Source organism: Schistocerca piceifrons, chromosome 1, assembly GCF_021461385.2.
Source record: "Schistocerca piceifrons isolate TAMUIC-IGC-003096 chromosome 1, iqSchPice1.1, whole genome shotgun sequence".
Classification (NCBI taxonomy): domain Eukaryota; kingdom Metazoa; phylum Arthropoda; class Insecta; order Orthoptera; family Acrididae; genus Schistocerca; species Schistocerca piceifrons.
In genome coordinates, this window is record NC_060138.1 from 127,532,988 (window position 1) to 127,677,166 (window position 144,179).

General features: G+C 41.9%; 1 protein-coding gene across 1 annotated transcript; it reads right to left on the reverse strand.

Moving 5' to 3' along the window:
* Positions 1-37,802: 37,802 nt before the first annotated feature.
* LOC124786574 (transmembrane protein 120 homolog) lies at positions 37,803-120,613 on the reverse strand. The gene is made up of 8 exons (XM_047254275.1): positions 120,429-120,613; positions 119,818-119,936; positions 95,757-95,933; positions 94,203-94,295; positions 86,102-86,319; positions 64,068-64,291; positions 63,814-63,948; positions 37,803-38,303 (listed from the first exon to the last, which is right to left on the reverse strand). Exons 1-8 carry the CDS (start codon positions 120,498-120,500, stop codon positions 38,178-38,180), a joined length of 1,164 nt encoding a protein of 387 aa, XP_047110231.1. The 5' UTR covers positions 120,501-120,613; the 3' UTR covers positions 37,803-38,177.
* Positions 120,614-144,179: the final 23,566 nt, after the last annotated feature.

Consider the following 144,179-nt stretch of genomic DNA (forward strand, 5'->3'; position numbering starts at 1 on the left):
TTACATGAAATGTGCTCAACAACAGACACAAGACTCTAATATTTGGCAGTGGTGTTGATTTTTTATAGGCCTCTGCTGGAGACTTTTTCATATTTTCATCCATTTGTTGCCAAATGGTCATAGGTTGCATTCCAAAAATGAACAGCACAGAGACAGAAGTGATGACACTTTCTGCAGGACCTGACCATCATTTTGCAGGACAATGCTCAAGCACATACAGTGCAAGCTGTTACTGATTTGTTTGACCAATGGGGCTGCTAAGTGCTATACCACTTACTGCACCACCCTGACTTAAGCCCTTGTGAGTTCAACTCAGTTTCTAAACTGAAGGAAACACTTCACAGCATTCGCTTCAGAACTGCTACAAATTCGTCGGTCAATAGACTGCACCACTCAAACTGTCAACACAACTGGCACTGCTAAGAGTATCCTATGACTTCCACATCACTTGCAACAGGTTATACACAATGCTTGTGACTTCTCTGAAGGTCAGTAAAACTTAGAAACACTTATCTATTTTGTACGAGATGTAAATAAATAGTTGCCATTATTAATGTTCCAACCCTCATATATGCAGAAATTTACATTGACATCCAACCGTTTCTTCTGGGTACTTCATAATTTTTTTTGTTACTTAGTGTAGTTACATTGCTAGCAGTTTCAGAGTAAAGGGGTGGCAGCTCGCGAGTAATCCATATTTGTTTGGCTTACCAGTGTACTTGAATTTTGGAATTGTTATTAAGCAGTACATTTGTTTTAAATTGTGTATCACGTATTGAGCGTAACATTAACATTTCAGTTTGAGCATCTTTAACCTCAAACTGAAAAGTAAAATGAAAAATAAAGATACAGGTTGAAACATTTCCAATGGCCATGCTGATGGGAGTGAAAGAGAAGGTGCAAACACACCACTCAGTATTACATACATTTCTTATCTTTCAAGGACTCTGATGGGAGCAGGACAACTGGCACAAGATGTATTGAGATTCATTTGTCTAGTTTTTCAGTGATGCTAGAAGAGGTAAAATGAACACTTAATTGGGACCCCTGGAAAGGAGCTGATATGAATGTGAGCTTAATAAAACATCTGATGAGCTAGAACAATATCTAAGACAAAATAACCTAAGATTGTCTGGAGAACCAGAACAGTGGTGAGAACAACAATGATGGATGTGGATATGAAGGGGCATGTGGTCAGCACACTGCTCTTCCAGGCATTGGCAGTTTTTGTGACCGGAGCCGCCAGTTTCTAGTCAAGTAGATCCTCAATTGGCTACACAATGGCTTACCAACAGCGCTTGGCAGATCCAAATGATCACCCATTCACGTGCTAGCCATGTCCGACAATGCTTAACTTTGGTGATCTGATGGGAATGGTGTTACCGCTGGGGTTAGGTCATTGGCCTAAGTGCATAGGTGACAGAGAATGCAATGTCAGAAAATAGATTGCAACATAGGACCCTTACGATCAATGACACTGAAACTTACGTAATGTTGCCATGTGTCTGAAGGTTGGTTTGAACACCTTAGTACATTTCTAGACATTGTACTATTGAAAGTGGTAGGCCCTTGCTCTCCTCTGGCCTTTGAAGTGACCTATGCATTTAGTTATTAATGGACTTACAATTCAACATGGACTCTGGACCACAATATAACTCAGCACTTTCATTTTTAACAAACATATCCAGAGGTAAAAGCAATGATAAGTAACAGATAAAAATTCTAGGACTGAAACCTGGACATTTGGATCCTTAGTCTGTCACCACTGAGCTGTTTACCACTGTAAAATTTGCATTGTATCAGATAATGTCTTAAATCTTCAGAGTAAAATGGAAATTTACAAAACTTGGTCTGAAAGAACACGAGGACCTCAAGTTTTAAACTTACTAATATCCAAATTTGGACTTCACAATGTGTGGACAGGAGATCAGGAAAATGGCGAACACAGACCATGGAGAAAAATTGGAAAACTGTACAGTTAAACTCTAGAACCTATACTGTAAGAATTTAAGTGATGTTAACTAGTGTAGCTCCTAGATTTTCTGCTCATCTAGTTGAGGTTTGTTACTATAAACTGGGTATACTTTGCCTGCCGCAATTACTTTGACCACTCATACACCAAAAGTTTTACAGCTCTCTGTGGGTTCTCAGTTGATTGTTTAATACTCATTTTCAGAAAAAACAGAACACCTTGAATGACTAGACATAGGGCATTCAAACTCACGGGACATGTACATTAGTATGTTCTGCAGAAATAATTAGCATTTGAACCATGTTGTCCTGCAGGTTCAAGATCAACATCTTTATCACAGGGCAACACTACCTACTGGTAAAATGTGCTTGGGGCTCTAGTTGTCACTATAAACTGAAGATAATGGATCAGTGTGACTTACGTAGACGTGCAGGATGCCTCACAGACATGTGCATGAACTGTACCTTCAAATCAGTAAGTTTGAAAGAGGGTGTGTTATTGGTGTGAAAGAATATGATGCATCCATCCAGAAACTGCTGCTTGCGTAGGATGAAGTGTTTCAACAGTGCAATGGATGTGTGCAGTATGGTTCACAGGAGGCTGTAGAATGCTGGACCACCCAGACCTCCCCCACCCCCCGTCCTCCCGAGAAGATTGACACACTGTCCAAATGGCATTGAAGGACAGATCTGCATCCTCCTCAACTCTGGCACAACAGTGGAATGGTGGAACACATAGTACACTGCCGTTTATTATGGCATGGGTTACAAGCCACCTCTGTGGCTTCTTTTGAAATGTGCAGAAATATGCTAGATGGCAATGGTGTATGGATTGACATCATTGGGGAACGGAATGGTGCCAGATAGTGTTTTTGGACAAAACATGTTCTGTTTGTTTGAAAATGATGGCTGTGTTTTGGTTCCACAGACAATGGGAGTGGCATCACGGTGACTGCATTTGCACAAGACATACAGCACCAACTCAAGGCCTTGTGATGTGGAGTGATACTGGGTACACCCACAAATCACACTTGGTGCCTCCCCAGAGCACTGTGACCAGTGTGACCTACATGAATGAAATCCTGCGACCCATAGACATACCCGTTCTGCACAACATCCAGATGCCATTTTTCAGCAAGACAATGCATGACCATCTGTTGCTGTCTGAACATGTGTCTGCTTGCTGTCAGAGGGTGTCAGCATTTCACCCTGGCTCATCAAATCACTACACTTCTCACAAACCAAAAATGTATGGGCTATGGTGAAACTATGGGTGCAGCTCTGTGACCCAATGCAAACCACCACAGATGAACTTTGGAACCAGGTGAATGTATGATGGGTATATCACAAGACACCATTCACGCCTTATTTGTGTCAATGCCATCATGCACGGAACAAGTTACCAGGCCCATGGCAGACCCTGTGCCTATTAGGCAACAGGACATAATGACAGAGTTGACTGAAATGGTAATCATTTCTGCAGAACATACTAATGTTCATGTCCTGTGAATATGAACATACTATCTCTAGTCATTCAAGGTGTTCTGTTGTTTTCTGAACATGATTGTACATAATGTTTGCTGGTAAAGTTCCAGCAATATACACTAAATGATGCCATGTGGTGACAATTTTCTTGTGCAGCTGTTGGCAACCTTGTTGTGACTTGTAATTGTATACAGAAAACATATTAAAATTAGGTTGTGTAAAATCCACCAATATCATTCAATTGCAAAGCAGTCAGTTTTTTTAACTGCTTCATGAATGTTGCTCGATTAATCCTCAAAACAACCCACTGATTAGTTTTTTGTTCACATGTATGTTGTTGTTGTTGTTGTCTTCAGTCTAGAGACTGGTTAGATGCAGCTCTCCATGCTACTCTATCCTGTGCAAGCTTTTTCATCTCCCAGTACCTACTGCAACCTACATCCTTCTGAATCTGTTTAGTGTATTCACCTCTTGGTCTCTCTCTACAATTTTTACCCTCCACACTGCTTTCCAATACTAAATTGGTGATCCCTTGATGACTCAGAATATGCCCTACCAACCGATCCCTTATTCTAGTCAAGTTGTGCCACAAACTTCTCTTCTCCCCAATTCTATTCAATACCTCCTCATTAGTTATGTGATCTACCCATCTAATCTTCAGCATTCTTCTGTAGCACCACATTTCAAAAGCTTCTATTCTCTTCTTGTCTAAACTATTTATCGTACATGTTTCACTTCCATACATGGCTACTCTCCATACAAATACTTTCAGAAATGACTTCCTGACACTTAAATCTATACTTGATGTTAACAAATTTCTCTTCTTCAGAAACGCTTTCCTTGCCATTGACAGTCTACATTTTATATCTTCTCTACTTCGACCATCATCAGTTATTTTGCTCCCCAAATAGCAAAACTGATTTACTACTTTAAGCGTCTCATTTCCTAATCTAATTCCCGCAGCATCACCCGATTTAATTCAACTGCATTCTCTTCCAGTTCCTTTGCTGTCTCTGACAGAATTACAATGTCACTGGTGAACCTCAAAGTTTTTATTTCTTCTCCATGGATTTTAATTCCAACTCCAAATTTTTCTTTTGTTTCCTTTACTGCTTGCTCAATATACAGATTCAATAACTTCAGGGAGAGGCTACAACCCTGTCTCACTCTCTCCCAACTACTGCTTCTCTTTCATGTCCCTTGACTCATATAACTGCCATCTGGTTCCTGTACAAATTGTAAATAGCCTTTCGCTCCCTGTATTTTACCCCTGCCACCTTCAGAATTTGAAAGAGAGTATACCAGTCAACATTGTCAAAAGCTTTCTTTAAGTCTACAAATGCTAGAAACCTAGGTTTGCCTTTCCTTAATCTCTCTTCCAAGATAAGTCATAGGGTCAGTATTGTCTCACGTGTTCCAACATTTCTACGGAACCCAAACTCATCTTCCACGAAGTCGGCTTCTACCAGTTTTTCCATTCGTCTGTAAAGAATTCGTGTTAGTATTTTGCAGCCGTGGCTTATTAAACCGATAGTTCAGTAATTTTCACATCTGTCAACACCTCCTTTCTTTGGGATTGGAATTGTTATATTCTTCTTGAAGTCTGAGGGTATTTCGCCTGTCTCATACATCTTGCTCACCAGATGGTAGAGTTTTGTTAGGCTTGGCTCTCCCACACTGTCAGTAGTTCTAATGGAATGTTGTCTACTCCCGGGGCCTTGTTTCAACTTAGGTCTTTCAGTGCTCTGTCATACTCTTCATGCAGTATCATATCTCCTATTGCATCTTTATCTACATTCTCTTCCATTTCTATAATATTGTCCACAAGAACATCGCCCTTGTCTAGACCCTCTATATACTCCTTCCACCTTTCTGCTTTCCCTTCTTTGCTTAGAACTGGGTTTCCATCTGAGCTCTTGATATTCATGCAAGTGGTTCTCTTTTCTCCAAAGGTCTCTTTAATTTTCCTGTAGGCAGTAGCTATCTTACCCATAGTGATATGTGCCTCTACGTCCTTACATTTGTCCTCTAGCCATCCCTGCTTAGCCATTTTGCACTTCCTGTCGATATCATTCTTGAGACTTTTTATTCCTTTTTGCGTGCTTCATTTACTGCATTTTTATATTTTCTCCTTCCATCAATTAAATTCAATATTCTTCTGTTACCCAAGGATTTCTATTAGCCCTCGTCTTTTTACCTACTTGATCCTCTGGTACCTTCACTATTTCGTCTCTCAAAGCTACCCATTCTTCTTCTACTGTATTTCTTTCCCCCATTCTTGTCAATCATTCCCTAATGCTCTCCCTCAAGCTCTCTACAACCTCTGGTTCTTTCAGTTTATCCAGGTCCCATCTCTTCATATTCTCACCTTTTTTCAGTTTCTTCAGTTTTAATATGCAGTTCATAACCAATAGGTTGTGGTCAGAGTCCACATCTGCCCCTGGAAATGTCTTACAATTTAAAACCTGGTTCCTGAATCTCTGTCTTACTATTATATAATCTATCTGATACCTTCTAGTACATCCAGGCTTCTTCCATGTATACAACCTTCTTTCATGATTCTTGAACCAAGTGTTAGCTATGATTAAGTCATGCTCTGTGCAAAATTCTACCAGGTGGCTTCCTCTTTCATTTCTTCCCCCCAATCCATATTCACCTGCTACGTTTCCTTCTCTCCCTTTTCATACTATTGAATTCCAGTCACCCATGACTATTAAATTTTCATCTCCCTTCACTATCTAAATAATTTCTTTTATCTCATCATACATTTCATCAATCTCTTTGTCATCTGCGGAGGTAGTTGGCATATAAACTTGTACTACTGCGGTAGGTATGGACTTTGTATCTATCTTGGTCACAATAATGCGTTCACATGTATGTATCTACAAGTATATTATGATTTCTGGGGTCATGTGCACGAGTTCTCTGTCGCAGGGTTACTTTGACCACTGGTCATTGTTACCCCAAGATTAAAGATACACATTTTATTAGGGCTGATGACAATGACAGTGTGAATGTAAGGAGTACATACATTAACCATCGGTATATAGTCTGAAGGCTCATTTGTAATTGTCAATTTGCCTAAAACTAAGAAAAAAATGTCAGTCATATATTGCTCAAATTCAAGCTGTTGTGGTTCAGACAGTGATTTAGGTGCAAAATTTAATATCAAATATCTCCAGAAGCAAGGAATGAAGTTTGTTTGGCCACAAGTGCCTTATGTTGTCTCAATAAACAAAGAACATATAACCTTAATTCTAACTGCAATGGATGTTCTGAAATGAGGATTTATGTCTAAGATGGATGAAACCGCAGGCATTATGCTCTGCTAAATTTTTAGCTCTGTGTGTAGTACTCCATCTGAATACCTTTCAAAATTGTAGAAAGCATTCTTGACTGGAGCACAGTGATTGATATAAAAATGTTAAAAATCAATAAAAACAGTTTTTATCACATTTTCAGATTTTTTATTTGTTGGCAACTGGTTTCGGCCATTTCCTCAGACCATCTTCAGGCTTACACCACTATTATGGGTCAGTGACGACCATACTTCTACAAATCTCGCTCTGTCTGCCGCCATCAACAGCCATAATGGTGGTGTAAGCCTGAAGATAGTCTGAGGAAAGGGCTGAAATAGGCTACCAACAAATAAAATATCTGAAAAGGTGATCGAACTTCTTATTGATCTTTAATACGTTTCATTATGTTTATACTTTTGATGATGGATCACACTGTTTGATTTACGTACCATACTAGGTTTTTTCCCTTTATGAGGCTTAACAAAGTACTTCAAAAAACTATAGATCAATGTGGTCAAAGTTTCATTCTGTTTTTGGGCTATTGACCACAAATGGAATTGTATCTGACAGTTGTGGTGGAAATAGAGACTGGTGAATGTTTCCCCAAATCCATGCTAACTTTGACCACCTACTTTTTTTCCATTACTTCCTGTGCATTTTAGAAAATGTATTGTACTAATTAGTATGTAATCTTTTGAGACAAACCACTGTGTTCACTAACTTAAATATCACAGTAGTTTAAAAAAGCAATTACGATAATCATGTTTACATATGAAAATTGGTCAAAGTAAACCCAGTCTACAGTGCCATAGAATACAGGTGGTTCTAGCTTATTAACACAGTGTTGCTCGATTTTCACTTGTCACTTACAAAAAATTTTTGTCGTAACCACTTCGAGGGATAGTCTTATAATTTTGCCTATCACCTCAATAAGAAAAAATAGGTAATTAATTTTTTATTTGGTAGCAAGTACATGTCTGCACTCCTGGTTCATGCTGAAATCCCCACACAGCAGTTCCACAGCATGATGTTTGAGTAACCATAACAAAATGGTGCAGCCCATTGGTAAAGCTGAGATGAGCTGTGCCTTTCTTGTTTGTTTCATCTAGCACCATGCTTTAGAACTGTGGAGTGGGGATTTCATTGTATACCAGGAGTGCAGACATATACTTGCAAACAAATAAAAAATTAATTATGTAACTTAATTTTTTTGAGGTAATAATTAAATTTTTGTGACTGTTCATACCCCTCATATCAACATAGCCTTACATTCAGATATTATTATTCCATGTCTGCCTCCATAGCTGAGTGGTCAGCATGGCAGAATGCCATACGAGAGGCATGAGTGTGATTCCCAGCTGGTTCGGAAATTTTCTCCACTTGGGGGCTCGGTGTTGGGTTGTCGTTATTGTCGTATCATCCTCATCAACATGCAAGCCACTGAAGTGGCGTCAACTAAAAAGATTTGCATGAGGTGACCAGCCTACCCAACGGGAAGCCCTCACTACATGGCATTTCATTATTATTCCATTACTATTATTTATTATTCGTCTCCCAAATAAGCTGATATACAAAACATTAGAATAAAAGTAACTTTTTCGTGTTGTATAACTACCAAGCAAAATAGTCCAATAAAACTTGGACCATATGTAGAAGGAACTGCAACAGTGTGGAGGTAAATAAAAGAAATAAGCAACACGCAAAATACAAATTATTCAAATACAATAATTACATGAAGTCAGCGCAATGTATGGTGGCCCCCTGGTCATTACAAAAGGCAGGACATGGTTCCTAATAGGGTGTGTGAGCACCATGGAGAGTAATGTATGCTCTGAAACATGGTCTCATGTTGGTTACAAGTTTGGGAAGGGTTTCTTGTGGTAGGGTGGGTGATCCATTCCTCCACCAGTGCAGCTGACAGCTGCTGGATGGTTGTTGGTGCATGTGAACATGCTGCAATACTACTTCTGAATGAACCCGACATCCGCTCAGTGGGATGTAAGTTTGTGGAATGGGCAGGCCAGTCCATTCACCGAATATCTTCTCACTCTGGAACTCTTCCACATGCGCTGTTCAATAAGGTCGTGCATTGTTATCCTCAAAAATGAAGTAAAGGATGAATGCACCTGTAAAAAGATACACATGGGAAAGAAGTGCAGTATCAAAATAACACAGGCCAGTCAGTGTACTATGTTCAAAGATTTGGAGGTCAGCATATCCATGCATTATTATGCCTCCGCACACCATTATAACTGGACCACAAAAAAATCAAGGTCGACACTGTTCTTGGGTGCATTACATCTTTACACCACTCGCCATATGAGGGTACATCCAGAATCACTACTCAAACTGAATCTGCTCTCACCCAGGAAGAACACAGGACTCCATTCCTTACTTGTCCAGACCCCACTTCTTACTGGTCCTGTCCCTATGGTCTTGACACCATCACAAAAGAGTTCTGTTGATGTGCGGGCCCCATGGAATGTAATGTATTGGTTTTTGGGCAAAGAGACCACCCTCATGCAGTCACAGATGCTGTGCCATTGCCTTGCAGTCCTGTTAAATGTTGTTGCAATTTCTCCCACTGTTTGAGTTGGTCACTTCTTGCCTGTTGCACAATACAGTAGTCATCTGCTGCTGTAGTTGACCATGGTCAACCATCTCCTCTCCTTTGGGCAACAGTACCTGCAGTTTGGAATGCTTCCCATGCATGTGAAACAAAATACTGTGAGGAACACAAAACTTCTAGCCTGCACTCATTAAACTTCACTCTTCTCCCAGTTCCCTAATGATTATTCCCCATGCAATGTCATCCAAATGTTGTCTCTGTGCCATGTTATAATGAAGAATGCCATCACAGTATACTGTAACTGCTCGCTGATTGGTGCACTGATTTTCCCATTCCTTCAACTGCCATGTGTTGTGGGGCCAGCCCCATTTGCCGCTATAGTTCCATTGACTTCACACCATATGACGCCAGCTTTCACCACACGACTGGGAGACCTGTGATAACATTCTCCTGCACTTTTCTTTATTTCAACCAAGTAGCTAATGCATTATATTACTTTATGTAGCATGTCCTTAATTCTTTCAGAATGGATGCTTGGCTAATGTCAATCATTCCATCCAGTTTTGTAAATATAGATTGATAAGTCTTTCCAAGACATAGTAGGTGTGACAGATGACTATCTATATTACAGACACATGTACTTGTTACCTACCACATTATATCTAACAGAAATGAGGACAGATATATTGAATGTATGTTTACTGATACCTGGTAACAGAAACTGCTTCATTTTTGTCCTCCAGAAACGTATTACAGCAGGTGGGATGACCTGTTTTGCACTTCTGCTTTGGGTCTCTAATCAGCATACATACATATAATACTTCCAGTGCCACCAGTGTAAATTTTCTGCTCAGCAGTGCCTATGAGAACTACTTTAGATCTGATGCTACTTTATCTTGCATATACCTAACCCACTCTAAGCAGTCACAGCCACATAGATGCAAAACAGAGAAATTCAAACGAATCAGATATTTGCTCATAACATAATTTTCATAGCATACTTGCTAGAATGACAAAGAAATAAACCACATGTGATCACGTGTCAAATGCTCTCCTCTAAAGCTGGAAAAATAGCGCAAAAATCCACTTATTGGCTTATGGATGAGCTACAATGGTTCATGAATCTGACAAAGACAGAGAACATACAAATGATGACAACCTATCCTGGAAACGCATATCGTTAACCAGCAGATGCGAAACTGAAACAGACTGTCTGTGAGGGATGAGAAACTCACTCTCCAACAATCAAAGGGTTGTCATAAAGTTTCAGTTACCATTAAAAAAAAATAAATAAATAAATAAATTTGGCCAGATGTGAGAAGTACTCGTGCACTGAGGGTTCCGTACAAACTTAATCATGTATATAGGCATTTTATCCATTATGGGAGTTGAAGATATTGACGATTTTTACCTGTTATTGACACTGATACTGGCAAGATATTGGTCTGTGGGATTCCAAGACTCAAGAATGTTTCAATTTCAAGTCTGAAGTTGGATAGCAAATGAGAAAAGAAATATAAATGAGTAAGTTTTCATGTATCAAAAATCTGTGACATAAATGGCTGTAGGTTTTGATTACACACAAGTTTAAAATTTTTACACCCCCAATGGACCATAGATCTTAATATATGACATAAATTTGAACTTGCTACGACTACTCATTCTTGAGAAAAATAGTTCTTAACAGTCAGGTGGACGGACAACAAAGCGATCCTATAAGGGTCCAAATTTTACAGATAGAGGCGTGTAACCCTAAAAATACAGTTGATTATTTACTGGAAAATTCAGGATGGAATGTAACAATATAATGAAAAGGATAGTTACTACTCACCATATAACAGAGATTCTGAGTGGCAGAAAGGCACAACAAAAAGACTGTTGGAAAGTTAGATTTCCGCCAACAAGGCCTTTGTAAAAAAAAAAAAAAAAACCACACACACACACACACACACACACACACACACACACACACGTGCAAATGCTACTCGCATGCACATGACCACAGTCTCAGGCAGCTGTGTCATGATACTGGAGCATGCTGCCAGAGGACTCAAAGCAAAATGGTGTAAGCCCCCATGAATTGAAACTGGGTTGCATCACATTTTTCCCCCTGTCAGCATGCTATGGAACTGCAGTTTGGGGATTTCAATGTGTACTATGACTGCAGACATATGCCTGCAAACAAACAAAAAAGTAATGGTGTGATTTTATTTTTTGAGGTGATAACACTTTTTGACTTCCCCTTGTAAAAGTTGCAAATGAACCCATTGCCCTTACCGAGGAACTTCAGTGGTATTGAACTTGACCACTGACCATCATTGAGACTCAAAGAAAAATAATGCTCACTGACTAGTTTGTGGGGACAATCAACAATTGCTGCAACAAATTATTTTTAACGTGTTATTATCAGAACCATAAAAAATTTGGCACCTGTGCTGGATCAGTAGCTACTGGGCTTAATAGCATTACTGTGCAAATAAGTGCATTTTATTATGGACCCTAACAGATTATCTTTGAGCACTTGATGATTTTTCCCAACAGCCTAGAAACAGGGTCTTGTCAAACAACTGAACAAGAATCTTTCTGCCATAGAATCCTCTGACTCAAGTCCAACTGCGGCATGTAGGTATGTACTGAGCCAAGCACCAAACGTCTGATCCAGAAATAATCAACAAAATGTGTGTAGCAGCTATACAAAAGTAGTATAAAAGTTGGGGATTGCAATACAAATGCAAAAACAATACAGGTGTCTCATCATATACCTGTTTTTATTCTGTGGTAGTAGGTTTAAGTACAAAATGATACAGAATTTGAAGGAAATGAAACTTGTATGCAATGACTTTAACATAAAGAATGACACACTTGCCATTGTGCCCATTTTCACTCATTTCACACGGTTCTCATAAAAGCACTTATTATTCTCTTTCACAAATGGAATCATTTTAGCCAAATCCCTTCTCTTTTCATCAGATAACCTAGGTTCACAGTGTAGCATTTCCAGCTGCGTCTGTTTAAAATTAGAAGGCTTCACATTCCTCTTCCAGATGTAATGTTCTTTGAACTCTTCAACTACATTGAGAGTTGATTGAACTTGCAGTACTCCTAGCCATTCACAGTCAGTCTGATGTACTGTGCTTTTGAAATATGCACGTGGGTGAAATACACATATTTTCCAGCAGCTGACTTATATTCATATAAATCTGTTTCTTGCATAACAGCCACTGTGAACGGTGTTGTATGGGCGGTTTGAGCAATGAGGCAAACTAAATCTTTCAGAACCTCACACATAGTTACCCTCTCTTGTTTCTCAATGTGGGCAAAGTCATGATTGCAAGACATAAAAAAAGAGTGTCCTTTCACCAAAAACTTATGTTGTGTTTCTGTAAAGTAACCCTTTGCAGTTAGGTAAATTCATAGAAACATAATCTTATTTTTGTTCCGCCCATGATAGTTGTCACTCCACATTATCAGTTTCTTTTTGCAAGTAAGCTTTGATGTAAAAACCTTTGTGCACACAGGAAGCAATTTCATTCCTATTCCTGTCACTTACTGTCACACATCAGAGAAACATGCAGCTGGGTTATAACAAAATGAATGCAGAAGTTGTGATCTCAGAGATAGTACATTTCACTGCACCTTGATGAAGGACGAGAAATCACTTCTTTAAATCCATTGCTGCTGTATGCACTGCTGGATTAGGCTGTTGTCTCTCGATTTGTGTCAAGTTTCATGAAAACCATAGGATTTTTTGCTTTTCAGTGATAGAGTATATTCCCTTTATTATTTGGATCGCATCTAACTTTGGCTTTAAGGAGATCACTTGTAGAACACGTATCACTTGACAAACAACGAAATTTTAGTTTGGGGACTTTGTCTTTAAAAACTTCACAATAGAAGTAGTATGTGATTTTAGTGTCTTCATGTGGCTTTTGAAATTCCTTGAATAAACAAAAAACAGTGAGGTCTTAAGTATTCTTTGTCAGCTGATTTTTCCCATGAATAGTGGCTTTCTTGTTTTGGTATGGTGTGAATGTGACCAACAACCAGCTTTCAATCTTATTCTGTATATTTCCAGTGTTTTGTCTTATTTCCTCACTTTTCTTCATGGAAAACCTCACTCTTCTTTTTGTCAAACACAGAATGTCACAAAATGTTCCTTTACATACTCTCTTATTACATCTCCCTCACCAGCAGGCAATGTATAGTACATAATTACTACTTTCTTCTTTGGTCTCATTGGCTGTTCAGCACATAGCTCAGTAGAAAGATGAAGTTTTGTTACTTTTGATCTCCACCTCTCACTTTGCAAACATGTATGTGAGACATTGCATAGGTATTTTGCTTCATTGTATCTTTTAGTGAGTAGATGGCTGCCACTTCCCCAAATGTGCCTTCTAAGATCTCCACGAAGAACAAGGGCTTTGTGGCCAAGAAGTAATCACTATCAGACCATTGTACAAACCAAGTATTGCAGGAAGTATTGCTCTGCTTGCTGCTTAGCCCTACATTCCTCCCACGGTATAGCAAGGGAAGGCAACATTTTGTGGTTGTATCTCTCTGCATTGAAATGGGACTGTCCTTTCATAGTGACTGTTGTGGCCATATGGCCACCAGGAGGGGGTAACTTCATCTGCTTCATTTGCGGCTGATTTGCCAGAATGTCACTCACTCTTAATCGGGGCTCTCCCCACGGGCGCCACCCAACCTCAGCAACAGCTACCTGGCCAGTAATCCATTGCTCTGGGTCCCCATGCCCCAGTCACAATGAGCACATACTCCTTGGCATACATACTCCTTTCAGCTAAGGCACCAACAGTGCGGTCCATGCATGGTCAGGGGCCTACCACCACGTAGGTACTTGAAGACGATCCCCCCCCCCCCCCCCCCTCCACCCACAATGAGATGGCTACCATGGAAGGCTGCACAGATGGAAAGCACAAAGGTGGAGCACACACCACATTGAGCGACCTCCCCTGCGTGATCTGCACTTCCGGGGAATTTTGAAAATTGGTGGCAGGTCAAGCTTTTGGGAACCATGTTTTTATTTAATAAAGAGTTGTAAAATGCACTGGAAGTGGAAACTCAAGGCCGAATCACATACCAGGTCTAAGCAGGGTCAGCACCAAGAAAACCATCCGATGTAGAAGCAGGGGGGAAAGGGATGGGGGTAGTATAAGCATGCAGCACAGAAAGTTAGTAATGCTACAAAGGCTGGGGCATTGTGGTAGCCAGGCACATACTTGCAAAAAAGTTGAAGGCTCCCTGGGCGAGATAAAATTACTGATTGCACAAAAACAAGCAGTATGAATAATATGTGGTGTTTACCCCCATTTGTCATGTAGATGCCTCTTCAAGGAGCTAGGCATTTTAACTGCAGTGTCACAATACATATATTCACTAATGAAATTTGTCATGATAATTCATCACAATTTGCAAAGAACAGTGGCATCCTGAAGTCCACACATACGACACTAGAGGGAAAATGACCTTTATTACTCATTATTAAAGGCATCAGAGGCTCAAAGAGGAGTTCAATATGAGGAAACAAAAATTTTTGATCATTTGACCAATAACATAAAATTTCTGACCGGTAGTAAAGCAGTCTTTAAATCTAACTTAAAAATCATTTCTCTGTGGCAACTCCTATTCCACTTATGAATTTCTACTTAAAACTTGGTAGCCACCAACTTTTGAAGGAGGGGGAGGGGGGGGGGGGGGGGGGGGGGGAGGAGAGGAGAGAGAAGAAGCAAGCAAGTTTGTTTTCAAGTGCAGTTGCATGAGTCAGACTAAAAAAATAAGGTGTTCATTAATGTTAACACTAACCATGTATGCATATCCCATAAACTGACTCATTCCACATCATTTTGATAAAACAAAATAATCTACGGAACATGTAATTAACCTACAATGATGGACTGTACAACCACCCTTCTATATTAAGTGGAAACAGGATACCACATTATCTGCAGTGCATGACAACACTTGGTCATTTCACAATATATTAGAACCTACCAGCAAAAGTTACAGACTTCTTCTTTACACTATTCAGCTGAATCTCGGAGACTTCAGTTTCTATGTTCATGGTGGTATGGGGCTACTGGAATGTCCTCCTTCTTGGGGGATTTTTCTTGTCTTTCTTCTCCTTAGAGGATTTTGATGACTGTGAGGGCTTCTCTGAATTGGCTTCAGTAAAGGAGATGACTACAAAGCCCTGTAACCAGCAGCCTGTTAATCTGTTTTGAAACTTGGGAGACAGTTATCTTACAGATGTCCTCACTAGCTACGTAGCAATGACTCTGGAGGAAATTGTGAACCACCTTGTCTCGATTCTCCTTAGAAAATAGTCACTTCCAGTATAGATCCAGGAAATTACACACCATCACCAATGAACTTCCTCATCAACTTTAGAGGAGGATAGATCTTATTGACGCTAATAATCAAATTTGTTTTTGCTACACCCAAATAGTGCACAAATCCATCATAAAATAATTAGTAGTTACTGAACACTGTCAGACCTTGGGTTCTTTAGTATTTACAATATGTGTTGCTATAACCCTGTACGTCAACACCTTGATACACACTGTGGCACCAGGCTGCTGGCATGCTACACTTCAAATAGTCTGCCAACAGCAACTGTGTAGACCAGCCACCAGAGGCCACCTGCAGTAAGCCACAAGACAGGTGCACACGGCATGACATCCAGCTCGCCACCTACTGGAGCCCTTGTGTATAGAAAGACAACAACAACCTACACCCCTCAGATCATGTTGTACTTCTTATTGTGGTCAGCACTTATGTTCATGGAATTAGTGCTCTCTCATCTCCTCAAGCAGCAGCAGGCTCTTACAGTTGTTATCACAAATTTGTTGGCCACATTGAGGCAGGCTTCTATGCTGTCGGCATACCCACCACTTTTCCCCCCTTACTATGATGTCGCCAAAGTCTGGGAGGCTTATGAGAAGCAGTTTCAACAACACTTTCTCACTTTTGGTGTCACAAATACAAACATGTGTAAGGCTTTGCTCCTTTTTTCGATTTCTCCTCAGAACTACCACTTGTTGGGCCAGTTAGCCCCGCTTCAGGTGCCTGTGTTTCTTGCAGGTTGTGGTCCAATTACCACCAAATATGCATGAATGTCATTGCACCATGTGTAAAGTTCTGTCATTGTCGTAAGCAGCCGCACCAGTCCTATCGGGCTTTGGCAGCTGAACTCCATGGCCTGTCACAAATGTCAGTTTGTTAGTGATGCTCATCATGATTCATACACTGATTCTATAGTCTGTGATGCCATAATTTGGTTGGCTCCTGATAAAGAGGTGTGTCAACATGCATTACAATGCAAGAATCCACCTTTGGGTGAAGTGCTAAATACTGCTCAATCTTTCGAGGTATCTCAAGCTCCTGGTGATCAAATTGAGGCTTAGTGTCACACTGCCGGTGTGGCACCTGTTCATGATCATTGAGCATCAGTTAGTTCCTGGGGAGAGAGGGGGGGCATTGAGCATCAGTAAGTTCCCAGGGGGACGGTGACGGGGTGGGGGTGGGGGTTGGGTGGGAGAGGGGGAGGTGGATGACATGGCAGCTGTGCAAATGCAGCCTCCATGCCACAGTGGACAGTGACATGCCAAACAACAACCACAGCAGCAACATCAGCAGCAGCACTCCCATTTTGCCTGTAGTTTCATTCAACACGACAGAGCTGCATGCCCTAAGCATCGGGCAACCTGCAACCATTGTAGGAGAAGAGAACATATAGTGTCTGTGTGTTGTTTGCAGCCCTTTCCTGCAGATATTGAAATGAATGTTAATTGTGTGTCTCCAGTGCTTACAAATAATAACAAACTGTTTATTGATGTGCGAGCGATGGACAAAGTGCTCCGCCTACAAGTGGTCACATGTGCAGCTATGACGACTGCCATTTGGGAGCCACAGCATCACTGAGGTGCATCCTCACAATGGAGGAGGTAACCATGTCTGAGCCACGTATGGTCATTGCGGAGCCGACAAAGGACAACTGATTCCCTGCAAGAAGCCTGTAGGGAAGACTTCCACACATTCGCAGTCTCCTTAATGATACACAGTTTGTTGTGCATACTGTTATGCCACTCCGCCTCCCAAAGGTGAAAAACCTTGCGGCATAAGACAGAATGCAGGTCAGTTTCAGAGATGCCCATCTCCAGGAGTGGTTTCTGCATAGCCTGTTTGGCCCGCTTGTCAGCAAGACCGTTGCCTGGGATTCCAACATGTCCTGGGGTCCACAAAAACACCACTGAATGACTGGACCATTCCAGGGCAGAATTGGAATCCTGGATGTTAGCTACCAAAGGATGGCGAGGGTAGTACTGGCCGATAGCCTGTAACCCGCTCAGGGAGTCAGAACAGAGAAGACCATTGAGATGCTACCAGCACTCCCACTTAAGCTGACAAAGATGAGGTAGCCAAGGCAATCGGGCATCGAAAACCAGTCCTAAGAATTGATACATCCCCACTACAGTGAGTGAATCGTCATTAAGATAAAATTCAGGTTCCAGATGAACGGTACGATGCCAACAGAAGTGCATGACACACGACTTTGCAGCTGAAAACGAAGCCGTGGGCTAGAGCCCACAAATGCGCCTTATGAATGGCTCCCTATAGGTGCTGCTGAGCAACACCAGTATTGGGAGGAGCAATACGAAAAGCCATCCGCATACAAAGAAGGGGAGGTCGAGGGCCCTATAGCTGCTGCTAGGTCATTAATGGCCACTAAAAATAGAGAGACACTCAATACGGAGCCCTGTGGAATGCCATTCTCCTGAATACATGGGGAACTATGGGAGGCACCAACTTGGACATGGAAAGTACGGAGCGACAGGAAGTTTACAATAAAAATCTGGAGTGGGTCCCGGAGACCCCACTCATACAATGTGGCAAGGGTACGATGTCACCAGGTCATATACAGGGCTATTACAAATTATTGAAGCGATTTCATAAATTCACTGTAGCTCCATTCATTGACATATGGTCACGACACACTACAGATACGTAGAAAAACTCATGAAGTTTTGTTCGGCTGAAGCTGCACTTCAGGTTTCTGCCGCCAGAGCGCTCGAGAGCGCAGTGAGACAAAATGGCGACAGGAGCCGAGAAAGCTTATGTCGTGCTTGATATGCACTCACATCACTCAGTCATAACAGTGCAACGACACTTCAGGACGAAGTTCAACAAAGATCCACCAACTGCTGACTCCATTCGGCGATGGTATGCGCAGTTTAAAGGTTCTGGATGCCTCTGTAAGGGGAAATCAACGGGTCGGCCTGCAGTGAGCGCAGAAACGGTTGAACGCGTGCGGGCAAGTTTCACGCGTAGCCCGCGGAAGTCGACGAATATAGCAAGCAGGGAGCTAAACGTACCACAGCCAACGGTTTGGAAAATCTTACGGAAAAGGCTAAAGCAGAAGCCTTACCGTTTACTATTGCTACAAGCCCTGAAACCCGATGACAAAGTCAAACGCTTTGAATTTTCGGCGCGGTTGCAACAGCTCATGGTAGAGGATGCGTTCAGTGCGAAACTTGTTTTCAGTGATGAAGCAACATTTTTTCTTAATGGTGAAGTGAACAGACACTATGTGCGAATCTGGGCGGTAGAGAACCCTCACGCATTCGTGCAGCAAATTCGCAATTCACCAAAAGTTAACGTGTTTTGTGCAATCTCACGGTTTAAAGTTTACGGCCCCTTTTTCTTCTGCGAAAAAAACGTTACAGGACACGTGTATCTGGACATGCTGGAAAATTGGGTCATGCCTCAACTGGAGACCAACAGCGCCGACTTCATCTTTCAACAGGATGGTGCTCCACCGCACTTCCATCATGATGTTCGGCATTTCTTAAACACGAGATTGGAAAACCGATGGATCGGTCGTGGTGGAGATCATGATCAGCAATTCATGGCATGGCCTCCACGCTCTCCCGACTTAACCCCATGCGATTTCTTTCTGTGGGGTTATGTGAAAGATTCAGTGTTTAAACCTCCTCTACCAAGAAACGTGCCAGAACTGCGAGCTCGCATCAATGATTCTTTTGAACTCATTGATGGGGACATGCTGCGCCGAGTGTGGGAGGAACTTGATTATCGGTTTGATGTCTGCCGAATCACTAAAGGGGTACATATCGAACATTTGTGAATGCCTAAAAAACTTTGAGTTTTTGTATCTGTGTGCAAAGAATCGTGAAAATATCTCAAATAATAAAGTTATCGTAGAGCTGTGAAATCACTTCAATCATTTGTAATAACCCTGTAGTATGCTTTATGTAAGTAAAAAAAGACGGCAAGCAGGTGTTGGCATCTGGAAAAGGCTGTTTGGATGGCAGACTCAAGGGACAAGATTATCAGTGATAGAGCGACACTGGCAGAAGCCGTCCTGACATGGAGCCAGTAGGCCACGTGACTCCAGGACCCAACCCAACTGCCGACACACAATATGTTTCCAGCAGCTTGCAGAGAATGTTGGTGAGGCTGATGGGCCAATAGCTATCCACATCAAGCAGATTTTTACTGGGTTTTAGCACCGGAATGATGGTGCTCTCCCGCCATTGTGACGGAAAGATCCCATCACACAAGATCCGCTTGAAGGTGACAACGAGATGTCGCTTGTAATCAGATGAGAGATGTTTAATCATCTGACTGTGGATCCAATCTGACCCAGGGGCAGTGTCGGGGCAATGTGCAAGGATGCTATGGAGCTCCCACTCTGTAAATGGGGCGTTGTAGGGTTCACTGTGGCATGTAGTGAACGAGAGGACTTTTCTTTCCATCCACCACTTGAGGGTGCGAAAGGCTGGGGGGTAGATCACCGACGCAGAGGCTCAAGCATAGTGCTCAGCAATTGCGTTTGCATCAGTAGAGAGCACACCATTGATGTTAATGCCAGGGACACCTTTTGGGGTCTGGTAGCCAAAAGACGCCTGATCTTTGTCCAGATTTGGCAAGGTGATGTATGGTACCCTCTGGTTAACACATACCTCGCCAACACTCCTGTATCCGTCGTTTTATAAGCAGGCGAACATGGGCACGGAACTACTTAAAGGCTATTAGGTGCTCTAGGGAAGGGTGTCACTTATATCAATGTAGAGCTCGCCGACGCTCTTTAATTGCCTCAGCAACTTCCAGCGACCACCAAGGGACTGTCTTTCACCAGTGGCACCCTAGAGAACGAGGGCTCGCATTTTCCGCCACAGAAATTATAGTTGTAGTGACCTGCTCAATCACAGCATGGGTGGCACCACTCGGGGAAGACGCAATGGTGGCAGCAGAGGTGAAGGCTACCCAGTCTGCCTTGTTTAAAGCCCATCTGGATAGGCGTCCGTGGGCATGATGCCGGGGGAGTGACAGGAAGATGGGGAAGTGGTCACTACCACAAAGGTCGTCATGTGCTCTCCAGTGGATAGATGGGAGAAGTCCTGGGCTACAAACTGATGAATCAATGGCCAAGTAACTGCCGTGAGCCACACTGAAACGTGTGGCGGCCCCAGTAATTAATAGGCAGAGGTCAAGTTGGGACAGTAAATTTTCGAAGTCTCTGCCGCGGCCAGTAAGCATGGTGCTACCCCACAAGGGGTTACGGGTGTTAAAGTCTCCCAAAAGTAGGAAAGGTTAAGGGAGTTGATCAATCACTGCAGCCAATACATTCAGGGGTTCCACACCATCTGGAGGGTTATTCCCTGCGTCATACGTATCCTGACAGCCACAGCTACAAGAGGAGTTTGAAGGGACACAGGTTCATTACATACAGAGTTCAGGACATAAACGCAAACTCCACCTGACACGCTATTATATTCACTGCAGTTCTTGTAACATCCCCTGTAGCCGTTTAGGGCAGGAGTCTGCATTGCTGGGAACCAGGTTTCCTGGAGGGCAATGGAGGGCAATGCGGAAAGCGGGTGTAAAGCTTAACAGTTGCTGTAGCTCAGCCAGGTGGTGGAAAAAACTGCGGCAATTCCACTGGAGGATGACATGATCATGAGACTTGGGAAGGCATGGAACATTCAATGAGGCAATCTACACCTCAGGGTCACCTGCTGCCACCGACTTATTTCCTGAACAGGCTATATCCATTGTGTCTGAGGGTCTGATGCAAAACTTGTAGGCAGTGGTGGTTTGGGTACCACCGCAATTCCCTTGGTCTCGGGGGGGGGAAGGGGGGGGGGGGTCTTCTTCTGGATTTCTCTCGCTGATCCTTGGATTTCTTTGGCTGGGAGGGCTTCACTGATTCAATCTCCGGGACTGAGGATGATCATGAAGCCCTACGACCAGCTGCTTTTGGGCACTTCAGCCACTAGCAGAAACCTGGGCAGGGAGTGACCCAAAGGACCCCTTCCTAGTGAGAGGAGTCAAAGAAGACTTGTGCTTCTCTGGCTGAGAAGTGGGGACTGGTGTCCCCGATGGTTGGGGGGACAGTGCTCCCGAAGTAGGTGGTGCGGGAGCAACAGGGAGGGAAGTGCCCCCCCCCCCCCCCCACCCCCCACCATCAAGGGGGCAGATGTAGTCTTCCACCTCTGAGAGCCGACTGGAACTCATGGAACTGATGGGACTACAACTGTTCTCGTAGCAGTGGCATAAGAGGAGATCATGGCCACAGGATGTAGGCGCTCAAATTCTCTCTTGGCCTCCATGTAAGTCAGTCGGTCCAGAGTCTTGTATTTCATGATTTTCCTTTCTCGCTGTAAAATCCTGCAGTCTGGTGAGCAAGAGGAATGACGCTCTCCGCAGCTGACACAGATGGGAGGCAGTGCACATGGAGTATTGGGATAGGACGGACGTCCACAATCACGACATGTGTTGCTGGAAGTACAGTGGGAAGACATATGGCTGAACTTCCAGCACTTAAAGCACCGCATTGGGGGAGGGATATATGGCTTGAAATCACAGTGGTAGACCATCACCTTGACCTTCTCGGGTAATGTGTCAGCCTCGAAGGCCAAGATGAAGGCACCATTGGCAACCTGATTATCCTTCAGACCCCGATGGACACGCCGGATGAAATGAACTCCTCTTCACTCTAAGTTGGCATGCAGCTTGTCGTCAGACTGCAAAAGAAGGTCCCTGTGGAATATAATATCCTGGACCATATTTAAGCTCTGAGGCATGCTGGTAACGGAAACATCCCCCAGTTTGTCACAAGCGAGTAATGCCCGTGACTGGCCAGAGGATGCCGTTTTCATCAAGACTGACCCTGACCGCATTTTGCACAAGCCCTTCACCTCCCCAAACGTGTCCTCTAAATGCTCTACAAAAAACTGAGGCTTCATCGAGACAAAGGAGTCCCCATCAGCTCTCGTACATATGAGGTACCAGGGCAAATACAGTTTGCTACCATCCTTAGCCTGGCATTCCTCCCATGGTGTGGCCAGGGAGGGAAACAATTTAGGATCATACTTTCTTGCATTGTACTGAGACTTGGAACGCTTAGAGACTGCTGGCATTTGATTACCAGCAGGTGATTACGTGGTACATTTCATCGCGCGTCATCTGGCCTGATGCCACCCATTCCAACCAGGGGCCCTCCCCACGGGCGCCACCCAGACCCTGCACAGGCGACCTGGCAAGATGGCCATTTCCAGGAGTCCCGATGCCCCAGGGTGACAGGCATCTACTCCCTGGCATATGTGGGGGAGTTAACGGTGCAGGAACCAGCAGAATGATCCCTGTGTAGTGAGGGGGCTACAACCAACAGGGTACATGGCAGTCCCACCACAACGGACAGGCTACTGTGCTGGATGTGAGGTGCAAAGAATTCCATGGTCATCGTCGGCGCAGAGTGGTTGGAGGAAAATGCTCCCAGGAAGGTGTCCTCACTCAAGAGATGGAGGATGAGCAAGACTGCATGCCACAACGAGAAAGTGGGCTAAACATCTCAATGCACAATGGATATGATGCACCATGTTAAGGCACCCTTCTGCAATTGGCTTGCTCTTCATGAAAATTTTGAGATATAGAGGTCTAACCCTACAGGGGACCATCACATAAAGGCCAAAAGGTGAGAGACTCCTGTTAGTCGCCTCTTACGAAAGGCAGGAATATCTCAGGCCTATTTTAACCTCCAGGGGGGAGTGGTTTTGGTTTTTCGATTGTGGATGCAATGCACCTTGTTCCTGACCAGATCCATTACTAGCCGTTAGATTCTGTGTGTTCTGAGTTCTCCTTTTTTTTTTGGATGGGTTAGATTGTGCAACTAATTCCGTGACCAACATAGTCCTGCAGCCCGGCCGCACTTTTTCCGTGCACGCCCTGTTCCAGTGGCTTTGCACGATCAGGTGAAATCACAATTGGACAGACTACAACAAGTGAGTGATCTACCCCCTCCTACCTCCATTCCACTTCTGACTGTTAAAAAGCTGAATGGTCAGTTTAATCTCTATGGCTCAATCTGTCATTGACATCAACCCTCTGTTCCATCAGGACAAGTTCTTGGCCAAAATGGCTGGGGGTCAAGTTTTTCTCTAAAATTGATTTATCTGATGCCTGTTTACAGGTTCTGTTGTATGAGAATTCGAAAAGATTTCTTGTGACTAACATTCCCTCTGGGTGGCGCCAATATCAGCAGTTCCCTTTTGGTGTGGCTAGTGCCCCTACGATTTTTCAGCATTTTTTGGAACAATTGACAATGTCCATTCTGGGATGCATCAACTGTCTCAGTGACATTGTTGTAACAGGTGCATCCACAGAAGAGCATTCATGCAACTTATGCTCCTTGTTCATGATCTTACATACAACTTATGCTCCTTGTTCATGATCTTACATACTGCAAGGTTGAAATGCAACTCGTCATGTCACCACTGTCATAGCTTTGCCTTGCTCTTTCAGTGTCAAAGAACTTCAAGTATTTTTTAGGGAAAAGTGCTTACTACCACAAATTCATTCTGGGTGCAACCATGTTGGCCCATCTAATCCACAAATTGCTCCAAAATGACATTCCTTTTTGGGGGACACCGGTTTGTGAGTACACTTTTGAAATCTAAACTGCATTCTGCTCCTTGTCTGGCTACCTTCCATCCTGGCCACCACCTTGTCTTGGCTACAGATGCCTCTCAGTATGGCCTCGAGGTCATTCTTGCACAACAATGTGAGAATCATTCTGAATGTCAAAAAACAGCCAACTCTGCTTAGCAGCAAGTTGAAAAGAAAGGGCTTGCTATTGCCAACGCACTCACATTTCATGTAGTCATGTATGGATCTACATTCCACCTCATCATGGACAACAAGCCTGTGATTTTGTTGTCCAATAAAGCAGCCGACTGCCTCCAGTGTTGGGCCTTGTTTCTGTCTCACTACGACTACGAAACACATTTTCAACCTATTACACAGCATGCCAACATAATGCCTTTCACTACTTCCAATGGGAATAGATCCTATTTTTGATCAGGATGAGCTTTGTTTTCACTTAGATGTTGAGGTACAACATACTGTGGCACAGTTTCCTATTACAGGCTTCCAGATCACTGCTGCTGTTGCTGATGACCCAATTTTGCACCAAATTGTTCACCTCTTTCTTTCAGCATAGTTGGCTGTACAGGCCTTGGAGTAGGGCTTGTGATCCGTTACATAACTATTTTGACCACTATCACTGCCTTTCGGTGTTCGATGGTCGTGTCCTCTTAGCTACAGATGGGCTGTTGCCCAGTGTTGTGATCCCAGCCACCCTACGGCGGGATGTGCTTCAGTTCCTATTTTTGAGGCATTGGGGGATCTCTGGCCTGTCAACATGTGTTTCAGATAGACATTGATGGTGACATTGTGTGTTTTGTAACAACCTGCTCAGTGTGCTATGCAACAGATGCTGTGTGTGGCCTGCACAGCAGTGTCTGTGGGAATGTGCCCACGTTTATTTTGCGGGACTGTTCATCAATTCTTTCTCTAAATTTCAATATGTTATCCACAGTCCTTCCACATTAGCCACAGCTACGGTTCAGGCTCTCTCAAAATTTTTTTCTACTTAAGGATCGCCTTATATGCTTGTGACAGATATCTGTCCACAGTTTGCGTCTCAGACCTTCCACAATTTCTGTGCACGTCAAGGTATTCAGCGTGTGACAGTTCCTCCTTTTTCACCCCCCATTTAACAGTGAGGTCTACCGCATGGTCTACGTTAAAATGAAGAAGTACACTGCGGAGTATTTCATGGACTACACCTTGACGCACTTCTCAAGTTCCTACAGTTCTATTCTCGTGGGGGATCAGAGTCAGGCTGAGACACTACATGGTCACTAGCCACATATCATCCTGCACCTGCTCAAGAACCCCACCAACTTCAGTCAGTGTGGCCCTCGCACTCTTTGCTCCTGGCTCCATGGACTGGGCTTGAGGGTTTGGCCACTGAAGATGTGGATTTAGGCCACGGTCCACAGCTGCTGCGACCGCCACCTCTGTATGGTGCACACCAGTGAGCGGCTGGTTGTGTGCCATCACAATCAGCTGCAGCCTAGTGCCACAGTGAGGGCTGCACGCCAACTGCCACATTCACCTTATCCCTCAGCGCCTGTCCCACCCCGCTGCAGGAAAAGATCCACCCTGTCACTATTTCCTGCCTCTCCTCATGGGTAAAGTGCCCTGATGCTTGCTGCTGCCCCTTCACTTGATGCTTCGCTACCACCTGCGATTCTGTCAATGGGGAAATCAGCCCTCAGGTCCTTCACAACTGGTATCCCCACCCGAGTGGCTGGCACCTTCACTGTCAGTGCAGTACCACCACACTGAGGACCCAGAAGTCAAGATGCTGCCAGTATCCTTATTTTCAGTCCTCCCTTACAGTACTCTGCGGGAGGGGGAGTCTCCGCCACTGTAAGTGCCTGCGGACGCGCCATTTCTGCCTCTACTAACCACTTTTATCCCAGAATATTCTTTTGCTGCTGCCATCACCACTGGCGCCCACTGCAAAGGCTATGGATGTGCCACTGGTTGCCCCAACACCAGCATAAGAGGAGCGCCCTTTCCCACGACGAGAGGGGTGCTATAAATGTGTACCTGGATACCTGCTGTAGCACCAGGCCGCCAATGCATTACACTTCAAATAGTCCCCCAACAGTAGTTGCAGGGGTGGCCATTGGTGGTAGGTCGTAAGGCTAGTGCGCATGGCACATCTGCCACACCACCTACCAGAATTGTCTCCTACAAAAGACAGGGCAGCTGGTGCTCCCTTTCACAAAGTCCTCTACAGTGTACTGTAGTGTTCCTATGTTTGCCGTTTACTTGAATATGGATCAATGAACTCTTGTTCTTAGAGGCTGTTCTATTGGTTGTATCTAACATTACGACATATATCTGATCTTGTAGCTGGCAACTACCAATTTGTCTTCACCTGTGAAAACATTTTGGTAGACAATGATCTGATGACAGATCAGTGTTATTCAAGCAGCAAGCAACTGATTGTGACCCTATAATACAGAGCCTAATGTCCAGGAATACCTGATGACATAGACATTGTAATGATACATTTATTATCATTATCAATCAATCAGAATCAGTTTTAAATTCATGAGCAGGCAATGGATGTATTCAGTGTGGATGACTGAGGTCAACAGCAAAGTTACAGTGAGTTATGTGTGAGCGTATGCCACCTAGCAGCAATAGTATGAAACGAGGTAGAGTGACACTGCAGGCCAAAAGCTTTACTGTAGGGTGCTGTCATGTCAAAAACATGAAGTAATATAATGTGACTGCGAATGACAATCGTGTACAAAAGGAGCTGTAATGAGAGAGAGAATCAGATGCGCCAGCAGTCGCAGCATGTTGACGTTACCTGAAAAGGCGCTTTTAGTGAAGCTGTATTATCAGAATAGGGAATGTGCTAGTTCAGCATTACGATCATATCGCCATAGGAAGGGGATTCGAACGGGTAAAGGTCCGTTGACAAATGCAGCTGTGGCGAGAATGATTTCGAAGTTCGAAGCCACGGGTTGTTTAGAACAACAGACCCCGTAGTGGCCGACCGAGCACATGGCGTAATGCTGCTGACACAGTTCAGGAAGAAATGGAGACTGTAGCGGGTTCGTCTATGCACGGGGAAGTCAGAGCTCGTGCAGTCACACGTCGCACCAGCATTCCACACAATACTGTTTGGTTGGCACTTAGGCGTACCCTACGATGCTATCCGTACAAAATCCATCAGCATCATGAACTGTTACCTGGCAATTTGGTGAAGCGGAGGGCATTTGCGGTGTGGGCGTTTCAAAAGACGGCGGAAGATGACGATTGGTTGAGTAACATGTTGTGGACCAACAAAGCTCATTTCACGCTCCGAGGGTCTGTCAACGCCTACAACTGCAGAATTTGAGCTACCGGATATCCTAGAACTGTCGTGGAAACTCCATTGCACAATGAGAAAGTCACGGTATGGGTTGGATTTACCACATGTACCGTTATCAAGTCTTTTTTCTTCGAGGAAATGCGTGATTCTGGTTTTGTAACTGCTACCGTGATGGGTGAGAGGTACACCGATATGTTACAGAATCACATCATCCCCAGCCTGGCTGATGAACACCTGCTGGAACATACAATGATTATGCAGGATGGCATTCCACCCCATATTGCTCTACGCATGAAAGATCTCTTGCACGCGTCGTTTGGTGATGATGGTGTGCTCAGCCACCACTTTCGTCATGCTTGGCCTCCCAGGTCCACAGACCTCAGTCCGTGCAATTATTGGCTTTGGGGTCACCTGAAGTCGCAAGTGTATCGTGATCGACTGACATCTCTAGGGATGCTGAAAGACAACATCCAACGCCAATGCCTCACCATAACTCCGCACATGCTTCACAGTGCTGTTCACAACATTATTCCTCGACTACAGCTATTGTTGAGGAATGATGGTGGCAGTCGCAGAGGGTGGGCTTACTGGTAGTTGGGAGCTCCAACGTCAGGCGCGTAATGGGGCCCCTTAGGGATATGGCAGCAAGAGAGGGGAAGAAAACCAATGTGCACTCTGTGTGCATACCGGGGGGTGTCATTCCAGATGTGGAAAGGGTCCTTCCGGATGCCATGAAGGGTACAGGGTGCACCCATCTGCAGGTGGTCGCTCATGTCGGCACCAATGATGTGTGTCGCTATGGATTGGGGGAAATCCTCTCTGGCTATCTGATTTGGTGAAGACTGCCAGTCTCACTGGCGGGATGAAAGCAGAGCTCACCATCGGATGAAAGCAGAGCTCACCATCTGCAGCATCGTCGACAGGACTGACTGTGGACCTTTGGAACAGAGCCGAGTGGAGGGTCTGAATCAGAGGCTGAGACGGTTCTGCGACCGTGTGGGCTGCAGATTCCTCGACTTGCGCCATAGGGTGGTGGGGTTTCGGGTTCCGCTGGATAGGTCAGGAGTCCACTACACGCAACAAGCGACTACACGGGTAGCAGGGGTTGTGTGGCATGGGCTGGGGTTTTTTTTAGGTTAGATGGCCTTGGGCAAGTACAGAAAGGGCAACAGCCTCAACGGGTGCGGGGCAAAGTCAGGACATGCGGGGACCAAGCAGCAATCGGTATTGTAATTGTAAACTGTCGAAGCTGCGTTGGTAAAGTACCGGAACTTCAAGCGCTGATAGAAAGCACCGAAGCCGAAATCATTATAGGTACAGAAAGCTGGTTGAAGCCAGAGATAAATTCTGCCGAAATTTTTACAAAGGTACAGACGGTGTTTAGAAAGGATAGATTGCATGCAACAAGTGGTGGAGTGTTCGTCGCTGTTAGTAGTAGTTTATCTTGTAGTGAAATAGAAGTGGATAGTTCCTGCGAATTATTATGGGTGGAGGTTACACTCAACAACCGAGCTAAGTTAATAATTGGCTCCTTTTACCGACCTCCCGACTCAGCGGCATTAGTGGCAGAACAACTGAGAGAAAATTTGGAATACATTTCACATAAATTTTCTCAGCATGTATAGTCTTAGGTGGAGATTTCAATTTACCAGATATAGACTGGGAGACTCAGATGTTTAGGACGGCTGGTAGGGAAAGAGCATCAAGTGACATTATACTGAGTGCACTATCCAAAAATTACCTCGAGCAATTAAACAGAGAACCGACTCGTGGAGATAACATCTTGGACCTACTGATAACAAACAGACCCGAACTTTTCGACTGTAAGCGCAGAACAGGGAATCAGTGATCATAAGGCCGTTGCAGCATCCCTGAATATGGAAGTAAATAGGAATATAAAAAAAGGGAGGAAGGTTTATCTGTTTAGCAAGAGTAATAGAAGGCAGATTTCAAACTACCTAACAGATCAAAACGAAAATTTCTGTTCCGACACTGACAATGTTGAGTGTTTATGGAAAAAGTTCAAGGTAATCGTAAAATGCATTTTAGACAGGTACGAACCGAGTAAAACTGTGAAGGACGGGAAAAACCCACCATGGTTCAACAACAAAGTTAGGAAACTACTGCGAAAGCAAAGAGAGCTTCACTGCAAGTTTAAACGCAGCCAAAACCTCTCAGACAAACAGAAGCTAAATGATGTCAAAATTAGTGTAAGGAGGGCTATGCATGAAGCTTTCAGTGAATTCTAAAGTAAAATTCTATGTACCGACTTGGCAGAAAATCCTAGGAAGTTCTGGTCTTACGTTAAATCAGTAAGTGGCTCAAAACAGCATATCCATACACTCCGGGATGACGACGGCATTGAAACAGAGGATAACACACGTAAAGCTGAAATACTAAACACCTGTTTCCAAAGCTGTTTCACAGAGGAAGACCGCACTGCAGTTCCTTCTCTAAATCCTCGCACAAACGAAAAAATGGCTGACATCGAAATAAGTGTCCAAGGAATAGAAAAGCAACTGAAATCACTCAACAGAGGAAAGTCCACTGGATCTGACGGGATACCAATTCGATTCTACCCAGAGTACGTGAAAGAACTTGCCCCCCCCTTCTAAAAGCCGTGTACCGCAAGTCTCTAGAGGAACGGAAGGTTCCAAATGATTGGAAAAGAGCACAGGTAGTCCCAGTCTTCAAGAAGGGTCATCGAGCATATGTTCAAAACTATAGACCTATATCTCTGACGTCGATCTGTTGTAGAATTTTAAACCACGTTTTTTGCTCGCTTATCATGTCGTTTCTGGAAACCCAGAATCTACTCTGTAGGAATCAACATGGATTCTGAAAACAGCGATCGTGTGAGACCCAACTCGGTTTATTTGTTCATGAGGCCCAGAAAATAGATACAGGCTCCCAGGTAGATGTCATTTTCCTTAACTTCCGGAAGGCGTTCTGCACTGTCGCCTGATAAACAAAGTAAGAGCCTACGGAATATCAGACCAGGTGTGTGGCTGGATTGAAGAGTTTTTAGAAAACAGAACACATCATGTTGTTCTCAATGGAGAGACGTCTACAGACAAAGTAACCTCTGGCGTGCCACAGGGGAGTGTTATGGGACCATTGCTTTTCACAATATACATAAATAACCTAGTAGATAGTGTCTGAAGTTCCATGTGGCTTTTCACGGATGATGCTGTAGTATACAGAGAAGTTTAAGCACTAGAAAACTGCAGAGAAATGCAGGAAGATCTGCAGCGGATAGGCACTTGGTGCAGGGAGTGGCAACTGACCCTTAACATAGACAAATGTAATGTATTGCGAATACATAGAAAGAAGGATCCTTTATTGTATGATTATATGATAGCGGAACAAACACTGGTAGCAGTTACTTCTGTAAAATATCTGGGAGTGTGCGTGCGGAACGATTTGAAGTGGAATGATCATATAAAATTAATTGTTGGTAAGGCGGGTACCAGGTTGAGATTCATTGGGAGAGTCCTTAGAAAATGTAGTCCATCAACAAAGGAGGTGGCTTACAAAACACTCGTTTGACCTATACTTAAGTATTGCTCATCAGTGTGGGATCCGTACCAGCTCGGGTTGACGCAGGAGATGGAGAAGATCCAAAGAAGAGTGGCGTGTTTCGTCACAGGGTTATTTGGTAAGCGTGATAGCGTTAAGGAGATGTTTAGCAAACTCAAGCGGCAGACTCTGCAAGAGAGGCGCTCTGCATTGTGGTGTAGCTCGCTGTCCAGGTTTCAAGAGGGTGCATTTCTGGATGAAGTATCAAATATATTGCTTCCCCCTACTTATACCTCCTGAGGAGATCACGAATGTAAAATTAGAGAGATTCGAGGGCGCACAGAGGCTTTCCGGCAGTCGTTCTTCCCGCGAACCATACGTGACGAACAGGAAAGGGAGGGATTGACAGTGGCACGTAAAGTGCCCTCCACCACACACCGTTGGGTGGCTTGCAGAGTATAAATGTAGATGTAGCTGTAGATGTAGACATATTGAGCATTTCCTGTAAAGATCATCATCTTTGCTTTGTCTTACTTTGTTATGCTAATTATTGCTATTCTGATCAGATGAAGCACCATTGGACATTTTTTGAACTTTTGTATTTTTTTGGTTCTAATAAAACCCCATGTCATTCCAAGCATGTGTGTCAATTTGTACCTTTCTATCTACATTATTCCGCGATTTATTCAGTTTTAAAATTTATACTCACTTTTTGATCACCCGGTATTAACAATTATACTTGTGAAGATGTCTATATAAAAGCTGTACACTGACTGAGTGGATTAATTTTGGCTCAGTTTCTGGATGTATTGAGAAGCCAGTGTTACAATGATGATATGGAAATTGCAAGGCCTCAAATGGAGGCTGGCAGCAGCCTGTATGTGTTGCAAGCAACTTTCAACAGCCACATATTTAACTGAAACAGCTTTGTGAATTTATGTAGCTTTTTTTGATGGAGGCAAAAGTAAAGCTCACTACTGAAACTGAACATTTAAGTATTTATATTCTGAGTTTTGGAATTTGTGAACAATTGGAAAGCAGCCATTACTTAAAGTTAAGTTGTGAAACAGTCTCTCTCTAGAGCGATATTTGAATTATTACTTCATTATTAGCAGAATAGCGTGTCACGTGTTTTTATTCACAAAGCATGACCTATTTTAAATTTATGTTTCCATTCATAAAAATAGTTTCCACGTTCAACAGTTACTAGAGCAAATTATTGCCATAAAAGCAATTTCCAACATCAAAAGATATTAAGAAATCATGTTTATAAGTTTCTAGCTTTCAATATCTAATATATCATCTAGCTTGCACTACACCAGGAAGTTGACATCAAAAGGTAGGATGCCAAATGCTCTATTAAAACAGCTTAGGCACTTTGGTGATTAAAAATAGAGAACCAGTACATCCTTTACAAGTGATGAAATTCCAGTGTTCTTAAAATACAGATGCAGGTTGTTAAAATTATGTTCAGTAAGTTAACTGTTTTCATATCATTATGAATAATGACTTATAAATAAATGTGTTGCAAGTTTCTGATTAAAACTCCAGTCACCACAGTGCATACTGAGCCCTCAGACCAATGCAGGTTAACTATAGAATTACTTTCTGAATATTAATTACTTATGCTAAGTGTGCATTTTTAAGTTTTTGTTGTTATGGTTTATGTTCTTCAGTGCAGACAGATTCAATTGTTCTGTGGTTAAATTGATATATAGGTTATGCTATGGTCCCTCCAACAGTCAGCTCAAAGTGAAGAAACAGTAGACAGATCAGATACCATTTCTTCATCTACGCACCTACAATTATAATTCATTATAATTATCTGTGTGGTAGCTTGCGTGCACAGTCAATTAACAAAATGCACTTTGGTAAAAGCATAACTGAGCAGCTGCTGCACGCAATCATTGTCGTTTTAGAGTTTGATGCCTCATGGTCAAATGCAGGTCATTCCTAGTTAAGAAAGGATTAATTAAAAGAAAAGGAATGGTAGCTTTACAACATCTATCATGAAAAGCAAAGCATATATATACACACACACACCTGTATCTACCAAACACACCTTAGTCAAGTCATTTTGCAAAGTAGAATTGATTTAGGTAAGCATAATTAGTCTTTTCTTTGTTTGACTTACCAATGACTAAACATGCAAGCCTATTTTGATGTGACTGAACATACATTTTGTTTATTCACAGGATTGAATTTCTACTCCATGTAAAGGCTGTTAGTGGCACTAAAGTTAGTGTTCAGTCCCTGGTGAATGAGATAGGAACTGAAACTAAGGATAGCAAATCAAAAGCTGAAATGCTTAACTCCATTTTCAAATGTTCCTTTACAAAGGAAAACCTAGAAGAATTGCTCCAATTTAATCCTCATGCCACTGAAAAGACGAATGAAATAACTATTAGTGTCAGTAGTGTTGAAGAAACAGCTGAAATTATTAAAACTGAACAAAGCTCCAGGCCCTGATGGAATCCCTTTCAGATTCTATAATGAATTTGTGGCTGAGTTAGCCCCTCTTGTAACTATAATCTCTCATAGACCCATAAAAAATATAAATAAAAAAAAAATTGTGCCCAGTTCTTGGAAAAAGGCACAGGTCACATCCATCTACAAATACAATAGTAGAAGAGATCCACAAAAACTACTGTCCAATATCCTTGACATCAATTTGTTGTAGAATCTTAGAACATATTCTGAGCTCACACATAAAGAAGTATCTTTAATAGAATGACCTTCCCTATGCCAACCAGCATTGACAAAAAAAAAAAAAAAAAAAAAAAAAAAAAAAAAAAAAAAAAAAAAAAAAAAAAAAAAAAAAAAATTATATATATATATATATATATATATATATATATATATATATATATATATATATATATATTTCACATGAAACACAAAACACACTTTTCTCTCATGACATACTGAAAACTTTGGATCCAGGCAACCAGGTAGAGGCAATATTTCTTTACTTCCAAAAAGGATTTGACTCGGTACCATATCTATTCTTATTGTCAAAAGTGTGATCATATGGGGTATCAAGTGAAATTTGTGACTGGATTGAGCACTTTTTGGTAGGGACACAGCATGTTATCTTGGATGCAGAGCCATTGTCAGGTGAAGTAACTTCGGATGTGCCCAGGGAAGTGTGTTGGTACCCTTGCTGTTCATATTTTATAATTACCCTGCAGACAATATTAATAGTAAAATCAGGTTTTGCAGATGATGCAGTTACTCATACTGAAATACTATCTGAAACAAGCTGCATAAATATTTAGTCAGACTCTGATAACATTTCAACATGGTGCAGAGATTGGCATCTTGCTCTACATGTTCAGAAATGTAAAATTTTGCACTTCACAAAAAACCTGTAGTATCCTATGACTATAATATCAATGAGTCACTGTTGGAATTGGCCAACTCATACAAACGCCTGAGTATGACACTTTGTAGGGATAAGAGACAGAATGATCACATAGGTTCAGTCATGGGTAAAGCAGGTGGTAGACTTTATTTTAATGGTAGAATACAGGGCAAGTGCAATCAGTCTACAAAGTAGATTGCTTACAAATCACTCATACAACTGGTTCTAGAAGACTGCTCAAGTATGTGGGACATGTACCAGATAGAACTAACAGGTGATAATGAATGTATACAGAGAAGGGCACCATGAATGGTCACAGGTTTGTTTCATCTGTGGGACAGTATCACAAAGATAATGAAGGAACTGAACTGGCAGACTCTTAAAGACAGATTTAAACCATCCCAAAAAAGCCTATTAACAAAGTTTTAGGAACTGGCTTTAAATGATTGCTCTTGGAATATACTACAACCCCCTACATATCGCTCACATAGAATTGTGAGGATAAGATTAGAATAATTACTGCAAGCACAGAGGCAGTCAAACAATCATTGATCCCATGTTCCATAGTGAATGGAATAGAAAGAAACTCTAGTAACTAATACAATGGGACGTACCCTCAGCCATGCACCTCACGGTGGTTTGCAGAGTATAGATGTAGATGTAGATGCAGAACTGCGTAACACTAACACTACTATCGTTATGCAATACCACACAGCAATCTGTATTGTGCCTGTTATATAACCATTAAATTTGTAAGCAAAATGCGTTCCTTCAGTGGTTGAATGATAAGTCAGAAGAAACAAGATCAATATACAAGGAAAAGAAGAATGAAGTGATGAAAAAAATAAGGATGGCAAAAAATGAAGAATGGGAAAGAACATGTGCCAAGGTGAATAGCAAATTAGGATTTGGGAGAGCAAAAGAAGCATGGTCAGTATTGAAAGGGCTTCGACAGGATACAAAAAGCAAAACTAATCCCCAACTGATAACACAAAAGGAATGGGAAGAGCATTTCCAAAAATTATTAAATGAGGACAGAGAAGAATATCTAGAAGAAGGAACAGGGGAAGATAAAGGACATGAAGATGAGATCCAGATTTTAGAAAGTGAAGTACTTCAGGTGTTGAGAACAGGAAAGAATGGTAAATCACAGGGACCAGGCAATATCAATCTGGAATGCCTGAAATATGGTGGTGACAAAATTGTGAAACTGATAACACAGCTCATAGTATGAAGGCTTTCACGACCGGATGACATATTTTCTGGTAAACCTTCCGGGATGTAAGGTCGTGGTCCATGAAACTCTTCAGCTCCTAACGTTTCGTCCAGAGCTACGCTGGACACTTCAGAGGGGTGTCGGCAAGACTCACCGGAGGAGAAACACCCCTCTGAAGATGTCCAGCGTAGCTCTGGACGAAACGTTAGGAGCTGAAGAGTTTCATGGACCACGACCTTACATCCCGGAAGGTTTACCAGAAAATATGATAACACAGCTCTTCAACAAAATGATACATGGAGATTCAGTACCCAACGAGATGAAGCTAGGTTACATTAATACAATATTTAAGAAAGGGGATCGTAAAATTTGTTCAAATTATCGAGAAATTTGTGTTACACACACATTAATGAGAATTTTTGCGAAAGTAATTAAAAAGAAACTGGAAAAAAATTTTAGAACCCAAGAAGAACAATGTGGATTCACGGCTGGGAGATCATGTGTAGACCATATTTTCACATTACGACAGATTTTGGAGAAACAAAGGGAAAAATCAAAAAATATAGGATTAATTTTCATAGATCTAGAAAAAGCATACGATACTGTTCCAAGAAAATTACTTTGGAGAGCACTACATATGGCAAACATAAACCCTTCCTTGATTAAAATAATACAACAGATGTATAAAGATAACATTTGCCAAGTGAAAGTTGGTAATAAACTTTCACAGAAATTTAGAACAAGCAAAGGCCTTTTACAGGGCTGTCCCATGTCACCATCATTATTTAAAATCTATATAGATATTAGCCTTAGAACATGGTCTCGTAAATGTAATAGTACGGGATTAGAAATAAGAGATGGAGTCTACCTACATCATTTATTATTTGCTGATGATCAAGTAGTCATAGCACAAGATGGGGAGGATGCTAACTATATGTGCAATCAACTAGCAGTAGCATACAAAACTTGGGGTTTGAAGATTAATTACCAAAAACGAGAATACTTGACTAATGATTCAGATGAGCTGTACATTGAAGGAAAGAAAATCAAAAAGATAAACACTTTGTTATTTGGGATCCATTTTAGAAATCGAGGGAAAATCAAGAGTCAGAAATCAATAAAAGAATTAGTAGCAGACGGAGGGTCATTGGGATGCTTAACTCAGTCTTATGGAGCAGGAATGTAATGAGCAGAACTAAAAAATTAATATACAAATCCATATTAGAGAGTGTGGTTCTGTATGGAACGGAGACCTGGACAATTAACATGAAGCACATTAAGAAATTACAAGCTATAGAGATGGACTTTTGGAGAAGATCGGCAAGAATCTCCAGGAAAGAAAAGATAAGGAACACCGAAGTAATAAGGAGAATGGAAATAAAAGAAAGAATATATGACGTAATGGATAGGAAGAAATTACAGTGGTACGGACATGTACGACGAATGGAGAAAACCAGAATACCAAAATTGATACTGGAGTGGGAACCGGAGGGGAGCAGAAGAAGAGGACGACCTATAACCACCTGGCTCCAAAATGTACAGCACATAATGAGGAGAATGGGCACAGAGGAAGAAGACACAAGATCGAAACACCTGGAGAAATATTTTGAGATTCTAGTTTAAGAACGTTTATTGTTTGTATTGTAATTTCCAAGTAAATTATGATGTTGGAGATAAGCCTCTGTAATGAGTTAAAGCTCAAAATAATAATAAAAAAAATTTGTAAGCGAGACTCCAGAAAAGAAATGACAATGACTGGAAATTTTACCACACTAGCAATGAAATTGATTATGTGCTGCAATTACTGTCAGCATTCTCAGGACACAGTCCCTTAACAATACACTGTTTACATTGTAACTGCAACTGCCTATTTACTGAATAGCAGCATAAATTAAGATGCCTATTCACACTAATCTTAAAATTTCTCTTTACAAAATTTAGTCCTGTACATGGTTAAAGAATCCAGCTTCTAGTTAAAAAAAGGTACATGAATAATACAAACTTAATATGGAGTGAGCGTTACTGTCAACAGTAAACAGGAAGACAAAAATGTTCAGCACCAAGTGTTGGCATTGACACTAAAATAATAAATCTACAAATTGAAAACAATAATATTTATTAACACTTTGCGAGTTCTTTTGTACCTATTCACAGTACATTTTACAACTCAAATCTCAGTGATATATGCACACCACGAATAACCAGTACATTGTACTTCATGATTAACTCTTACACATGCTTTTTCACTAACATGCATTTTTACAGAATTATTGTGAAGGTAAAATGTTACCACACATCTACGGACTGCATCTTTTACAAATTTAACAATCAATTTCATACATAGACTCTTAAATCAACAACATTTCTATACAATCGTCATGTATCCAGCAGAGCCACAGAGAGTAATACAACATATCCCCAGGTCCACAAATAGGCTGACAACTAACACACTGACCTAAATTTACAAAGTTTAATCATTCATCCTTTTTGGTATCATCCGATTTAACTGATTTTTGTGCTCCTGTAGCCATTGTCTCTTCTATCACAGCATTCACTTTATTATGCAGTTTTTCATTTTGAGCAGACATATCATTGGGCATCTGAAACAAAAATCAATGCATTTATGATACGTTAAGACAACATGATTATTCTAGAGACTCATGTTTCTTTTGGACCATTTCAAGTATCAAACAAGGAAAGTCCAGGATGAAATAACTACAATATTAATAGGATCGATTGCTAAATGACATACACAGGTAGTGCCGAGTCACAGACAGGCACAATGACAGACTGTCTGAAAGCTTCCAACATTTTTGCAAAGCCACTGTCTACAGAGCCGGACTTGCAACTGCAACCTGGTGGGATGGGTAGTGGGTATAAGGAGGCAGCATGATCTGGCGAGGGGGGGAGGGGGAGAGAGATGCTAGTGCTGCCTGCAAAGCATGCAGGGAATTTGTGGGGACAGATCTGCTAGGTCCAGTGTCTAGAGCCTGTGCTGGGGGAAGGGAGAAGTGGGAAGGAGGATTGGTGTGATAGAAGACGTGTATAGTGCATGCCTCTTGCTGCCTCTTATCCCACCACTCATCTTAGCAAACTTCTGCTCAGACAGTCACAGTTAGGCAAAGTGCCCTGAGACAGAGGCTGTGTGTGTGTGTGTGTGTGTGTGTGTGTGTGTGTGTGTGTGTCAGTCGCAGTCAGGCATAAAGCCCTGACACAGTGCCCATTTCGTGTGTGTGTTTTCTACTGCAGAAGGATTTTGTCTGAAAGCTTTAATATTTTGTGTAAAACAAGATATGCACAGATTTTAATGTCGTTGTTGAATGTGAAAGATATCACGTTAATCTGACAATTTCATCTGTGGTCAGCAACAAATCTAAGACATTTTCCTTTGCAATAGAAAGAACAGACAGTCTTATCAGAGCACACACCCATTCATATGTGCCAAAACGTAATACTGATGCAATCAAGAGGCAGTGCAATATTTATTTGCAGTCTACATTGGTGTCAATCACATTTTTTGTTTTAATAGGAATCATCACACAATGAGTGGCTACCTTTTGACTAAAAAGAAAGATGGGGAAGGAAGGGAGGGGGGGGGGGGGGGGGTAGGAATTCTCTTATCTGTACACATAACTATAATCTGGATGGGAGAAATTTTTATTTATCAGTGACATGCAGGGTTTGCATGTCCCACATCTTATCATTGAGGCATTTGGAGACTTTAGAGCTTCGAGATTCCTTATCTTAAAATACCCCTCGAGTGGAAACTTTCCTTAAGGAACAGTCTCCTAAACAAATTTGTCGAAGTGAACAATCAGTTCCATAACATAAGAACCATTCAGCCAAAACATATTGTAAAATGCTGGCTGTTAACTGTGGATGCCAGTTGTGAAATTACGATGTTACTTATGGAAATAACACTCTTGGGTAAATTTTCTACCTGTCCAATAAGACAGCTATGAAGTGTTGTTTGCACAGTAAAGACACTTACAGCAGCCTCCAACTGAACTGGCTTACATTAACCCAGTCTGGAAACAGTTTACCATTAGTTTTTACGAAACACACTAAAACCATTGCTGCAGTAGGGTGGCTTGCGTGCCATAACAATACAGTCATACACCAGGTGCAACCCCAGCAGAGGTGTACCAGGGAAGAGGCCAAACTACGAAATAATTCCCAAAGCGGGGCACAGCAGCCTTTTCGGTAGTTGCAGAGACAACAAACTGGGATATTAAGTGACATGGTACTGTGAATGGTTGAAAGCAAGAGGAAGCTACAGACATAGTCCTGAGGACACAGGACTCAACTGTATGGTTTGAGGACGATAGCATCCACTTGGGTAAAATATTTTGTAGGTAAAATAGTCTTGTTTTTATACATCTAGGTGGAGACCACTCAGGAGGATGCGGTCATAAAAAAAATAAAGAAACAATGAAGTTTGATGTGCCTTAGGTTGGTGTGTGGATGTAAGATCCCTAATCAGGTAGCAAGGTTAGGGAAACTTAGAAGGGAAATGAGCAGGTCGAGGTTAAAAACAAACAATGGAAATTCCAGGATGGGATAACAACAATATGAGAAGGATATATTGCTATTCACCACATAGAGGAGGCACCGAGTTGCAGACAGGCACAATGAAAAAGAACCTGGAGATATTTCAGCTTTCAGACAGAGTGCTTCTTCAGAAGTTGGGGGCAGGGGAAGGGGGGGGGGGGGGGGGGACACCATGCACATGCGTGCACGCACACACATACATTAAAAAAATTACTGATTTGTAAATCTATACAGCAGTTCCAGAGACTCTGTGAACATAACAATAGTGTCTATGTAGCCTCATTGCAATCATCTCTGTAATTAGATTATTACATATATAATAAACCACTGATTTTGCTCTGTCTTCTCCTTGAACTCATAGGTGAAGGATTTAAGTTATCAGTGTACACACCAGCCTTATTGTATTAGTCATTGTATGATTAATTAAATGCTGAATAATAATTAGTTTCCTTTTTTCCATCTGCAGTATTTCAAAGGAACACAAATTCTGGGAGTCTACTAATCAACTACTCAGTGATTTACATGATGGTGAAACAACTGAGCTCCAGATGCTCTATCATTAATCATCTTGTTATTAGAGATGAACATGCATCATTTGGTAACATTATCTGGTTTACAGTTAACAGCTGTACATGTAGTTGCTTGCACACTGAAATTACTCACATCAGAGAGGTGTCACATCAACACGGTCAGTATAAAAGCAAATAACTGCACTGGTTACAGTTAACATGAGCAATAATTAAATATACCAAAATTTATCTAAGCAGAGGTTAACCAGATGATAGAGCCACACTGCAATTAATTAAAATTTCTAATGTCTGTCTTCCTCAGTTATTCATAACACAATGAAAATTAAACAAACTATGTGATAATGAGAGAGTTCAACACCACAGATTTACAAAAGTGTGACAATGTAAAAGAAATTATGATGAGACGAAATAAATTATTCACATAGTTAATGTAGGTGAAAATTTAACTGACAGGGAACTGGTATCAATAGTAGGAAAAGTAAGAAAATGGAAAATAACAAGAGAACTGACTGGGAAATAAGAATGAAAGGAGAAGGCACCTGGTAGTACTTTGCCAACAGTTTATTTAAAATCATGAAAGAAGGCTGTATATGTGGAAGAAATATGGACAAAATGCAAGGTTTCAGATAGGTTATATAATGGTACCAGAGTCTGAAACCAGATTTTATACAGCATAGCATTTCCAAGGGCAGATATGGACTGACCATTATTTGTTGTTTATGAAAAGCCTGAGGAATTTCAGAAAGATAGGAAACTGACGAGATAGGACTAGGATAAATTGAAAGAAATAAATATTGTTGAGAGTTTCAGAGGGAGCATTGGGCAACAACTGATAAAGAGGGGATAGGAATACAATAGATGGCAAATGGATGCCTTTGAGAGATGAAAGAGTGAAGGCTGCAAAGAAACAATAGAGGCATAAAGACAAGTCTCTGCAGAATTCACAAGATATAGAATTTTTGACAACATAATGTAACTGGATAGATAAAAAAATCTACTCACCAAGCAGCAGCAGGAGAACACACATATATATTTAAAAAAAAGATTTTACGTATGCAAGCTTTCGGAGCCAGTGGCTCCTTCTCCCAGCAAAAGGGTTGCAGGGGAAGGGAAGAGAACTGGACAGATGTAGGAATAGGGGTAGAGTTTGTAAAATGTCACCCAGAACTCTGGGTCAGGGGAGACTTGCCAGACAGGATGAGAAGGAAAGACTTATTGTTGGGGACAGCGCTGGAAGAGATTTGAAAACCTGGTGGCTTAAACATGGAAGACAGGGTGATATGTAAGACAGAGAGTATTGCTGAAACAGTGTGAACAAGTTAATAAGAGTGAAAAAACACTGTATGTAAGAGAGACGGGAGGGAGGTGGCAAAAAATAGACAGGTCAGAAAATTAAAGATGTAGAAAATTTAAATGGAGTGAAGAAAGGAGTAGTTACTGCGAAGAAATGCTGAGACAGGAGAAATTAAATTAAGGCCAGGCAGGCGGCTAGAACCAAGGATATGTTATAGCACTAGTTCCCACCTGCGGAGTTCTGAGAAAGTGGTGTCTGGGGGAAGAATCCAGACGGCACCTGTTGTGAAACAGGCATCGAGGTCACAACTCTCAAGTTTTAGAGCACAGGATATTGTGTGTTGCCTGTATACACCCTCTGGCTATGCCCATTCATCCTAACTGACAGCTTAGTGGTAGTCATGCCAATGTAAAATGTCAAACAGTGTTTATGTAACAGCTGGTATATGATGTGTCAATTCACAGATGGCTCTCCCCTTGATAGTATGTTTTGACAGTTACAGGGCTGGTATAGGTGGCAGTAGGTGGGTGTACAGGGCAAGTCCCGCAGTGGGCGGTCACAGAGGTGGGAGCCATAGGGTAGGGAGATGGGTGCAGAAAGAGCACAGGGTCTGATAAGGATATTGCGGAGATTGAGAGGGCAACGAAAAGCTGTTCTACACGTGGTGGGCAAAAACTCAGGCAGAATGGATCTCATTTCAGGGCATGATTTTAGGAAGTCGTGGCCTTGTCGAAGTAGCCGGTTAATACATTCAAGACCAGGATAATACTGTGTGACAAGTGGTATGCTCCGAAGTTGTTTTTGGAGGGATCAGCAATACCAGGATTGGATGTGATGGTTTGAGAAATCTGTTTTTGAACTAGGCTGGTGGCGATTAGATCCAGAGAAGGCTGAGGCAAGAATGGTAGTTTATTGCTGTAAAGAGTCTGCATCCAAACAAATACATTTGCCTAAAATCCAAAGGCTCTATGGGAGGGAACATTTAACTTGGAAAGGGTGGCAACAGCCAAAATGTACTGTTGTTTGTTAGTAGGCGTAACACGGAAAGAAGTGTGTAGCTGGCCTTTGATGAAGATGAGATCAACATCAAGGAAAGTGGCATGGGATTCAAAATAGGACCACGTGAAATTTAAATGGGAGAAGGTATTTAGAGATTCAATTAATTTTAACAGGTCAGCCTCACCACGAATCCATATGGCAAAGATGTCATCAATGTGTCAACCCAAACCAAGGGCTGAAGGCTTATGGATCCCAGGAAAGCCCCCTCCAAGCAACCCATGAAAATGTTGGCATGTGAAGGAGCAGTGGAACACAATGGACAGTGTCTTGAAAGCAAAACAAGGATCATGGAATGTTGTCAAATTAAATCAGGTGATGCCGAGGGAATTAGATTAAGAAATGAGACACTTAAAGTAGTATGAGTATTTTTGCTATTTGGGGAGCAAAATAACTGATGATGGTCAAAGTACAGAGGGGTCAAAGTACAGAGGATATAAAATGTAGACTGGCAATGGCAAGGAAAGCATTTCTGAAGAAATTTGTTAACATCAAGTATGGATTTAAGTGTGAGAAAGTCTTTTCTGAAAGTATTTGTATGGAGTGTAGCCATGTAGGGAAGTGAAACATGGACAATAAATAGTTTAGACAAGAAGAGAATAGAAGCTTTTGAAATGTGGTGTTACAGAAGAGTGCTGAAGATCAGATGGGTATATCACGTAACTAATGAGGAGGTAATGAACAGAATTGGGGAGAAGAGGAATTTATGGCACAACTTGACTAGAAGAGGAGATCTGTTGATAGGACACGTTCTAAGGCATCAAGGTATCACCAATTTAGTATTAGAGTGAAGTGTCGAGGGTAAAAATCATAGAGGGAGACCAAGAGATGAATACACTAAGCAGATTCATAAGGATGTAGGTTGCAGTAGGTACTGGGAAATGAAGAAGCTTGCACAGTCAAACCAGTCTCTGGACTGAAGAGCACAACAACACAACTCGAAGGAGTCATCCTGGTTCCAATGGCCATACCCCTGATCTGTCTGTATGTCTGCCCCTCAAAGGAGAAGTACAGTCGTAGTTGGTAAGTATGAAGTTGATTAAGATGAGCAGGAAGATGTCATAGGTTTGGAATCAGATGGATGCTGACTGAGGAAATGTTCAGCAGCGGACAGCCCATGTACTTGGAGGATATTGGAATAGATGGAGGTGGCATCAATTATGGCAAGCAAGATTTGTGGTGGAAGTGGGACGAGCAAGGATTTCAGACAATCTAGGAAATGGCTGGTGTCTTTAATATAGGAGGGAAGTCTTCGTATTATGGGATGCAGATGCTGACTAAGGCAGATACGAGTTTGATGGGTTCTTTGAAGCCCAAAACTATTGGACAGCCAGGATTATTGAGTTTGTGGATCTTAGGAAGAAGGTTTGGGTGGCGTATGAAGTTCTATGGATTGGAGTGTTAGTTCTTGTAAGGGCCTGAGGTTTTAAGGAGGGACTGTGGGTCAGTTTTAATCACAGAGATGGGGTCTTGATGGCATATGCTGTATGTAGAAGTGTCAGACAACTGGTTTAGACCTTCACTAAAATACTCCTGTCAGTCAAGTACCACAGTCTTAATCCTTTGTCTCCTGGGAGGATAATGATGAAGTCATCAGCTTTTTGGGACCAAAGGCCCGGAGGTCTGCAGGGGACAGGTTAGGCTCACATTGTAGGGACCTAAGGAAAGGTTGTGAAGCAACACTGTATGTGAGGAGCTCTTGAAAGGATTGTAAGGGATGATTTTGAGGTAGTGGATGAAGTTGGGATTGTGGTCAAAACTGCTTAAGGCAGGGTTGAATGACAGGTTTGAAAGTGGTATTTCCTGCTGACATTATGGGTGAAAGAAAGTAGGTCCTTCACACAAGCAACATGATTAAAGGCAGGTTTACGGCTGATAGAGATACCCTTGGATAATACAGTTAATTAAGGAGGGGAGAGTGCTTCACACAAGAGGCTGAGAAGACTGTATTGTTGTGACTGGTTTTTGTGATTATGAGTTGTTATTGGTCTGGGAGGCAGTGATAAAGGCGGTGGGATGTTAAGGAGGTTGGGCAAGCTCAGTTCATAGGAAAGGAATGGTGGTTGATGGAGTGGCTGTTCAGGGAGCTGAAGAGGGACACTACAGGAAACACCACTGTTGAGGTAGTTTAGGAGAAGGCAGGATAGTTTTCAGAGGTGCAGTCTGGCATGCTGTTGTGTCTGAAATTGGCTTGGTGGATAATAGTTCCAAGGAAACATGAGAGGCAGATAACTGCAGGATTTTGTAAGAGGAGAGACGTCTGGTCGAGTGGAAACTGGCAGATGAGGCATATAGGTCACAGGTAAGCAGAGTAAGCGCAAGAGGTTTCTGTATTTGAAACTGTAAAAGACCATGGTGGAGTAGGACTTTCAATGTTAGGCCTTTGGGAGTAGCTCAAGGGTGAAGCAGTTTTCAAGAAACAGCATATGGGACCATACTTCTGATAGTGCAAATGCATATTTCCAAAAAGAATGAATATAATATGTGACAGGACAGTTTAGAGTGTTAGAAATGGTAGAAGCGGCAAAAAGGAGAAGCAGAGGGTGGAAAAAGATAGAAAAATGGAAGAAAAACAAGGAAAAAATTCTGAAAACTAAGAAAAATTTGTACAAAAATTGTGAGAACAGACAACGGTTAACGAGAGGTATTGAGTGGGTGAGAATTTTTCACAAGAAAAGTAGTCCATTTGATATAAAAAATGATTGGAAGAGACAAAAATTTATAGGGAAAGTCATGAAGAGAGAGAAAATTTTAAAGACTGGCCAAAGCGAAAAAGAAAGTCGTACCAGAAAACATACACTACAACATAATTGTTTGGATGCAGATTCTTTACAGCAATACACTACCATTCTCACTTCAGAATTCACTGGATGTAATTACCCCATCAGCCTAGATCCAAAGCAGATTTCCCAGGCCATCACATCCAATCCTGGTACTGCTGATTGCTCCAAAAAACGACTTCGGAGCACATCACCTATCACTCAGTATTATCCTGGTCTTGAATGTACCAGGTGTACCGGTATGAAGTGAGCGTAAAGATACAAATGTGTCGATAGCGAACATTTGTTGTGAGTGGGCCTATTTTTTTTTTTTGGTATGACGTCTGTCAAAGATATTTAGTATACACCAAGTCATAGAACAAACAACATCATATGTTTTCATCGTGTTTAAAATGTCGAATTTTGTACCAGAAAGTGATGATTTACGGAAAGCATTAATTTTTTGTTTTCATTAGAATAAAATTGCTGCAGAGTCGCATCAAATACTTGTCGAGGCATATGGTGATCATGCTCTATCAGAAGCAACATGCAAAAGATGGTTTCAATGGTTCAGAAATAATGATTTTGATGTAAGAAATGAAGGACGTGGAAGACCACAAAAAGTTCCAAGACGCTGAATTGCAAGCAATATTGGATGAAGATGATACTTTAGTCAGAAGCAAATCGCAGCAATGCTAAATGTTGCACAACAAACAATTTCTGACGATTTGAAAGCTATAGGAAAGATCCAAAAGTGTGGAAAATGGGTGCTACATGAATTGAATGAAAGACAGATGGAAAACCGAAAAACCATTTGTCAAATTTTGCTTCAAAGACATGAAAGAAAATCAATTTTGTATCAAATTGTTACTGGCGATGAAAAATGGATTTATTTTAAGAATCCTAAACAGGAAAGTCATGGGTTAATCCGGGACAACATCAACATCGACTGCAAAACCAGATCGATTCGGCAAGAAGACAATGCTCTGTGTTTGGTGGGATCAGAAAGGTGTGGTGTATCATGAGCTTCTAAAACCCGGTGAAACTGAATACTAATCGCATTGATGGAAAAAAAAAAAAAAAAAGACCAGAATGGGCCAGAAGACATGGCAAAGTAATTTTTTTACACGACAATGCACTTGCACACAAAGCAAAACTGGATCAGGATACAATCAAAACACTTGGCTGGGAACTGCCACCCCACCCACCGTATTCACCAGACTTGGCCCCTTCCAACTTCCATTTGTTTTCATCAATGGGACACACATTGGCTGAGGAACACTGATTCCTACGAAGAAGTCGAAAATTGGGTGTCTGATTGGTTTGCTTCAAAAGACGAACATTTCTATTGGCGTGGTGTCCACAAATTGCCAGAAAGGTGGTCAAAATGTATACAAAACAATGGTCAGTACTTTGAATAAAATGTTTTTACTTTTCAATTCAAAATTAGTGTTTCACTTTCACAAAAAAACGCCCATTTCAATACGGTACACCTGGTATTAACCAGCTACTTTGACAATGTCATGACTTCCTAAAATCATGCCCTGAAATGAGATCCATTCTGCTTGAGTTTTTGCCCACCATGCATAGAATAGCATTTCGTCACCATTCCATTCCCCACAATATCTGTGTCAGACCCTATGCTCCTTCTGCACCCATCTCCCTACCCTATGGATTCCACCCTTGTGACCACCCACTGCATGACTTGCCCTATACACCCTCCCACTGCGACCTATACCAGCTATTTAACTGTCAGAACATACTATCAAAGGGAGAGCCACCTGCGAATCGACACGTCATACACCAGCTATTATGTAAACACTGATCAGCCTTTTACATGGGCATAGGCAGAAGGCATACACTGGCAACACACAATATCCTGCTGCAGAGCAGTCGTGACCCTGGTACCTGTTTCACCACATGCACCATTTAAATTCTTCCCCCAGATACCACTTTCCCAGAACTCTGCAGGTGGGAACTAGCACTACAACACGCCCTCGGTTATTGCCACCCACCTGGCCTTCTTCTGTCTCAGCATTTCTTCACAGTAACTACTCCTTTCTCCATTTTAGTTTTCTACATCTTTCTGACCTATGTATTTTTCGCCACCCCCTCCCACCTCTATTACATATGTACTTTTTTGTTTACTCTTAGTAAGTTGTACACAATGTTTTAGCAGTACTCTCCGTCCTGCATATTATCCAGTCTTCGAACTATAAGCTCTCAGGTGTTCAAATCTCGTCTGGTGCAGTCCCCAATCAGTCAGTCTTTCCTTTTCATCCTATCCAGTAAGTCTCCAGGCCCAGGGTTTTGGGTGACTTTTCCAAACTCCACCCCTTTTCCTAAAGCTCTCCAGTTCCTTTCCCTTCACCCTTCTTCGTTCCCCTTCAACCCTCCTGCCGGTAGGAGGAGTCACTGACTCCTAAAGCTTGCATAACAAACCTTTTTTACATTCGTGTTCTCCTGACGCCGTTTGGTGATTAGATTTTTTTATCTACCCAAGATGTACAGTTTGTATCAGAGGGAAAGATCTCCTAAGAAAATGATAAAATTATGAGGCGGAATTGCTGATCAATACCTATCTTCAGCATAAACGCTAGTACTGTCGATGGACACCCATTAAAGTACATACACTAACCTAACTTTCTGAATTAATAGTTCCTTCCATCTCTCCCCCTAGATTAAGGAACTATTAGTTCCTAAAGCTAGGCTAGTGCACATACTTTAATGGATGTCTATTGGCAGTACCAAAATTTCTCCTGGAGACTGGTACTGGCCAGCAATTAGTTTCATAATTCTGCTAGATACAGAATTTAACTGATGAAAGACAACATACAAAAATGCAACAAATAAATCGGGAAAAATAGAATACAGACATCTAAAAATGAAACTGACAGGAAATACAAATTGGCAAATCAAGAATTGCTAGAGGAGAAATACAAAGCTGTAGACGCATGTATGACTGTAGGAATGGTAGATGCTGCCTGTAGCAAAATTAGAAAAATAAACAAATGGAGAAAACAGCAGCAGGTGTACACATCATGAGCTCAGATGAGAAGTCTGTAATAAGGGCCATATTGCATTATCAAACATTTTTGAAAAAAGCTAGGACACCACTCAACTTTCACAAAAGATCTGTAAAAAGTACTCTAGTACACTATCCAAGATTTTATAAAATTTCTTTTAATAAAAAATGTGACAAAATTCTTTTAGTATAATATAGGCATAAGCAGAGAAGGGAAGGCTGAAAAGTGAAATGAATACACAGAAGCGCTATACAAGGGAAATGAACTTTAAGTCAATCAAATAGAATGGGAAGAGGAAGCAGAGGTGGGAGATACAACACTGCGAGAAGAATTTGGAAGGAGCCCTGATAGACTTAACTCAAACAAGGCACATTGAGTAGATGAAATCCCTCAGAATTATTGAGATCTTTGGGGGATCCAACAATTGCAGAAGTATTCCACCTAGTCTGCATGATGTGATACTAGTGAAGTACCATAAGACTTAAAGAAGAATGTAATAATTGCCATTCTAAAGAAGGCAGATGTGAATATTACACAACCTTTAGTTCAATAAATAGCAGAGTTTGGTTGCAAAATACTAACACAAATTATTTAGAGAGGAACAGAAAGACCAGTAGAGGCTGACTTTAAAGAAGACCATTCTGGGACCTAAAGAAATGTACAAATTTACAAGGCAGTGCTGGTCCCACTTATCTTAGAAGACATAATGGTGTAAAAACATACCTACATTTTAGTATATGTAGACTTAGGTTTTAGAGAATGCTTTTGAAAATGTTGACTAGGACTTCTGAAGAAAGGAAGGAAAAATTCAGAGTGTAAGAGGTTATTTGCGACTTGTACAGAAGCTGGACTGCAGTTATCGTTTTACAGTTGGGCATGCAAAGAAGACAGAGTTGTGGCCTATCCCAATGTTATTCCATCTGTGCATTGAATGGTGTGTGACGGAAAGCAAGAAGAAATTTGGAAAGGAAATTAAAGTTGAAGTAGAAGAAATAGAAACTCTGAGGTTTGCCAATGACATTGTAATCTTGTCAGAGATGGCAGAGGATGAGCAAGATCAGTTGTATGGAATAGTGTCCTGAAAAGAGGTTATACAATGAACAATAAAAATTAAACAAAGATAATTGAATGGAGTCTAATTACAACAGGTGATGCTCAGGGAATTAGATTAGGAAATGAGGCACCGACAGTAGTGGCTGCATTTTGATATTTGGAGAATAAAATAACTGTCAACACCAGAAGAAAAGTGGATGTCAATTGTAGACTTGCAATAGCACGGAAAACTGTTTGGAAAAAGAGCAATGTTTTTAATATAGTTGCAAGTGTTAGTATTTCCTCAAATTGTATGTCTAGAGAGTAGCCTTACATAGAAGTGAAGCACGGATGATAAGAGAACAGAAGTTTTGAAATGTAGTGATACAGAACAATGCTTAGATCAAACAATTAATGAAGAGGAACTGAATTGAAATTGTTAGAAAAGGAATCTATGGTACAAGTCAACTAAAAGAAGGTATCAATGAATAGAATGCATTATGAGGCATAAAGGAACAGTTAATTTGGTAATGGAGGGAAGTGTAGGGGGCTAAAATTTGCAGAGGGAGACCAAAGCTTTACTACATAAGTAGGTTCAAATGGTTTTCAGGTGCTTTATCCAAATATGTTTCTTTTTTGAGGGCGGGGGGGTGGGGTGGGGAAAGAGGCCTAAATGACTAAACAGTGACAACATCTGTCCTTCGTTCAAGGGATAGTCTACTTGGAGAGCCAGAAATTTGTTTGAAATGAGATTATATATAGGAATGGTAAAAACCAAGACCTTGAAACCAATATTGATGCCAGTGATGATAAAAACTTAAAGAGAAGGAAAGATATCATGCAATGTTTCAGACAGGCACAATTCCAAGACACTTACACATAAGATTTTGAAAAAGAGAAAGACACACACGCACACACGACACAACTGCAACTATCACATGGGATGGAAGTAGCAATCTGGAGAGGCAGGGAAGGGGAAGAGATAGCAGTGTACGGGTGGAGGAAGAAAGGAGTGGTGTCTGGTAAAGTGTGTAGGGACTAGAATCCAATCAGGCACAGAGTCAGTAGGTTGTGGTGCACAGAGATGGGGAAACAGGAGCAAATAAGGAGAGGAGTTGGGAAAGATTAGCAGGTGCGTTGGCAGAGGGTGGCAAATACGGAAGGTGGGAGACAAGAATGGGGAGGAGGTGATAGGACAGAGCAGGTGTAAACTGTTGGGTGGAGGGTGGTGGGGACAGTATGTTACAGTTGGTGGAGGCTGGGTTGATTACAGAAGCAGAGAATGTGTTTTAAGGATAAGTCCCATCTGTGCAGTTCCGAAAAGCAGTGGTGGAGGGGAAGATCCAGATGGTTTGAATAGTGAAGTAGCCATTGAAATCAAACATGTTATGTTTAGCTGCATGTCGCGCCACGAACTGGTCTACTTCACTCTTGGCCACAGTTTGGCAGTGGCCGTTCATCCTGGTGGACAGCTGGTTGGTAGTCATATCAATATAAAAAAGCTCCACAAAGATTGCATCATAGCTGGTAAATGACACTGGTACTTTCACAAGTGGCCCTGTCCCTTATAGGCTAAGATAAACCTGTGACAGGACTGGAATAGGAAATAATGGGTGGGTGGATTGGGCAGGTCTTGCACCTGGGTCTTCCACAGGGATATGATCCTTGTGGCAAGGGGTTGGGATTGGGAGTGGCATAGGGATAGATTAGGATATTATGGAGGTTGGTAGGGTGACAGAACACCACTTCATGAGGGATGGGAAGTATCTTGGGTAGGATGTCCCTCATTTCAGGGCCCTGGTGAAGGATGCAGTTCAGTTGTTACAGTCTAAGGTGGGACTGGGTGATAAAGAGGGGACTTCTGTGTGGCTGGTTTCCAGGATTTTTGGGGGTGGGGGATTTAGTGTGCAAGGGGAATTGGCACGGGAGGTCTGTTTGTGGACTAGGTCTTGGTGGGATAGGGCCTGTCTGTGAAAGCCTTGGTGAGGCCCTCAGCATACTGGGCAAGAGAGTTCTAGTAACTGCAGATACGCTGACCCCAGGTGGCCAGGCTGTATGGGGGGGGGGGGAGGGGGGGGGGGGGGAGAGATGGATTTTTTGGTGTCAAAGGAATGACAACTGTCAAAATGCAGGTACTGCTGGTGGTTGGCAGGTTTAATGTGGACAGAGGTGCGGTTGGAGCCTTCAGAGAGGAGGAGGTCAACGTCTAGGAAGGTGGCACGCCGTGTTGAGGAGGACGAGGTGAGGTGGATGGGAGAAGAGATGTTGAGGTTTTGAAGGAATGACGATAAAGAGTGTTTTTGTGCTGAGTCCAGATCATGATGATATCAATGAACCTGAACGAGGCTAGGCATTTGGCTAGGAAGGTCTTCTCTAGATAGCCCATAAACAGGTTGGCATAGAAGGGTGCCACGTGGGTTCCCACTGCTGTGCCGCAAATTTCACAGCACATCCTCCACTCCCATCATCATCCCGGCCTCAACCTACGGTAACATATTGCCCTACACATTCCACCCTCTCTGCCCAATAACCACCTCTTCATTCTTGCCTCCCACCTTCTTCGTTTGCCACCCTCTGCCAATGCACCTGCCCATTTGTCCCTGCTCCTCTCCTTTTTCACTCCATTTTCCTTGCCTCCCTGCCCCACAACCTTCTGAAGCTGTGCCTGTTGGCATTCTAGTCGCTGCATACACCACCAGACAGGGCTCCTTTCTTCCTACACCCGTACACTGGTGTCACTTCCAATTCCAATTCCAATTCCTCTTCCCCTTCCCCTCCCCTCCAAATCGGTGCTTCCATCGCATGTGATAATTAGATTCTGGCCCGATCTTTTTTTCTTGTGGTTTTAGGGCGCACAACTTCAATGGTCATTAGCGCCCTGACTACGTTAAGAATGCACCGCGAGGCACAAGTTTAAAACAACAACTAAAAGGGAAAACACGATAAAAGACAGACTGACAGGCATAGGATTAAAAAAACAGCATCATCAAATGTCCTTAGAGAGGTTTGTCAAATTGATAAAATGAAGAACACGAGCAGCTGCTCGTGGGTCATCTGCTAAAATGGCATCTAAAGTACATGGCAGGTGAAGATCCAGACGCAGTGTGTTAAAATCCGGACAAGATATTAAAATGTGGCGGACCGTCAGCAATTGCCCACATGGGCAGAACGGCGCCGGCGCAGCCGTCAGCAGATGGCGATGGCTGAACCGGCAGTGTCCAATGTGTAACCGGGCCAAAACGACCTCCTCCCGCCGAGAAGGGCGGGAGGAGGACGTCCAAGCCGCGGGAAGAGGTTTCAAGGCCCGAAGCTTGTTGTCTGTAAGTGCAGCCCAATCGGCATGCCACAGCGATAAAATGCGCCGACAAATGACCCTACTACAATCTGATGAAGGGACACAACAAGAAGCTGTCCGAGGCTGGAGAACCGCAGCCTTGGCCACGGCATCTGCAGCTTTGTTCCCAGGGATACTGACATGGCCAGGGACCCACATAAAGCTAACCGGAGAACCGACGTCCACCAGCTGCTGAAGAGAGCGTTGGATTCGGTGCACGAAAGGGTGAACCGGATACGGATCACTGAGGCTCTGGATGGCGCTCAGGGAATCGGAGCAGATGACATAAGCAGAATGTCTGTGGCGGCAGATGTAAAGAACAGCCTGGTAGAGGGCAAAGAGCTCAGCTGTGAAGACCGAACAATGGCCATGGAGCCGGTATTTGAAACTTTGTGCCCCGACAATAAAAGAACACCCGACCCCGTCATTGGTCTTTGAGCCATCTGTATAAATGAAGGTCATATTGATGAACTTTGAACGAAGTTCAACAAAACGGGAGTGGTAGACCGAACCGGGAGTAACCTCTTTTGGGAGCGAGCTGAGGTCAAGATGAACGCGGACCTGAGCCTTGAGCTAAGGTGGCGTGTGGCTCTCGCCCACTCTAAAGGTTGCAGGGAGTGAAAAATTAAGGTGTTGAAGGAGGCGACGAAAGCGAACTCCAGGGGGTAGCAGGGCAGAGACATACAACCCGTATTGACGGTCGAGAGAGTCGTCAAAAAAGGAACGATTAGACGGGTGGTCGGGCATTGACGGTAGCCGACAGGCATACCGACAAGGCAGTATATCGCGCCGGTAGGTGAGTGGCAATTCGCCAGCGTCAGCATGAAGACTCTCTACGGGACTAGTATAAAACGCTCCGATCGCAAGTCGTAAACCCCGATGATGTATGAGTTGAGGCGGCGTAAGATAGATGGCCGTGCAGAGGAGTATACGAAGCTCCCATAATCCAGCTTGGAGCGGACGATCAACCGATATAGACGAAGTAGGACGGTTCGATCCGCTCCCCACGACAGACCACTGAGAACACGGAGGACATTTAAAGAACAGGTACGACGGGCGGCCAAATATGACACATGTGGAGACCAGCTAAGTTTCCTGTCAAATGTAAGACCTAAAAATTTTGTTGTCTCCACGATTGGGAGAGCAACGGGACCGAGTCTTAAGGACGGAGGGAGAAACTCTTTGTAGCGCCAGAAGTTAATACAGACCGTCTTCTCAACAGAAAAACGGAAGCCATTGGCGACACTCCAGGAGTAAAGACGGTCAAGAGAACACTGAAGACAGCGCTCCAGGACACGTGTACACTGCGTGCTGCAATAGATGGTAAAATCGTCCACGAAAAGGGAGCCTGATACATCATGTGGGAGGCAATCCATTATTGGATTGATCGCGATGGCGAAGAGAGCGACGCTCAAAACTGAGCCCTGTGGCACCCCATTCTCCTGGCGAAAGGTGTGACAGGACAGAACCCACACGTACCCTGAACTGGCGATCCATTAAAAAAGAACGAATAAAAAGAGGGAGGCGACCGCGAAGGCCCCATGTATGCATGGTGCGGAGAATGCCCGCCCTCCAACAGGTGTCATAAGCCTTCTCCAAATCAAAGAACACAGTCGCGATCGGGTGCTTCCGCAAGAAGTTATTCATAATGAAGGTCGACAAGGTAACCAGATGGTCAACAGCAGAGCGGCGCCTACGAAATCCACATTGTACATTGGTAAGTAGGCGTCGAGACTCGAGCAGCCAAACCAATCGAGAGTTAACCATTAGCTCCATCACTTTACAGACACAGCTGGTAAGCGAGATGGGTCGATAACTGGAAGGCAAGTGCTTGTCCTTCCCCGGCTTAGGAATCGGGACAACAATAGACTCGCGCCAGCATGCGGGAACATGTCCCTCAATCCAGATGCGATTGTAAGTACGAAGAAGAAAACCTTTACCCGCAGGAGAAAGGTTCTTCAGCATCTGAATATGAATAGAATCAGGCCCTGGAGCGGAGGACCGTGATGGCCAAGTGCGTTTTCGAGTTCCCGCATGGTGAATGGGGCATTATAACTTTCACGATTCGAGGAGCGGAAGTTAGGTGGCCTAGCTTCCTCTGCCTGTTTGCGGGGGAGGAAGGCAGGGTGGTGATGAGCGGAGCTCGAAACCTCAGCGAAAAAGCGGCCGAAGGCATTGGAGACATCCTCAGGGGCCACAAGGACGTCATTCGCGACCGTCAAGCCAGAAACTGGTGAGTGGACCTTCGTGCCAGATAGCCGGCGCAGGCTACCCCAGACAACAGAAGAAGGAGTAAAACTGTTGAAGGTGCTTGTGAAAGCAGCCCAGCTGGCTTTCTTGCTTTCTTTAATAATACGACGACACTGAGCACGTAATCATTTATAATTGATACAATTCGCCACTGTAGGGTGGCATTTAAAGGTGCGTAAAGCACGTCGACGAGCACGTAAAGCGTCTCTACATGCTGCAGTCCACCAGGGGACCGGTACGCGACGTGAAGAAGAAGTAGGGTGAGGGATGGAATATTCAGCAGCAGCGAGAATGACTTCCGTGAGGTGTGCGACCTGACGATCGCAGCTTGTGAAGGTTTGATCCTGAAAGGTCGCCCTGGAAGACAAGAGCCCCCAGTCTGCTTTGGAGATGGTCCAACTAGATGAGCACGGAGAGGGGGTATGCTGCAGGAGATGGATAACACACGGGAAGTGGTCGCTCGAATATGTATCAGAAAGTGCATACCACTCAAACCGGCGTGCAAGTTGGGGAGTACATACAGAGAGGTCTAAATGGGAGTAGGTGTGAGATGTGTCCGAAAGAAAAGTAGGGGCGCCAGTATTGAGGCAGACAAGATTGAGCTGGTTGAAAAGGTCTGCTAACAGGGAGCCCCTCGGGCAGGATGTGAGAGCCCCAAAGGGGATGGTGGGCATTGAAGTCTCCAGTTAACAAAAATGGTGCAGGTAGCTGAGCAATAAGTTGCATCATGTCTGCCCTGGTAACGGCAGATGACGATGGAGTGTAAACGGTACAAATGGAAAATGTAAAAGTGGGGAGAGTAATGCGGATGGCAACTGCCTGCAGGCCGGTGTGCAACGTGATGGGATTGTAGTAAATATCATCCCGGACCAGCAACATAACCCCTCCATGAGCCGGGATACCTACAACAGGGGGTAGGTCAAAACGCACAGAGGTGTAGTGTGCGAAGGCAATTTGATCGCATGGGCGTAGCTTCGTTTCCTGGAGGGCTACGACGAGCGGACGGTGCAAGGGGAGCAGCAACTTCAAGTCCTCTCGGTTGGAGCGAATGCTGCGAATATTCCAGTGAATAAGTGCCATCGTAAGAAGAAAAGGAAGATGAAAGAAGAGGTCACCTCGAAGGCCGCTGAGGGCCTGGCTTCGAGCGAGCACTGCCGCCGCTATCAGTAGGCGGACAGTCATCGTCCATTGGGTCTATAGGTTCATCGGCCATCTTGGGAAGATGGCCGGGAGGGGGAGTTTCCTCCACCGGTGAACGGCCAGATGTTCGGCTACCAGCGGTGCGGCCAGGCGAAACGGATGACGGCCTGGGGCGGCAACCGCTCGGTGGCGCAGGAGAAGAAATGCGCCGTGGCGGAGAAGGAGAACTGTGTTTCCTATGAGCCTTCTTGGAAGGACGTTTGGTGGAAGTACCGGTCGAAGGCTGGGAGGTCGAGGTACGTAGGAAGTCTGCACGGGACGGTTCCTTCTTGAAGGCCTGTGCATCTGACTTCGAGGTCTTCGTCTTGGCAGGAGCTGATGAAGGTGCTTGTGTCTGAGGGGTGACGGGAGGAAGAGGAGACGTCGACCGGGTGATCTTAGCACTGGCCGAACGGACGACCGTGGTGCTGAAAGTCAGATCGCATGTCTGGGTTGCCACCTCCCTGGTAGTCCGAGGAGAGGCGAGGACAGTACTGTATTTCCCCGCTGGGAGCAGCGTGGGCTTCCTACTAGCCAATAGCTTGCGAGCAGCCAAGGTGGACACTTTCTCTTTGACCCAAATTTCTTGGATACAGCGTTCTTCCTTATAGACAGGACAGTCGCGAGAGGATGCGGCATGGTCACCCTGACAGTTCACACAACGAGGAGACGGAGGTGGACAGTCACCCTCATGGGCAACCCTGCCACAAGTGACACATTTAGCCGCATTGGAACAAGACTGTCGAGTGTGATTGAAACGCTGACACTGGTAGCAGCGCGTAGGTGTCGGGACATAGGGGCGAACAGAAATAACCTCGTAGCCCGCCTTGATGCGCGATGGCAGCTTAACACTATCGAAGGTCAATAAAAGTGTCCGGGTCGGTACAAGGTCATTGTTGACCTTTTTCATGACCCTATGGACAGCCGTCACGCCCTGCTCAGCGAGGAATGATTGAATCTCCTCGTCAGTCAATCCGTCGAGGGAGCTAGTATAAACCACACCACGAGACGAATTCAAAGTTCGGTGAGCCTCCACCCGCACAGGGAACGTGTACAGGAGTGTGGCCCGAAGCAGTTTTTGTGCCTGAAAGGCGCTCTCAGTTTCTAGTAATAAGGTACCGTTACGCAACCTGGTACAAGATTTGACAGATCCGGCTATGGCATCTACACCCTTCTGGATAACGAAAGGGTTGACAGAGGAAAAATCCTTTCCGTCCTCAGATCGAGAAACGACGAGGAACTGTGGGGCAGGCGGTAGTACTTTTGTCACTGGTGGCTGGTCACGTTTCCGTTTTTGGGCAGAAGTCGAGACAGATGGAGTGAAATCCATTGCGGAGGAATCCCCCTGGATTGCCAGCGTCTCCGATGGCGCGCTCCTTCCTTGTGGGGACCCTCTCAGAGGGCACTCCCGCCTTAGGTGAATGTTTACACCTCAGGTCACACCTCCCGAGAAACAGACGGAGGGACCAATTGGCATGGTCAGAAGGTATCAGCTCAGGCAATCACCCCTCCCTGGGCCTGGCCTTTACCAGGGACTACGTGCGTGCCTTACATGTCTACCCAGGGCGGGGAATTACGCGTTACCCCGTCACCAGCTACGCGTGCGAACGCGTGGGTCGGCCTTCAGGCACGCACAGGGAGGAAGGAAGAAGAGGAAAAAGAAGAGAGAGAGAGAGAGAGAGAGAGAGAGAGAGAGAGAGAGAGAGAGAGAGAGAGAGAGAGAGGAGAGACTGTCTCAAACGCCGAGGCGGAGACCAGAGAAGGCAAGGAGAAGAAGGTAATGAGAAGGCAAGGAGAAGAAGGCAATGAGAAGAAGGCAATGAGAAGGCAAGGAGAAGAAGACAAGGAAAAGAGTAAGGAAGACAGTGAGGTGGAAAAGAGCAAAGAATGGGACCAACCAAAGGAAGGAAGAAACGAGAAGTGAAAAAGCAAAATGACCGCAAATAGAGGTCGTGGAACCGTCCGTCTCCGGACGCAGGCGCTAACGACCCCCTTGAGGGGGTGGGACTCCTTTTAGTCGCCTCTTACGACAGGGAGGAATACCTCGGGCCTATTCTAATCCCCGGACCCACAGGGAGGGGTGGCCCGATCTGGCGGAGTTGGAGGTTATGTGTGTATGAGATGTGCTTGCTTGTGTGAATGAATGGTGTGTGTGTTTCTCTCTTTTCTGATGAAGGCTGAGGCCGAAAGCTTATGTGTAAGTGTCTTACTTGTTCCTGTCTGCAACTTCGTGTGTTATCTTTACTTTATGTAGCAATCTATTTTTTCACGCACTGTTCATATTCCTACCTAGTATTTTCCCTTTTTTTAAAAAAAGAAAAATATCTGAAGTGGGACAGTAGGAGTGTCAGAGTAGATGAGGGCTCAACTGTGGATACAAACACCTCACCCACATCTGACCTCCCTGCCAACCCAATCAAATGCTAAGACAGCAAAAGCAAAAATAATGCCTTGTAGCAATGAGATTTGTAGTAGTGAAAGCGAGAAGGCTAAAAAAGTAATGAGCATCAGCTGGACCAACAACAGTAAAATGTGATGAGATAAATAATCATGGCAGTAAATGGTTGGGTGCGGTCTAGTATCCCCCACGGCCCAGCTTGAGTCAAAATGTTACTGATGCGGTATAGAACTCACTCACTCTAAAGCAGCACAAAAAGCTGTTCAACTTATTTTGTCAAGAGTTAATATCAAGGGTAACAAATCCTTGAAGTCTTGTCTTCACTGGGATGATAGCCCTATAAAGTAAAACAAGGTGCTGCAGAAATGAGGGCTAACTGCCTCTAATAGCTAAACAGACTAACAGGGAGGCACAGAGACAGCTGATAGAGGTGGTAGGGTTGATGGGTTGCTGGGCCAAGCATTTGGTGAGACACACCCCAACATTAACTGCCACACCCAGAAAGCAGTTTAAAATGTTATATCTGAAAATAAGAATAAAAACCACTTTCTTGGAGGAAAATAAGAATCAGTTCAACAATTCACATGTCTTCTGCCAATATTGGAGGCAAAGAACCGAAATCATGCTTGGCATGGAGAGCCAGAAGGAGGGGGCAGTGCACCGAAATGTGAGCTACTGTCTGTAAGGCTCTGAAACTGGAACAAGGGAAGTGGCTAATTATGTAAGATAAAATTGAGTTAATTTGGTAAGACTCCCTCCTTTTGGGAGGAACAGAAGGAAGATGGCACCTTGCAGCCATAGTCTCTTTGGAAAGGTGGATTTATTAGAGGGGTACTAGCTTACTAGATGTGGTTCCACCTCCAAGTGAGGAGAGATCTTATTTGCACTTTCAAATCCATACCTAGCATTGTTGACAATATCCACTTCTTGGTGTTGTGTTATTACATTCTTTCTGAAGAAATTGCACCTGAAGACACCCAAGAAGATTATAATTTATATTACAATATTGTTTATGTATAAAAATTCTATATTTATATTTTGACATATTGTTTGTAATACTGTATTTGCCACTAGAGAAAAAAATAAACCAGCATTTGACTAGCTGGACAATTAGGAAATTGTCGGATGATGATTGCGTAAGTGAGCAAATGTTGGTATTGTTGGAACTGAGGAGGGAAGATCTCCACTTTGGCAAGGAAACTGTCTATGAGACTATTCTGGAAGGCGCCAATTGCCAGTCTTACCCCATGACGATGGTCTGGATCCAACAATTTCAAAGCTGAATGTGCCACTGAGCCATAAACCAGGCAATCATAGTACAAAATGGACAGACTAGGGACTGGTAAACACGGAGTAGAGCAGTGGGATCTGCATGCCACAGGGTGTGGGCAATGAAGCGGAGCGTTAAGCTTTCACTGGAGGGTGGGAGGAGGAATGAAGGAGGAACCCAAATGGTAGAATTTTGCACAGAGCATAATTTAGTCATCGCTAACACTTTGTTTAAGCCTTACGAAAGAAGGTTGTATATACGGAAGAGACCTTTACACACTGTAAGGTTTCAGATTGATTATATAACAGTAAAACAGAGATTTTTGGAACCAGATTTTAAATTATATGACATTTCAGGGGCAGGTGTGGACTGACCACAATTTATTGGTTATGAACTGTAGAGTTAAACTAAAGAAATTGCAAGAAAGTAGGAAATTAAGATGGGACCTGGCTAAGCTGAAAGAACTAGGGGTCACTCAGAGTTTCAGAGGGAGCATTAGGCAAGAGTTGACTGGAACAGCGGAAAGGGACAAAGTAGAACAATCCGGGTAACTTTAAGAGATGAAATAGTGAAGGCAGCAGAGGGTCAAATACGCAAAAAGGCAAGGCCTAGTAGAAATCCTTGGATAACACAAGAGCTACTGAATTTAACTGATGAAAGAAGAAAATATAAAAATGTAGCAAATGAAGCAGGTGAAAGGGAATACAAATGTCTAAAAAGTGAGACTGACAGGAAGTTCAAATGACTAAACAGGAGAGGCTAGGAGACAAATTTAAGTATTTAGGAGCATATATTAATAGGGGAAAGATAGATACTACAATCAGGAAAATTAAAGATGTCTCTGTAGAAAAGAGGAGCATTTGTATGAATATCAAGAGCTCAGATGGAAAACCATTCCTAAGCAAAGAAGGGACACCTGAAGGGTGAAAGGGTCTATACAATGGAGATGAAATTGGCAAATATTATAAAAATGGAAGAGGACACAGATGAAGATGAGATGGGAGATTGATAGTGCGAGAAGAATCTGACAGAGCACTCAGAGACCTAAGTTGAAACAAGGCCCTGGGAGGAGATGATATTCAGTTATAACTACTAATAGCCTTGGGAGAGCCAGCCATGACAAAACTCTTCCATCTGATATGCAAGATGTGTGAGATACCATGAGACTTCAAGAAGAATGTAATAAAGCCAAATCCGAAGAAAGCAGCTGCTGACAGGTGTGGCTATACTAATGCCAATTCTTTACAGAAGAAGACTGGAAGAACTGTTATAAGCTGACCTCGGGAACAATCAGTTTCAATTTCAGAGAAATGTAGGAAAATGTGAGCCAATACTGCCACTACAACTTTTCTTAGACGACAGGGTAAGGAAAAGTAAACCTACGTTTTTAGCGTTTGTAGACAAAGCTTTTGGCAATGTTGACTGGAATACTCTGAAATGCTGAAGGTAGAAGGGGTAAAATACAGGGAGCAAAAGGCCATTTACAACATGTAAAGAAACCAAATGGCAGTTGTATGAGGTGAGGGGAATGAAAGGGAAGGAGTGGTTGAGAAAGGAGTGAGACAAGGTTGTAGACCATTCCTGATGTTATTCAATCTACAATGTGAAAGCAATGAAGGAAACCAAAGAAAATTTTGGCGTAGGAATTACAGTCCAAAGAGAAGAAATAAAAATTCAGGTTTGCAATGAAACTGTAATTCGTTCACAGGCAGCAAAGGACTTTGAAGACTATTTAAACATAATGGACGGTGTGTTGAAAGGAGGTGGTGAGGAAATTAGATTATGAAATGAGACATTGAAAATAGTGGATGAGTTTTCCTATTCGGGCAGCAAAATAACTGATCACAGCCAAAGGAGAGAGGATATAAAATGTAGGCTGGCAATGTCAAGACAAGCATTTCTGAAGAGGGGAAATTTGTTAACATCAAATAGAGACTGAAACATTAGGACGTCTTTTCTGGAGCACACACCCCTCGGCAGGCAGTGGTCATATATACGTAAGCGAATTACATTTGCAGAACTTACCACAAAGTTCCTATTTTTTCCTAAATTTGTTTAAGTCTTTAAAAAGGCATTATCTTTTTAAATAATGGTGGTTTACTACTAGTCTTTTAGACCAATAAATTTGAATACTTGGTTATCTGACTTGAACCATCAAAATGCACAGTGCATATTACACCTTCATTTCATCAAAAGTAACAAAGTAATAAGTGTTGTCCTTTTTCGGGTTTTTCCACTCATAGTCTATTATCCGACGTGTGAAGAGATTTGTTTCTGTAATAAGTGTTTCTCAAAATTTTTCATCAAACATAACTGAAAATAGTTCTAATAATCCTGGGTGTTCACCCAACAGATTTGAAACAGATGCTTTTTATGCCTTGAGTCTCAGAATATTTCCAAATTATTGGTGTGTGTTTCTCTTCCTGCCAAATCCAAGACAGACATTACTTAGCTATTAAATTTTCCTCTTCTATTAAATTCTGCATGCTTTCTATTTTGTACAATCATTTTTCTGCCACTAGATTCTTCCATCACTACATTCACAACACGTTCTCTTAACATTATGCAGGGTCTTATCAAATTTTTCTTCAAAAACTGAAGTACAAAATCACTAGTACACTTTCTTTATAACACAGATTTAATGCATTGTGACTAATTCTTGTGGTGTAATGGTATGAACAAGACCAAAATTTTAAATGACAAGTGTGTCTCACAAGTTAGACTCACGATGTTTTATGTTTGAACCGACTTTCGTTCCCTGTGAGTGTGACTTCTTAATGTTCACATTAGGTCCACATTTGTTTCCTCGAGTGACTCGAGATATTCATGTTCGGTCCAAAATTGTTATCACAAGTTAGACTCATCAAAGTATGGCACGAGATTAAAATGATTTTCAATTTCCAAGTTGCCACGAGTGGCCTACCAGGACCATCCGACCGCCGTGTCATCCTCAGTGGAGGATGTGGATAGGATGGGTGTGGGGTCAGCCCATAGCTCTCCCGATCATTATGATGGTACTCTTGACCGAAGCCGCTACTATTCGTCGAGTAGCTCCTCAATTGGCATCACGAGGCTGGGTGCACCCTGAAAAATGGCAACAGCGCATGGTGGCCTGGATGGTCACCCATCCAAGTATCGACGACGCCCGACAGCGCTCAACTGCGGTGATCTCACGGGAACCGGTGTAGCCACTGCGGCAAGGCCATTGCCTTTGTTTTAAAGTAAAGCATACAGAAAAAGAAAGCACCATTTTTATTCACAATTATTTTTGCTTATGGAGCTCTTTGATGTAAATTTAGGAAATTACAATATATTGTCCATTTTATTAGTCTTTAAAATCATTTAATCACATTTCATTTACAGTTCATAACAGTGGCAACTGTATTATATTAGTGAGTGAGGGGTATGTTAAGGGGTTAAAACTGTCTTACCTGGGTCTTACTGTGGCTCCCCATGGGTTTACTACCACTATTGTACTGCTCTCTCAGCTTTTGGGGAATAACCAGTGATGTGGTGACAGCATTGCCAATGAATAACACAAAGAATAATCCCGAAGACACGGGGACCTAGAAATAAAAAATTACTTAATTGCTTCCAAAATGTCACGCTCCATCCTTGGCCATAGAATGTTTTATGAACTAGACATTTATAGTCAATAACAATCAATGTAAATTTTATAATTTACCTGCCAAGTTGCTTCAGGGTGGAATGACAAGTTGTACAATGTGTATGCATTAACGAGCTGAAAAACATATCCAACAAAAAGGAAGGGTAGAAGAAACCCCAGACCACGCCACATCCACGAATGAAAGCCTTCAATAGTTATATCCATGTTATGTCGTTCCCCAAGAGCTTTCAGACGGTAAAGAATTCCTTGCTGATACCTGAACTGCAAGTACTGTACAATACCTGCAAAAGACATTCATATATTGTGTATAGTTTTACAGCAAGTGTTTCACTAATTTGTGAGAATAATAAATCAAACTGAAAAATCACTATAGCAAAGACATCTGACTTTCAGATACAAAGGCGCCCACTTTGCGGAACTTAAGAAGAAAATCAGGAAGCACAAAGTGTGTAAATGTATCACAGTTACACAACACTGAATCCCAAAATGAAATGAAGTGAAATGCTAGTAAAATGGCAGTGTTAAAATCTAGAAATGTATAAAAAAAGTCAGAGAAAAATTAAACACAGAAGAAAAAGAATGAATCATTAACCCGCAAAAAGTTAAGAATCATTAACCCGCAAAAAGTTAAGAATCATTAACCCGCAAAAAGTTAAGAATCATTAACCCGCAAAAAGTTAAGAATCATTAACCCGCAAAAAGTTAAGAATCATTAACCCGCAAAAAGTTAAGAATCATTAACCCGCAAAAAGTTAAGAATCATTAACCCACAAAAGTTAAGAATCATTAACCCACAAAAGTTAAGAATCATTAACCCACAAAAGTTAAGAATCATTAACCCACAAAAGTTAAGAATCATTAACCCACAAAAGTTAAGAATCATTAACCCACAAAAGTTAAGAATCATTAACCCACAAAAGTTAAGAATCATTAACCCACAAAAGTTAAGAATCATTAACCCACAAAAGTTAAGAATCATTAACCCACAAAAGTTAAGAATCATTAACCCACAAAAGTTAAGAATCATTAACCCACAAAAGTTAAGAATCATTAACCCACAAAAGTTAAGAATCATTAACCCACAAAAGTTAAGAATCATTAACCCACAAAAGTTAAGAATCATTAACCCACAAAAGTTAAGAATCATTAACCCACAAAAGTTAAGAATCATTAACCCACAAAAGTTAAGAATCATTAACTCACAAAAGTTAAGAATCATTAACTCACAAAAAGTTAAGCACAAAAAACATTGAAAGCATGTGAAAATACATCAAAAAGCAGTTAAAAGTCTGAAAACAGAAGAAATACTGAAGGAAACAAAATCCGCCAAAACAAAAACTTTGCAAATGTGATGTAGTGCAATTAGTGTGTGTGACCTTCAGAAATCCCTGTTTCAGCATAAAATGGAAACAATTGTGTAATCATATACAGCTAAGAAGATGCAAAGAACAGTAACTGAACTAGACCTTGCCGACTGTGTGCTTCAAACAACATAAGGTTAAAGTAAAAAGTCCGAGAAGTACTTCTCCATGAAGATACTAAAGGCCCCAAACTTTATCACAAGGTTATATTAACTTTTATTTCATGCTGTGAGAGGAAAAATGACATGGCACTGGATGAATTATTTCTAAATATCACTAAATTTAAAAATAAGGTAATTCTTCATAAAATCATTCCAGTGTATACCAAAACTTTCATGAAATATTTAGTACTGCCAAGCAGTCTACCACTACCAATGTCCTCAAAACAAGAATCACATATAGGTCACGTCATTCGGAATACTTATGTCATCACTTTTCAGTTTCTTATATCAGAATGATACACAAAAAACTGTTAATAAGAAAGACATTTACTCTGAAGTATACACAAGTAAGATTATGTCTGTCAGAAACTGTAATAGAAAGAATTTGATATATTTGAGAAAGAAATACAAATTCCCTGCATTTCCAAAGTGCTATCTAAGACTGATACAATGTCTGTGAGTAGTTTCTTCAGGAAAGCTTTCTTAGGTGACAGCCACTTTTACATAACAGCACTCAACTGTAAGCAAATTGATGATTTCTTTCACTTTTGAGAAAAGAAAGAAATGAAGTGGAATAAAATATAGACAGCATTGTGGTTGCAAAAGAGTGTAGATTTGACCATGAGGAAAAGCTTAGACCATTTCAAGTCCTGTAAGCAAGCAGTGTTTTAGTGGAACAATTCCTTACAGGTCAACCTTAAGCTGCTGTTGGATTCTTATGCATTGATTAGGAATCCCAACTCCAACAGTTTTCAATTACAGTCTTACATTATGCAATTACCATTGTAATGATTGTCCATTAGTATTGAAGAAGAGACGTAGTATTTTCCTGACAATCTTTGCTCTATTTACTTTTGTTGGTAAAGCATAATCTAGGAACCCACAGATACACAAGTGTTGCTTCATATTCGGTTGAAACTTTACAACCATTTTACAACTTTAACTATAATATAAAAATACTGCTTTTAAGCTACTGGAAAAATCCATCAATTACCTGTCTCGATAACTTCAAACGCTGCAATTTCTGCTCTGCTTTAGATACTATGGTATATCCAGCACACATTTTAGAGTTCCTGGCGAACTCTAAAGATCTTATGTATGTGGCTTTATTCTAGTCTCAAGAACACATTAAATTTGCTGGTGGCTGCAATTTCCATCACAACCTATTTTTGCTCATTAGTGGCTACTGTTGAGTGCTCTGATTGGCTTTGCTTTTCAAAATAAATCCCTAAAATGTTGAAGCAACTAATAATGTTTACCATGGAAGAAGAGCTCCCAAGAGCTCAATTTCTCTTCCACTTTTCCCTGTTTACTCCTTGTCCTCTGCCTTTGGCTCTTATTTTAATTTTGTTATCTGACTACTTCATTCCTTTTCACTTCCCTTTCTCATTTTCTTCCACTAAATATGGTCTCTGTGATTACCTCCCATTTTGACCTTTCCTTCTGTATTTGTCCTCTCAGTTTCTTCTGCTACCTTTTACATATATTGTAATTACAATTAGAAAAGATTTCTACTTTAACAGTGGCAACAGTTACGTAAACACGCTAGTGGCCTCAGATGTACTAACTTTTGTACTAGAGAGTCCTCCAATTGGCAAAGAGAGAAGAAACGTGCTGAGCAAATAACACTTGCCATGTAGCTGACAGCCATTGAGAATTCCAGGGACACTGAAGTAACATAGGGCAAGATGAGACAAAAAACTAACAATGCAATTCTTTTAACAGAGGACTCGAAACCCACATAAGTTATTAGCTGAAAAACAGACAAAAGTAACAAAAGGGGATGTATAGAAAACAGTGCCCCTATGAGACTGAAAACAGATTAATGAAAAGAAAACAGAACCACGTAAAGCAAGGGTGGCCTGGGAGTGATTGTGTTGTCATGACATGGCTCCAGTTAGCAGTGGTGTAAAGATGCAAAAGGTAAGTACTAGATTAGATACTTCTTCAGGCTGTCCAATGGTACAGTAATGCCATCCTCAAAACCCACAATGTTGATTTTAATCACTCCCAAAGTTTTTGTTAATCCAATTCGGTTTTACAACTTTGATATGTTAAGTTCCACTTCTCATACCAATTTTTAACATACAGTTTAAAGTAAGTTTTAATGGTCCATCCGCCATGTGGAGAGTAACAATCAGACTGTTCACTGATGGTGGTGTTTACAGAAAACTGTCGCCATTGAGTGACAGGTTTTCTATGTGGTACCATGAATGACAGCTTACTTTAAACGTGGATAAATGTTAAGTTACTGTGGATGGGTTGTAGAAATATTTGTGATGGCATAAACTTGATCACAGGGAACGAGAGAGAAGGGATGGCTGTGAGAAGACATCAGCCAATAGCACACAGACTAACTCCTCTCCAGGACAACAACGCGACAGCAGTGGGCCCTACGTGAAGAGGGCACAAGCACCGCGCCCGACTGGTTGCGGCCCACTTGAACAGCAGCTTCAAGATTACGCACTTTTATAGCAGCGATTAAGGAATCGTTTGTACTGAAGAAGCTTGTTTATTTCGTATGTCACTCTTTGCTCGCGACATTTCTGTGTAATAGTCAAAGTAAAGTATTGTAATCTTTTCCTTTTGTAATAAAACTCATTAATACGATTTCTTTGAATGTTTTCTAGTGACCTGAGAAAGTGGGTTTCCTAGACACCATACATTTGATTATGACTAGGATGGATTTAACAATATTCCTGTAATGTTCAAATACAATATTAAAGGTATGTCTCTCGGTCGTACTGAAGATCACTGTGTAGCATAACAAAGTGGCATTAAATGGACAAGCATGTTACGTCAGTTGTAATGTAGGTGAGTGGTCAGCATTCATTTATTGGGAACATTCTAAAAAGAATACAGTCAGCCTAGAAAGGAGACCACATGCTGAACACTTTGCAAACTGCTGAAATGTTTGTTGTCCAGACCAGTTTGGATTAAAGGCAAACATCGAAACAATTCAGAAGTGTACTGCTAGACTGGTAGTGGGTCAGGTCAATCAATATGAGAATTGTAGGAAAAAAACATTGTTTTTACAAAATCCTATTAAAAAGTTTAGTAAACTAACATCTGTGGCAGACTGCAAAACATTTCTACTGTCTCAAATGTGTATCTTAAGAACAATATAACAGAGATGATGGCTTGAATAGAGTAATGCAGGCAAATCTGTTACCCATACCCCATTTGCAAGTGGAGGAGGAAAAGGAATGACTAACAATGGAACAAATCACCCTCCACCACACACCATACAGTGGCTTGAGGTATATGTATGTAGATGTAACATCCTGTGCAAAGACAGGTATCTCATGTTCTCCAACCCTGAGTTTGTACTTTTTAGGAGCTCTCTAATGTTTATCAGTTTAATTTCATATTGGCTGATAATCTTGCTAAAAATGGAACCCAAGATATATCTCACTGATTAAGAACTTAATTTTGCAACTGCAGCAATGAAATCTGATCACTGATCACAAAATAATGAAGTTTGAAATAACAGCAATCTTTATAAACATAAAAATTCAGTCTTTATATATAAAAAACAAAGATGAGGTGACTTACCGAACAAAAGCGCTGGCAGGTCGATAGACACACAAACAAACACAAACATACACACAAAATTCAAGCTTTCGCAACAAACTGTTGCCTCATCAGGAAAGAGGGAAGGAGAGGGGAAGACGAAAGGAAGTGGGTTTTAAGGGAGAGGGTAAGGAGTCATTCCAATCCCGGGAGCGGAAAGACTTACCTTAGGGGGAAAAAAGGACAGGTATGCACTCGCACACACGCACATATCCATCCACACATGCAGACACAAGCAGACATATTTAAAGACAAAGAGTTTGGGCAGAGATGTCAGTCGAGGCAGAAGTGTAGAGGCAAAGAAGTTGTTGAAAGACAGGTGAGGTATGAGTGGCGGCAACTTGAAATTAGCGGAGATTGAGGCCTGGCGGATGACGAGAAGAGAGGATATACTGAAGGGCAAGTTCCCATCTCCGGAGTTCGGATAGGTTGGTGTTGGTGGGAAGTATCCAGATAACCCGGACGGTGTAACACTGTGCCAAGATGTGCTGGCTGTGCACCAAGGCATGTTTAGCCACAGGGTGATCCTCATTACCAACAAACACTGTCTGCCTGTGTCCATTCATGCGAATGGACAGTTTGTTGCTGGTCATTCCCACATAGAATGCATTACAGTGTAGGCAGGTCAGTTGGTAAATCACGTGGGTGCTTTCACACGTGGCTCTGCCTCTGATCGTGTACACCTTCCGGGTTACAGGACTGGAGTAGGTGGTGGTGGGAGGGTGCATGGGACAGGTTTTGCATCGGGGGCGGTTACAAGGATAGGAGCCAGAGGGTAGGGAAGGTGGTTTGGGGATTTCATAGGGATGAACTAACAGGTTACGAAGGTTAGGTTTTTTTTTTTTTTTTTTTGGGGCGCACAACTTCAATGGTCATTAGCGCCCTGACTACTCTAAGAATGCTCCGCGAGGCACAAGTTGACCACAACAACTAAAAGGGAAAACACGATAAAAGACAGACTGACAGGCATAGGATTAAAAAACAGCATCATCAAATGTCCTTAGCGAGGTTTGTCAAATTGATAAAACGAAGAACACGAGCAGCTGCTCGTGGGTCATCTGCTAAAATGGCATCAAAAGTATTTGGCAGGTTAAGATCGAGGCGCAGTGTGTTAAGATCTGGACAGGACATTAAAATGTGTCTAACAGTCAGCAAGTGCCCACATGGGCAGAACGGCGCCGGCGCAGCCGTCAGCAGATGGCGATGGCTGAACCGACAGTGTCCAATTCTTAACCGGGCTAAAACGACCTCCTCCCGCCGAGAAGGGCGTGAGGAGGACGTCCAAGCCACGGGAAGAGGTTTTAAGGCCCGAAGCTTGTTGTCGGTAAGTGCAGCCCAATCGGCATGCCACAGAGATAAGATGCGCCGACAAATCACCCTGCTAAAATCGGACGAAGGGACACAACAAGAAGCTGTCCGAGGCTGGAGTACCGCAGCCTTGGCCACGGCATCTGCAGCTTCGTTCCCAGGGATACCGACATGGCCAGGAACCCACATAAAGCTAACTGAAGAACCGACGTCCACCAGCTGCTGAAGAGAGCGTTGGATCCGGTGTACGAAAGGGTGAACCGGGTACGGATCACTGAGGCTCTGGATGGCGCTCAGGGAATCTGAGCAGATGACATAAGCAGAATGTCGGTGGCGGCAGATGTAAAGAACAGCCTGGTAGAGGGCAAAGAGCTCAGCTGTGAAGACCGAACAATGGCCATGGAGCCGGTATTTGAAACTTTGTGCCTCGACAATAAAGGAACACCCGACCCCGTCATTGGTCTTAGAGCCATCTGTATAAATGAAAGTCATGTCGATGAACTTCGAACGAAGTTCCAAAAAACGGGAGTGGTAGACCGAACCGGGAGTGACCTCTTTTGGGAGCGAGCTGAGGTCAAGGTGAACGCGGACCTGAGCCTGGAGCCAAGGTGGCGTGCGGCTCTCGCCCACTCGAAAGGTTGCAGGGAGGGAAAAAGTAAGGTGTTGAAGGAGGCGACGAAAGCGAACGCCAGGAGGTAGCAGGGCAGAGACATACAACCCGTATTGACGGTCAAGAGAGTCGTCAAAAAAGGAACGATAAGACGGATGGTCGGGCATTGACAGTAGCCGACAGGCATACCGACAAAGCAGTATATCGCGCCGGTAGGTGAGTGGCAATTCGCCAGCATCAGCATGAAGACTCTCTACGGGACTGGTATAAAATGCTCCGATCGCAAGTCGTAAACCCCGATGTTGTATGGAGTTGAGGCGGCGTAAGATGGATGGCCGTGCAGAGGAGTATACGAAGCTCCCATAATCCAGCTTGGAGCGGACGATCAACCGATATAGACGAAGTAGGACGGTTCGATCCGCTCCCCACGACAGACCACTGAGAACACGGAGGACATTTAAAGAACAGGTACGACGGGCGGCCAAATATGACACATGTGGAGACCAGCTAAGTTTCCTGTCAAATGTAAGACCTAAAAATTTTGTTGTCTCCACGATTGGGAGAGCAACGGGACCGAGTCTTAAGGACGGAGGGAGAAACTCTTTGTAGCGCCAGAAGTTAATACAGACCGTCTTCTCGGCAGAAAAACGGAAGCCATTGGCGACACTCCAGGAGTAAAGACGGTCAAGAGAACGCTGAAGACAGCGCTCCAGGACACGTGTACACTGCGCGCTGCAATAGATGGTAAAATCGTCCACGAAAAGGGAGCCTGATACATCAGCTGGGAGGCAATCCATTATTGGATTGATCGCGATGGCGAAGAGAGCGACGCTCAAAACTGAGCCCTGTGGCACCCCATTCTCCTGGCGAAAGGTGTGACAGGACAGAACCCACACGTACCCTGAACTGGCGATCCATTAAAAAGGAACGAATAAAAAGAGGGAGGCGACCGCGAAGGCCCCATGTATGCATGGTGCGGAGGATGCCCGCCTTCCAACAGGTGTCGTAAGCCTTCTCCAAATCAAAGAACACAGCCGCGGTCGGGCGCTTCCGCAAGAAGTTATTCATAATGAAGGTCGACAAGGTAACCAGATGGTCAACAGCAGAGCGGCGCCTACGAAATCCACATTGTACATTGGTAAGTAGGCGTCGAGACTCGAGCAGCCAAACCAATCGAGAGTTAACCATTCGCTCCATCACTTTACAGACACAGCTGGTAAGCGAGATGGGTCGATAACTGGAAGGCAAGTGCTTGTCCTTCCCCGGCTTAGGAATCGGGACAACAATAGACTCGAGCCAGCATGCGGGAACATGTCCCTCAATCCAGATGCGATTGTATGTACGAAGAAGAAAACCTTTACCCGCAGGAGAAAGGTTCTTCAGCATCTGAATATGAATAGAATCTGGCCCTGGAGCAGAGGACCGTGATGGCCAAGTGCGTTTTCGAGTTCCCGCATGGTGAATGGGGCATTATAACTTTCACAATTCGAGGAGCGGAAGTTAAGTGGCCTAGCCTCCTCTGCCTGTTTGCGGGGGAGGAAGGCAGGGTGGTAATGAGCGGAGCTCGAAACCTCTGCGAAAAAGCGGCCGAAGGCATTGGAGACAGCCTCAGGGGCCACAAGGACGTCATTTGCGACCTTCAAGCCAGAAACTGGTGAGTGGACCTTAGTGCCAGATAGCCGGCGCAGGCTACCCCAGACAACAGAAGAAGGAGTAAAACTGTTGAAGGTGCTCGTGAAAGCAGCCCAGCTGGCTTTCTTGCTTTCTTTGATAATACGACGACACTGAGCACGTAATCGTTTATAATTGATACAATTCGCCACTGTAGGGTGGCGTTTAAAAGTGCGTAAAGCACGTCGACGAGCACGTAAAGCGTCTCTACATGCTGCGGTCCACCAGGGGACCGGTACGCGACGTGGAGAAGAAGGAGGGTGAGGGATGGAATATTCAGCAGCAGCGAGAATGACTTCCGTGAGGTGTGCGACCTGACGATCGCAGCTTGTAAAGGTTTGATCCTGAAAGGTCGCCCTGGAAGAGAAGAGCCCCCAGTCTGCCTTGGAGATGGTCCAATTAGAGAAGCACGGAGAGGGGGTATGCTGCAGGAGATGGATAACACACGGGAAGTGGTCGCTCGAATATGTATCAGAAAGTGCATACCACTCAAACCGGCGTGCAAGTTGGGGAGTACATATAGAGAGGTCTAAATGGGAATAGGTGTGAGATGTGTCCGAAAGAAAAGTAGGGGCGCCAGTATTGAGGCAGACAAGATCGAGCTGGTTGAAAAGGTCTGCTAACAAGGAGCCCCTCGGGCAGGATGCTGGAGAGCCCCAAAGGGGATGGTGGGCATTGAAGTCTCCAGTTAACAAAAATGGTGCAGGTAGCTGAGCAATAATTTGCATCACGTCTGCCCTGGTAACGGCAGATGACAATGGAGTGTAAACGGTACAAAAGGAAAACGTAAAAGTGGGGAGAGTAATGCGGATGGCAACTGCCTGCAGGCCGGTGTGCAACGTGATGGGATTGTAGTAAATATCATCCCGGACCAGCAACATAACCCCTCCATGAGCTGGGATACCTACCACAGGGGGTAGGTCAAAACGCACAGAGGTGTAGTGTGCCAAGGCAATTTGATCGCATGGGCGTAGCTTCGTTTCCTGGAGGGCTACGACGAGCGGACGGTGCAAGGGGAGCAGCAACTTCAAGTCCTCTCGGTTGGAGCGAATGCTGCGAATATTCCAGTGAATAAGTGCCATCGTAAGAAGAAAAGGAAGATGAAAGAAGAGGTCACCTCGAAGGCCGCTGAGGGCCTGGCTTCGAGCGAGCACTGCCGCCGCTATCAGTAGGCGGACAGTCATCGTCCATTGGGTGTATAGGTTCATCGGCCATCTTGGGAAGATGGCCGGGAGGGGGAGTTTCCTCCACCGGTGAACGGCCAGATGTTCGGCTACCAGCGGTGCGGCCAGGCGAAACGGATGACGGCCTGGGGCGGCAGCCGCTGGGTGGCGCAAGAGAAGAAATGCGCCGTGGCGGGGAAGGAGAACTGTGCTTCCTATGCGCCTTTTTGGAAGGACGTGTAGTGGAAGTACCGGTCGAAGGCTGTGAGGTCGAGGTACGGAGGAAGTCTGCACGGGATGGTTCCTTCTTGAAGGCCCGGGCATCTGACTTCGGTGTCTTCGTCTTAGCAGAAGCTGAAGAAGGTGCTCGTGTCTGTGGGGTGATGGGAGGAAGAGGAGACGTCGACCGCGCGATCTTAGCACTGGCCGAACGGACGACCGTGGTGCTGAAGGTCAGATCGCATGTCTGGGTTGCTACCTCCCGGGTAGTCCGAGGAGAGGCGAGGACAGTACTGTATTTCCCCGCTGGGAGCAGCGTGGGCTTCCTACTAGCCAATAGCTTGCGAGCAGCCGAGGTGGACACTTTCTCTTTGACCCGAATTTCCTGGATACAGCGTTCTTCCTTATAGACAGGACAGTCGCGGGAGGATTCTGCATGGTCACCCTGACAGTTCACACAACGAGGAGACGGAGGTGGACAGTCACCCTCATGGGCATCCCTGCCACAGGTGACACATTTAGCCGCATTGGAACAAGACTGTCGAGTGTGATTGAAACGCTGACACTGGTAGCAGCGCGTAGGTGTCGGGATATAGGGGCGAACAGAAATAACCTCATAGCCCGCCTTGATGCGCGATGGCAGCTTAACACTATCGAAGGTCAAGAAAATTGTCCGGGTCGGTACAAGGTCATTGTTGACCTTTTTCATGACCCTATGGACAGCCGTCACGCCCTGCTCAGCGAGGAATGATTGAAGCTCCTCGTCAGTCAATCCGTCGAGGGAGCCAGTATAGACCACACCACGAGACGAATTCAAAGTTCGGTGGGCTTCCACCCGGACAGGGAACGTGTACAGGAGGGTGGCCCGAAGCAGTTTTTGTGCCTGAAAGGCATTCTCAGTTTCTAGTAATAAGGTGCCGTTACGCAACCTGGTACAGGATTTGACAGATCCGGCTATGGCATCTACGCCCTTCTGAATAACGAAAGGGTTGACAGAGGAAAAATCCTTTCCGTCCTCAGTTCGAGAAACTACGAGGAACTGTGGGGCAGGCGGTAGTACTTTTGTCACTGTTCGCTGGTCACGTTTCCGTTTTTGGGTCGAAGTCGAAAGAGATGGAGTAGAATCCATTGCGGAGGAATCCCCCATGATTGCCAGCGTCTCCGATGGCGCGCTCCTTCCTTGTGGGGACCCTCTCAGAGGGCACTCCCGCCTTAGGTGAATGTTTACACCTCAGGTCACACCTCCCGAGAAACAGACGGAGGGACCAATCGGCATGGTCAGAAGGTATCAGCTCAGGCAATCACCCCTCCCCGGGCCTGGCCTTTACCAGGGGGTACGCGCGTGCCTTACATGTCTACCCAGGGCGGGGACTTACGCGTTACACCGTCACCGGCTACGCGTGCGAACGCGTGGGTCGGCCTTCAGACACGCACAGGGAGGAAGGAAGAAGAGGAAAAAGAAGAGAGAGAGGGAGAAAGAGGACAGACTGTCTCAAACGCCAAGGCGGAGACCAGAGAAGGCAAGGAGAAGAAAGGCAATGAGAAGGCAAGGAGAAAAAGGCAATGAGAAGGCAAGGAGAAAAAGGCAATGAGAAGGCAAGGAGAAAAAGGCAATGAGAAGGCAAGGAGAAAAAGGCAATGAGAAGGCAAGGAGAAGGCAAGGGAAAGAGTAAGGAAGACAGTGAGGTGTAGAAGAGCAAAGAAAGGAACCAACAAAAGGAAGGAAGAAACGAGAAGTGAAAAAACCAGAAGGACCACGATGATAGGTCGTGGAACCGTCCGTCTCCGGACGCAGGCGCGAACTACCCCCGTGAGGGGGATGGACTCCTTTTAGTCGCCTCTTACGACAGGCAGGAATACCGCGGGCCTATTCTAATCCCCGGACCCGCAGGGGGGACGAAGGTTAGGTGGACGGCGGAAAGACACTCTTGGCGGAGTGGGGAGGATTTCATGAAGGATGGATCTCATTTCAGGGCAGGATTTGAGGAAGTCGTATCCCTGCTGGAGAGCCACATTCAGAGTCTGGTCCAGTCCCGGAAAGTATCCTGTCACAAGTGGGGCACTTTTGTGGTTCTTCTGTGGGGGATTCTGGGTTTGAGGGGACGAGGAAGTGGCTCTGGTTATTTGCTTCTGTACCAGGTCGGGAGGGTAGTTGCGGGATGCGAAAGCTGTTTTCAGGTTGTTGGTGTAATGATTCAGGGATTCCGGACTGGAGCAGATTCGTTTGCCACAAAGACCTAGGCTGTAGGGAAGGGACCGTTTGATGTGGAATGGGTGGCAGCTGTCATAATGGAGGTACTGTTGCTTGTTGGTGGGTTTGATGTGGACGGACGTGTGAAGTTGGCCATTGGACAGGTGGAGGTCAACGTCAAGGAAAGTGGCACGGGATTTGGAGTAGGACCAGGTGAAACTGATGGAACCAAAGGAGTTGAGGTTGGAGAGGAAATTCTGGAGTTCTTCTTCACTGTGAGTCCAGATCATGAAGATGTCATCAATAAATCTGTACCAAACTTTGGGTTGGCAGACTTGGGTAACCAAGAAGGCTTCCTCTAAGCGACCCATGAATAGGTTGGCGTACGAGGGGGCCATCCTGGTGCCCATGGCTGTTCCCTTTAATTGTTGGTATGTCTGGCCCTCAAAAGTGAAGAAGTTGTGGGTCAGGATGAAGCTGGCTAAGGTGATGAGGAAAGAGGTTTTAGGTAGGGTGGGAGGTGCTCGGCGTGAAAGGAAATGCTTCAATCTCCGCTAATTTCAAGTTGCCGCCACTCATACCTCACCTGTCTTTCAACAACTTCTTTGCCTCTACACTTCTGCCTCGACTGACATCTCTGCCCAAACTCTTTGTCTTTAAATATGTCTGCTTGTGTCTGCATGTGTGGATGGATATGTGCGTGTGTGCGAGTGCATACCTGTCCTTTTTTCCCTCTAAGGTAAGTATTTCCACTCCCGGGATTGGAATGACTCCTTACCCTCTCCCTTAAAACCCACTTCCTTTCGTCTTCCCCTCTCCTTCCCTCTTTCCTGATGAGGCAACAGTTTGTTGCGAAAGCTTGAATTTTGTGTGTATGTTTGTGTTTGTTTGTGTGTCTATCGACCTGCCAGCGCTTTTGTTCGGTAAGTCACCTCATCTATGTTTTTTATATATAATTTTTCCCACGTGGAATGTTTCCTTCCATTATATTGATATCATTAATTTGAATCCAACAATCACGTTTGTTATTGTCACTGTTGCATTTCGAAATCTTTTCTGTCGTCTTATTTTCCTCGTTCTGTTTTTGCCAGTAGTTTCACTTTGTATTCACCTTCTCCTTTTTACCGTAATCTGCTATACTATTTTATCCCGCCTATATATATACTCAATAATACGTAACCCACTTCCAAACCATAACCAAACAAATTTTTTTGCCGCTTTCAGCACTACCGCCGCTATAATATCCACCGTTTCTAGTTCACAAACAGCTCCTTTCACCTTTTAAACAACCATTTCGGCCAGTTCTAATAACTTTCGCTTTATTTCCATTTCCATTTTTCCCACATCACTGATCATTTTTAGCCGCTTCCCACAGGTTTTAACACCATTATTTCTTCGTCAGACAATTGTTAGCCTCATTTTCATAATCTGCCACCACAATACCACTCCTTTTAATATACTACACGCAGTTTTTTCGAAATTTTCCCGAATTTCTCCGTCCTTTAACGTGTTTTGGCGGCAACACAACCAACTAACCTTTATGCACATCGTTGTCTACCAACCCAAGTCCAACATAGCCCAGCTGTAACCAACACCTTTTCGCCTTTTTTCATTCCAGATCTCCAGTTTCTTTCCGGTTCACCTTTATCTCTCCCCATATATTTTTATTTTCATTTTCATTTCACCTCATGTTACACTTTCCACCTTCTAATACCATGTCACCCTCACAACACCCCCACAATGACCCCATTAAGTTTTATTTACATTCCCTCCGCAAACATGCCTTCGCCCTAGCCAGATTACGCTTGCATATTTTATTTTCTCAGGCTTGTCTGACATTTGGCATTACCCCCAAAGGCCTCACACTCAAAGTTCCCATCTCTGGCTGCAACCCTTCCTTCCATCAGTCCCTATACCAGTTCCAAACTGAACAATCCATTGCCCTCACCCACCTAATCCTTCACCTACACATCAACTCAGCCAATGAACACACCCATCAACTCCTATCCTTAATAAAAGTCCTTAATCTTTCCTCACCCACATCCACACCGGCTGTTCAGAGCATCCTCCTACAGGCCAACCGTAAATTAGAACAGCATGCCACCCTCCACCTCAAAAAACTATCCAATCTCCTGGTTTCCCACCTCCGGAAAGGCAACTCACTCACCCTTCACAACCTTTCCAGCAAACCTCAACCTCCTCTCATTGCACACAAAGCCAGTCTCTCCCATCTACTCAATCTCCCACTTCCAGCTCCACTCCCTCCAAAACCTCAAAATTCCGATCAACACAATCTGGGACCACAACACCCTAAATCAGTAGTTAACCTTTCCTCCAAACCTCTCTCCCAATCCGAAACCTCTGTCCTATCCAAAGGCCTCACCTTCAGCCCCACTCCCAAATTCAACCAAACAGCCCTCGTCAAAGATTTACTGTCCTACACTCGTACTCTCTGCTGGAAGTATCACTTTGCCACGAAGAAAAATGATCCTAATCCTACTCCTAATGATCCGACTCCTCAAGACACCATCCAAATTGAACCCTGCTTGGAACAGTTCCGTCCTCCGTCACAGCGGGACCCACCTCCTCTTCCTCAAAATCACCCTCTCCAAACCTTCCAGGAATTTCTGACTTCCAGCCTTGCATCTCAATCCTTCTTAAAAAACCTTAATCCTACACCCAACATCACCACTGCTGAAGCCCAGGCTATCCGTGATCTGAAGGCTGACCGATCCATCGTCATTCTTCCGGCGGACAAGGGTTCCACGACCGTGGTACTTGATCGTCGGGAGTATGTGGCTGAGGGACTGCGTCAGCTTTCAGACAACACCACATACAAAGTTTGCCAAGGTAACCCCATTCCCGATGTCCAGGCGGAGCTTCAAGGAATCCTCAGAACCTTAGGCCCCCTGCAAAACCTTTCACCTGACTCCATCAACCTCCTGACCCCACCGACACCCTGCACCCCTACCTTCTACCTTCTTCCTAAAATCCACAAACCCAATCATCCCGGCCGCCCCATTGTAGCTGGTTACCAAGCCCCCACAGAGCGTATCTCTGCCTACGTAGATCAACACCTTCAACCCATTACATGCAGTCTCCCATCCTTCATCAAGGACACCAACCACTTCCTTGAACGCCTGGAATCCTTACCCAATCTGTTACCCCCGGAAACCATCCTTGTAACCATTGATGCCACGTCCTTATACACAAATACTCCGCACGTCCAGGGCCTCGCTGCGATGGAGCATTTCCTTTCACGCCAAGCACCTGCCACCCTACCTAAAACCTCTTTCCTCATCACCTTAGCCAGCTTCATCCTGACCCACAACTTCTTCACTTTTGAGGGCCAGACATACCAACAATTAAAGGGAACAGCCATGGGCACCAGGATGGCCCCCTCGTACGCCAACCTATTCATGGGTCGCTTAGAGGAAGCCTTCTTGGTTACCCAAGTCTGCCAACCCAAAGTTTGGTACAGATTTATTGATGACATCTTCATGATCTGGACTCACAGTGAAGAAGAACTCCAGAATTTCCTCTCCAACCTCAACTCCTTTGGTTCCATCAGTTTCACCTGGTCCTACTCCAAATCCCATGCCACTTTCCTTGACGTTGACCTCCACCTGTCCAATGGCCAACTTCACACGTCCGTCCACATCAAACCCACCAACAAGCAACAGTACCTCCATTATGACAGCTGCCACCCATTCCACATCAAACGGTCCCTTCCCTACAGCCTAGGTCTTTGTGGCAAACGAATCTGCTCCAGTCCGGAATCCCTGAATCATTACACCAACAACCTGAAAACAGCTTTCGCATCCCGCAACTACCCTCCCGACCTGGTACAGAAGCAAATAACCAGAGCCACTTCCTCGTCCCCTCAAACCCAGAATCCCCCACAGAAGAACCACAAAAGTGCCCCACTTGTGACAGGATACTTTCCGGGACTGGACCAGACTCTGAATGTGGCTCTCCAGCAGGGATACGACTTCCTCAAATCCTGCCCTGAAATGAGATCCATCCTTCATGAAATCCTCCCCACTCCGCCAAGAGTGTCTTTCCGCCGTCCACCTAACCTTCGTAACCTGTTAGTTCATCCCTATGAAATCCCCAAACCACCTTCCCTACCCTCTGGCTCCTATCCTTGTAACCGCCCCCGATGCAAAACCTGTCCCATGCACCCTCCCACCACCACCTACTCCAGTCCTGTAACCCGGAAGGTGTACACGATCAGAGGCAGAGCCACGTGTGAAAGCACCCACGTGATTTACCAACTGACCTGCCTACACTGTAATGCATTCTATGTGGGAATGACCAGCAACAAACTGTCCATTCGCATGAATGGACACAGGCAGACAGTGTTTGTTGGTAATGAGGATCACCCTGTGGCTAAACATGCCTTGGTGCACAGCCAGCACATCTTGGCACAGTGTTACACCGTCCGGGTTATCTGGATACTTCCCACCAACACCAACCTATCCGAACTCCGGAGATGGGAACTTGCCCTTCAGTATATCCTCTCTTCTCGTCATCCGCCAGGCCTCAATTTCCGCTAATTTCAAGTTGCCGCCACTCATACCTCACCTGTCTTTCAACAACTTCTTTGCCTCTACACTTCTGCCTCGACTGACATCTCTGCCCAAACTCTTTGTCTTTAAATATGTCTGCTTGTGTCTGCATGTGTGGATGGATATGTGCGTGTGTGCGAGTGTATACCTGTCCTTTTTTCCCCCTAAGGTAAGTCTTTCCGCTCCCGGGATTGGAATGACTCCTTACCCTCTCCCTTAAAACCCACTTCCTTTCGTCTTCCCCTCTCCTTCCCTCTTTCCTGATGAGGCAACAGTTTGTTGCGAAAGCTTGAATTTTGTGTGTATGTTTGTGTTTGTTTGTGTGTCTATCGACCTGCCAGCGCTTTTGTTCGGTAAGTCACCTCATCTTTGTTTTTTATATATAATTTTTCCCACGTGGAATGTTTCCTTCCATTATATTAAAAATTCAGTCTTTTTTTTTCTTTTTTTTCTAAGGGCAGTGGAGTGCAACTGATATCAATGTAAAATAAAGCCATTGGTTGTTAGATTTTGAGGAGGGGACCAAACAGCATGGTGATCAGTCCTATCAGATGAGGGAAGGATGGGGAATGAAATCAATTGTGCCCTTTCAAAGCAAACATCCCAGCACTTGCCTGAAGTGATTCAGGGAAATCACAGAAAACATAAATCAGGATGGCCGGACGCGTGTTTGAACCGTCTTCCTTCCAAATGTGAGTCCAGTGTGCTAACCACTGCACCATCTCACTCAGTAACAAAGGTATGTTAAGAATTCTGCACACATCAAATATCATTGCTGTGAAACCCTCCTCGTTTCACAGACAATTACACTGTACCAGAGTCTATGTGTGTATTTCTTATGACCACATCCCCAAGTGTATTACAGCTTGAATGTGAAATAACTGTGATGCTCTCAGTATGTCTAGCATTTGCTTTTATAATACCACACTAACGGTGCATGTAGTCGTTTTCGCTCTGGTTAGGATAATCTTATATGCAATATCTCTCTTCATTTTAGAAAATTCTCGCATTTCAATCATTTTTGCCTACATCAAAACCCAGTATATTTAGATGATACAAACAGAATCCTGAACATGTTATGAATAAAATATATTAACATGTATTGCTGTAGCAAGTTTTTTGGGACCTAAAAATTTGTATTTGTGACAAACATGCATAGGGATGCAAGTTCCAGCTCAAACTCAGAAATCACCCAATAAATGCCTTTTGTATTGATTTGTATCAAGACTAGTGATTTTAAAAGTGACTTCTACCCCATCTACAAGAGATCTTAAGGCGTGGTCCCCCTTTCCTGTTCCATTCAAGAATGGCAATGGGAAGCATGACTTGATGAAACACTTGTGTGGCAAATTTCTCTTATTTTCTCAATGTGATCATTTCACGAGACACATGCAGGAGAAAGTATTATGTTGTCTGACTTCTTGGAACATGTACTCTCTAAACTTCAACAGTGAACCTGTCCATGATGTATAATGCCTCTTTGTAGTGTGTGCCACTGGAATTTGTTGAGCACCTCCATAATGGTCCCATGTCAACTGACAAGACATGCCATTCTTTGCTGAAGCTTCTCCATCTCTTCTGTAAAACCAGCTTGGTAACATTCCCAGACTGAGGAACAATATTCAAGAATCAGTCTAACAAGTGTTTCATAAGCCACTTCCTTCATGGATGACAAATTTCTTAAGATTGTCCTAATGAATCTCAGTCTGGCAGTAGCTTTTCCTACTATTTGTTTTATGTGGTCTTTCAACTTAAGATCACTCTGGGTGATTATCCCTACATATATTACAGTAGTTACTGTCTCCATTGATCTGTTACCAACACTGTACTTTGCTGCCAGTAGTGAATCTCTTCACCTGTTCCTGGGCAATACGTTACATTTATTCATGTTCAGGGTCAACAGCCCATCCTCTGCAGGTCTTCTCCATTTCAATTGTCTTCTGGGACTGCAACCTTCCTACGGACAACAGCATCATTCACAAACAGCTTCAAGGAGCATAGGACATTATCCCCTAGATCATCAATACAAATTGTAAATAGACACACTCCTACAACACTCCCTTACGGTACAAATCTGGTTTGATACTTGGTAAGCTGGTATTTCGTTTACTAAACAATGGTGCAGAGCTGTATCAAGCCCCTTTCAGGGATTTTGATATAGTTTCATTAGCTGCAAATAAGAATCACCTTTTCAGTTACCAACACTGTGCAATATATGACCAAGGCCAATTTGAAAAAAGAAAGTGTAATATACTGCTTGTAAAATAATATGTGCACCTGTGCACAAATAAAGCAATGTATCAGAGTGCTCTAAGCTATGATCTGGTGCCATGTCAATTGTTGGATAGCTGGATGATCCCTACAACATACATATCACACATATTATAAGAGTCAGCTGAGAGACCTGGCATTGTAAGAGAAAGAAACTATTTGGTTCTGTCTATACAGTTGTCTAGTAAGTGTCACGTAATTGCAAGTGCATACGAAAGAGCCGGCCGAAGTGGCCGTGCGGTTAAAGGCGCTGCAGTCTGGAACCGCAAGACCTCTACGGTCGCAGGTTCGAATCCTGCCTCGGGCATGGATGTTTGTGATGTCCTTAGGTTAGTTAGGTTTAACTAGTTCTAAGTTCTAGGGGACTAATGACTTCAGCAGTTGAGTCCCATAGTGCTCAGAGCCATTTGAACTATTTTTGCATACGAAATGGATCAGTAGTATGCTAGTCAAAGCTTATATGCTACAGAATAAGTGTGTTCCGCAAACTTTGTATCTGACAAACTGCTTTACCTAAAGTACAATCATATGGGCTATTTAGCAAAATTTGCAACTTGACTGAAGATTTTTTTTTGGTAAGGAGGATGCAGAATGTTATCTTGGACAGAGAGTCATCAACAGATGCAGAAATAACTTCAGATGTGCCCCAGGGAAGTTTGTTGGGACCATTTCTGTTCATTTTGTAATATTAAAGACTTTGCAGATAATATTAAGAGCAACCTCGAACTTTTCACATACGATGCAGTCATCTATAAATCAGTACTGTTTGAAAAAAGCTGCACAAACATTCAGTCAGCTCTTGATAAGATTTCAAAGTGGTCCAAAGATTGGCAACTTGCTTTAAATGTTCAGAAATGTAAAACTGTGCACTGTACAAAACGAAAAAATGTAGTATCCTATGACTACATCATCAATGAGTCACTACTGGAATCTGTCAACTCTTACAAATACTTGGGATATGAAATGGAAGGATCACGTAGGCTCCTTTGCAGGTAACGCAGATGGCAGATTTCCAGGCAGGGAAATGCTATCAGTCTTCAAAGCAGACTGCTTACATAACATATCCCAGAATATTGCTCAAGCATGTGGAAGACAAATCACATAGGACTAGTGGAGTATATTTGACATGTATGAAAGGCAGGCAGCACAGATGGTCACAGGTCTGTTTGGTCCATAAGAGAGCATCAGTGAGATGCTGAAAAACTGACCTCACAAATTCTTGAAGACAGACACAAACTACCCCATGAAATGATTGGTTTGTGGGGCACTCAACTGTGCAGTCATCAGCACCCTTACGAAGACCCAAACTATACACAGTCCAATCTAGCCACTTTCACGTATGATGATGAAATGATGAGAACACAAACACACTGTTCCCGAGCAGAGAAAGTCACCAACTGAGCTGGGAACCAAACATGGGACCCAATCTCTAAGTGAAGAAACTAAGAGTATACTTCAATTCCCCACTTATCACTCCCATAGCGCTCACAAGAATGAGAATACACCAGCTACAGCATGAACTGACATTAAAGCACCAATTCTTTGTGCTCTCCATATATGAATGGAACAAGAAGCAGCCCTGATAACTTGTTCGACAGGAAGTACACTCCACCATGTACTTCATACTGATTTGCAGAGTATGGACGTAGATGTAAATGCAGAGGTAAAGGAAGAATGTTGAGGAATATCTTAAAGTGGAGAAGCACACTTCATGGTTGAGAAAGTAATGCTGCTTCTTAACAGATATAATCATCAGTTGCTGAAAGCTTGAACGGCCTAAAAAGACGAAAAGAAGACCAAGATCAACTTGGAAAAAGAACTGTTTAAGTTACTGCAACAGATCACAGATCAAAAAGCTGGGGAATTGCATTAAAGGTGTGGCTTTCTGAACACTTGTATGCATAGTTACCACATTGAAGGACTGTGCGAGAAAGCTTGCCAGGCTAGAGATTAGGCTATATGTTCGAAATAGCAAAAATATATTTTTAGTGAATAATAACAAAATGATCATATTATCTGCAGTCATTAAGCAGATACTGTACTGCAGAATCAATTCTTCTATTCACTGTTTGTAATAATTCTATAATTTCATAACAGGGATTATCTGAGCAATGCGCATTTAAAAAAAAAAATCAAGAACATGCATTTCTACACATATTACATCATGGTATTTAGCTTATACTACCCCGAACATTTTTCATGAGCTTTTACAAAATTGAGAAATTCAGAAAACAGTAGTATAAAATTATGGCATACATGTTTCCTACCAGCAATTCACATTTTTTATCCAATTTTTCACACACATATCATGGTAACTCGCCATGTAAGGTCTGCAGCAACGTTGTATCTTAAAAGTGGTCAAGAACTGCATATTCCAGGTGTAAAATTGGCATAAACCACAGTCTATAAAAAAAGTGGACTTACTTTTCATGCATATATAAAAACCATTTGCAAGTTGCTAGTCTTGATTTTGATTTAATTCATCTTGTAGAAAATCTGTCGTGGAAAATAGTTTCCATTGTCTGATATGTTTTTTTACTGATTATAATATCTCAAGAGTGACTTGTTCCAAAAAATATAGATATCAAAAATAAATTTTGAGTGTCTGAACAAATACATTACTAGTCATGCTTAATATATCAATGGCCCTCAAAATTAAACATGGTAATCTAATTTTACTCCCAAAACCAAACTTCAGACACGTAATAGAATAAATGAAATAACACAGCAATGTTAAAAAATTCTGAAAATTCTCCGACCATGTGATACGTCAATACCCAGTTTTATAAGCGGGCACAAGCTATGCAGGACGCCACTCATTATTAACATAACATGGAAAAGCAACAATTAGTATCGAAACATATATGAAACATGCAATAATTATAAAAGAAGGAAATGAATAACCCATTAGAAATAGAGTACATATTCAATTTAATGTAAGATTGTTACTAAAATGTTTAGGTAGGTGGATAATAAAGGGCAAGTTTCTTACTAATGTATACATTGAACCACATGAATTGCGTTCGGAACTGATACCAAGCACTGTTGTTAGGCCATATCAAGAGAATAGCTGCTTCAACCGTTGAGATAAAGTGGTGTAGTCGCCACCATCCTTTGATGCGGGATCCATTAACTTTCAATATACTTTCTCTTATAGTCAGAGTACAGTAGTACCAAACCAACAGGAAAAGCAAACAAAGCTCCAAAACCCTGAAAAAGAATGATGTTAAAGTAAATGTGTCTGCACATCTCAGTCTGTAGAAAAAATACTAGTTACAAATGCAATATAGGAAAATTGTCACTTTTATTACGTATAAAACAAAGTGTTATGAATAGATTGGCTAACTGCTGAATTTATTCATTAGTTAATTTTTCTAGGAATTACTTAAGATTAAATGTTACCAATATCTCCCCCCCCCCCTCCCCGCCCCCCCCCCCTCTCTCTCTCTCTCTCTCTCTCTCTCTCTCTCTCTCTCAACTGATGAGCAGAACAATGTGATGAATGGATTCAAAGTGTGGAAAACTGGATTGGTGGGGGGAGTTAAAATACATAAACTCTAAAATGTCGCCTAGCATTTCGAAGATCATTAATTTCATGTGCTTCTGCACGATATAGAATAAAGTAGAGTATGTGGCAGCTGCATGCAGATTATATAATTGTGTTCAGAGTGTGCCAGATGTCTTGCACTAAAATGCATAAAGTCTTGTTTCATTCACAGCTGCTCTGATGGAGCAGCAATAAAAGCAACTGTTTCCAGGTATACTTAACAGTCATACATTGAAAAAGCAGCACAAAATTTGCAAATTTAACACTAAATGCTATGCTTCATATTGACAGTGGCAAACATCCTTGTTTCTCAGAAATTCCCAGAAAAATTGACATCAAGAGTGTCATTTTGGGGCCAGTCGAGGAGCTTGTCGCAGTTTACAGGAAAAATTCTTTTCCTACTCGATTCAAATTGCTGCAGTACATCTACATTGGTTCTTTCCAATTTGTTTCAGAGTCCACACTCCACAGGAAATTTTATCACTGCAATATTTGTAACAAAATTGTATTTGAGTTTGTTGTTTAATTTTGCCTATAAAGCTGCCAGTTACAGCGAGCAAAGAGATCAACATTTGTACGTACAGGGTTGGGTAATTGCAATGTGATCATGAAAGTTACACTTCTGCCTGTATGTGAATGTTTGCATAACATCATATATTTTGGAAAGCCTTCTTTAAATATTTTAATTACAAGAAAATGATTCTTTTCATTGGGATTACCCATATGTTGAATCAGAATGAGTATAGAGGTACAAAAGAACCCTGGTTTCGTATTTATCATCTACATAAATGGTGTAACATTATTAGCCATACTTCCCAATATTACAATCCTCATATATGCCATTATGACTTCATGACATGAAGAATATTTATGGGGAACCACAGACATTTAATGGCTTGCAAAGTTCATGTAGTTTAAACCAACTGACAGTCAGGAGAAATGTTCCGAATGCCACACAATTTGGCCAAGCTGTGTGGGTTGTGGCAGGAATGGTTGGACTTTGATGACATACAATCAGAATTTTTTTTCATTGAAGTCACAGCAGTTTTCAGCTGTTATCAAGTTTCAGTGAGATGTTACATTAGTAAGATCTGATTCTTCTGCCAATGAGTTCATAGTTTTGTTGTGTGTGCTTGAGCGTGCGTGCGCGGGGAGTTGGGAAGGAGGGGGGTAGGAGGTGGAGCAAGGAAAAATATGTGTTACATACGTAATAGAAAAGTTAAGGTTATGGAATCTTCAACAATAATATAACTACTTCTGTACTGTAACTTTACATTCCCACTACCCTGTCTCGCATAACATTAAGTTGTATCTTGGTAACTCATATTTCCAAGTTATATTAAATCAAGCTACAAACTGTGTAAATGCAACAGTGCTAGAATATAATCGGAATCTAACGATGCTAAGCAAACAGAGACAACATGCAAAAAAGCTAACAAAAACTAAGTTTTAGAACAAAAGATACTTTTAAGTGGCAAAGGTGGGGAAAGGGTTCTGGAGGATATGAGACTATTCGAACGTTATCAAATGAATCCTAACAAACTGCACAGGATCAATAAAACAAAATGCACAGAGGGTAGGGAAGGTGAGATCGGAACATCTGAGAAACTGAATGGCAGGCTTCAATCTTAGTCACAGATAAGGAAAGTGAAGACAAAGAACAGAGAAAGCCAGGTGAGAAAAGTGGTCAAAAAAAAAAAAGGAGCAAATACAGGAGTTACTTCCACTACCATGTTTTCCGCTTAGAATGAAAAATAAATAAATTGAAAACATAAGAAAATAAATCTGCACGTGTACTAGATTAATATTGTTATTGTGATATGTCGAAGAATCTGACATATACAGGGTGAGTCACCTAACATTACCGCTGGATGTATTTCGTAAACCACATCAAATACTGACGAATCTATTCCACAGACCGAACACAAGGAGAGGGGCTAGTGTAATTGGTTAATACAAACCATAAAAAATGCATGGAAGTATGTTTTTTAACACAAACCTACGTTTTTTTTAAATGGAACCCCGTTAGTTTTGTTAGCACATCTGAACATATAAACAAACACGTAATCAGTGCCGTTTGTTGCATTGTAAAACGTTAATTACATCCGGAGATATTGTAACCTAAAGTTGACGCTTGAGTACCACTCCTCCGCTGTTCGATCGTGTGTATCGGAGAGCACCGAATTACGTAGGGATCCAAAGGGAACTGTGATGGACCTTAGGTATAGAAGAGACTGGAACAGCACATTACGTCCACATGCTAACACCTTTTTATTGGTCTTTTTCACTGACGCACATGTACATTACCATGAGGGGTGAGCTACACGTACACACACAGTTTCCGTTTTCAATTACGGAGTGGAATAGAGTGTGTCCCGACACGTCAGGTCAATAGATGTTCAATGTGGTGGCCATCATTTGCTGCACACAATTGCAATCTCTGGCGTAATGAATGTCGTACACGCCGCAGTACATCTGGTGTAATGTCGCCGCAGGCTGCCACAATACGTTGTTTCATATCCTCTGGGGTTGTAGGCACATCATGGTACACATTCTCCTTTAACGTACCCCACAGAAAGAAGTCCAGAGGTGTAAGATCAGGAGAACGGGCTGGCCATTTTATGGGTCCTCCATGTCCTATGAAACGCCCGTCGAACATCCTGTCATGGGTCAGCCTAGTATTAATTGCGGAATTTGCAGGTGCACCATCATGCTGATACCACATACGTCGACGCGTTTCCAGTGGGACATTTTCGAGCAACGTTGGCAGATCATTCTGTAGAAACACGATGTATGTTGCAGCTGTTTGGGCCCCTGCAATGAAGTGAGGACCAATGAGGTGGTCGCCAATGATTCCGCACCATACATTTACAGTCCACGGTCGCTGTCGCTCTATCTGTCTGAGCCAGCGAGGACTGTCCACGGACCAGTAATGCATGTTCCGTAGATTCACTGCCCCGTGGTTTGTGAAACCTGCTTCATCGGTAAACAGGTAGAACTGCAACACATTCTCTGTTAATGCCCATCGACAGAATTGCACTCTATGATTAAAGTCATCAGCATGTAATTGCTGATGTAGCGACACATGAAACGGGTGAAAGCGGTGACGATGCAGTGTGCGCATGACACTACTTTGACTCAGTCCACCGGCTCTCGCAATGTCCCGTGTACTCATGTGTGAGTTCATGGCAAAAGCAGCTAACACACCAACTGCACCCGCTTCTCCTGTGACGGGCCTGTTACGGACCCGTTTGCGTGCTACGACCATACCTGTTGCATACAGTTGGCGGTAGATGCAATGTGCGGCACGTTGGATGCTCTCTGTCCGGGTACCGTTCTGCATACACCCTGCAGGCTTCAGCTGCATTTCGTCGACACTCGCCATAGAAGAGTATCATCTCCGCCTTTTCAGAGTTCGAATACACCATGGTCACAGTTCCTAAAACACTACACTATCACAGACGTCTGGTAACATGGTGTACTACAGTTGGTCTGCGTGCAGTGACGAATGCAGAATAACAATAGCAGCAAGCGCTACATGCGGACACTGCGACAGCTAGACCAAACCACAACAGTGCACTACAGCCACACTCGTAAACACGGTCGTCATCGCAAACATGTCCCTGCAGATGCTGCTCGCCGACAGTAGCCCGTGTTTGTTACAACATGCAACTGAACGTCCGAGGTTTCAAGCGTCAACTTTAGGTTACAATATCTCCGGATGTAATTAACATTTTACAATGTAACAAACGGCACTGATTACCTATTTGTTTATATGTTCAGATGTTCTAGCAAAACTAACGGGGTTCCATTTAAAAAACGTAGGTTTGTGTTAAAAAACATACTTCCGTGCATTTTTGTATGGTTTGTATTAAACAATTACACTATAGTTGAATTCTTTTATCTTGGCGGCTCGCGCATGCCCCCCCAGACGCGGGAGATTGCTGCATTGCCCGTTGCACACGACGCACGCGCCAATAGAAGCAGCCCCATAGTATAGCATAGTTCGCAAGCTTACGTTTAGGGGGGAGCGCGTAGTTCATGAAGTAAAGCCACCACGGCCGCATTAACCCTTTCGCTGCTACAAAGACGTGCTCCCTGCATTCCGCGCTGTGCACGATTTTGTCACTGCAATGCTCGCCTGTGCAGACACATCGTGTTCCGACTGCTTTGACACTCTTATCAATCGATTCCACAAAAACTATTTGGCCCAAAAATTAGATTTTTACACATCTTCTTGACTGATACCTTCCCCCCATAAATTTTGAAGAGTTTGCAGAGGTAAAAGTCCTTAGAGTATACTTTCCGTATGGTCGATTTTAGTTGCCACAATGTTGAGAATGAAATGTGGACAAGATACCTAAATTTCATATAAAATTTACTGCATAACAATAGCTCATTTAAGTACCACATAGGTGTCGTATGTAATATTGGAAATATTCCGTCTTTCGCGACTGTAACAAAAGTTTTATTTACACTGAGCACGTTTGGCTTTATTTTAAAGCACTTCAATCAATCAATCAAAAGGAAGTAGACAAAATACATTAAACAAAACTGTGGGCTTACAAAAACATTAGGACTTGAATATACCGTCTATCAGTGAAGTGCTCTGAGCTATGTCAAATATAATTTTTGTGTGTGGCACACACAAACATCATTTATTTGCTAAAACACTGATCTGCCAACACAAACATTGAATATTGTGTTACCACAACACAAAACTACGAAAGGTGACTTGGCAATGGAGGAGACAAAATACTGTCCACTGAAGATGCTTCAAAAGAGAGAAACGCGTCTGGTCTAAATAAGCCCCTTATTACAGTTGCAGAAGAGGAATATATTTCAGTACCATTGGTAAAACTGCGACAAAAACAAGAAAGAGAACATGAGTACCATTGTGTATGTGCCATACCTTTCCTTGATTGAAGTGCTTTAAAATAAAGCCAAACGCGTCCGGTGTAAATAATACTTTTATTACAGTCGCGAAAGACGGAATATTTCTCAATATTACATTCGACACCTATGTCGTACTTAAATTAACTGAGATATTGTTATACAGTAAATTTTATATGAAATTTAGGTATCTTGTCCACATTTCAGTCTCAACATTGCGGCAATTAAAATCGACCATACGGAAAGTATACGCCATGGACTTCTACCTCTGCAAACTCTTCAAAATTTCGTGCAATGGTTTACTACATTTAATGCTGCATAATAACTGCGTTTAACATCGAAACAAAATTAAGTCATTTATGGGGAGAAGGTATCAGTCAAGAAGATGTGTAAAAATCAAATTTTTGGGCCAAATAGTTTTTGTGAAATCGAATGATAAGTGTGTCAAAGCAGTGGGAACACCATGTGTCTGCACAGGCGAGCAGTGTAGTGATGACAAAATCGCGCACAGCGCGGAATGCGGCGAGCACGTGTCTGCAGCAGCGAAAGGGTTAATGAAGAGACAAAGCATTATAAATTTCAAAAAATTGCATTCAAACGAATATAATTAGTGAAGTAGGGCACTTCGATATTGTTTTTAGTAATGAAAATATTAAGCACCGCACAAGGTTTGAACTCATAACCTTTCGCGTAGCAGCCCAACACCTTATCTGTTACACTAACACACCTCGTCTGACTATGTAACGCCATGAGAAATATAACAGGTCACGTAAAACACTGTTGGTATGACTATGAATTACTCACGCTTCGCCGAAGTACAATAGGAAATAAACAATTACCGCTGTTCTTTATTGCAAAAAAGCGGTTCGTGAGAGTGATACAAACACCTTTCCTTGCTATCGCCTGAATTAGGAGTCTTATTGCTTGTTTGGTTTAATTAATTAATAGAATATGAAGCAATTGGTATAAAGAATGCTTTTTCCAAACTTTCTATAAAAGAATGTCTGCTATCAAGACATTGCTTTTGTTCTATTACTTTATTTATGACTGAACGTTTCTAAAACTGAAGACACTTGTCCATGCTCTGCACTGCAGTCGAGATGTGGCAACGTCGTTCTCTGTTCATTGGCTGACTGTGTTTTGTGACGTCAGATGCGCAGAACGAACCTAAACTCGGCCGCCAACATAAATGACGCGCACTTTAGCCCCTCTCCTCACGTTCAGTCTGTGGAATCCGTTTGTCAGTATTTGATGTGGTTTACGAAATACATCCAGCGGTAACGTTAGGTGACTCACCCTGTATATGAAGTCAGATTCTTCGACATATCAAAACAACAATATTAACCTAGTACACATGCAGATTTATTTTAATTAATCACACATAAGAGCTAAAAATTCACTCTAAAACAGTGTGTGTGTGTGTGTGTGTGTGTGTGTGTGTGTGTTGTCTACCCATACCCATTTAGCCTGTTATTTTAATATCAATCATGGCACACACTGATCATCCTTCCAATCTTGGCCAAACCCTTAATCCCTTCTCAAACTATTTCCTCGGATACGGTTAAACAATATGGAAAGCTTTAATTTAATGCCTGAGCAAAACTAACAATGTTAAATAGACAGCAGTATTGCAGTAGCAAAAGAAGAGAAAGAAGGAAATCAGTTATGTCTTTATTGAAGAAATTAAGTTAGCACCTGTGTTAAATGACATAGAAAATCACATTGAATCAGGTTTGTCAGAAGGAAATCTGACCACCACACCACTGGTGTAAGTGTGCAGTTTTGTAGCCACATTGCCTCATCTTGGTTGATAAATTGAGACTGATCCATGCTGGAAAGGGTTCTTTGTTATTTGCCCACTAACAACAGTATTCACTAACTTTGATGCTTCTTCCTGTCTCCAGTAACTTACATCTTCAATATAGGAAGCCCAAACCAATCCCAAGTGCCAGGTTCTGACCAACCACTTGGACACAATTAAACAGATCCCTTTCAATTGTTTTCTACTTTTCTCAGCCCTTCCCCTCAATTCTGAAATCATCCTCCCTTTCTCTTTTTGGTTTCTTGCTCTTTACTCAATTTTTTACTAGAATTGTTTTCTCATTCTTGTCCCCTACCTTTGATACATGAAACATATTCACAATTTTTGGATACAATTATATCCAGCTGTACCATTTAATAGAAACACACAAAAATGTGCACCTGGATTTCCAGCTTACTGCAAGCAGTTTCCTTAATTACTTCAGCATCTGAGCATGCCTCCAGGACTGATCCAAACTCCATTATGTCTTAGTATCCCTGCAGCACAGATCGGTTCTGGAGGCATGCTCGGATAGCTGAAGTAGTTAAGATGACTGCTCGTGAGAAGCAGGAAATATGGGTTCGAGCACACATTATCATGCGTTTCTAGTAAATGGTATAGCTAGTGCATAGCCACATTCGCAAATTGTGAATACATTTCGTGTTTTTAATATGGCTGTAGAGTGTCAGCAGTGTCTGTTCCTTCAGATATGCATGCATTTTTGAAGGATAACTGCATCGAACTACAGACACGATAAAATGCACACAATGCAATAACCTTATCTTCGACTTTGGCTCTTCTGCCTGCCACTTCTTACTTCTACACAAACTGAAAATGAAACTCAATACTCACCTGAAATTAACTAGCAGGTTCAGAACAGCGAGAACAAATCCAATAATACTTAACACCAGTTTGAATTTTTCATATTCATCTTTGTATCTAAACCTGAAAAAGAACAACATAGTAATAAATTTAAAAAATCCCAGATTTAAAGTCAGCAGTTAATATTAACAATAACCATTAAAAAGGGGAAGTATCACCTTACCAGCAGCCAAAACAGCTAATGATGTGGCAAATAAAAACACAATTTCTGCATTTAAAAAGAGTTAGCTAATACAGAAAATATGGAAGAATAAGAAAGATATACATCTGTAAATGCAGTGAACTTTCATTCCAAGGCCTGGATTAAATGATAGCAACAAACAATCGGAAATTCAATTGCTGTGACATTACTAATGAGTGACCTGCAACCAAAAATGACGATTTTTGCTCAACAAATACAAAATGACTTCTTGTAAATCAGTGTTCCCTCACAACATAATTACTGTCAGGACTTAACTAATGAACTGTAGCAAGAATGGTTCAGTACCTCCTGCAGCAGCCATGCTACAATGTACAGTTGAATCAGTGTTTGGCCACTGTCATGCAAATATCTGATACCAGCAGAAGGAAGCAATTCTTAGTCTTTTTGGTAAATTACCTGCTACATTCCTTTTATTGTGTTGTAATGGCTGGCTGTGTAGATTGTCACTCCCTTGGTGACATAATTAGGCAGAAGCTCCCAAAAGGCCGTTACCAAAGATATTTTCTTTATGAATGTAACTGTTTCTGTATTTCTTCAACAATGGATACAGAGCATCTTTTCTTAATGAGAAACAATGCACCCTTGTTACATCCCCTATAATGATTTCAAAAAAGTATGGCATTGCTTCATTTAACCACTTTAACAGACAATCATCTGATGATGACAAGCAGGTACACCTCAGAATTATTGAAGTTGCAGTAAAACCACCCAATGCAGAGCTTCAGTAACAAACCATTAATTGTTATGAAACTGAACATCTATCCTACATTGGAAGGTGCAAATCTACATTTGTTTAGACAATATTTTGGATCCAAAACGGTTAACTGGTTATGGTCCAGACATGGGAGCACCAGAATCTCTTGGAACAAGATGTCAAAGCATTTTACAAAATTTTGGCCACAGTGTAACATCCAATCTCTAAATCAGGTTGTAAAAGAACTATACAAAAAAAGCATGCTTTATGGGAAAGGCTATTCACATATCCTTGTACCAATCTGGAGGATGGGGAAATCATTGCAATTTCAAATCTGAAAAATTTTGGTCAGGATATAAACGTGCCTCCCTAGATTAAAAACCTAGAAATCCGATATCAAGGCACACGACTTCACAAGTAATTATTGCTTAATTACCTTTCCCTTAACTGACTCTCTCAGCAATAAGAACAATGATGCACTGATCTTGATCCTGTCCTACAGTTGCATATAATTTCATTCATTTCATAGTAACGAAAAATTATTTATTAACAAGAAGTGCTGCTAAAAACTATTACATTTAGTTAACAACGGATCAGTAAAATTTATTACGATGAAATTTTGTCATACTTGTCATTTTTGTTGAGAATGGAAACATTCACACTTCCCACAATAATTCTCAAATAGAGACCATTCGGCTTTGGTAAACATTGCTCTATTTCATTTAAATTAACCTCTCTCCGCTGCAAGTCTTTATCCAGGTCCGAAACAGTCTTCACATCTTTCTCCTCAGCTCTTTTTCTTAATCTGAAAAAGTAAGATTATTAAGAAAAGAATTTTTAACATCCCATAATAAATGTAGGATATTATAATTAAATTACTCATTGAAGGTACAGTAGTACACAGACTCATTAAAAAATTCAAATTTCTGTTACAGAAACATGAGGAGTAGATTTATAATTGCCACAACAACACAAACTCAAAAGACAATTCAAGTATTTAACATCTTAATTTTAGAGTGCAATCATGTTAAAAATAATGTAACTATATTTGTTATGTAACATAGCATGTTTGTGAAGTGATACAACGATTAAAGCTGAACACTTGCTCCACAAATAGTAAAAAAAAATTAATTTTTTTTAAGCTTACACTGGGAGTGTGAGAAAATTGTGTCCAATCAAGTTTAAGACAATTCCCCACTCAGAATTTTGACAGAAATGCAATGGAAATCCATCTGGATGCCACAAAACAAGGAAATTATTAATACTCTCTGGTACCTTGTCAGACTGTGATGAAAATAGTGAAAAATCCTAATTTCTAATGAATGCTTATTGTTGGTGCACAATTAACTGGATACAGTACTGGATAGTGCACGTGGGTTACATATATTTAAACAAAGCTGCTTGTAATGGAAAGGTAATCAACCAACAAGACTGAACAGATACCAATCCCTCAAAACCAGAAGAACGTTGTCAAACAGAATAGTCAAGCTATTGCAACCATTTTCATCAACATTTAATTAGCATCTCATTTCACAGTGAATGACTGGATATAAGAAAAAGGTCTTTCCAATTTGTGTATCACATGTCACATCTCTTTGTGATGTGAACTTTAATGTTTTCTGTTACGCTGAAAGTTCAGTGGGAGGAGGAGGAGGAGGAGGAGGAGGAGGAGATGGTTTAAGGCCCTCAACTGCAGAGTTTTCCATTGTCCTTCCCAATGAAACATACATCGGTTAACTTGTATTGTTTTACCTTTTCCGAGTTGGAACAATGTCACAAAACAGAGGTGAGGAACAATGTAATAAAGGCAAGGAACAATGTCAATGGTAGTACTGATTCTGGTGCGTATGTAGCTGTCATAAAATATTTGCAAGCAAATAGCATCCATAGAAAGCAAATTTTATAGTATACATTAAATCTTCCATGGTAACAACACGAACTGAAGTGGTTAGCAGAAGGAAGTGCTAACCCCCAATTTCGTAAAGATTAGTCTGATCACAGTATCTTTGCATTTTCGAATTCATCACATGCTGATAACAAGCAGTTCTATATGCATTGCTGGAAAGTGGTGTGGTGGTGGTGGTTAGTGTTTAACGTCCCGTCGACAACGAGGTCATTAGAGACGGAGCGCAAGCTCGGGTTAGGGAAGGATTGGGAAGGAAATCGGCCGTGCCCTTTCAAAGGAACCATCCCGGCATTTGCCTGAAACGATTTAGGGAAATCACAGAAAACCTAAATCAGGATGGCCGGAGACGGGATTGAACCGTCGTCCTCCCGAATGCGAGTCCAGTGTGCTAACCACTGCGCCACCTCGCTCGGTAAAGTGGTGTCTACTTTTCAAATTATTTTATCTTGTATTATGTTCTTTCCTTTGAATTAAACCAAACACATAACATACAACTACTGAATATGCTGTTGTGGTTTAGCACTTTACTTGCCAACCCCTTCAGTTTACCAAATTAGTGTACAACTGTAGACATGTGTTTTAATACATGAAAGATATTCAACAATATTCATATCACATTATGCAGTCCTGGACTTAACAAGGTGGAGGAGACCTGTATCTCTACCTCAGATACCCTCCAATGCACTAACTAAAATACAGTTGGCTGTTTTTCAGCAAAGATGATTCTGTGAACAAAGAAGGAATGGAAGGTGGGGCATCATAATTTTACTTGTGGCAGTCCCAGCACCCCATACTCCCAGATCATACATCAGAAAACATCAGTGAGGGATTTACCAGGTACTTTGGCCAACTACCTGCAGTAAGATTGCCAGTATCTACAATTAGGCAGTGACCTGGCCAGACTGCAGTTTAAAGTTCAACTCTGTACATAATTACGCAAATATCATCTACACTTATTTGAACCCCACAAATGATGAACCCAATGTAACTGGAACATGTAACCTCAGACAATTATCAGCCAGCCCAACAAACTCACCTGAATTTCAACGCCCGATTCATGACTCAAATTTGGCACATCAGCAGCACTGAATACATGAGTCGTGGTGCACTGCTGTGAGTTGGCACCATATCTCAAGATCTGAAAGAGCTGGCAGTGGCACAACTGAAGGTTTGCTTAAAGAACTATCAGCCCTTCAATTATGGCACGTGCCACATCCAGAAACCAATGCAGGAGCCACATGCTCGCCCAGGCCATGTACTGGAATCGCTATGTCACTGCATATTCAAGTCCTTGCATGGACTGAGTCTTACAAGCTCTGCATTATGAGGGCACTGGTGACAAAACACTGAATTGCCTGGCATGTAAAATGGCTTGCTCATGGACCCCAAGAGTGCGTCTGAGTTGCAAAACAATATGTTATGTACAAGTACCACTCTAAAAATTGCTACTCACGACATGTTCTGCACACCTAAATGTGGTTAACATTATCTCACCACTTTTTCCTACAACTTCTGCTATTGTCCGACAGAGACTGACAAGATCACGAGATGGCCAGAAGTTATAATCTCAGGAAGTGGAATTTGTGGCCCACACCTTTACTTTGACCTGGATAGCACATTTTGGCTGCCCAGAACAGGTTACATCCAATGAAAGGTGCCAATGACAGGGACAGGTGTTCTGTACCGTGACACACATGCACACTCTATCACACAGCTTTTAATTTTGTGGTAGAATGTATCTGTTGTTCACTTAAGGCAGCAAATCTGTTCCTTGCGACTTTATCTTCAACACAACTAGCACTGCCCAGACTGCGCAGTGTCTTGAAGAAGAAATGTAAAGCATCTAAGGCAAAGCTCTTGAATGATAAGCTTTTGCAGTTGCTGGGAGAGTTCCTTCTTCCATCTGTAACACACCCCTACACAACACTTGGATTCATAATATAATTCCGGAAGAAGATGGGAAAGTTACAATCAGTATCTTCACAGATCCACCTACAATGTAACACAGTTATTTGTGTCAAGGTCTGTTTCATTAAACTTCAGAGCCATCTTACTAATACCTGTAGCCGACTGAAGAATGGGATTAAAGGACACTGACTTCAGTTAAAAGGGGGAAAGAAAGTAATTTCCATCAATCTATATAAACCAGCCAATCTAATCTCCGAAGGCACAGCAAAACTGTCGGCCGTTACTGGATTGGCTCACGAACAACCCCACCCCCAGCAACTTAGGCGGAATTAACAAATCATTCAGTCGAGGATCATACTGTACCAGAGGAACAACTGTGGAAAAACAACGCAGATGATGAGAAAAATTCCACCTGGACCCAGGGTCAATTTCATAAACTAACAATTATTGTTTGTTTCTCCCTGCAGGGGAAGTTTTATAGTGGGCCGAGTACCCCACACTTGCATGGCAGAGAACTGGCAACATTGGTGCATCTTCCAGGCACTGCAACAGACTACCAGTAGTAAGAACTACAGTGACGGTGTACACAATGAAAGATTATCATAACACAAAGTGTTCAAAGTCATAAGTGTTGTAATGCACGTTAATAGTGTTAGCGTGACCATAAGCATGAGAACTTCCTTGGTTGCTATGTTGTATCTACAGATATCGCTTACTCGTGTTAAATGTCAGGAATAAATTTCTTGTTTAAGACCCAACATTTATTGGTGATCCTAACATATTAGTTGGATAGAACTGGATACAATGTGATTAGTAAGAAAAAACAGCGCCACGCGATGTCACCAAGACTCAACCACGCTGTCTGATTAGTTTAAGCAACTGTGCCGACTACAGCATTTGCACTGCAGTGTGAATGTGTAACAGCCACACCACATATTTCCTATGTGATTTACAAAGAACACTATACTTGACAACGGCAGCACCAACAGCCGCAGATGAGGAGCCAATGAGCATAGTAGTAAGCTGCATTGCACTTCCATTCTGGCAACAAAATATGGTGGTTTTGTCCACACAGTTGGAGAGCCAGTTTGTGTTGGCACATTATTGCCAACAAGACCAAATACAGTTGTGTCATCACAGCACGTAACGAAGAGACGGTCACTGAAGCACAAGACCTTTTAGCTACATTATCAGCTACAGAATAGTACAAAGCGCATAAAAATGCACTGATCAACAGTGTGCTGCTGTCAGAAACCAAGAGATCAGAGAAGATACTGCAGACAGAAGAGCATGGTAACTGCACACAGTCGCAGTTGCTACATTGTCCTTTAACACTGGTGAATAGTGCAATCAGTGATGACATTGTGAGAAACATTTGGTTGCCGCACCCGCTATCAGATATGCAAAAGACACTCACAGTGTGAATGGGAGAATTAGATGCACTTGCGCAGACAGCTGACTGCATTGTTGGACTGTATTCATTAGAGTGTCGCGGCCGTCAGCCCACAACCAGACACCACCACCATGATGACATTTACAGCACTTCAAGCACAGCTACTTAACTTTCTACAGAAGTTGTAGCTTTGCAGGCAAGTACCAGCTGATGATGACACTATCACAGAACAAGGAGTCACAGTCACTTGGCATCAGCTACCAAATTATGCTGGTACCAAGGCTGGTTTGGGACAGAAGGAAGGAAAGAAAGAAAACATGCCATGCAAAATGGGAAAAGGGGGTGGAAAGTCAGTAATGACCGCGAGTGATTCTCTAGATAACAGCCATCAGTGTTTTGTTACCAAATGATACGTGAAACAACCGTTTTTGATGGACACAGGAGCAGATGTGTTGGTTTATCTGGCCACCTGCCTGCCTCACCATAGTCTGACGATTATCATCTGTTTGCTGCCAATGGCTCCATCATTCAAGGCGTGTGGATGGGTAACATTAGCCCTCGATCTGGATCTCTGGCATAAATTTGAAGGGCAATTCATAGTTGGCAATGTGGTGCATCTAACACTAGGAGCATATTTCTCATCATTTTATGGGCTGCTCCCAGATCTTTCACACCGCCATCTTTCTGGACATTAAGACCAGCCTAAGCAGCCCGGGTTGATTTCCTCATAATGACTGTGCTGCAGTATGAACAGTAACAAGAGATCTGCCATATATTACGCATCTTAGGCCATTTCCAGAAATTAAGGGACAGTCACCCACACTTGCTTTAGTGCAAAATAATACAGGGTGTCCATAAAGTCCCTTTATAACTTCAAAATTTTATTACAATGGCAGTTGTTGAAATATTTTAACAAAATTTCTTTTATTGTAATCACTGTTTACTGAAGTTTTTATATATACTAAAATTTTGTGTTTCAGATACTCCATTGATGGAAGGAACCGAACCTCTATAAAATGGCAACTCCTCAAGAGAAGGCACAATGTGTGTCTTGGTTTATTGAGACAAAATCGGATGTTCACACTCAACGAAACTTCAGAACGAAGTATGGAAGATATCCACCATCCCGTCCTTCAATCCATTCATGGCACAAAAAATTTATGGAGACAGGGACAGTGTTGGATAAAGGGAGGAGCGGGCGAACAAGAAAATCCGAGGAAAACATTGATCACATTTTAAACGTCTTCACTCGTTCACCTACGAAGTCTATACACACTGCTGCCAGACAGTTGCAACTACAACGTTCAACTGTGCTTAAGGTCCTCCACAAGAACTTACAGTTGTATGCTTACAAAGTGCAACTGTTACAGACAATGGAGCCAAATGACAAGCCAAAACAGATAGAGATTGCACTCAACATGTTGGAATGCCTTTCGGAGGATGAAGCATTCCTCAAGTGAGTTTGTTTCAGTGACAAGGCAACTTTTCATGTTTCTCGGGCATTAAACAGACACAATGTGAGAATCTGGGGAGCTGAACACCCGCATGTGACTAGGGAGCTCTACCGGGATAGTCCAAAAGTGAACGTGTGGTGTAACTGAATAGTTGGTGCATTTTTCTTCAACGAGTCAACAATTACTGCACATTTTTACCTAGACCTTCTGAACAAATATGTAGCACCACAATTGATTGACTTACAACCAATTATCATTTTCCAGCAAGATAGTGCACCACCACATTGGGGACTGCATGTTCGACGGATCCTCAATGAAACATTTCCAGGCAGAAGGATTGGGAGGGATGGACCAATTCCTTGGCCACCGCATTCGCCAGATATCACTCCCTTGGACTTTTTTTATGGAGGTATGTAAAAGATATAATGTATCCCCCACAGATACGGGACACTGCTGACTTGAAGCAAAGGATTTGTAATGCCATTGCCACCATTGATGACACTACGCTAAAGCGAACATTGCAAGAAATCTAGTACCGTCTAGATGTGCTTCATGCAACTAAAGGTGCTTATATAGAGGTCTATTAAACACTGTCAAAAAACTTTTACAATAAAAGAAATGTTAAAATATTTCAACAACTGCCATTGTAATAAAATTTTGAAGTTATTAAGGGACTTTATGGACACCCTATACAGTGCACCACATACTGACACCACCGGGGTCACCGATTCACGTGCGACCACAACGTTTGCAATCCAAAAAGTTCGAAGCAACTAAACAAAAGTTTGACTTCATCCTGCCACAGGGAATCTGCAAACCATGTAGAAGCAGCTGGGATTTGCCATTTAATTTAGTGCCAAAGGAAACTAATGGATGGTACCCCAGCAGCAATTACCGTCAACTTAATAGCCCGACTATACCTAACCTACATCCTGTGTTGCACATCAAGGACTTCACACATAATGTGAATGGTAAATGTGTCATCCCTATCATAGATCTAGTGTGTGTGCATACTACAAAGTATCGGTTGCACCAGAACGCATCACCAAAACGGCTGTGCGTAGACCATTTTTTTTAATTCACCAGGATGTCTTTTGGACTGTCTAATGCTGCATGAAGTTTTCAAATATTTGCGGACAAAGGAAATTTCGATTTTGAATTCTGTCTCATTTGCTTTGACGATGTGTTAATTATGTCCAGTTCAGAGGCAGGACACTTGAAACATTTACACCATCTTTTTGACTGTCTTTGTGCGTACAGCTTGCTCATTAATCTGGGAAAGTGTGTTCTTGGAGCAACAGAGATGTAGTTCCTGGGCCAAACCATTAATCCCATGGAATATGGCCACCACAAGAGAGCGTCCCTCAGGTGCAGTTCCTGGGCCACACCATTAACACCAATGGAATTCAGGCACCACGAGAGATAAATCCGGTGAAAAAAAGAGTGGACTGACAATGCACTAGCAGCTTTTGCTAAACTGAAATCCTCTATCGCACATGCCACACTGTTGGTACATCCAGTTCCACAAATGCCTCTTACCCTTATGCTCAACACTTCCAAAACAGCAGTGGGTGCAGTAGTGCAGCAACAGGTGAATCAGTGCTAGCAGCTGTTGTTATTCTTTAGCCATAATGCTTTCTCTGGCACAACAAAGTTGGTTCACATACAATCGTGAACTATACACTATGCATGCTGCCATTAAAATGTTCTGAAACATGCTTGATGGAGAATAATTCACTGTTGTTACTCACTACCAGCCTCTCACATACATGTTACAACAAAAACCTGACAAGCCTTTGCTGCACCAGCTCCATCAATTAGGTTACATTGGGAAATTCACAACCAACATCACACACATTGACGAGGAAAGCAACGTGCAAGCCAACGCCCTACCTTGCATCCAAGAGATGATGAGCGCTACGGGTTATGAAGCACTCGCAGCAGCATAACTTTATTCGGAGTTACAAGATTTTAGTACACCCCGTGGCCTACAATTCCATCACAACTACCAACAGCAAAAAACATGAATATACAGTAACGTATGAATTCAAAGGTATTTGCTTTTGCCACAACTGGTTTCTGCCAACAAGCTGTCACTTCACTACATCAACGGTCACATCAAGGGATCTGCAACACTACCTCATCGATCAAATGAGTTTTTGTGTGGCTGAGTTTGGGCATAGATTTCAAGACTTAGTGCCTCAACACACCACAAAAAAATTACTCTGTACATTTGTACCACATAATGTTCAAATGCATACATCTCGATATAATAGGATCCCTACAACCAACTGAGGGGTGTACCTACTAAACTGCAGTAGTTGATCGATTTACATGCTGGCCAGTGGCTTTCCACATGGCAGATATCACAGTAGTGAGAGTAGTTATCCCCTGTTTCAGCAGCTGGATTGTCCATTTCAGTGTTCCTTTACGTATCACCATGGATCAGGGCAGACAATTCGATTTACCCGTTCAACTCTCTCACCGCACTGTTTGGCAGAAAGGTGATTAGAATCACAGTGTACCACCCAGTGGCAAATGAATGGCTGGTACCACAATATTGGTAACTCAAAGCATTAAAACATCAATTTACAGCAATTTCTGTCCATAAATGCTATCTACTGTTCTATTGGGCATCTGTGCATATATAAAGGAGGATTTAGAAACCATGGTAGCTGACCTGAATTAAGGGCAACAAACTGGCCTACCAGGCAAATTCTTCAGCAGCACTCCAGTGAAGTTATCATAGCATCTGACGTTGTTATGCTGCGGTCGCACATACAGCAACTGAGTCTGGTAGTAATGAGAGTACAGCAATCTCTTCATCCATTTGTTTTCAGTGAGTTGTCAAAATGCAAGCAGGTTTTTGTATGGCATGGCACTGTGCTTTATCCTTTACAGTCAACTTATGATGGACCCTACAAAGTGCTCCACTGAGGAGACAAGCAGTCTAAGTTAGATGTTGATGGAATCTCTACTACAATTTCAGTTGACAGTTTGAAGGTCATGTACTGCACCACCTCCACCAACTGGAGCAAAACACCCGGACAATCAAACACAGGCATGCCATTCCCACTCCACATCTTAGTGCACGCACATTTCAACCTCTGTCAAGCAACAACTCCGGTGATGTATCAGTGGATAAAACAAACGAAGTTGTTATGCAGTTGGGATGCCACATGCGATTCAATCGACAATTTTTGCTCTTTTTGGAGATGATCAGATTTGGCAACAGCATTGCAGATACTTCAGTAACTCTTCAGTTGCCTCTCTATGAGTCAATTGCAGCCTGTAATATTCAATTATTCTTAGAGATTAGATCTGAATTATTTAACTTTTCCTTAAAAAAACTTAACTACCATTTCACAAATCATATATTCTTTAATTTTTTTATGGTTGCAGCTGGTTTCTATTGTAGATCCCCATAATAAGCAACAAAGCATTCAGAAGTTTCCTCATTAGCTGCAATGAGGCACCTGCTACATCTATTTTTAATAATCAACTTTGGTCAGAATAAAGCATTTCACATAATTACCCAAAACTGGAAAAAAAAGACTGGTGTTTGCTTCAGTTTCTGACACAGCCTTTAAGTGGTGTGTCTTCCTCAGTGAGTCTGTGTTAATGTTAAGACTGCTACACTTTCCAGACATCTGGCACCCTTTCAAAATGGTGAAAAATCCAAGGGTTTCATATGTCATTACAGGTGTCACAACAAAAAAATAACAGTTTTTGCAATTTTTAAGGTCTTTCTCAGCACCTAAAATTAGACATATCGATTACTCGTGCTATTAACCATCACCCACAGAGGAATTACATGTATCAACGTGGTACACCAGATTGTTCTAATTGCAGTACACAATATTCTGTAGAAGTCTGAAAGTTGCATTAGCAAATATACTAAATTTACTGATTCTACCTAGTATCTTGACCACATATTAGCACCAACAAAATTTTAAATAGAATGTTGGCAGTCTACAAAATTCCTGAAGTGCCATAGACGAGAGGAATAACAGATTCACACCTAACAATGAAGAATGTTTGGGAAATGACATAAAATGAAAAAACAAGCAACAATCACTGAAAAACGTGTACAGACTAAGACGAAACTTCATACTTTGAGTGTACATACATCTAATACGAACCTTAATTTTGCAATGAAAAACCACAGTTCAGCTGGTTCATATTTACCCTGCAGGTACAACATACACACTTTGTTATTAAGGACAAAATTAAATTTGGGGCTGAATGTGATCACAATAATTTAAAATACACAGCAAAAAAGAATAATCTATGCTAGAACTTTTCTAATAATGAAATTATAGGTAAACATGTACATTTTATGAGGTAAAATTTGAAATTACAGGTAAGAAACTAATGCTGTTGTACCAAACATGAATCATGTAACTCTCATTCAAGGACTTATTATTGAAATGTTACCCCTTCCTCTGAAATTCTTTCTAGCATCTTTCCACATCTTATTAGCTCTCTGAAAATCTGTTCCAGAGACTACTGCTAATATATTGGTGATACACTTTTAACTTTTACACCCAATTTATTGTTAAGTAGAAATGACTCCAGACTTCAAATTATTATTTTTATTTTTTTAAATCACTGTTTAGATATTACAATTGATCCTAGTACCTTTTATTATAGTATTAGTATTTTTGTGTATTTATATTAAAATTAAGAATAAACAAAGTAGAGGAAGCCAGAAATATTTGCTAGAGAATTGGAAACTGATTGTGAAATTGCTTTTTAACTTTTAAATGGAAAGCATCATCTACCTGTGGTCGTCACAGGCATCTTGCATACATCCATGGAATGAAAAAGAAACCTGAAAACAATGATGCTGAGTTAAGCTCCACATCTTCTACTAGGCATAATTGTACTGCATGTCAAAAGACTGTAATCAAAGAAGGTTACCATATTACACCAATAAATGGAATCCCTAACCTGTCAATAATAAAATGATGCTACTTGTGGTCAAGATTATGCATACTAAGATGACAAAAAATCCTTTGCTTAGTATGATATGAATATACAATTACTGTGTTAATATCTGTCATACCCAGAACTGATTCTATTTGAATAAAGATGAAAAAGATTACTTTATCAATATATTAGCCAAGTAGCCATTGGTATCATAAAATCCTTAATATTCACAAACATTTGAGGGTCCTAAGCAATAATTTCCAACAGCTCTACAAAAACATTGTCTTCACTGGAGAAAACATTAAAACCTTGGTGTTATCGTCCTCACAAGGTACCCTAATAATCACCAATAAATCAATTAACACTGAACAAAGAAGTCTCCATCAATCTTGATCAAGTTACAGCTTGACTCTACTTCCCAATGTCCATAATATTCACCATAACAGTAACATGCAAGTGAAACAACAAAACATTAACTCTATTGGCAACAGTGTTAGCACCTGAAATAAACAAATGCCATTGTTTCTGTATCAGATCAGTCAACTTCATGGGCAAACTATGAATAAGCTTCCAGAAAACTGTCATCCACTAAATGTCTGGATTTAATATGCATGGAAAAGCTAAGCTCTTTCCTTTCCCTGAGTAAAAATCATTATGTGAGTTATAGAGGTCCAACCTTAAATTTCTTACATATACGACGTATACAGCCACTTTGTGCGGGAGGGTACCTGTGAGGCTGCTTAATCATACCCTACACGGCAATTCTCGATTTCCAATTGTAAAGCAGTGGAGAAAAAGCTGAAACTTACATTATCATGTAAAAACACTACAAAAACCTCGCAGAAAATAATCTGTTGACACTACCTCCTCCAAGTCAGCAATGTTATATCATGAAAGCAACATTCTATATCACTAACAACCAGTGCTAATAATGTGTTGTGCTGTCAAAATAACTAAGCACTAATGCACTCATCTCCCTGAATTAGTTGATTCAAACATTGACTGTGGCAAAAATTAATCTTATAACTGCATATTCAGTAATCTTTGGTCAACTGGAGAGAACTATTTCCTTCATTGATGAACACTTGTCTTTTTTAATTATTAAGATAAGCTCTGAAATACCACCGTAAATAAAATATTCCAACAGATAGAAAAATAATGGTGAGTCAGACCCTACAGGGAGGGCAGCACATGCTGATCAGACGAGGTTAATCAAAAACAATACTAACTGCTATACAACAGCAGTTCTTTGCAAGCAGCCAAGTTTTTCACATTCTTTTGCATTATTCAAATAACAAGAGCCTATAAATATCTGAGACTATTTTACAAATTAATTATAGCTCTAAGTTTATTGAATATTTTTTTGTGAAACAATGAATTACTTTGCAGTTCCCCCTCTAAAAATGCCTTGTGTATACATCTGTTTCCTGTGACTGATCACCACTGCCTGCAACTAGCAAGTTTCAGTTTAGAATCAAAGCAGTACACTTGCTGTCTTGATATGACAGAAATGTACCATCAAAACAAACTCTGAAAATTTCCATATCTCATGAGGCACAAGAAATGGCAGGACTAACTAGTTTTCAAGAGTTATTGAACTCCAAACAAGGAATACAAAAACTGCATTAAAAAAAAACCACACGCAATTTTAGCCTCTTTGAATAACACCCTGATAAATGCTGCTGCTGTGACAAGGCAAATTTCGTGTCTGTGCAGTACCTAAGGGATTCAAAGTTCCAGAAGGGGCAGAAATTAACCCCCATGAATTTAACGAAACTGTTGCAAAGCACACATGTAGTTGTCTGGTTTGTTATTACTGAATATTGTGTATGGAGACATTTTCAGGGGAAGTTGAAAATAACTGAATCATTATCGTGGGACATGTTAGACAACTTTCTGCAGCCTTAAATGGAGGAACTCTATAAGAAGAAATGTTTCAACACAGCCCCCTCTTACCCCCATGCTTCTGCATTATTCATATTCCGTTCTTAAACAAATGTATATCTGCACAGTAACATAGTGAGGTCCATCTGGCCATACGATATGGCCCAGTACAACTCTCCTCTCTGGTAATGCTAAAAAGGAAAGATCACACATTCCACTGTACAACAACTTAACAATTAGAGGGCAGAATAAAACAATAATTTGTTATCCTTAAAGAGTGAACAAAAACAGTTTATTGTATGTGTTCTTTAAATGAAGAAGAAAATCACGATCTAAATTTCATACGATTTTATGAGGGCTGTTCAAAAAGTATCTGATGAAATTTTTTTATTGGCAAAACCAACAATGGTACAGGGTGTGCATACACACTATGTTTGTAAGTATCTGTAGTGTAAATAACTGTTTCCCCCCCTCCACAACTGTGAAAACAATCAGTCGTTGGCTAGCTGTAGATTAATGAACACCCGTAGTTGTCCGATTTTGTGTTGTGCACAAAATGGCAGAAAAAGCTGAACGAAGTTATTGCATCAACTTTTGTTTCAAGCTTGGAGCTTCTCAAGATGAATAATTCAAAAGATTCAGCAACTGTATGAGGGCAAAGCAATGGGTACAAACACTTCAAAGACGGCTGCTCATCAGTCAAGAGTGAAGCATGTTCAGGTAGGCCCTCAACATCTGCAAATAAGGTTGTTATTGATCATGAAAGGATCCTGGTGACACAGGATAGACAAATCAGGATCAGAGGACTTACAGACGATGTTAAAATTAGCACTGGATACATTTATTCCATTTTAGTAAACAATTTGGACCTCAGCAAAATTTGAGCCAAAGTTGCTAACAACTGACCAGAAGCAACTTCATTCGGAGATCACAAATCCTTTGAACAGTAATCTCAACTTTATTAACACAGTGACCACTGGTGATGAGTCCCAGGTTTATGGGTACAAACCAGAAACAAAGTTCCAATCATCGCAATGGAAGTATGCGTCATCCCTGAGACCCAAAAAAGCAAAGAAGGTCCACAACAATCTGTCATGGTGACTGCCTTCTATAACTCCAATGCTGTGGTCCATCACGAGCATGACCCAGAATGCGCTAATGTCAATAAGGAGTTCTACCACGAGGTTCTGCATCACCTTCAGGAAGTAAACGGCCAGAGTTGGGAGCAGCGAGCAGCTGGCACCTTCCATCACAACAACACATCTGCTCATTGTTCTCAATTAATTCGGAGGGCTGAATACAACGTGGCTGAGGTTTGCCAGCCCCTTTATTCCCCTGATTTAGCACTGAGTGACTTCTGGCTTGACCCTAAACTAAATAAGACTCTTAAAGGTACCATATTTCAAAACAGGAAAGACATTGTGTAGAAGTCGATGGAGCAGTGATGGTTCCGGCAGCAGCACCAGCAGCAATGGTGGGCAAGATGTGTAGAACCTGAAGGGTAGTACTTTGGAGGTGACTCATGTCAAACAACTGCATCTGAATACTGACTGATTTTGTAAATAAACATGATACTTCTTGGACCGCCATCGTATTGGCATTCAGAATATGATGGTCACTTTTCCAACCAAATGTGCTAACTGTTTCTTCCTCAATCTGCAATTTTCATTATACTACCAGAGCTTGCAGTCTGCCAATAGTTCCAAAACATTTAATGTACAGCGAATACTGAAACATGGTAGGTGGATTAGTGCTCTAGTTCAATTTTGCCCTGAGCTCCAAAACCAATGACAACTCTTTACTTCTTTCAGATGCACCTCCAACTGCATTCCATTTCAATTTAAAGCTTTTCTGCCTTTTGGTGTGGTAAGAAGCATCTAGACAATGTTTAATTGAGTGCATGCAAAGTAAATATGAGGATGGAGGAACAGAAAACTTAACTACCAAAGAACATATCAAGAAACACACAAAATATGAATTTCCCAGAGTAAGAATCCAATACACATTACTCGATATTTTCTTTTCTTTTGTAAGTTACATACTAATGTGTATTGTACATAAATGTTAAAAGTTTAATTTACTTTCATACAGTAAATGTTGAAGTTTAATTTATTTTCATAGTCTTTCTGGTAAATCCTGATCAAATACCAACCCATTAATGTTTCCACTGATCGAAACTAACTTGACCTGAATATATTTACAAGGATTATTTAAAGTTACAACAGACTTCTGTGTAGAGGTTACAGGAAGAAATTTTTGTTTCGTTTTGTTTGCTTTAGGGTGCAAAAACAACTAAGGTCATACCAAGTAGTAAAATAACTCGAAAGCGACTATAATTAAGCACATCCAAAGGAAGGAAAGTGAGCGATGGACAAGGACTTCCTCGTGGAAAAAGGTCCACTAAATACGCTGTAGAGACAGTGGAGGTCCCAAACTAAAGATTAAATTTCCTTCGCCACATTGCTACGACGGATAAAAAGTAAAACACGATTGACAGCCAGCGCATCGTTCTCTAAAACAGCCAATAACTCAGACAGCAAACATTCATGAGAATGTAAATAGTTAGCAAAAGGGCATTCGGCCAGGAAATGGCAAACCATCAAAGGTTGATGACAATGAGCACAAAGTGGTGGGGGATCACCACTTAACAAATGACAATAGCTAAAACGACAATGCCCAATATGCAACCAAGCTAAAATGATCTCCTTGCAGCGAGAGAGCTGAGATGATGTTGGCCAAGCCACTGGGAGAAGTTTAATTCCCCAGAACTTGTTCCTGTAAAGAGAAGACCAGGGGTTATGTCAAAATGATACCAGCTGCCAACACACGGAGATCATCCAAAGGGATGGAAGAGCTAGCGGACCAAGGTAGGACTGCAGCCTTGGCAGCAGTGTAAGCAGCCTCATTTCCCTTCTGACCAACATGACCAGGAACCAACATGAACTTCACAGTTGTTGCACTAAGAGATGGACTGTGTACAGCGTGCACCCAAGCTCTGAAAGGCACAGAGATAATTGGGGCATAAGACACAATTAAAAAGCCTATGTTGCCGAATGTACTGGTGGCCTGATAGAGAACAAAGGACTCAGTTGTAAATATTGAGCAGTGTACAGGAAGCCAACACCAAAAATGTTCAGAGCCAACAACAAAGTACTATTGCTAAGTTCCATGCGAATGTTGAGAAACTTAAAACGATGATCAAATCCATAGTAGTTTCCTTAGGAAGCAATTGAAGTCCAAAATGAACACAGGCCGCTGCACGAAGCCAAGTTGGTGCAGGATTAACACCCATCGGAAATGTGGCAAGTAGTGAAGTTAAGCTGCCAGAGCAATAGCTGAAAGTTAACTTCAGGAGGTAACAGAGAAGAAGGAAACGCCCCATACTGGCAGTCAAGGGGGTCATTGATAAACGAGGCATAGAATGGGTGGCTGGGCATGGCAGACATATGGCACGCATAGACGCTGAGGAGAACATCATGCTAGTATGACAGCTTTAGTTTGGCAGCTTCAGCACAGAGACTTGTAACCAGGCTACTGTAGAATGCACCAGTGGTCTAAGGGATTCCATAATGGTGAATTGTATTAAGGCAGCGTAAGATGGCCAGATGTGCAGATGCATAAATAAAACACCCATAGTCAAATTTCAAAAAGACAAGGGTTCGGTACAAATGGAGGAAGGTGGTCTGATCTGCTTCCCAGGAAGAACCCCTTAGAAAATCTATGATATTGAGACACCGGATACAGTGCGTGGCCAGGTAATACACGTCAGAGGATCAAGAAAGTTTTCTGTAACGCATGAGCCTCAGGAATTTCATAGTTTCTGTGAACTGAAGAGCAAGAGGCCCAAGATGTAAAAATGGTGGAAGAAACCGATTGCACTTCAGAAATTCATACAAACTGTTTGTCATTGAAAATGTGAAGCCACTGTTGGTACTCCACGAGTGAAGGTGATGGAGACAATGCCGAAGATGCCACTCGAGGAGACAAGCCCATGGATAACTACAAAAGAGCGCAAAGTCATCGACAAAAAGTGTCGGAGATGCCTGGCAGGAGACATGCCACATAGGGTTAACGGCTGTGGTTGGTTACGAAGATTGTGGGTATCGTGTTTATTTTTCTCAGAGAGAGAGAGAGAGAGAGAGAGAGAGAGAGAGAGAGAGAGAGAGAGAGAGAGAGAGAGAGAGAGAAGAATGGAATAAAGAAATGGAGGTTAACATGAATTCTCTGAAGAAAAATAAAATGTGAGAATTAAGAAAACTAAAACAATTAAAGCGATTGAAAATCTATTGGTTTTTGCTACAAAATTAAATGCAAATAACAAAATGGTTCAATATAAGGCTCAAATGGTGGCATAAGGGTTTACTCTATGATTTGGAGCAGATTATGTTGACATTTAGCCTTGTCACAAGATTTGAGATGGGGAAAGCCCTGTTGAGTGTTGTGGTTGAACTTGAGTGATGTATACGGCAATTTGATGTGAGGACAGCATTTATGAAGGGTATTTTGAAGGAGGAAATTCAGAGAGTAGTCATGATGGTATAAGACATGTATGTAAATTGCTGAAGGGAGTGTACAGATTAAAGATTCAAAATGCTGGTATGAATGTCTAGCTAAGTTTCTCAGTGAACTGAATTGATGAGACAGCTGTTCAGATCCGTGTATGTTCTGTAGTGAAAGCCTTGCTCTACAGTTTTGTACTGATGGTGGATTGACTGTGTACTCCTGACAAAACAAATTTATTGAACAGTACAACAAATATTTTCAGATCTCTGTAGAAAATGCAGATTACTGCTTGGGCTTAAAATCATGATATCTGACAATTGTCTTCAAATAAATATTCGCATAAGTGAAATGAATTTTAGGGAAATACAATATGATACCCCTCACGAACCATGGACCTTGCCGTTCGTGGGGAGGCTTGTGTGCCTCAACGACACAGATAGCCGTACCGTAGGTGCAACCACAATGGAGGGGTATCTGCTGAGAGGCCAGACAAACGTGTGGTTCCTGAAGAGGGGCAGCAGCCTTTTCAGTAGTTGCAGGGACAACAGTCTGGATGATTGACTAATCTGGCCCTGTAACAATAACAAAAACGGCCTTGCAGTTGTGGTACTGCAAATGGCTGAAAGCAAGGGGGAAACTACAGCCATAATTTTTCCCGAGGGCATGCAGATTTACTGTATGATTAAATGATGATGGCGTCCTCTTGGGTAAAATATTCTGTAGGTAAAATAGTCCCCCATTCGGATCTCCGGGCGGGGACTACTCAAGAGGACGTCGTTATCAGGAGAAAGAAAACTGGCATTCTACGGATCGGAGCGTGGAATGTCAGATCCCTTAATCAGGCAGGAAGGTTAGAAAATTTAAAAAGGGAAATGGATAGGTTAAAGTTAGATATAGTGGGAATTAGTGAAGTTCGGTGGCAGGAGGAACAAGACTTTTGGTCAGGTGAATACAGAGTTATAAACACAAAATCAACTAGGGGTAATGCAGGAGTAGGTTTAATAATGAATAAAAAAAATAGGAGTGCGAGTAAGCTACTACAAACAGCATACTGAACGCATTATTGTGGCCTAGACAGACACAAAGCCCATGCCTACTACAGTAGTACAAGTTTATATCTCAACTAGCTCAGCAGATGACGAAGAGATTGATGAAGTGTATGATGAGATAAAAGAAATTATTCAGATAGTGAAGAGAGACGAAAATTTAATAGTCATGGGTGACTGGAACTCTATAGTAGGAAAAGGAAGAGAAGGAAACAATAGGTGAATATGGAATGGGAGTAAGGAATGAAAAAGGAAGCCGCCTGGTAGAATTTTACGCAGAGCGTAACAATCAGAGCTAACACTTGGTTCAAGAATTATGAAAGAAGGTTGAATACACGGAAAAAGCCTGGAGTTACTGGAAGGTTTCAGATAAGATTATATAATGGTGAGGCGGAAATTCAGGCACCAGGTTCTAAATTGTAAGACATTTCCAGGGGTAGATGTGAACTCTGACCACAATCTATTGGTTATGAACTGCAGATTAAAACTGAAGAAACAGCAAAAAAGGTGGGATTTGAGGAGATGGGGCCTGGATAAACTGAAAGCACCAGAGGTTGTAGAGAGCTTCAGGGAGAGCGTTAGGGAACGACTGACAAGAATGGGGGAAAGAAATACAGCAGAAGAAGAATGGGTAGCTCTGAGGGATGAAGTAGTGAAGGTACCAGAGGATCAAGTAGGTAAAAAGACGAGGGCTAATACAAATCCTTGGGTAACAGAAGAGATATTGAATTTAATTGATGAAAGCAGAAAATATAAAAATGCAGTAAATGAAGCATGCAAAAAGGAATAAAACGTCTCAAAAATGAGATCAACAGGAAGAGCAAAATGGCTAAGCAGGGATGGCTAGAGGACAAATGTAAGGATGCAGATGCGCATATCACTAGGGGTAATATAGATACTGCTTACAGGAAAATTAAAGAGACCTTTGGAGAAAAGAGAACCACTTGTATGAATATCAAGAGCTCAGATGGAAACCCAGTTCTAAGCAAAGAAGGGAAAGCAGAAAGGTGGAAGGAGTATATAGAGGGTCTATACAAGGGCGATATACTTGAGGACAATATTATGGAAATGGAAGAGGATGTAGATGAAGATGAAATGGGAGATACGATACTGCGTGAAGAGAGTGACAGAGCACTAAAAGACCTAAGTCAAAACAAGGCCCCAGGAGTAGACAACATTCCATTAGAACTACTGACAGCCTTGGGAGAGCCAGGCCTAACAAAACTCTACCATCTGGTGAGCAAGATGTATGAGACAGGCGAAATACCCTCAGACTTCAAGAAGAATATAACAATTCCAATCCCAAAGAAAGGAGGTGTTGACAGATGTGAAAATTACCGAACTATCAGTTTAATAAGCCACGGCTGCAAAAAACTAACACGAAGTCTTTACAGACGAATGGAAAAACTGGTAGAAGCCGACCTCGGGAAAGATCAGTTTGCATTCCGTAAAAATGTTGCAACACTTTAAGCGTCTCATTTCCTAATCTAATTCCCACAGCGTCACCCGGTTTAATTAGACTACATTCTATTATCCTCGTTTTGCTTTTGTTGATGTTCATCTCCTTTCAACACACTGTTCATTCTGTTCAGCTGCTCTTCCAGGTCCTTTGCTAGCTGACAATTACAATTTCAGCAGCGAACCTCAAAGTTTTTATTTCTTCTCCATGGACTTTAATTCCTGCTTCGAATTTTTGTTTTTGTTTCCTTTACTGCTTGCTCAATATAGATTGAATAACATTGGGGATAGGCTACAACACTCACTCCCTTCCCAACCACTGCTTCCCTTTCATGCCCCTCGACTCATAACTGCCATCTGGTTTCTGTACAAACTGTATATTACCCGTTTCTCCCTAGAGCTTACCTTCATTGTTCTCAGAATCTGTAACATCTTGTACCACTTTACTATATCCAACACTTTTTCCAGGTCGACAAATCTTATGAACATGTCTTTATTTTTCTTTAGTCTTTCAACCACAACATCAGAATTACCCCTCTGGTGCCTTTACCTTTCCTAAAGTCAAACTGAATGTCCTCTAACACAACCTCAATTTTCTTTTCCATTCTTCTGTATATTATTCTTGTCAGCAACTTTGATGCATGAGCTGTTAAGCTGATTGTGTGATGATTTTCGCACTTGTCAGCTCTCAGAGTCTTTGGAATTGTGTGGATGACATTTTTTCGAAAGTTAGATGGTATGTCCCCAGACTATACATTCTATACACCAATGGGTCAATGTGTTGACAGTTTTCCCAATGATTTTCGAAATTCTGATGGAATGTTATCTATCCCTTCTGCCTTAATTGATCTTCAGTCTTCCTAAGCTCTCTTAAATCCTGATTCTAATACTGGGTCCCCTATCTCTTCAAAACTCCCGTTTCTTCTTTTATCATCTGATAAATCACCCCCCTCATAGAGGCCTTCAATGTACTCTTTCCACCTATCCCCTTTCCTCTGCATTTAACAACGAAATTCCTGTTCCACTCTTAATATTACCATTCTCGCTTTTCGTGTCACCGAAGGACGTTTTGACTTTTCCGTATGCTGAGTCAGTCCTTCCAACAATCATTTCTTTTTTTATTTCGTCACATTTTTCATGCATTTCCCTGAACATTTTTGTACTTCCTTCTTTTATTGATCAATTGAAGTATTTCTTCTGTTACCAATGGTTTCTTCGCAGTTACCTTCTTTGTATCTATGTTTTTCTGTCCAACTTCTGTGATTGTCCTTTTAAGAAATGTCCATTCCTCTTCGACTGTACTGCCTACTGAGCTGCTCCTGACATATCTATAGCCTTAGAAAACTTCAAGTATGTCTCATTATACCTTACTGCTTCTGTGTCCCACTTCTTTGCATATTGATTCTTCCTGACTAATCTCTTTAACTTCAGCCTACTGTTCACCAAGTTTGTATCTGCTCCTGGGTATGCCTCACAGTCCAGTATCCTATTTCAGAATCTCTGTCTGACCATGATGTAATCTAACTGAAATCTTCCCGTATCATCTGGTCTCTTCCAAGTGCACTGCCTCCTCTTGTGATTCTTGAACAGAGTATTTGCTATTACTAGTTGAAATTTATTACAGAACTCAATTACTCTTTTCTCTCTCTCATTCATTGTCCCAAGCCCATATTCTCCTGTAACTGTTTCTTATACTCCTTTCTCTACAACTGCATTCCAGTCCCCCATGAGTATTAGATTTTCCATCTCCTTTTATGTTCTGTATTACCCTTTCAATATCCTCATATGCTTACTTTCTCTCTCATCTTCATCATGGGACACTGGCACGTATACCTGCACTATCATTGTTGGTGTTGGTTTGCTGTAGATTCTGACAAGAACAACCCTATCACTGAACTGTTCACTGTAACACACTCTCTGCCTTACCTTGCTATCCATAACGAATCCTACAACAATTATACCATTTTCTGCTGCTGTTGATATTAACCTGTACTCATCTGACCAGAAATCCTCATCTTCTTTTCATTTAACTTCACTGACCCCTATTATATCTACATTGAGCCTTTGCACTTCCCTTTTCAGATTTTCTAGCTTCCCTGTCACATTAAAGTTTCTGACATGCCATACCCCAACTTGTAGAATGTTATCCCATTTATGATTATTGAATCTTTTATTCATGGTTACCTCCCCCTTTGCAGTCCCCTCCCAGAGATCCATATGGGGCACTATCCAGGAATCTTTTGCCAATTGAGAGATCACCACCACACTTTTTCAGTTACAGACAATATGTCCTGTGCGTACACATTGTGTGCCTTTAATGCAGAGGTTTCCATTACCTTCTGCATCCTCATGCCGTTGATCATTGCTTATTCTTCCACCTTTAGAGGCATTCTTCCATCCCAAGGACAAGAGTGTGCCCTGAACCCTCTGACAAAGCCATTAGCAGAATGAGGGTACGTCTTATGCCGGAAGTCTTTGGCTGCCAAATGCTGATTATAATCAAAATTTAAGTGGTGGATGGTTTTGAACCCGGGACCAAGGACATGTAGACCTTCAATCAAAGACGCTATCCCTAGACCATGGGACCAACACCTAACATACCCAATCATGGAAATTTTATTTACATTTCTAGACAACACTTCAGTGCTAAGCAACTGTGGCTTTCACGCAGTATGAAGGTATGCCTTTTGTGCCTTGTCTCTGCCAGCTATCAGTGCTCTTCTTTTAGCATATGGGGTACAGTACTGCAACTATGTCATGGGTATCACTATATCTTAAGATGCAGCTGTGGCAGAACCCCTGTATGTGCCACACCAAACTCATTAGAAATTTAGCAAAACAGAATAAGTTTCAAATAATTATAAAAAGGGTCTGTGATAACATAAAGACTCGTCTACTAAACTGATTACATATATATGCCGGTCCTAGTTACCACATTTCATGCAAAAGCTGAACAAGTGTCCACTCCCACTGTACTCCAGTACAGATACCTATACAAAAAAGGAAAGAACACTCAACTACAGATGAAAGCTGCAACATGTATGCAACTTAAGATCATTTTTAAAATGAAATGATTCAGTTAAATTGTTTTCCGATAGTTTCAATTTTATTTTGTAAGAAACTGTGCTGCTTCTTAGCCACCCCTTGCACAAAAATAAACTGAGTTGGTTGATTACTTACATATCTGATTTACGGTGTGATCAATCTGCTGCTTTCTATTTTTATATAGTATCTTATTGGCCCGAGATCACATCTTTCACAGTTTCCCCACTGTTAGACAAAATTAAGCACATGCACTCTCACTTCCATGACATACCAAGTTCACCACTTAACATTCTTTAGTTTCTTTCATCCCTCTGCATTAAATATCTCATTATAAAATTATAGTGGGAACTGCTCTCATTTATAAGTATTTACGACAGCTCACTGCTATCTCATACCTCTCTATCAGAATAGGACCTTATTACTTCTTATACGTGAACTCTTTGTGTAGTAAATCTTTCATTTTTAAAAAGTTTTGATATTATGCCACATTCCTTCAGTACTCATAAGATTGTAATGTTAGTCTTGTTTACCGTTTATCAAAGTCAGCACAGACATCAGATCACCCATCTCTTCCTGTTCATTCGTGATAGATTCACTATATCTCATTCAATGTTATTTAACTGTATGAACTCCACTAAATTATCTTCTGCTTCTACAGTCCTCAAATTTATCATCCAAACTAAGTAGTAGCAGATGCAGCTATGTTTCTAGGGTTATGGCCTGCTATGTTCTCAGAGTACTAGTCCTACGTCATGAGAAAGTATTTTGCATATATATCTTTACATTAATCTTCGAAAGCCTGTTCGTGCAGTTGTACAATAAATACTTCAAAATTATATTTGATCTGTTTATGAGCTCTTGGAAAAATAATTTATTCACAATTCTTGAAGCATTCCTACCCGACAATTACAGAAACAACCACAGAGCCCTATGATTGTCCAATGCCCCCATCAATTAATCATGTCTCTCAAACTGGCAGTATTCCATTTCTGTAAGCTACTAATATAAAACATTACTGAGTTCAGTACGGTTTCATACTCACTACAGAATTTAAAGGCACACATAACAGATTTGGCTCTTGCTCATTTCCTGACAAACATGCATTACATGAAAACTTTTAACAATTTCATATAGTGTACACGTTCATTGCAGATCCTTACCTCTTTAGAGAGCGATTAATGATGTTCATTCGGTATCGCTGGTGATTTATTTCTTTCACACATTTTGCCTGCAGGTCTGAAACCTCATCCAACTTTTTAAGATACTCTCGATTAAGTTCCTAGAAAAAGAATCTGTAGTAATTTCATTATGTACTAGACAGTAATAAACACTACTACAACTACAGCTTAAACTATTTTAGCTTTGTTAATCCCAGTTGTTGTTTAATCAACCATGTTTACCGTTGGTGTGACTACAACTACAAAAAGTTGAGTATTTAATTTGAAACGAATCGCTAGCGACTGTATTTCTCACGAACAGTTGTTGGATTGCTGTACAAATGAAAGAATATTAGCAAAAATTCAATGATGTAAGCATAAAACAGCTTAGCAGAGCTTACAATCAAAGTCTAAAAAGTAAAGCCACAAGACTCTGACTTGACACCACGAAAATTCGTTGCTTCATAAAACAAATCGTGATGGGTTGACATACATTAATCGTGCGCTAACACTAAGAAATATTTTATGCAGTGTCTTGCCTTGGATAACTGCACATTAACGATACATCCAAACAGCCACTGAATAACTGGAACGGAACAAAGTACACAACTTACCTCCAGTACTTTAAAATCGGAACCCAAATCATTAAAATCCTGTAAACACGACGGAATGTCAGAAAATTCCATTGTTAAAATGTAACGCAGCCCACATTCACAACATCAAAACTAATCTTCTCTTTCGACAGTAGTGTCACTCATGTACTTCAAGCAGTACGAAAATATTGAAAACGTGTAGTGCCAACTGTTGAAAGTTGCTCCTGACCGATAAGCACGCAACAAAACGTGACGGTTGGATGTCGCTCGGCGATTAAGAATTTCACATTTTCTGGTCAACCTCGTAAGGCTTGTCCTTAATATCACCCTTTTCTACTTGGTACCATCAGATTCCCAAAAAAATTGACTGTAATTCTACGTAAAAGCCTCACAATTCCCTTTTGCCGAAGATTCGAACACAAAATAGAAACTACGTAACGACAGATAGCAACAGTCACATACCGCCAAATTCAAGCTGCGAAGTTCTGCTGTAGGGACCGTCATAATTATGTAGTATAATGTAATTTCATTGTCTCCAAAATCAGTTCGCACTGCTCATTTACTAGTCGCCCATCTGGAGAAACAAGAGAGTTTGAAATACCATTGTAGAAAACATTTTACATGTTGTATAAAAGCAAAACTGCCCTTAAGCTATCGGATCGTCAGGGAAATGTATTCCCCGTGTTTTCCAGAACTCCTGTACCAATGACCAAGGTAACTGAAACACCATACCACAATTTTTTTCTTATCTGCCCATACAGGAAAAACTATGGGGAAATCAGTATACTGTGGTGAAATTAAGATACCTGCAGTGTCGGTTTCTAGGATGCCAAATAGAGGCACTATTCGCATGTATGATGTGCAAGATGGTCTGTTTTTTTTAAAAAAAAGCTGAAAACAGTATGTGACAACATTTTATGCTCTCCGTAATTTGTTCATTTTACAACTCTTTTCCCTTGAGGAGATCACGTCTCACGCTCAAAGTACTTGGAAATGATAGAGTAGATGACTATAATACCGCTTCTTGTGTACATAATATTCTACAAAATCATGATAAGAGCTACCACTGTAATCATAAGTTTAAAATTTCACGCTTTTACAGCACAGATACATAAGAAACGAAGATGTGCCTTTTTGTTATGGTATAATTTGGTATCAACTAAGAGTGCTTAATATCTCAATGTACCCGATTCTCCTCTGTCCGCCTGCTACGCTAAGTAGCAACATGCTTGCCTTCCATGCAGTGGGCCCGGGTTCGATTACTGGCCGGGTTGGAGATCTTCGTCCACTTGTGGACTGGCTATTGTGTTGTGCTCCTCATCGGCATGCAAGTCGCCCAATGTGGCGTCGACTGAAATAAGACTTGTACTTAGCGGCCGAACCCAAATGGAGCCTTCCAGCCAACAATGCCATACAATCACTTCATTTCATTTTTCCTCATTCCCTAAATCACACTACCTTCTGGTGAGCTAAGTAAATCAAAGTTTCATAGTATCATCAAATTCTTTCTTCGTCACACCTTTTCCTATCTTACGATGCGCAGGGATCTCCCTAGGAGAAGAACTCCACCAACTCTGAGGTAGCAAAGCAGAACCCCAAAGAGTAAAATTACCACGGTAGAAAATATAGTGTACTGTCACAGCCTTAGCAGGAACTGTTAGGTGTCTTAGGGTCTACCATGTTTGTTTTCTCATTACACAAAGACTGGGTCATTGCTGTTGTATGTATATGGACCATTTTAATGCAACTGTTTATTTGACACATTAATGGTGAACTGCTGTTGCTGCTGCTGATGCAGAGAGATATACTGCAGGTGAAAGGAGGAACACTAATTTTCGTAGGAAACCACAGCTTATGTCTACATTTGTATGCTGCAAACACAATAACTGGAGTCATGAACAATGGCTTGTTCTGCGCAACTACGTCACGCATTCTCCTAGAGCCAATGAGCGTTCAGTAATGTTCAGACAGCTCTTCTGTGAATGCCGTAGCCAGTGTGAACATTAAAAGTGATCGTAGCGAGTTGTTTAATAAATCATTGATGCATTTGTTGCGAATTGTCATCTTTGGTGGCGGTGGTAATCGACAAATTGTGCATAAGCAAGCATGAGACATGATTTGCAGCTTACACGATTTCTTCAAACGCAGAGTGCTTGTATGTGAGAACTGAAACTGTCGCTTGGAATCGGCACCAATGCAATCTTCTACTGCCTTGATCCGCAAGAACCGTTATCGTTCGTGAATCGGACTGTGCGTCAGATGGTAGTGTACCACACATTAGGATTTCTTCCCATTCAGTCCACACATGGAGCACAGGAAGAGTGACTGCTTGTATACCTCTAAGCTTGTGGTAATTAGTTCAACCTTGCATTGGTGGTTCCTTTGTAACCAATAGATTGGTGTTAGTAGAATAATCACAGTCTCCTCCCTTTATACTGGTTCTCAAAACTTAGTAAGAAGGCTTTCATTAGATATTTGCATCAACCGTCTGCCAGATCGGTTTTTACAGCAATTCAATGACACTTTCTCATGACTCTAACGCCATTTGTGCAGCCCTTCTGTGTACATGTTTAATATTCGTTGTTGGAACTACAATTATGAGGCAACACATTATAACCACTGTGAGACAAACATGCCTGGGGTCACTGTGGGCACGTAACGCAGTAAGAAAAGTTTAAGGGGTGTTCAATAAGTAATGATACACACTTTTTTTCTGAAGGCATGTTTGTTTCACACGGGATTCCAGTACTCCATATTATTCTCCACTCTTTCGGATATAAACCCTATTTTTCAACAGTCTCCATTCAGTGTGACAGCCTTACACCACATTACTGTGAGGACCTGTATGCCCACCTGGTACCACTATACTGCTTGATTTCTGAGTTAATACTTTGCTGCATCAGTAAACTCGCCATCATCCAACTACTGCTTCCCAAAGAGCGAATCCTTCATTGAGCTAAACAGATGGAATTTGGAAGGTATATCTGAGTTGTAGGGTCAATGGGGAGCAGTCCAATGAAGTTTTCTGAATTCCTCTCAGATGCACAGACTTGTGCAATACCTTGCATTGTCATGGACAAAGAGAAGTTCATTTGCATTTTGGTGTCGATGAACACTCTGAAGTCGATTCTTCCTTTTCCTGAGGGTAGCACAATACACTTCTGAGTTGATCATTGCACCATGAGGGAGGACATCAAACAGAATAATCCCTTCAGGGTCCCATAAGACCGTTGCCATGACCCTACTGGCTGAGAGTGCAACTTGGAACTTTTTCTTCGAAGGAGGGGTGGTACGGTGTCACTCTGTGGGTTCCTGTTTTGTGACTGGTTCTAAGTGATGAAGCTGTGTTCCATCATCAGTGATGATGTTCAATAAAAAATTGTCACGATCAACCTCGTAATGTCAAGCAATTCCCCACAGACGATCTTTCGTTGCTCTTTACGGCCTTCTATTTGGTGTTGAGGAACCCTGCAGGCACACAACTTTTGGTACCCCACAGATGGACACATGCGCAAGCACTGCCAACAAAGACGTCCTGTTGTGCAACAAAGTGCTTGATTGTGATCCTTCGATCACCTCCAATGAGAGTGTTCACATGTTACAACACTGCAGGAGTCACAGCTGTGTGTCAGCATCCTGCACATGAGAGATCGGACAGGTTTGCGTAATCTTGTGACGGTAATGACATACGCTTCGCCCAGTGACTAACCATGCACTTCTTCACTGCCAGGTCTCCACAGACATTCTGCGAGCGCCTATGAATATCTGCAATGTTCTGCTGTTCTGCGAAAAAAAAAACTCAGCTGTCTGCTTGGAATGCACCTCCATTACAGACGTCATTTTGACGGCTATGTATAACATCACTATCTATTGGAACTTCATGCCACTATAAGGGCTGAAGTGGCAATGAATTCCACGTTTTTTCGACCGCAATTGGCCGAAAAAATGTGTTCCATTACTTATGGACAGGTTCGCGTGACACTGTTGTGGGCTTGTGTGTAAAGTGATTGAAGTATGACGAAAGCATGAGTAGGTGACAAGGCATTGGATGTCTATGCTTCATCACAGAATGCAGAGAAACTAGGAAGGTGGCAATCTGTGGCGGGTCTGGCAATAGAGTACAATGTTGGTGTAGGCACAAGTTAGCGGAGCACATCATTCAGCGCACATCGTTCAACAGGAAGCTCCAGAGCAGATGACCCCTAAATTTCCCCTGTTCAGGGCCAGTAGTTGTTATCGATACAGTGGGTAGTTTTACCAACTCTAAAACTTCAGAGTGGGTAAAATACCCACTCTGGATTTAAGGGAATGTAGACACAGACAGAGAATGTTCACAGAGCAGCTGTTACAATGACATACTTATGTGTTACCATGATTTCTCTGAGACCTTTAGGGGAGTTGCTCTCCCAAATGGCAACCAACTTCTCCAACATGCCGGACTGTATCCATATCTCCTTTGGCTGAGCTGGCTTCCAAACAGTAGTGCAGCTACCGCAAAGTGTGAAAGCAGTCTCAGTAGTAGGGCAACGGCTATCCTGGTGTACTTTTGATATCAAATTGGTAAGCTAACTAATTATATTGATCAATTGACCCCTTAACCTATAGTTCTGCTAAGTGGTTATGACCTCCTGAGGACAATCTATCCTTCTGAGAAACCATTCCATCCCTTCCCTCCCATTCTTCTTCACACTCTGGGGAAAAGGACAATTGTTCCACTCTGAGCCACTTTTTCCCCTCCTAGGAAATCCACAGCCCTCCCCTCACCTTCTCCGCCTCCCCCTCCCCTTCCCATCTTGAAACTGGCAGGAAAAACACTCAGTCAGTGTTTAAGAGGAAGGACTTCAGGTAGCGAAATTCAGATTAGTGTCAATAATACATTGCTGCATATTCGTTATTAATAAGTTTGCAGAACATAAGGTTCCTCCCTCGTGGGAAATAGCTCAATTTCAGAGTTCTGGAACGAATCTCAGTATCTAAAGTGCACATAATTTTCCACATAAAAATCTCTCTCATACCCTCGTGGTTATGCCACAACATAAGCCACAGTAACATTACACTACAATGTATAGACACTTTACACAAACAGTGCAGTTATCTTTTAAATCTGTGCAGTGGCTGAAAAACTTATGGTAGATCTTCACTCACACCGGCTATATATCTCGATTCTCGTCAGTCTTAGGAAATTATCTGACAAAGTCTTCGAATCAGCGATTCTGAAAGCTGCTGCATCCTGCCAATATTCTCTCAAACAAGTGTTATGAAGGACAGGCGTCTGGCACTATGTGATAATGAATACTGCACCTGTGGATGCAATGTTTGGAAAGACAGCACCAATGTGGGTTGGAGTACTGTAATCAACATCACTATCGATAGAACAAGGAAAATGCGAGGGTATGCTTAGGGCTGCTGATGAGGGGACATATTGTTACAGTCATATTACCCGCCCTGTTTGTACACTATAGCAGGTCCAGTTGAACACTTGCATTGCTATATTGCACAGCTGTTTACGAAATAAATCTATCACCACTTACGTTCGGATATACTCCTCAATGCATTGAAATCACAATTCACCATGTCCAATCTAGCCCTCCATTATGACTAGACATACGTAATTTTTTTTTGTTTTTATATGAATAGTAGTTTGGTTACTTCCCAGAAACATATGTTGGAACTAAAACCATAGCCCCTTTACGTCCAAGCACCAGCATAACATTTCTGACTATCAAGTACAAGTGTAGAAAAAATTTATGATATGTCCACACTTGCTCCAGCTGAGTGTCATTTTTGCACTGCAAGAAAGCCTCCAGCCATCACATACTGATGAGTAAAGAATGTAATTACAATTTTAAAAAAGCGTTAGAGTCTTTTTGGTTTATCGATTTCACCACTTCCACGAAACCTTTTGGTATTTTCGACACTTGTAAATCTAGCCAACACACAGTGGCGTCTTTATATACACAAACCCTGACTTGGCGGTCTGTGTATATATATATATATATATATATATATATATATATATATATATATACAGATCGCCAAGTCAGGGTTTGTGTCAGTGCATTCCATGCATAGCTTCCACCACCCAGATCGCACAATTTTCCACTGACTAAGAAATCATTGTGACCCATTGAGTATCTAGAAACTTGCCTCGTCTGCGAAGACCTTTACGTGAAAACTGATGTTTCCACTCGCGAATACCGATGTCGGTGATATAACATATTACAAATCATCCTTATAATTTATAGTCAGCTAAGGTGTTTCTCATGTCCAGAGAACCAGCAAACATGCCCTCCCACCGTCTTTCACCTGCTAGATGCACAGAACACACACCACAGTCGATCTTCTCTGAACCAAATAAAGACAGGAAACGTGAAGAAGCAGTCAATCAGACAATTTGCATGGGAGGGAATAATGGTCCAACGCAAACACATGTCCATATTGAAGCTTCTCAAATTTCCACACGACCACGAAAGATGTCCAACACATACTAAGTATTAGTATGCTATTCGGCCGTCTAGAGGACGACATGGATAAGTCAACTACATTCCTGCATCCCAACAGGCCTCTCCATTTGGATGGCTCCTGCTGTTAACGGGAAACCTGAATCACTCCCACCACAGGCCACCGCCACCACCGTGCCAACCATGCATAGACAGAATCGTCCTACAAAATCGGTCACATATATATTTGATCGCTATACTTACAATTAAATGCTATGATTGTGATCTCAGTTGAATGACTTTCGACAATGAGCGAAGTATCGGAAATACACCCTGATGATGACAGTGGTTCTAGAAATAGAAATATCTGTACCATTCTCGTGACTTGACATACTCTCCTCTTTGGTATCACAGTATTCCACGTCATAACCATACCTTCCTTACGACTGGACATAATCATTTCCTTTGCACATATCAGAACACAGGCTGACATTTAAGGCGAACCTATCACACATCCCCTACTATTAAGCATAATATTTCGTCAATAACGGATTCCTGGCAGTACAAAATAATACTGACCGAAAATCAACGATGGGTGAACATGTCTCATAAGTATTCTTGCGAGTTGTACCACTGTGTCTTAGAAAGAGAGGTGTAATCATCTTACAAACCACCAGATGTTAAAAAAAACAGCCATACTACCATTACAAGCGGCCTTGGTTCTACAGGTGCATACAAGTATCCATATTAAAAGCTATACTGGCTTTATAAATCTTAATATGGCATTACCTCTGAATGAAGTTGTCTTTTTCCATACAAATACCATGACACTGATTATACACAGTGATCGCCGGAGTGTACAGTATCAGACCAACAGTGCGGTTACATGTCGCCGACGGTGAAACCTCATAATAAAATTAACGAATTTTGAAGGTGATTTGGCTACGGAGCATGGAATGAAACCGGTATTTGCAATTCCCTCACGCCACCGCCGCTAGATATTTCTCCAGTATTTGTAATGCATTCCGTCTCGATGCCATGTCAGAGGTTCTGTGATGTATCGACTGGGTTACAGGCGATGGTTGATTGAGAAGGATCACAAACGGTAGTAGATGGTGTGCTGATTGAGGTCGTAAGAACTGTACACTAGCTTTTCAGATCTCTAGTGCTACGCTTTCGGTAGAAATGCTATCTGGGATTTGGAATCAATTCTTTCCATTCAACCACATACTTGCGTTGCATGCTATGGAGAAGTCCTTTAATGATTACAGCCACTAGTGAATCATATGTCTGGCACGCTCATATCTCGAAATGAGTCACCTTTCTCGAACCTATCTGCTACCGCAAAATTCCAACGTGGTTTTAGGTGTCCCTGTGCATCTTGCAACTGCCCCTCGGACTATGTGCTACCAACCCTGCAGCTTTGCGCATGTGATCATTTCAATGTAAGTCGCAACTGAGTAGAAGTTGGAGAAAGTTATATCTACCATCTTCTACGACCCACGTAAAAACAGGCTAAGCTGAGTTATTACTGTGACAGGACTGTGTTTTGACCATTTAATGGAAACGGGAACTGGGACAAGGACAAGGATTTTGCTACTGCACTGTGGTGCATCCCCAAACTACATGCAAGTACTACAGATCCACATTCCTCAGGGCCCATTCATGTCTTTCACCCCAACATGCTGTCTTCGTTATTCTATACCATCCAACAGAGAAAAATTATGAACTATAAAAGCTCCACTAAGTTCATCCGATAGAGTACTCGATAAGAATTTTACCGCATCTCTCTCCTCCCATATATCTAAAACAAATATCACTGCTTTCCGACATAGAGCACATGTGACAATTCTATTAAATATACAGCTATTGATCTATTGCATGGACCAGTGTAAAGGTGCATCACCTGTACTCTAGGATGACCATATCCCACAAACTATACCATAAGTTGAAGAGACCCTCCCTGTGACCCTGTGTCGTTGTTTGAAACATTGTTTTTTTCCTGCTGTAACATGCTTTTTACACTGCCATTTCTAAACTGAGATTAACACATTCTGATCCATTGCTTCTCACAGCAAACTAGACGTCGCACAGTATAAGTCATGTTGCTGCTGTTGCTACCATAAGACACCACACACACACACACTGGATGATTTTAAATAAAAGACAGTTACAACATAAGTAAACTGGAACAGTTTGGCGGCATTGTGGAGAGTTTCCAAACTGCTGTCCGAGGGTGATTGACGACCTCTACATTTAAACTCATCTGTCACGGTGACAGAATAGCTGGCGTTCCATTTCAAGTGATTCCTCATACTGCAGTCATGTACGCATTCACTGTTTTGGTGCTAGCCATCCCCAGAAGGTGCTGCCTCTCCACCAAAACTCTTTCTGCAACTCAAACAAGTGGTGTCAGTCAATCATTATGTGGTAACCAACAGTGTTCCCATGGACGGATTGGATGGAAAAGACACCATTTATGTAATGTAATAATAAGCAATACAGTTGACAGTGCAAACATTTTGAGCAATTTTACAGTAATTTCAACACCGATCAATGATGTGACAGCATGTTTCCCAATTTCAGTCTCATAGCTAAACCGCCCCTTCTCTACTTCCCGAGTATCATTGTGAATGTAGATAGATGACTGTGCAGTATGTCCATTCATTGTTAATTCTTGAGCATATACATCATCAAAGTCTACCAGTGTGCATATTTCTAGCACCTCGAGCATAGTACTTAATTTATGATCTATCTCTATACAGATGGGAGTCACAGAGCATTCTCGCAGTCTTAGGATAGAATTAGAGACTGAAAGACCCTCTTGCACTGTCTTTGTTTGACCAACCCGCTCTGCAGAACCGTTACCGATTTAATCTGCAGCTGACAGAAGTAGACCACTAGATTCCGCATCTCGTGAATCAAGGGAGCTTGCCGAGTTCTCCCCCATCCAAGTGCACAAGATTTCTCCAGATGCACCCATGTTGAGGAGGTTAGCACCCCCTATCGGTGTATAGTAGTAGATCTGAAAGTTTTGTGATGTATTACAGACGGTTAACAAGAACAAGAAACGGGTGATTTTTATGCATGATGGAGCTCCAGATGGATGGAGTTCGAAGCATTTTACCTAAGTCAACTACGCTATCAATTTTATTGTTCTAGTGTCTGGGATTAGTACCAGGAGGGTACTGATAAGAGGGAACATAAACACACACTCCCTATGGCTACATGGTTCTGCAGATAGAACAGGCTATAATGTTAGATCGTTTTAGTTTCCGACCTATCAGTCATGAGGAATGCAGCTGCAGCACTGTTAAGATTCCAGTGTAAGAAATATATTTCCAGCGCATGACATACATCCTTCCTGCAGGCTTCTCTACGATAAACTGTGGTAACAAACTGTAAAATGAAAAAAAAATTATGTCCTTAAAATATCGATTATGTGTGATATGTGCACAATGTAGCTTTCCAGAGTTGTATAGCATCCACTGTTCACATCCGATCACGGTTCAGAAATAATACTATGCTTGCATTAGCCCCATATAAAATTATTGTCAGTAACGGAGAACACCTCTTACAAGGAAACAGATAAACGCATAACAGCGGAGTCCAACATGTGAAATTACACGTCACGCCGCCACTAACTCTGTAAACAGGACATTGTCAAGCAGATGTATACATGGGGATTGCAGTATCTCACAAACACCTATCGCTAACTTAGAATCATCTTAGTTAGGGAACTGAAGTATCGATTTTATACCCAAGATGCGACAAGGGATTGGAATACATCGCATAAAGCTTCGTTTGTTAGAGGAATGTGTCGAAACAGGATGGTCACGTTTCATCACACATGAGATGGAAGTCCTCCGATGATGGAGAGGTTTGCTGTTACCGGTCACAATTAGACAGTGCTCTAAGTCAAATACAGAACATGTGGTTGTATATGAGTCGAATGCAGGCTATGTCACATGACTGATGCATCCTGACAGAACAACTGAAAAAATGGTCAAGTGACCTGCGCCAACATCTCCCTCCCTCTCTAGAATGCATCATCAGTCTGCCATTAAATCGTATCTCATTACAGTTCCATCTCAATCGATCACCCCGTCCACTCTCTGTTATCCTTTAACGCAGATGCATGTAAGTTTAGAGGCAGATGGTTTTCTGTTTTCCTTAAAAGCATCAAATACAGTAGTCAACTCGCGTGTATCACTGTTACCTCAATAGACATACAGTAGAATGCTGCCTTCCCTCTGCTTCATTGACAACGTTTTCTCGGATTCCTCTTGCTGTCGCATAATTGTCCCCATGTACAAGAATTGTCCTGCGCCAACCAGAAGACACGCAATTACTTCCTCAATTTCCACACATTTCAGCGTATTTTCCTTCAATTTGTACGTATTTTCTACCATTTTTCGCAATTCTATTGATTTTTTATGTCACTTCTACCCACACTATCATGACATAACCCCTCATTCTGTGTTCTAAAACTGCTTGTAAATGTAGTACAGCTGCCAATACCTAGCGCAAATTCACTATTTTTATGATCAGGAGACATAGTATAGCACTGTACTCGAATGCATACAGTCACCTCCACCCACATATTCCACATTTGCAGTGCGTTTGCTCTGTTATCTGTATGTCTGTGTATGCGCATGTGTCGCATACACAGTTATGTGACACATGTTATGAGATCCTTCCTCTCCACCAATTTCCATATATTCCATACACAGGAATCGATTTTTGTACAAATTCTTTAACTAAATATATATACTATATTCCATACATTGACATAAATAATTAAATAATATTCTATATATTGTCTAAAGTGTTTAAACAATATTTCACACGCTGCAACCAAATTCCCTCCAAATGACTGATCAACTGAGTCTTTTTCCTGCCAATTTCTGGGAAGGAGGGTGGGAGGCGAGGGGGTTTACCAGAGGGCGAGAGGTTAATCCCACACGCTGCAACCAAATTCCCTCCAAATGACTGATCAACTGAGTCTTTTTCCTGCCAATTTCTGGGAAGGAGGGTGGGAGGTGAGGGGGTTTACCAGAGGGCGAGAGGTTAATTACTTGATCAATTTATTTAAGTAGTCAAAAATTGATAGGAGTGAGAGAGGCTATCCAATAACTCAGACCTGAAAGTGTACCTGTAACAGCGAGGGGTGAGGTTTCCTGAGGGGGGGGAGGTGGAGTGGGAGAGGGGGGGGGGGAAAGAGACAATAGGTTAAGTACCTGTCAAGCAAAGGAGAACAATAGGTTAAGTACCTGTTAATCAATGGAGAACAATAGGTTTGCCCCTGAGTGCATACCAGCCCTTGACGTAGGCAATCCGCATTTAAAAAATGGACTCACTCTCTCTTTGTTCGATTACTTCTCTGAATACCAGGAATGTGGTAAAACATCAAATCTGCGACATCGCTGCAGCCGGAACAAGATCCTGCATGAATGAGACCAATGATGACTCAAGAGAATCGTTCAACATGATAGAGGTGCAACCCTTTCGCAAATTGCTGCAGATTTCAATGCTAAGCCATCAACAAGTGTCAGCGTGTGAACCATTCAACGAAACATAATTGATATGGGCTTTTGAGGTGAAGGCCCACTCGTGTACCCTTGATGACTGCATGACACAAGGCTTTACATCTCACCTGGGCCTGTCAACACCGACATTGGACTGTTGATGACTGGAAACATGTTGCCTCGTTGGACGAATCTCGTTTCAAATTGTATCGAGCGGATGGACGTGTATGGGTATTGAGACAACCTCACGAATCCATGGACCGCATGTCAGCAGAGGACTGTTCAAGCTGGTGGAGGCTCTGTAACAGTGTGGGGCGTGTTTAGTTGGAGTGATGTGGGACCCTTGATACATCTAGATACGACTCTGACAGGTGACATGTACGTAAGCATCCTGCCTGATCACCTGCATCCACTCATCCCCTTTGTGCATTTCGATGGACTTGGGCAATTCCAGCAGGACAATGCGACACCCCACACGTCCAGCATTGCTACAGAATGGGTCCAGGAACACTCTTTTGAGTTTAAATACTTGCACTGGTCACCAAACTTACCAGACATGAACGTTATTGAGCATGTCTGGGATGTCTTGCACCGTGTTGTTCAGAAGAGATCTCCACCCCCTCCTACTCTTACGGAGCACTATTTAAGACATTAGTTGAGTCCATGCACATGGTGTGGTGGCACTTTTGTGTGCTCGTGGGGGCCATATACGATATTAGTCAGGTGTACCAGTTTCTTTGGCTCTGAAGTGTATTTCCAGACTTTCTTTTCCAGCATTAATTTCCAGATGAAGTTTATTGTTAGCCTGTATGACATTCAGAATGCCATTGTATATTCCACTCCCCATTCCCTAACCAAATTGATGGGAAGTAATTGGGGAGTAATACTGACGATCATTTTTTTAAAGTCAGAATATACGACATTGCATCTGAACCTCAACTGATGGTTGGATGCTTAATGCAGCTACTTGTATATATTCCAGATGCCCACATAAGTAGGTACTACAGTCTTGGTAGAACACACATCTTCTTTGGGTGAAGTGTTGTTGTAACTTTTCTTGTGGCTAAATGTCTACAAATGAATCGAAATAGTAGATGTTATTTGTATTTTTCTTAACAATAGTGCTTTGTCTTCTTATGAAAATGTAAAATTAATTTTAAATTGGATGAAAAATAAATTATTTTTTTTATTTCACTATCTGTGTATAATTTCTCTTCACCCTGTTCCCACTGTATTGTACACAGCTTTGCCCACATACTATGTCTATGGTTCAAGCACTGGTGATACAATTTTAGACATGTTTGCTATGTGTCTTTGGATGTGAACATGGTGACGTGCCTCCTGTTCCTATAAGCCAATTTGTGGTAGACTATAGGCACAATCCTATGCAACCATTCTATATATTTTGTTAACTGCCATGTTAAACTTCACCTTCATGTTCAAAACAAATGACATTTGTGTCTTGCAGATCCTTTACATATACAATTTGGACTGTTTTTTTATACGAAACAACAACAAAAAATGTACAGCAACGATTTTTTTCATTTTTTCAATTCTCACAGATCCAGTTTGATTCTTGAGATACAATATTGTCCTCAAGGTACAAATTGCTTGTAATATTCAACAGAGAGATACTTTTCTTTTTTACACAAGAACAAGAAAATTCACTGGTTGAAATATTTACAATTTTCAGATATATAAATCTATACTAAAATCTAATGCAGAGATACTTTTATTTTTACATTGCAACAGTCCCAATAATAGCAGTTACGTGGTTGTTATACAACAACAATTCTGATGGACTGTGAACTATGTATACATTTACATCTACACTTAAAAACTAATCAGTCTTTGTTGGCTAGCAGCAGATGAAACTTAAAACTATTTACATGACATGTAACGTGAATATATATATTTCCGACATACAGTTTTTTTGTTGGCGCACATGGTGCACAGATATTTTTCAATTTTTTGTCAATGAACATTGTGCTAGCCACAGGATTATTACTACTATTACTATAACTCAAGTAGTTGATGATGCTACTGCTGCTGGCTGTGACGAGGAGCAGGGGGATACACATTCCTTGCATTGGCGGTTCGGGCGAAAACATGGGGAAGGAGGAAATGGTGCGTTGCCCCAGTGTGAACAGCCTGGCTGCGGCTGCAGTGATGGTTGCTGTTCCTACAACCCTGAGCCAGTTGCTAGAGGGAGGCTGGACGCTGGACAGGCCGGCCGAAGTGGCCGAGCAGTTCTAGGTGCTACAGTTTGGAACCGCGCGACCGCTACGGTCGCAGGTTCGAATCCTGCCCCAGGCTTGGCTGTGTGTGATGTCATTAGGTTAGTTAGGTTTAAGTAGTTCTAAGTTCTAGGGGACTGATGACCTCAGAAGTTAAGTCCCATAGTGCTCAGAGCCATTTGAGCTGGACGATGGACATCAAAGGGGAGCTGGCAAGGGAGTGGCATTAGCGGGCCGACTGTGGCTGATTCGGCTTCGTGCGCAGTGACAAGGTCTACCTTAAACAGTGGAGCATGCTGCACAGGACCTCGTCTAGACGATTCTTTCTTCACTGCCCCCAATATCGGTGCCATAGCATATTGTGGGGACTGCCTTTATCCCACAGATGCAAGTACTGAAAGAAGAATAACGAAAAATAAGTACAACATTTCAGACATCACCTGCTGCTGCAAGGAAAGAAAGAACACTGATTATTTATAAGTAGATCGAGTACATGTATAAATTAGCTGTACCACTTTGGCTTAGTGACATATCACTCAGGTCATCCAGCATCTTCTCACAGTGACACACCTACCTCTCCATCTTCTCCATTCACCCAGGCATCTCCTCACCCACCACTGTGTATCTATCAGCTGAGATCTCCAAAATCACCTACAACAGCAACATATTTATTTAATAAAAAAGCACACATACATGCAACTATGAACATTCTGTTAGAATGCACACTTGCAGGATAGGTGTGATGTGGATTGTCTCACAGCCTCTGTCCCTCCCTGCTCCTGATCCTCAAAATCATCTACAACAACAAAGAATATGCATTAGACTCGTTGGCCGTGGAGTAACAGCAACATGTTATGTATATGTAAGAATATGATGAAATTTTAGAAAGAAATTTTTTTAATGAAAAGTATATGTCTCAGACTCGTTCACCACTAAATAACAGCAACATGTTACGTATACACAGTGCTAAGAAGAAGAAAATATATATACTTACGATGTTGATGCTGCTGCTTCTGCCACTGTTGCCTCTCAGCTTCCAGCTGATTCATGATTTGGTGGATGTAGGCTGAAACAAGAAAAAATTAACACCAAAATCTGAATAAATGCAGTGAAATCAGAACACATGTTACAACACGTTTTTAACTTCAGAATCTGAGGACACAATGATTTGATATTACACAACTTTTTTACGAAAATGTACTTCTAAATCTGAACACACAGTGATTTGACACTACAAAACTTTTTTTTATGAAAATATACTCTGCGAAATCCGATCCCAAGCTATGAAGTTAAATATGTGTTTACCTGGTTATTGCCAGCCGGTGTGTCCGAGTTGTTCTAGATGCTACAGGCTGGAACCGTGAGACCGCTACGGTCGCAGGTTCGAATCCTGCCTAGGGCATGGTTGTGTGTGATGTCCTTAGGTTGGTTAGGTTTAAGTAGTTCTAAGTTCTAGGGGACTGATGACCTCAGAAGTTAAGTCCCATAGTGCTCAGAGCCATTTTGAACCTGGTTATTATCCTTGCCTCTGGCATTTGGTGCTGCCACTGGTGCTGCTGTTGGTGCTGCTTGAAAAATGCTTCATTGCAATCAGAGTAACATGGAAACAAGCAAAATGATGAAGAAGGAAACAAAACTGTGGATGGCAGCAGAATGAGGCCGAATTTGGAGGCGGTAGACTTTATTTACCTTCACTGAGTAAGCATTAACCAATAGGAATGCGGAATTCTGTGGAGGAATGAAAGCCTCCATATGTGTGTTTTGACATGGGGGTTCACTCACAAACAGGAAGTAGACACTTGAGAGTACGTTTCCCAGGTACCAAATATCAAAGGACGTAGACTTCTGGTCTGTGGTCGCTGGACTGTCCAGGTGGCGAAGCTCGAGGTGCTCCCTGGATGATGAATAGCAGACTGCTGCTCAGTATGCATTTCGCTGCCTTCATGATTACATTGGTTTCGGACAATGCATGGAGGATGGTGCCTGTGTTCTCAATCGTCTCTGCATGCAAGAACCCCAATATATGGAGACTGTTCCTGAAATTTAATTACTTGATTTGCTTTCCTCTGTCCATATACATGGGGATGTACCATGTCACTCTTTGTTATGTGATCTCTAGTCAGTAGTTCCCACTGTAGTCATATGGGGCACTGGGCTCACTCACTAGTTGTCCAGAGGCGTGGGCACAAGGCTTCCAGACAACATGGGAAGCAGACATGTTGTTGTGACAGTCCCAGCAAAGTGCAGTTTTCCAGCGCCATGCATCTACTTGGAGCTGTTAGTGGGTGCAAAATTTATAGAGTATTTGCAGTATAAGTGTTAGGTGGGCTTTTTTTGTGATCCTTGTGGAATGTTTAGGTAATTATTAGTGATGCTTTTAAGGATATGTTATTCCCTGGAAAGCAAGTGCTTCCTGCCACCTCTTACCTGTCAGCACAAAGACACAAATGTTTGCTGTCACCTGACACTTTGTTCTGGGATTAGCGGAACTTCTGGTCTGTGCACCACAGGAGCTAGCCCTGTGTGTGGGCCTCTCTGCCAACCTGTGCATGCGGGAATACATGAGGCAGTCAGTGCAACTTTCCTACAGCTTATTCAAAGACGCAATTGGAAGGTTTTGTTTCGGCAGACATGGGGTGTGGTGTTTGAGGAGGGTGCTTGTGTAATCATGTGTCCATGCACACAAGACATACTTATGATGAGTGTTTTTCCCAGAAATTGCAATATTCCACATAGTCAATCACTTTGATGAGATATCTCCCGCCAAATATACAAGCAAGCAATCAAAAGTACCTCATTATTTTTGTGCTACTGGTGGGTTGTGAGACCGATGCAGTAAGGTTGTTTGGTTGTTTTTTTTGGGGAAGGAGACCAGACAGCATGGTCATTGGTCTCATCGGATTAGGGAAGGATGGGGAGTGAAGTCAGCCGTGCCCTTTCAGAGGAACCATCCCGGCATTTGCCTGAAGTGATTTAGGGAAATCACGGAAAACCTAAATCAGGATGGCCGGACGCGGGATTGAACTGTCGTCCTCCCAAATGGATGCAGTAAGGATTTTGACCTAACTGCACCAGTAACCACCAATTTCCACATGAGGGAAGGTAGGGGACAAGTGGGGGAGGGAGGAGAGGGCTGCAGGATTTCCCAGTGGCTCAGAACTGAGCTAGTGCTCCTTTTTCCAGAGTGGTAGGGGGAGGATAGGGAGTGAGGTTTCTCAAAAAGACTGATTATCCCTAGGGGTCATAAATCAACCCTTAATGGTCATAAACCACTTAGCAGAAGAGTAAGGGAAGGGGAAGTGGGAGGAATGTTTTAATTGATAAATTTAATTAATTAGCACATCATTTTGATATCAAAAGTGCACCAGGATTGGCTTTGCCCTGCTACTCTCTCCAGGTGGGGTGCATAAGATTGGCAGCACATTCAAGTTTTGCCTGCATGTGTTCCATGGACCTGCAGTAGTAGGGTGGAGTTGGTACTGTTGTGTATGCAGTGCGGCAGTTAGTTGTGTTATTGCCTAGTTCTTGTGTAAGCTGATTGTAGTGAGAATGCTTACTATTGCCGGAAAGCATTTTTAGTGCAAGATGTTTTCCATGAAGGAGGAAAGTTTATGGAGCATGTGAGGCAGCAGTTTAGATTGCATTTTCCTGCTACAAGATGTCCACATTTTGACAGTGCAAGTGATTTAATTCGCCAATTCTAGACAATACAGGTTCAATTCATGATGCACCACAAACTTGTAGACCCACAATATTAACAGAGCATCCAAAGCTTGGCGACATTTCGGACATCATGTTGCAGAGTGCAATAAAATCAGTGAGGAGATTATCACAAGAGGTTAAAGTGTCTTGCACAAAATCACATAATCCCATAATCAAAGACCTGAGAGTTTATCCATGTAAAATTACTGCTGTGCAACAATTATATTGTATGGGCCATGCAAAACGAATAGTGTATTGTGAATGTTTTCAGCGTCTTGTTAATCGACGTGGAACTGGGGTTTTAGATCGAACTTTTTTCACTGATGAGGTTTGGTTTCACCTATCTGGCTACATTGATTTCCAAAATTCACGAATTTGGTTGTCAGAAAATCCACATGCCTTAAGAGACACACCACTGCATGCAGAGGAAATAGGAGTGCAGTTTGCAATACCACGGGTGCGAATTGTAGGGCCGACTTTTTGTGATATTAGCATCACTTTCAATGTCTATTGCTACAGGATAATTCATGTATTAATGACACTGCTGAATGAAAATGAGATCACTCACTCATTTTTCCAACAAGACAATGCTGCTACTCATATGGCATACATGTCCCTCGATTTTTACATGAAACCTTTGGAGACAGAGTAATTACAAAAGGTTTCTGCCCCCCATGCTCATTGGATATGTCTCCTCCTGTCCATTTCCTTTGGGGTACAGCTAAAATATTTGTGAATCAAAATAATCCAATGACAATAGATAAATTGAAGACAGCGATAATTGATTGTCTGCATTTGATTACACGTGAAACATTGGCAAAGTTGTTAGCAAATAAATGTAAACATGTTGAAGCAGGCTTTCAAGAAAGAGGATTTCTAGCACCTACTGTGATATTGGTGAGAATAGCGTATTTAATTGTAATTAATAAAATAAATTAATTTTATTGTTTTAACTGTAATAATGTTGAATCTCATCTCCCAATATAACTGCAGCCACTTGCAATAAACAATAAACATAAAACTCAAAACAGCATTTTCTACCAAGGAATAAAACTGTACAATAAATTACCAAAGGAGATTAAAGAAACTGCAAAAATACACTTATTTAAAAAGGCAGCTAAAAAGTACTTGTTATGCAATACATTTTATACATTGAAGGATTACTTAGATAGAACAGAGTAGGCGTTTGATAAAAAAAGTTATACAAATAAATAATAATCATAATGATTATAAAACATCCAACATTCCACATAACACCTTCACTTTATGTTTTTTCCATTCTTTTTTCCTTTCTAGAAATACTTACCTCCAAGCTATACATAACACAATACTAACACCTCTTGCTCTTTCTGAGCTCAGCATCTCACTCATTATGGAGGGATGCTGACTCAGTTTTTCAGGATAGCAAATGGGAAGTTGCGGTACAGAAAATGGCCCAAAGATCACCAGTGTGTGTGTGTGTGTGTGTGTGTGTGTGTGTGTGTGTGTGTGTGTGTGTGTGTTATGAAACAATGTGTGTATAGTGTGTGCAGTGACTGATAGTGAGATATGAGTGAACAGTGTGGCATTACATTATTTAATAAGTTATTTGTAAAAAAGTATTGTATACCAGGAGAAAATCTAATGACTGTCTCTAACTAGAAGTCTGTAAATATATGTGTATACAAATTAGCTTATTTTAAACTGATCTAAACTTGTAAATACTTTGACATGTCCTCTATCCTTGTAAAAAGTGATTTACGGATAAATAAAGCTACTACCACTTCTGCTACTATTAGTACTAGCAGTGAATTCCGGTCCCTAGCTTATACAGCAACATGAATGTGCTGCCAACCTTACATACACCGCAAGGCGAGACACTTGGAGCTCGCCGCAGCGGAGGGACTTTTCGGACGCACTGTACAAAACATCTGTGCCATTCGTATTGTTTTTGTATTTTTGTGACGACTTTTTTTACATGTTTTTTGTATACTGGTATTATAAAAATATATTTTGATTTTTAGCATCATCTGCAAAGTGTCTTCAGTCCTTAAACTCAACAAGGGTAATAAATGAATTTACAGTATTGCTAACCATACGATCTGGATTGTACATTTACGATAATGCAAGATGGTTCACGAAACATACGATTCACCCTACGGATCGCACGTCTGTTGTACGGGCTTTTGACACGCTTACTGTTACTAATATTTCATCTTTTTTACTTTAATATTTATGATTTATTTAATTTTTGACAATTTATTTCACATATACGATTCTGACCACCCTAAATGCCAATTGTTCAGCCATGGGATTGCCCAATTTCATTACGCAGCAGCTGCATAAGTCAACTTAGATTATTCCCCGAGATGAATCCCCTGTGGAAATCACTGTAGAGACTGCTTTGCGTCCTTGCGCGGTACTCACAAATAAGTGAAAACGATTACAGTTAACATGTTGGCTCAAGTGAGGACAGTGGGTGATTTATGCGGTGTTCGGTAGTGCAAAATTGTGTCAATGGAAACAGAATACACTGATAGTGGTCCTCGTGCTCCCAAGAAAACTACATCAGCGGGCGTGTTTAAATGTCAGAGCTGAAAACAAAAACATAGAAAAGTCTGGAAAACTAATATGGAGGTTGATTGTGAGCTAATGAATCGAACTCTGAAAGAGCTAGATGTAGAATCTGTAATGTAACTTTTTTGTGTGAACTGAGATGTCTTACAACATTCTAAAAGTGAAAATCATGTCAAAAAAGTGAAGGTGGTGTATCTAAAAGCGAGACTAATTTGAGTACGTTTGTAAAATCAGCTACAACTGAGGTGTCTTTAAATAATCAAGATCACATTCCTGAAATTAAATTGGCAGGATTCGTGGCAGAACACAATATTCCTTTCAATGTTGTAGATCACCTGGCGGGAGTAGTTAAAGAGTTGCCTTCTTCATTCTAAAATCACCGACGCTATACATCTGCGTCGCACTAAATGTTCCCAGATCGTAAACGACTTGATAGGAGAGAGCGATAAGAACTAAGACGTACAAAATTCAGTGTTCTTACTGATGAGTCAATGGACTTAGGATCTGTTAAAACGCCGTGTGTCGTTGTTAGATATTTTGATAAAGACAAATAAACTGGAACTAAATTTAGGAATCTCTGTGAGATTTTTAAGCAGTGTGAATACGATAAGGCAAACAAAGGTGCAACGAGTAAAAACCTTTGTTCTAAAGTAATGCTTTCATTTTCTGATTAAAATGTTTCTGAAAACGATATTATAGACTTTGCTTCTGAAGATTGTAATTCTATGATGGTGTTAAGAAACTCTGTTGCCACTCGGTTGTTACCTGAAGAATGTCCTGGACTAATTATTCGCAAATGCTTATATCACTCGCTTCACATATGTGCCAGTGAAGTTTGTAAATGTCTTCCCAGACGTTGTGAAGACCTAAATAGGAATATTCATAACCATTTTAAAGCTAAGAGACAGACACAACTGCATGAATTTCAAACGTTTTTACATAAAAATTCATAAACTGTTACATCCATCACAGACTAGGTGGCTACCTTTGCGAGCTGTTGTAGCGAGAATTTCAGAATGGTGGAAAGCTTTGCGTCTCTATTGTAATTCTAAATACCCAGAGGCGAGGCTGGTTGCAGCAGAAGAAATTCACTGTTCCCTCAATAATAATTTTTAAAAATTATGTTATTTATTTTTTGTCTAAATTTTACCGAAATTCACAGATTTAAATAAGTATTTCCAGACTGGTAAAGTTGTTATTACTGACTTAGATGAGAAGATCGTAGAAGGGTACAAGGAAATATTGCTTTGCTACATTTATTGACAATGACGCGAACAACAGGTTATTTTCTTTTTGACAGCCAAATGTATTTCTGAGGTGAAGTTCTGAAGGTAATTCAGAAACCAGAAATATACAATACACGGTATGCCGTGAAAGACTTTTGTCACAGATCAACTCATGTATACGGAATGTTCAGAACTGAAAAAGAATATAACTTTGATGATGATTTATTGTAATTGCCTGCAGTTTTGACTCCTAAAAGGGCCGTTTCAAACAAACAAAGAGAAAAAATCTCCCTCTCTTGTAGCTCCTATGTGAAAATTGCCTCTAGATGATGGTAAGCATCGATGATGACTGGAGGAAACGTCCTATCGTAAAAATAGAAGAAAATATTAAGAACTGTTCAGTGGACGTATTTTGGGGGAACATGCTCAACATAAAAACTTTATTTGGCGAGAGAGAATTCCTAGCCCTACGATAGTTTGTACTCTCATGTTTATCCCTTCCATACTCAAATGCTGAATGCGAAAGAAATTTTAGTAATATGAATCTTCTAAAAGAGAAAAATAGGAATAAGCTCGTTACCTCCACAGTTAATGGATGTTTGCTTGCCAGCTAGTGTATGAGGAGCAGCAGCTCGTGCAAAAATTTTGTCCGTACTAAAAATACAGTAAGCTCAGCATCATGAAGAAAACGCAATTATATTCGCGGCGGTCCACTGCTGCTGCTGATGTGATGCATTTCATTTTTATGTCTCCTTCCATGGTAATTAAATAACGAAGTAACTTTTTATGTAATTTTATGAACCACATTTAATTTTTATAAATTGTTTCGTAGTAAAAAAAAAATCAAAAATCAATAGCATTAAAATGTGGAGAAATTAACGTGAAACCTATTTGAATGTGGAACCAGTATAAAGCCCCGGCTGAGGTCGACCACGAGTTCTTCTCAATGTACAGCAACAATCATAATAGCGGTCTGATTCCATGATTCTTGACGATAACCAAGTAATTGAGAAAAAGCCTAGAAAAGAACTGAAATTATGCTTACAGTTTGTTGCAAGTAGCTAAGTGCTTTCGTTATGAAGTTCTGGGTGATAATAGGATAGGCGCGACCGCCCGGTTGGCCGTGCAGTCTAACGCACGGCTTTCCAGGCTGGAAGGAGTGCCTGGTTCCTGGCACGAATCCACCCGGCGGATTTGTGTCGAGGTCCGGTGAACCAGCCAGTCTGTGGATGGTTTTTAGGCGGTTTTCCATCTGCCTCGGCGAATGCGGGCTGGTTCCCCTTATTCCGCCTCAGTTACACTATCTCGGCGATTGCTGCCCAAACAAGTTCTCCACGTTCGCGTACACCACCATTACTCTACCACACAAACATAAGGGTTACACTCGGCTGGTGTGGGACGTTCCCTGGGCGGGGTCCACCGGGGGGCGAACCGCACAATAACCCTAGGTTCGGTGCGGGGCGGCGGAGGGGTGAAGTGGACTGCGGTAGTCGTCGTGAGGCTGTGGACCACTGCGGATGCGACGGGGACGGAGCCTCTCCGTCGTTTCTAGGTCCCTAGTTAACATACAATACAATACAATAGGATAGGCGCTCTATTTTAAGCAGAAGCGTATTTTTTACATGTCTCATTACTTCTGACGTCATATATTCTTAACTATTTGCCGTATAGTGATAATCATGCTACAGGTGCATTTAGTGATGTATGTAGATACTACATCCAACATGTGTTGCGAATGGCGTTAGTAGTAAAGAAGCAAACACTTAAAACGTCATGGAAGATGCTGAAGTTTGAGCACATGAACAGCGAAAATGTAGTAACCGATAAACTTTTTTCTTTCCATCATTTTATGGGAGTTGTCATCGAGAAAAAGTTTCGTTAAGGTTTAAAGTTTGTTGGAAGTAGCTAAGTGTTATCATTTTCGAGTAATGGAGGAACGAAGTTAGAATATTTGAGCGCCATTAGCTTCAAGACAAATACTTAGCTTCTAATACTTATCGTATTGTGTTAAACTTAACTTACTCTTAATGAGCAGATTATGATAGTATGTTAAATTTTTAAATTTGATCAGTTATTACCCGAA

Excerpts from the sequence above, each read along its gene's own strand:
- LOC124786574 (XM_047254275.1), bottom strand. The coding sequence starts at position 120,500 with ATGGAATTTTCTGACATTCCGTCGTGTTTACAGGATTTTAATGATTTG. Across the intron at positions 94,296-95,756 it reads ATTCTCAACAAAAATGACAA|GTTTAGATACAAAGATGAAT; the intron begins GTATGACAAAAT and ends GTTCTTTTTCAG. Across the intron at positions 63,949-64,067 it reads ACCCTGAAGCAACTTGGCAG|GTCCCCGTGTCTTCGGGATT; the intron begins GTAAATTATAAA and ends TTTTATTTCTAG.